Genomic DNA, 144,179 nt, shown 5'->3' on the forward strand with positions numbered 1-144,179 from the left:
ACCAAGCAGAAGCTCTTGGCTTTACTCCATTGGCCTAAGTGATTGGCTATTGATTCCCTATATACATAATCCACTTACCTGCTGTCTTTGCTGCTGACGGAGGACAGTATAGCGACAAAGCGGAATCTCTTAAAGGTGACCTGCCAGGAGCTACCTGCTGAATCACAGAACATGCAAATCCTGAAGAGGTAAAACCTCAGCATGCTTGAAACACACACATACCTTTCTGATGCTGGGGTTGGGAAGGGCTGGGTCTGACCATTTCCAGACCTGTCTGAGACAAGAAACTGTACATAAAGACTTGGCATAGCTTGCACTGACAACACAAGTGGATGTGGTGGCGTCTAATTCATTGGAATCAATGTTAGATGGGTCCGATCCATGCTAGAGATTTTTGTCCACATCAGTGTGACATCTGGGTATTTTTGGCAAACTGTATACTACATACTGTACTTTGGATGCCACTACTGTAGGTAGATGGTTTTCAACCCTGCCAGTGTGTCCTCGTCTGGTGTAAATGGCCACTTAGAGGAGAAACGCTGCCCTGCTGAAGGTATGGCATCCATATGCACCGGAGTATGTTTGGTTCACAGCTGATAAGGGAAGTGCAGAGCTGTAGATGGTGGAGAAAAACAGATTTGACAGAGGCCATGCTGCACAGCTGAAGCATTTCTGCTTGCATCTTTGAAGGTGTGAAAGGAGAAAACACATCCTCCCTGTATATGTGATGGGGAGCCTGTTTCCCTGTCCTGTGCAACCAGCACCCCTCAGGGCTTTGATCTCATCCACAGCAGTTCAGTCTGGATGTCAGCTGTGGGAAAGAGCAGCAGGGTTTAACAGGAGAGAGCCCAAACAGAGCCCAGGAGATAGCAGGTGCTGGAGCTGTGACCTTCCCATCTCAGGCCAGCATTCCTGCCTGTCAGACCCCCCCGAGTCCGTGCATGCACTGTCTCCAGTCACGCCATCTGGAGCTGTTTGTCCTGCTGCACTGTGTTCAAACGCAAGAGTGTCCGAAACGCTTCAGACACTCATCGCACACACTGTAGTACCACAGCAACTTAGATTAAGGAAGATAAACCTTCAGAGAGCTACTGTACGTTGTTCACTGCTAATCCTCTCACCTCGCAGCTGCACAGTAAACACACAAACAGCCTTTAGAGTTATGGTGTATCCTAAGGACCTCAGTGTGTTGCTCAGTAATGCTGCAGGTCTGCAGGGTTTCAGACTTCAAGGGGAGCCAGATGATGAAGTTTGACACATTGCAGGAAGCTTTCTGAAGAATTCCTGCCTGTATTTGAACATGTGCTTGTGTCTTTGTGATTGTTAGTATCTTATCGCTGGCGCATCTTTGCACAGCTTTGTTTTGTCGTGCAGCTTGTAAGATATTGTGTTGCTGATAAGCGGCAGCAATGGCTTCTGTCACTGTCAGTGCAGAATCTTGGAGAAGAGGAGAAATCTGTTCCTCGTCCTCTCCACACCTCTTATCATAAGCAGCCCATGAACTGCACGCCTCAGCGGCCTGATGTACTGGGATGTCACTCTGTCACATCCCATCCAATACACATGGTGCTCGTCAGGGAGACTGATGCAATTCTCTATGCTAGTAAAGTTAGCATACTGGAATTAATAGGTAAACAAACACTTATCTGTAGTCTGCCTGTTGTTATAAACAGATTTCATTTCAATTTATGCACTTGCAAGGGCAAAGTAAATCAGTATGTAGACCAATGACAGTCTCAAAAACACAGACTTCTCGGGTATCATGTGTAACAAACCTGAAGAACCAATCCTGTCCAGCTGCAGGGTGAAACTTTATGTATCAAGAAATACTTGGAAAAGCTACCAGCCAGTTTTAATTTGTATCCTCATCTTGAAGTCTCTCTGTCATGTTGAATCAACAATAGGCAATGGTCGATGTACTTTGCTAGAGCTATATTGATTATTCAATTAACTGATTTGTTGTCAACTATTAAATTAATCAACTATTTTTAGAATTAAATAATTGATATGAGTGATATTCTAAATAAAGAACTGCATTTTCCAGCTCTTTGACAGTAAACTGAATATCTTTGGGTTATGGACAAAACAAGACATTTAAGGACGTCTTTTGGGCCTGGTGAAACACTGATCTTACATTTAATATACCAGACAACTATCTGATTAGTCAAGAAAGTAATCAGATAAAAATACTCATTAATTGCATGCCTAATGTGTTCACATATAATTGTTTGGTGTAAAGCAGCCACCTCAGGACCTTGAGGTCACCTGCAGATACAAGATCCCTCAGCTTCTCCTTCTTTTTCCTCCTTGCCTGTCGCCCTGAGCTCTGCAGGTTAGGACTAATGTAATCACAGAACCCTGCAGAAGCTGAGCCAGACATACAGGTAATCTAAACTGGTTACATTAGACCAAACAAGCCATCTGTCTCCCTCTGTAATTGGACACTGTGGATTAGAAGGAGACGGCGGTGTTTCCCAGCCAAGTGGGTTACTGTTTATTTGGAATTAATTATCAGGGAGAGTGGAAATTTCACAGCTCCCAGAGAGCGAATCCAGACACTTGAGGTCAGGATGAGTGGAACGAGAGTAGAAGACCATGGCAAGAGTCTCTGGGATGGTTCAGGAAGGTGTTTCATGCTGCTCAGTAGCATTCTGCTCAAACTTTAGATGATGATGCTGTCAGAGTTCAATTGGAACAAAAGCTCCTTCTCTGATTTGGTCACCCTAAACTGAGTGAATGGATGGTGGTAACGGGGATCCTGGTGTGATGCCAGTAGCTACTCTTATGCTGTGGGTGCTTTCCAAGAGTTGAATGAAAGGACAAAAGTATATATCTCCTCAAGCCTGTGAGAACGGGGCATCCACGCTGGCACTGTGTGATTTTCGGTGTACGTTCTCACAGCAATGACTGCAACTAGAAATGCTGAGCAGGCATGAGGAAGAATGAATCCACTGATACAGAGTCTCTTTAAAAGCTGCTCTTTTTATTGTATCTACTTTTTTAAAAAAATGTTGGTGAAGGGCTGTATCACTGCATTTTTTCACTATGCTAAATTTCAATTTGCATGCAGTGAAATAAATGTACAAGTGAGACAACGCAATAAATTAGCATATAATTTACATTTGAAAAAAAATTAGTAACAGTGTACCAACATTAATACTGAATATAAAATATACTAATCACATGATGCCTCTCATTTTCTCTTGCACTTTAGGTACAGGTACAAGCAATGTGACATTCAAACATCCAAGTTCACAGCAATGAGTACCAGTTTGATTGAGTTCACTTCTCTTTTTCTGGAGGCTCCTTTATCCCATGGCCAACAGAGAGTCAGTCCAAGCACTTTGAATTTGAAATGCTTCTTGGTGTCCACTGTCTGCTCTGCCTCTTTAACCAATAAAATCTGTCATCCTGAAGATGGCAACAAAAAAGTAGCAGCAGCAATATTTCGTTGTTAACAGCTTCGATGAGATCCTCTCACACTCCTACACTGTCTCTCAGGTTTCTCCCCATAACAGGTGTGTGATGGAGACGTTTCATAGGTGTTCCCTTTCACAGCCCCAGCAGGAAGGGATCAGCGATGACTGGGCGAGTGTCCATTTTGTTGGTCGCACATACAACAATACACGGTTAACAATGCAAATTCCCAGTGTGAGGTATAAACAGATACAAACAAAAACAATAACATGACCAGCATTTTACCAACGGAGATATTGACACATATATTATTTCATATTGTTTGGATCCAGCCTCACTTTTAAGCACACTGGCGAGGGTTTGAATGAAAGCACCCACTTGATAGCACCAGAAGCCTGGGAAGGCCGTAACCCTCGGAGCACAGTGGGAGGAAAAGAAGAGGTAAACACAGTACTCCATGGAAATAAAAAAAAAATACAATAGAAGAGGAGGGGAAGCACCATTGAGTTGGCTGTTTTTGTTCTTTTCAGTGAAGATGATGGGAGGGAAGGGAAAGAGGACGAGAGGGTAACTTTATCTGAGGGAGGGTGTGTGAAGCCCGGATACGTAGTGTATATTTAGCAGGAACAGCTCAACATTTTGAGAAATATGCTTTCTTTAACCTTCCTGTGACTAATCTAATATCTATAACAGAGATGTTAGATTACAGTAAACAGTGGAAACAAGCCTGGCAGCAACTTTAAATCCCACTAATTAACTACTGTAATCTTGTTAGTTTAATTCATTTTTAAAAAAATTAATGTTTTGGAAGGAGGTTGAGCGTTGGACTATTTCTCAGCTAAAACACACTACCAGGAACAAAGCAAGTTTTTCAGAGTGGCTGAACAGGGTATTGCAACTTCTGCATGACTCACTGGATTGATAAGCAGCAGCTTTGAAACAAAGCACACATTTTTCTGAGCATTACAACCCCCTCCCCAAAATGTCTCTTTTTGTAATCAGAATTTGTCCATTTGGTCCAGTAAGTTTTAAATAGTCTAGTAAGAAATATATTTAAATTATTTTAGAGAGCAAACAACAATTCAACTAGCTTGACCAGTACAAGTCTTGGACACATATGCTCTCTATTGACTCAGCTGGAGACTCTAGTCCTGCTAATGCTCAATGGTTATATGTGCCCAATGAACATCTTTCATAGGAATGAATGGCTGTCTGGTACTTTAAACTTGGTATCAGATCTCCTCAATACATCTATTAGCCGGACACAGTGAAGTCCCAGAGTCAGGTAATCGACAGAGAATCCAGGCTGAGAAGTAGTCGAGCACATCATTACTCATGCTTCCATGTCATTTTTTTGCAAATTTGACACAAACTTTTGAAATGTGCCAAAAAGCAAAACAAAGCCAAGAAACAAAACATAATGGGAGTATGACTCGGTTCTTTAACTGCTTTGGAGTGACAAAACTAGGCTGTGTGGTGTCATCAGAAGGTGGCGCTGTAGGCTACATGACAGTGATAAACAGAGGAGAAGAAGTTGGAAACAAAACCAATTGTTTTCTAACTGCTACAAAACCTCAGTGCTGAATGGAAGACAGAATCTTCAAAAATGTTACAAAGCTATCATTGCTCACTAGCCTTGGAACCAAAACAACACGACAGCTCAGTCTTGACTGGGCAGAATATGTCGCCTCCCCAACCGTTCAAACAGATTTCCATCTGGCCTTGAATAAGCTGAGCCAATCAAAACCATTTATCTAATATTAGGCAGGTTTGATACAAGATGAGTGCTACTGAGGCATTTTTCCTGGAAATGGAAAATGAATTGAATGGCTTCTGACTCATTCACATTTGTTTGATGATGGCAGACTTATTGCCCTTGTACTAAAATGGATTTGAATGGTAGCGCAGTTATTGGACTTTTTAAACTCTGATTTTGTAGAAATTATATAACTGAAGGAGTTTTAGAGGTGCTGATGGTAAGTTGAATCTTATTACCTTCAGCCAGAGCCCTGCTAGCAGTTTCCCTCCATCTCCAGTCTTTATGCTAAGCTAAGCTAATCCTCTCCTGGCTCTATTCTACTATTCTGCTCTTAATCTCCACATTTAATTCTTGACAAGAAGGCAAATAAGGACATTTCCTAAAATGTTGAACTGTTCCTTCCACTCTTGCAGCTATAATACAAAAAACATGACATTTGACCAACTCTTGACAGAGAAGAGTGAGAAATAGTGACTGCACTGTGACTCCAATAGACAGGCTGCTTCATAGAAAATGCTCCTTCAAAATGAATCCTTCAATAGTGAACTGAAAACTCCTCAACTGGATGTTTAGTGATGGCCAGCTAGGCCTAGGACACTAGGGTAACTTTTACATGACTGAAGGCACCAGTCTGGGGAAAGAAAATTTAAAAATCCTCCTCTATCCGTGTGGTAGTTCCTGGTCCTGGATTAACATCATATATAATATACAAATCCTTACAGTATATAAGAGTTTAATGTACGTTACAGTATGTAATATTCTCATTCCAGCACGTTGCATATGAATTCAATCACATTACATTCCCTTCCATGACAGTAGGCTACTATCTGACAAAAACATGACAGAGGACAATATCTCAGCTCTGTTTAGAATTGTACAATAAATATACAGTACACTGATGGGCTTTCTCTGTCGTATTTGAGCGGTAAAATTGGCAAAAGTATTTACACAAAAAAGTGCACCAAAGCCAAAAGTCTGCCTGCCAATAGCACCATCACAGTCGTCCCACAGACAGGAGCCGGAGCCTCCAGTCCCCATCCTCCAATCTCCAGGTACATCCTCTGTGAGCGATGTGTCCAGCACTTTGGATTCATTAAACACGGAGGAAGACTAACAATGATATCAATAATTATTATTATAATAAAAATAACATCACCAACAAATAATCTTCCACTTCACAGAAGTGAAAATAAAAAAAAAAAAAAAAAAAAAAAAAAGCGTTTGTCAGCGTTGTGTGCTGAGCAGTGGTTTGGATTCCACCATGATGGAGGGCAGGAGGATCGGTGTGATCAACAGGAAAATCCATACTTCTTTCCCCCTCTTTCTGCAGCGCAGCTCTTTCTATCTTTCTCCCACTGGTCCAGAGATGGGGATGTTGCCCTGTTTTCTTCTTGTCCATCTCAGTGCCGTTTTCCTCCATCCTTTTTGCCTTTGTGTCCAAGCTTTTCTGTTGCTACGTCTCGTGCTCCGAGGGTCAGTGCCCCTGGCAAGTCTTGCAGCACATCTGTCTGAAGTACGCTCGGCTGCAGAATTTGAACTTCAGCACCAATGGGCAGTAAGCCACTTTGTTGACATCTTTGCATTCTACAGAGACAGAAAAGGGCTGGTTAAAATCTTTTTTTCATTAAGAGGTGACCTGCTCATAACCCCAGCTTGTGCTGCTCTCAAATTCAATTCAGTCCACTTCACAGTTATATTTATATAGCACCAATTCAGAACATAACTCCTCTCATCTCACATGTTAAGGTCAGGCTCTTTTAATATCATATGATCAGAAAAACCCAACAAATTCAAAGACTCCCTTTGAGCGACACTTTTGCAGCAGTGGGAGGAGAAAACACGAGTCAGTCTGTCATTTCAGACAGAAGCTTTTGAGAATTTCCTTTCTGCAAATAAATTTAATTAATTAATTCCACTGAGGAATGATGACTGTTTTTGTTGCTGTTAGAACAGCATTGAGATCCTGTTTTACGTTTTCTTGCTATAGCACTGATTTCTTCAGTAAACATGAGAATTATTGTGATGTGTGTTGAGTTATCATCAGTTTCTCTGTTGAGTGTTCATTTCAGTGTATGTCTGGGACCATCCAATGAGACAAAATAAGCTTGGAATTTCACATACTGTCTACTGACAATACACAGACCTCTATGCACACCACTTTTTTGTGATTTTGTGTGTGTATATTGATATTTGTTTTCAAATTTTCATGTTAACACAATATAAAGCACAGATATCTTGCTTTTGTTTTAAATTAAAAGCAAAACATCTTTTAAGTCTTGTTTAGGGAACACAATCTTGAACTTGGGAAATAGACTGAAATCTTTCGTACTGTGCAACAAATGGAGTACTTTTCCACTCCAATCTTTAGAGTAGTCTTTAAGGATTCAGAAAATACCTCAGGATAAAAGTAAGCTGTTAAATGACCTGGTGTATTTGTAGGAAAATTGCTATTGCTGCACAAACTGGGGCTAACCTGCTGCACGAGTACCAATGCATCTCCCTCAGGCCTGAACTGAATGAAACTCTGCAGCTATACTTGGACGCAGAGGCTAAGACTGAGACAGATCCTGGCCTCGTTCTCTAACTGGGCTGACTGCCATCCCTACGATCCACACTCACACACACAAACTGTGAGCTGGATGCCTGACAGGCAGCGCTCTAAATGCCTTATCACGATCAGAGTGTCTTCCCTTATTAGGCTTTGGCCCCTGCCTCTGCAGAGCCAAATGAAACGAGACATTGCCTCACTGCTGTCCGTAAAGGAACAATTAGCCTACAGCTAATCCCATTAGCCAGCCTGTAAACGCTGTTCACGTTTTCCATTCAGGCTAATCGAAAGGCCCTTCTCTATGCATCTGAATAGCCATCCATCATGTGTAAGTGTATATGGAGGGCTGAGCTGTTTCGCTTTGACCAGGAGCCAACCTCACTGGAAAGATTAATGTAGCTGGCAAAGTGTAGAGGAGTGTGTCATCCAAGTGTGTTTAGGTCATAGCAGAACAGTGAAGATGAAGATAGAGACAGTTTATAACCTTTTCAGTTGGGCCTTTGTGTGAAGGCGCTGCACAAACAGCACAGTATGCGTTCACATAAAACCATCTGCCTGTGCATAAGATGGAACTGCACACCGTCTGGTGGCCACAAATTGTCTCTTTGACCGTGATGAAAACTGCAAGCAGACGACGCGTCACACAGTCGAGGTGAGCCAGCACCACTAAAGTGTGATGGCAGACCTTTCATCTTACCGTCGCTGTTGGAGATCGGGGTGGCGTCGCACTTGCTCTCGCACTGCTGCATGGTGGTTGGTCGGAGGGACTCTGCACACTCATTAGAAGGCTGTCCGGTGTACGACAAACACTGCACCGTCCTCATCTGCTGGCCAAGGCCACACTGAGCTGAACACTGCAACAGAATCCAGAGGAGAAGTTCAGTCAAACTGAAATTTAATGTAAACGAGGACCATGTTTTCTCTATGACCCTGAGTGCACCCAGACGCACACTCAGTCATTCTGTAGCAAATCCTGCACATACACCGCAAGGCTTGATCCAATCAACCAATAATCAGCGCACAGAATCGGCAAGCAGTCACCTTCCCCAGATCTGATCCAGCCTGTCACTGACTGTTTCCCAGCTTCAAATAAACAGGTCAACTCATGTTCAAAAAGCATCTTAACCCTCTGAGTTACTCAATCATGTTTGAAAGGCATGCTACCTTTAAAAGTGCACCATTTATCAACCAGAAACTGTAAAAACAGAAGGAATTGTCCAATTATCAGCTTTCCAACGGTCCTTGAACTAATCATATGTAAAATGCTGTTCAATCAGGATAATTAACTATGTTTAAAATTGCAATATTTCATAAAAAATGCCTTATTCTGGCAAATGTTTGATTTAAAAAATTGCCAAAAATAAATTGTTTACACTGACCACATTCTGAAAAAAAAAATTTGCACTTCTCAACCAAACCGTGAAGGCATGACTAACTCTGCTGTGAACAGGCATGTGGCAAAGAAACAAAAACAAAGAGGGCACAAAACCTAGGATAAAGAAAATTAAGTTAAAAAATTAATGCTAAGATGTAGATTTTGGAAAGGACACAGCGGATGTATCCCCTTCAATATTTAGAATGTGTGGATTTGGTGACAAAGTTGCATTATGATACAACAGTAACATTCACTTTTTTTTAATTTCAAGTGAGTGCTTTTTCAATACTTTCAGCCTGTTGTTGACTGATACTTTCTTTAATCCACTTTTTCTTGCCAAAGCAAAAAGAATATTCAATAAGTATAAACATCTGCAGGTGTTGTGCTGCATTCTTATTTAGAATTTGTTATTAAGTCGGAATTAAAGCAACCCTAAGATACCTCCTTTAGAATGTGGTCCGTATTAGTGTGACTTTCTAAAGAGGAGAGAAATCAAACAAAGATGTAAATGTTTGTTGACACGTGAAAAGTTTGCTTTTGTGAACCCAAAATGTGCTCCTGCCTTTCTTTGACTAACTCCTATCAGTGTGCCAGTTGTAATAAAAGCTGAGATTGGTCCTATGGGCGGCCATTAAACTCCTTTGCAGAAGAAAAGACCAATAAAAAACAATAACGGCTGTAGGTGCCAACTCACCTTCGGCAAAACACGAGCCTGAAACAAACTGGATGTCTCTGTAATGAATGGGAAACGCTGAGGAATAACACACCTGTCAGCCATCATGTGTGCGTGTGCGTGTGTGTGTGTGATATGAACTCGACTACCCCCCTTTTCCGTCACCTTCAATGATCCTCTCTGACTGCCTCAGATCAGCGAGCCTGCATGTCATCCCTTCCCAATTAGACCGTCTTTATTAGGGCCCGCTGCCGGCCATGACAGATGGTATACGTCAATGGCGCAACTTAAGTGGGATTTGAACCAGTGACCTTTTGGCCTGCGAGACCAGGCGCTGGGTAGCTGGCAACAATCTCACCTTTCTAGCGCTTGGAGGGCCAGGACTAGAGCGGCGAGGGTGAAGCTTGTAATTACAGCCAGAAAAGCAGAAGAGGTGGAGATGGACGCACACGCACTCTGCAGCGCTTCAGAAATCGCTGTGTAAGAGCAGATTCCAGCTGTTACTCTACGAGGTATTAACCTCCTCTGACGGACCACACTGAGGTTATCAGCTTTGTTTATGGCTGTTCTTGGCACTGATTGAATCATAAAAGAGTACACTGGTGTTTGTGAACACATGTGGCCGATATGAGGAAACTGCAACCCAGACAGACCGACTCTTGACCTCTGACCTGAACAACACAGCTAAAGCCATGATATAACCTCCGCCAGAGCACAAGCGACTCACGCAGTCACTTTCTAAACACTGTTTAAAATTTTACACTGAATTATCAACAAACGCTCCAAAATAACAAGCCATACTTTTTGTAGATACAGCCATCTCTGACGCACGACTTTTTGGCATCATCTCCTCAACATGAGTCAGCTGTGTTGTAAAGTGTTCAGCAGCTTTCTCTGAGCACACTAAGTCACGTCGAGTGAGTCCAAGAATCCTCTGTCTTTCTCAAAATCCTGTTCCTGGAAGTGACAGAGAGGCCCACTCTGACGCAGAGATAAACTTCAAACAGCCGGGAGGATATTCCTGCCACCAATCACATACTCCAGGCATGCTACAGCACTTGGACACACAAACACAAACACAATCTCAGGTCTGTTTGGAACCCTGCTGTATGTCATCCAGGTGTAAATTACACAAACCATTCACCTACACATGGGATCTATCTGTGCATGTTTCGTCTTTTAAACAGCTGTCCTTTTAAAGGATTAACCAATGCTGCTTTGGAAGTTAACTCTCTGAACACCAAAACCCACCAGCAGGTTTGAAAAGTGAGTTTGAGTTATTTTTTTTTTAATCCCCCAAATTACACTACAGTCAAGCCAGAAATTACAGAGACTAAAAAAATAGCCAGATCTCAGCTTAAAATCATGATATTTCATTGAAATGACAATGGTGTCTGCAGCTATCTGTGTACTCACCCGCAGGGGAGTTTTAACAATGGTGAACATAATGGAGCATTTAGCAGCTCAGGAGTTGGTAGAAACCAACATCCATCCATCCATCCATCCACCCATCCATCCACCCATCCATCCATCCATCCATCCATCCATCCATCCATTATCTATACACCATTTAATCCTCATTAGGGTCGCGGGGGGGCTGGAGTCTATCCCAGCTGACTTGGGATGAAGGCAGGAGACACCCTGGACAGGTCACCAGTCTATCATAGTGCTACATATACAGACAAACAATCACACTCACATTCACACCTACCGACAATTTAAAGTTAGCAGTTAACCTGAGCATGTTTTTGGACTGTGGGAGGAAGCCAGAGTATCCAGAGAAAACCCACGCATGCACAGGAAGAACATGCAAACTCCATGCAGAAAGATCCCGGGAGGACAGGGATGCAAACCAAGGATCTTGTAGTTGTGAGGCTAGGGTGCTAGCTACCAAGCCACTGTGCAGCCCTAGAGACCCACAACAGACCTAAAATAAAGTAGCTAAATTCACCAGTTGGCCAGAACATGACTGCAAATCAACGCAAATGTTGCTTTCACCAGATTGGATGAAAATAAAAAATATTCTGCTTTCCACATCATCACCGTGAAGCCATTAGTTACTCCACTAGTGACCGACACTCACAGGACAAAAGTTACTTGAGACTTTTCAGTTGAACTGCAGGCTATGATTACACGGAGCAAACATAGGACAGCAAGAGAAATTCGGGGGAATTATAACATACTGGATCAATAAAATAATGGTATAGCTCAGGTATACAGAGGAGCAAGTTGTTGGAAGATTCAGTCAGCATGGTGAAATATCTTTCTTGAGCTGATTTGCAAAGTGAAGTGAAAATAAGTCAAATAATTTAACTATCGCATTCAAAGTCCTTATTTTTTCAGTTTTGGGCATTTGGAAAAATACTGTACTTGTTTTTTTCCAGTGCTTTTTAAATTTTTGTAAAATAACATATTAAATAATTTTGACTTAATTTTTTTCCTTTTCAAAAATTTCTGGTATTCTGAAGACATTTTGAGCTCTTTCTAGTTCGACCCATGGTTGTTCTGTTTCCACAGAGGTGCAGGACTTTATATTACAGTGAAAAATGCGCCCACATTAGGGAAAATGTGAGTGTTTGGGGTTTAGAGGATTCATAAAGAGCAATTTTGTTCTTGGTCATATGAAGGGGGTGCAGTCCCACCTGTCCCCATTCTCCAGGGATCCAGCGAGGAGGAGGGCAGCGTCCTAAACTGCAGCGGATTCGGACTGGAGGTTTGTTGTGGCTCGGGCAGTGGGCGGGCGGGAAGGTCTTGGTCAGGTCGCTACTCTTACACAAGGCGATGCGGTGTTTGAAGCCGGGGCCACATTTTGGCGTGCACTGAGGAGGGAGGAGAAGGTGTGAACTTAAGGTCTCGACAGCACAGGGAGCTAAAGGAAATAGTTTAGGAGTCTCGTCTTACCTCAGACCAGTCCAGAGTGACCCACTTTGGCGGGCAGGACTGATTGTTGCAGGACTCTCTTTCGATGGGCCGGTGAGTCAGACAGTGGGTGTCCTCCAGTGTCTCCTCCTCAGCAGGGCCGATCTTCCTGATGCACAGGACCGTCCTCATCCTTATACCGCCATCACACGTCTTCCCACATTCTGACCAGTCGCCAATAAACCACCTGGAGAAGAGATGAAACGACATGAACAGCTCAGTTGCAGAACATTTCCGTGATTTCTGAGTGTTGTTTCTCTGTGTACTATTTGTGCTACACTCCCTGAGATTAACTCATTACAAACACAGCATTGACACTGTACATTTAGGTGACTTCATCATGGTCAGTCTACCAAAAGAGCAAAGTAAGGCAAAGGCAATAAATCATAATATAGTTTTGATTTGAAAAAAAAAAAAAAAAAAAAAGTTACAGAGGATGGTGTTGGAGGCTGGTTAGCACTTTCGCCTTGCAGCTAGAAGATCCCTGGTTTGCGACTCGGCCTTCCGGGGATCTTTCTGTTTGCATGTTCTCCCCGTGCATGTGTGAGTTTTCTCCAGGTACTCTGGCTTCCTCAGACTAGTCCAAAAAGTTTCTGAGGTTAATTGGTAACTCTAAATTGTCTGTAGGTGTGAATGTGAGTGTGATTGTTTGTCTGTGTGTAGCCCTGTGATAGACTGGTGACCCTAAGTCAGCTGAGATAGACTCCATCCCCGCCCCCGACGACTCTAATGAGGATTAAGCAATGTATAGCTAATGGATGGATGAAAGATAGTGTTGATTCTCTTTTTAAGTTCATTATCTCCTTTCTTCTTCCCTGATCAGACAGCTCCTAATTTATGGCATTTAATTAGTCTTAAAACTAGGGCTGGCACGTTAACGCGTTAATTTCAATTAATTAATTACAGCGAAAATAACGCGTTAAAAATAATAATTCAATTAATTGCACCCTCCTCAGTTCCCTCATTTCTGGCACACCGGTAACTCTGATGAACACTCCAGCCCAGTAGGTGGCGGTAATGAACCTAAAGTCTGTTTGTAGCCATGAAGAAGAAGCACAGGAAGCACTGAGTGAAGTCAGGCACTGGTGAACAGTGAAGGAAGATGAGATTGAACTTGTTGGGCAGAAAGTTTCCTTTTAAAAATCTTCCTGATGGCAGCTTGGATAAAAGCCTGGTTGTGTGCAAATTGTCCAACAAAGACTTTTCTGATCACTGCGTCACTTCAAGCCGATGTTATCACCTCAATGTAAAACATGTTGCTGTTAGCACCAGAGCTAATGTTAGCTATGAGTTATGCGAACGGCTAACAGTGTAGCCATCCCATAATAGACCACTTTTCTAGACAGTGCTTGAGTTTACAGTAAGTCTTAAAATGTTGAATAAAATCGCTATAATTGCACTTAGATTTGCAGTAATCTGTGAATGTAGCAGACAGATGAAAAATGCAGATAAATAGAAATGAAACATTTTTGTGGTTTAAGTTTTTACTCTGTCGAGGCTCTGCCTCCTTGGAGGAGGAATAACCTAAACAACAAAAATATCTCTTTTAATAACTTAATTATAAACTTTTTGTTCATAAAAAATTAAATAAATAAAAATTGATATTCCTATAAAAAGAACCATCAAAATTACACCATTTATCAGACCCAGAAAAGATGAAAACAGAATGAATCTCTGGATTTTCAACTTTCTGAAGCTCCTTGAACTACTTATGCTGATTTTATGTGCCATACAGTGAAAAAACACCTAAATTCAGGCTTTAAGTCATCAAAATCACTTTTTTCTATATGTCCCATTTTCCTTTTTTAAAATAAATTTTAAATTATAAACACGTATATGTCTATTCATTGATTCAACTGTCAACCACAATTTTATTTGAATTGAAAAACTTCACTTATTGTGTCAAATACTGCTATTTGACAAAACTGCAATTAATTGTGATTAATTAATTACCAAGCCTGTAATTAATTAATTTTAATTGCATCCCACCACTACTTAAAACCTTTGATCATAAAAAAACAGGTGTGTGCACATGACATGAAAAGAGAAACCAGTATCTATGAGCACAAAACCATTCTTGCAAGTAAGCACTCTGCTCCATGTCAATAAATTCAGTAACCTGAGGATCAACCAGCACAGTGTTGTTTGGGAAATTAATTCTCTGAACCCTAAACCCTCCGCTGAAGAGTTTGAAAGCCATGTTTTATTTTTACAATTTGCCAAAATTGCACCATTTATCAAATCCAAGAAGTGTCATAACAGAGAGGATTTTCAACTTTCTGACTGTTTTTTAACTACTCCTCTGTGACGTGGATCCACTGGGAAAATGAATCCAATCAAAGTTTAAAATTGAAATATTTTTTGATCAAATTCACTTAATTCTGCATGTCTCATATTTGCCCAAAATAAACCATTTGCACCAGAGTCTGCAAAAAACTAAGAAGCCATTAGTGACTCAGCTGTCATGCGAAAAAAAATGCAAGGACTTTTTAGGTGAACGGCAAGCCGTGTTTACACAAAACAGAGAGGATGTGCAGATGAGTGTATTTTAGTGTCCAGTGCAATGCCAGGCCACCAAGGTTGTGACGTTGAGAAAGTCTGTCTATAGACTTCAGAATTAATTTCATAAAACTGCACAGACAGCAGAACTCCAAACACATCCAGGCTGTGAGATATTACATCATGTGAAAGAATGTATACAGCATTAACGACGTGTTAAACATCTGTGTGAGCTTTCATTACCCGAGCCCATAAAACCCTGGCTATTCTAAAACAATCGTGTTTACATGACCTGCTTTAGTTGCCCTCTCCTGACGCTGCAGAAGAGATGTTTGCCTTCTGAACACACACAAACACCACGTATGCACGATGACTCACACACACATGCACCGCCGTAGCCTTGAAGTACTAATCAGTCTGTGTCCACTGAATGCAGATGTGAAAATAAATAACTCAATCTGTAGTCTTAACATATGAATACAGATTACCACTGATACAGTAGATTTACAGTGCTATCAGTTTTTTTGACTGAAATCCAGCTGACAGACACCGGCACCCGCTCCCATACACAATTAATTGTCAAGATAGTCTGAAACTAATTAACCTGATGCATTTAATCCCACTTTTTCCAGACGTGATTGAAGCGAGTCTGGCCGTGCTTCCAGCTGAAGTGAAGGGTTTACAGACATTTGGCCACCAAACACAAGTTCATATTCCACCTGTATACGTGTATATTGCCCCTCGAGGATCGGTAAAGAAGCCAAAACAATCAAACACAGGTGGCCATTTTCAGAGCTCTTATTTTTGGCATGAAGCAAACACTGAAAATAGTTAACATATGAAGTTATAAATCACTGCCCTTTTATTTTATTATTTTCTTCCAAACACATTTTACAACTAGGGCTCATTGAAGGCGAATTAATATCATGAGTCAGTCTCATTTTTATGGAGGGTTTTTCTTTTGAAAGTATTAACTTATGCTGCTATACACCATATTTTTATATTAACAGCAGATCAAATGTCTGTGTGTAATGTTAAAGGTGTCGCTCACAGAGAGTTATCAGCTGACGCAATTCTCCTCAGCTCTGCAGAGCCTTTTAGCCAGTTTCAGCTTTAGGTCTACTGGCCTGCAGTATTTATTCATTCTCCTTGTGCTCAGCTGCATTTTTTTTAAACTGTTATTAGCAAAAATAGCTCTGAAAGAACACCTTAAGTCTTGATGATACTGGATGTGGAAATGGAAAGCTGTAGACACCATATATGCATATTTATTACAATGTTACTATTTTTACATCTGTGGGGAGGATATAATTCATCTTCCAAAGAAGATTCGGAGGGGTGTCCTGGCCACCAGATGAATTTAAGTGTATATTTATCTCTTTTTAATTCTATTTTTATTCCCTACCAAGAGATGAGCTGCTACAATATCCAGTGTGCTCACCAGATAGTTGCCAGTTGAGATTTGTTCCTGGTGTTACTGGCAGATGACAGGAGGCCACTGTTAAAGCTTGAGAATTAAGGAGGAGCACACAGACATTTGTGGACACCATGGATGCAGAGTTGTTGTCATATACTACTTGGAGGACTCTATTCCATACATGCAGTTGGTTGGATCTAGTGATGTCCTACACTAATATTATGGACATTTGCTCTGACCTAGTATTGCTGCAGTAACAAACAGCAGACACACTTTGCAACTACCTGGTAAGCACATTGGAGGATTTACCAGCTCAGGAGTTAGTAGAGACCAAAACAGAGCTAAAAAGAAGAAAATATATCTCAATTCAAAATTAAAGGTGGCCAGAACACAGTTCCACATCAATGCAAATGTTGCTCTGTTTGCTTATCAGCTTTGGTCACATCAAACTGTCCTCATACAACATATACAACATAGCACAGTGGTTTTTGTTCTCTTGTTTGTATCTGTTTCTCTCTGGTGTCCTTTTCTCTCTACTCTCACACCAACCAGTCGAGGTTGACGGCTGTCCTCACTGAACCTGGCTCTGCCAAAGATTTGTTCCCCTTTAAAGTGGGTTCCTCCTTTCCAGTATCATCAAGTGCTCGTTCAAAAGGAATCATCAGATTCGCTGGGCTTCTCTATATAATATTATTGGGTCTTTTCCTTAATATTTAAATTAGATAAATTTATAACGTCAGTCTTGTTTCTCTTCTGGAAGGCACTTTGGCTCGACATCTGTTGTTTTAAATGTACTACTTAAATAACGGCGACTTGACTTTGAGGTGGTAATATGTCAGTATTGAGGTTACAACTTGTTTCCACGAGCAAAAGTATAACTTACTGCCTTTTAGAATGAATAAATACTCTGTAAAAGGGTTCAAAAATAATTTTTGTCACCTTCACTCTCATTTTTCTTAGACAAAAGTACTTAACTAAGCAGGCTAGCTGGAGAGCAGGACTTAGCAGTGAAACAATGAGTCGTAAAGGAGATCATTTATCAAGCAAAAAAGCAAAATATTCTCTGCTTCAAGCTTCTAAAATGTGAGGGTTTGCAGCTTCTCTGTTTTATATCATTGTAAATTGACTGTTGGTGAGACAAAACAAGCAATTTGGAGACGCCACCTTCACCTTGCGCCTATAAACGTGTGAGTCATTATTCTAATGCCTGACATTTTAAAGATTTTGCAAAAGCAATCAGCTGAAAATAACCAAGCCTCGGCGTTACGTACTCTGGGGGACACGGCTCAGTGTTGCAGTCTCTCTGGTTCTCTGGAGGTTTGCCGTCTGGGTCACAGTAGCTGTTCTGCACCACCGAGTTGTCGTCCAGCCTCTTGCACACCACCTCCTGTTTCTGAGAGCCTGCAGGGGGTGAAAGGCTGATCAATAAGGCAGCACAGAGCTCAGCTGATCTTGCATATTAAAAACCCTTCAAGAACATGGGGGCAGGGCGGGCAGGCAGCAGGGCGGGCAGGCGGCATGTCCAGCGCTGCGTTTGAGCCGAGTTGGTATCGTTTTCAGTCTGTAGTAAATTCAGACATGTAAATTCCTGATTCTTTGCAGGATATGTTGGCAAATCACTTTTACAGAGCAGAGAGCTCTTTACTTTGGCTGCTACCAGAGAGAGTGAGGGCTACCGTATCGGTGTCACACCTCCCACTGTGTATGTGTGTGTGCATGTGTGTGTGTCTGTATCACACCAACTAAGAAAAGGGTCTGTTTGGACCCTCCTGGGACATATCCCACGGCAGACTTGTCTGGCAGATGTAATGAGATATGGAGTGTGTATGTGTGAAGTATAGAAAATCTACCCATCTGTGCTCACAGTGAAATACAGTTTAGAGGAACAGTGCAAAGCATGGGGTAAAAGAGTTTCAGTTGTAAGGCTGTCAAAAGGTGTTTTTCATAGATTTTATTACGGCAGTGATATATTAAACAACACTTCATGATTAGCTGAGCTTGCTCAATCGAATGGGTGCACGATTAAATAACATTTTACTGATTTAAAGCTCTGCACGGCCAGAGACACACAGTAGACACAAATTAGATCATTTGGATCAACAATGCAAAGGCATGTTTACGATGCTGAAAGGCCATGTGTGCTTCCCCATCTAAGGAATAGCTTCAAACTCTTGCTCTGGACTTGGAAATCCTTCCTTGGAGAAACCCACATGCTTATTCAGTCATGCTTTTACAAAATATTACAAACCCATCCAGGCCACGCTTGACAACTGGGAAGAAACACTATTTATTGTTACATGAAACCCATTGCTTTTGGGCTAAAAGGTTTGGTTTAGTCATTCTTGAGGCCATGGTCAACATTTCATTGCGGTTTTAGATTCTGAATGTTTGACTTTGTAGGATAAGCGCTCTGGAAGAGTAGCCGCATCTCTGTGTAGCGCTGGTAAACCAGAAGCTATGCAGAGCAGCCCATTCACAGAACCTACACCATATTCATTACTTTGTTTAAAATATGGAAAATATACATGTTGAATTTATTAGAGGGCTGAATCTCCAGCTATAAAGGAATGATTCTGGAAACCCAGCTCAAATCCTGGGTTTCTGCACTCTGCTCCTCAGCATTTGTGGAAATATTGGTTGGGGAAGATTTACAGAATGACACACACACACACACACACACACACACACACACACACACACACACACACACACACAAAGACATAAAGAATTAAATGCTTAAAAAGGTTAGGAATATTCAAAAAGAATTTAAACACCCCCAGTATGTTATGCTATTCAACACCAAAATGCTTCGAGTTCTTTTTCAAAAGGCAACTGGCCACTTGAGCTCAGTAGAAGGTTGACACAGAGACAGTAATGTTGTCTGTAAATAAATAAACTGAAATAATGAAAGAAATTGCTGTACTTAATAAAGATGTATTCTATGTAAATATGTGCTGAATATATGCAAAGTGAATGAATTATATGCAAAGTGTTATAATTCATTTACAAGTTCATTTGAAACTATTAAATCTGAACCCCAAAACCTGCTGCTGGGTTTGAAAGGCACATGACCTTTTTGACAAGTGCAAACGTTACACCATTTATCAGAGACAGTAGCTATAAAAATAAAATTTCCAACTTTCTGATTACTTTGAACTACTTATTGTGATGTGCTGTCATCTGCAAAATCAAATCTAAGCTTAAAATTGGGTTATTTCATCGAAATCACTTTTGAAAACGTGTTATTTAACTATTTCAGCTCTAATCAGTGAAAAATGAAAAATGCTGCGCTCTCCTGTGCAACCATGAAGATATGAGTGACTCAGCTGTGACCACCAGTGACATAACAAAAATTTGAGAATTTTTTTGGCAGAACTGAGTGGGGTTTTTTGTTTTCTTTTTTTTTTTTTCAAATTTTGTACTTTCTTTGTAAATACGCTACCGTTCAAAAGTTTGGGGCCACTTAGAAATGTCCTTATTTTTGAAAGAAAAGCTTTTTTTTTCAATGAAGATAACATTAATCAGAAATACAGTCTAGACATTGTTAATGTGGTAAATGACTATTCTAGCTGGAAATGACTGATTTTTAATGGAATATCTACATAGGGATACAGAGGAACATTTCCAGCAACCATCACTCCTGCATTCTAATGCTACATTGTGTTAGCTAATGGTGTTGAAAGGCTAATTGATGATTAGAAAACCCTTGTGCAATTATGTTAGCACATGAATAAAAGTGTGAGTTTTCATGGAAAACATGAAATTGTCTGGGTGACCCCAAACTTTTGAATGGTAGTTTGAATTCTCAAAAAAAAAAAAAAAATCAACAGTTGTTTTACTCTTTTTTAATAATTTATAGCATTTTCACTTTGGCATAGAGGTGCAGAACTTCATATAGCAGTGAAAAATGAGTCCACGATGAGTAAAAATGTGAAGAAAAAATACACACAAACTGGTTGGAGTTCAGAGGGTTAACATGTAAAAAAAAAATGCATTGGTTCTATAATTTCCATCAAGCCAACAGATGAAAACAGACAAACTGTGATGTAATTAGGAAGAAATAATCAAATGAAAACCACAGAAAATGCAGTGTATAAAAATTTAAGAAGTACACAAAAAGTCCAAACCAGTTGCAGTGACAGAAGACTAGAAGAGAAGAGCAGAGAGGAAAGCTACAGTGGAGGTTTGTGCTGTTAACTCACCTCCAGCGCAGGTAGCTGAGCATTCAGACCAGGGCAGGTGGTGCCAGGAGAAGCCCACCTCGTTGTCACCGCTGCCTGTGCGCTGGATGGGCACGTTGAACTTGTAGCGTATTCCAAGGTTCTGCTCCTGCAGTAGGACCTGCAGCAGACAAAAGTTGATTTATGCTGTTAAACTTCTACTCAGTTTATTCTGACCACTTGAGGAGCAGTGCAACATGCAGCTGATGAATGATGGCAAAAAGTAGACTATTTAGACATCAAGCAGACAGGGAGCAGCATTAGCATTAATTTAACTGCAATAATCACTCTCCTTATTTGGTCTCCATCAGCTCCTGAAGGAAAAAATGTATGTCTTTCGCTCCTAAGTGTTCCACTGTGTCATGTCTAACCCTGCTGTTTGGAGCTGGGTAGGTAGCAAACAGAGTTTTAATCTCTTTTTTGCTGAATCCAGCTGATGAGAGCACCAAGAGTGAAAAGTTGTGGCCAAAACAATGACCTGAAAGGTTTTACAAAGCTCCTTAGACCTGAGAAGGGATACAGAATCAGGTCAGATCACTCAAATGAGACCAGAACAGTCCATATTAGTGAGGTTCTGTGGGTTTCAGTCTGCTGGATGCAAAGGGAGATTGAGGCAGTCGGGCTTCAGAAGCCACAAAGAAATGGCCAGAGGTCGAGTGGCTGGTTGCTTGTCTATTCCAGTGGTGCTGTGTGGTCTGGTATTTTCAGCGTTTATGTCGGGGAAGAAACTGCTAAGTATTACGACAAGAAAATGCTCAGCAGCCTCACATCAGCTCAGAAACATGCAGGGAAACATAAAACCCATTTAAAATAATGTGTGCTTTCACGTGGACAGGTACACTATATTGCCAAAAGTATTCGCTCACCCATCCAAATAATCAGAATCAGGTGTTCCAATCACTTCCATGGCCACAGGTGTATAAAATCAAGCACCTAGGCATGCAGACTGCTTTTACAAACATTTGTGAAAGAATGGGTCGCTCTCAGGAGCTCAGTGAATTCCAGCGTGGAACTGTGATAGGATGCCACCTGTGCAACAAATCCAGTTGTGACATTTCCTCGCTCCTAAATATTCCACAGTTAACTGTCAGCTGTATTATCAGAAAGTGGAAGTGTGTGGGAACGACAGCAACTCAGCCACCAAGTGGTAGGCCATGTAAACTGATGGAGTGGGGTCAGCGGATGCTGAGGCACATAGTGCCAAGAGGTCGCCAACTTTCTGCAGAGTCAATCACTACAGACCTTCAAACTTCATGTGGCCTGAAGGCCACATGAAGTTTGCGCACTGCTCAAGAACAGTGCTTCAGCAGAGAGCTTCATGGAATGGGTTTCCATGGCCGAGCAGCTGCATCCAAGCCATACATCACCAAGTGAAATGCAAAGCGTGGGATGCAGTGGTGTAAAGCACGCCGCCACTGGACTCTAGAGCAGTGGAGATGCGTTCTCTGGAGTGACGAATCGCGCTTCTCCATCTGGCAATCTGATGGATGAGTCTGGGTTTGGCGGTTGCCAGGAGAACCATACTTGTTGGACTGCATTGTGCCAAGTGTAAAGTTTGGTGGAGGGGGGATTATGATGTGGGGTTGTTTTTCAGGAGCTGGGCTTGGCCCCTTAGTTCCAGTGAAAGGAACTCTGAATGCTTCAGCATACCAAGACATTTTGGACAATTCCATGCTCCCAACTTTGTGGGAACAGTTTGGAGCTGGTCCTTCCTCTTCTAACATGACTGTGCACCAGTGCACAAAGCAAGGTCCATAAAGACATGGATGACAGAATCTGGTGTGGATGAACTTGACTGGCCTGCACAGAGTCCTGACCTCAACCCGACAGAACATCTTTGGGATGAATTAGAGCAGAGACTGAGAGCCAGACCTTCTGGTCCAACATCAGTGTGTGACCTCACAAATGTGCTTCTGGAAGAATGGTCAAAAATTCCCATAAACACACTCCTAAACCTTGTGGACAGCCTTCCCAGAAGAGTTGAAGCTGTTATAGCTGCAAAGGGTGGACAGAGGTCATATTGAACCCTATGGATTAGGAATGGGATGTCACTTACGTTCATATGCGTGTCAAGGCAGGTGAGCAAATACTTTTGGCAATATAGTGTATCTGGTAGATAATATCCATGAGCAAACTACCATACAGCAATGTAGTCATTCTCCAAATCATGTAACATAGAAGTGTTTTCACCCTCCATATTCGAATAGCTTTTAACCCCAAACCACAGGCTGAGGGTCAGCTGAGGTTAACACCCAGATGTTGTGGATTGAGACACACCAAGAACATTAACTGTTCAGTACATCCAAAAAATATGAACACAGAGCTGCAAAGTAAGAGGAGTTATTTAGGTGTTGCATATGTTAATGTCTGCACATATTCTATTTGCAGTGCTAAAAGATAAGCAGCTACTGATTCTTTTGTAGAAAGTTAGAGGTGAGTCCATGCACATGACAAATTAACAGTGCCCAGTGAAGCTTTTAGCCACTATTACTGTCATATTTATGAGCAGGTCCCTCTATAGTCTCAGTTTTCCATTGACAGTGGACAGAGGTCATCTTTAAGGAGATAAATCAAGTCTACCTTTGAAGGATGTGTACAGAAAGAAACATGCAACAATAGAGCTTAAAATTCTCCCAGCTAGCACTGACAGAAAAGTGGAGTTTTTGACCTCCGGTAGCTATGAGTATATTTTTGATGCACACACGAGGATATACACACACATTTGTATGCATTTGACTGCTAATGGTCTTGCCCAGTTAAGTAAAGCTACATACACATCAATTTTCATTTTAAAATGCATTTTAAAGCATCTCAGCCATTTTTTCAGACACGCCTGAAAAAGCACATTACATCCATCAATTATCTATACACCATTTAATTCTCATTAAGGTCGTGGGGGGCTGGAGTCTATCCCAGCTGACGTAGGGCAAAGGCAGGGGACACCCTAGACAGGTCGCCAGTCTATCACAGGACTGCATATAGAGACAAACAAACACACACACATTCACACCTATGGACAGTGCAGAATCATTAAATAACCTCATTAGTTCTTAGACAGTGGGAGGAAGCCGGAGTACCCAGAGAAAAGCCATGCATGCACAGGGAGAACATGCAAACTCCATGCAGAAAGATCCCTGGCCCATATCACATGACATGTATAAATATGAAGGAGAAAGTTGGTTGCTTAGTTGTACAAAATAACACAAAGGAAGCACAGCAATGACGAAAAGTAAGACCAGAGAATTCATTAACTGCACAGCAGCTGCTGCTGACATCAACAACCAGGTCAGCAGTGCCTGTAGTCTAATTCATTATCTGTCCCTGCCTTCTAGATCGTGTACTATTTCTTCTTACTTTCAGTACGTACTGCAGCTGCTCTTACAAAGTACATACTGTTACATGCAGTAGGCAAACTACTTGGACATGCTACTTCGTCTTAACACTATTACACAGTATGTCGTATCCTCAGCTGTGCAGAGGATTGTGAGTCAGGATGGCTAAAAAAGCTTGCGTTCTTCAAAAGCATACTAGCGTACTGAATAGTGACACATTGGGATGCAGTGAATCTGTCTCTGGCATACAATATAATATAGTGGTATGGCTTTTGTAATATACTATATTGAATTAGCCACAGGTATTTAGTGTCTTTGTCTACCAAAAACAGTCACACAATATGATCATGATGAATCAGAGACCAAATGTAGTGAAAGTAAGGTCCAAGAAAAAAGCAAATATGGCATCTGTGTTATATTTCCAAAGTTTTCCTTTCCTGTGCATCCAGACCAAAACAGAGTTTTCACACTAAAACAGGCTCAGCAACATATTAAAAAAATCTCTTTTTTACTGGTTCTAAAACACCAGAGCAGTGTGGAAGACAACTAAACAATAGGTTGCAATGCAGCAATAAATGTAGGAAAGAGGAGAGCTGCAAGCTAATAAACATGGATGTAAACAATGCTGGATTTAAGACAGTTTCCAGACATTTATAGGAGCTTAGGGTATCCACAATGCATTTTTGTGAGTAACAGTGAATGCAACCATAACTTTTGCTTGTTTATAAGAAAACTCCACAGAGCATCAAATCACTGAGGAATTCTGAGCCATTTTTGTAACTATGGCACATTGTGAACAATGCTGTACACTGATTTATGTTCATGTAGTTATATTTTCATGGTATTGTCCACTCACTTTGCAGCACTGCAATGGTAATGGAAAAAAAAAACATAAAAATTTTAACTCACTAACAATGTTTCTAGTGCAGACACAAAGGAAAAGAGATGTTACATTACCATGACAAACAGGTTTTCGGTGGTGGCCCCCAGTGCCTCTAAAGACTCCGGTTCATCCGAGGGTCTCCTGTAGTGGAAGGCCGTTCCTGCGATGTCAAACTTTCTGGGCCAGTCGATGGTCCACGCTCCGTTAATATAATAATCATTCCCCTCGGATTTCAATGCTGAAATGAGAAATACTTTCAGAAAGCTGCAATCAAAAGCAGACAGGAGCGGTAGCTGGAGACAATCACTCGGTGTGATGTCACTGCCAGTGTCCGCCTTCTTCATCATCATCTTCAGCCTCCCTCATGTCACTGACAACCTTCTACCCTGACAGACTCAGCAGAAACACACACACACACACACACACACACACTGCCAAAGACGTCGTTCACATGCACCGACACGTACGTACGTCTAATTTAGGAAGAGAAGGAAAACACAGCTCAGGTGAAAGCCTGGACGAACCTCATCAATACCACTCTGTCTGGTTGTCAAAACAAAAGCTGGTCTCCAAGCACAACACATGTGAAAATATCCACTTTCTCTGCATTGAAATGGGGCCAAATTGAGGAGAAACAATCCAACCACTGGCTATTCTGACTCTCTGGCTCTGCAGATTCCCCTCTGCAGCATTTACATAATATGAACAATAGTTTACTGCTCTTTAACATATCACGATCTCAGTGAATTCTTTTTCAGCACATCTGGCACTGATTTTGGGCATTGTGATTTCTGAACATTTTACACAAGTCTTCACAGCCTCTGGATTTACATCGTCTCACGTAGTCTTAATAAAACATTAAAAAATGCAAACTTTGCTGACCTAAATAGCAGGGACCTAGACTATGCTACATAAGAAAAATATTATCATTATCACTGAGGTCACAGATGAAATTCATAACAAAGTTACAAATTGCTTGGACAGGAAAATCAAATCCAACACAATAGCTGAAATTGCACTCTTTAAACTTTGATATATAGACATCATATCCCCCGTAATCCTAGTGGACCAGGCAGCTGTCACCACGGCCCTATAAATCTGATGCAGCTCTCTGCTTCAAAGTGTAACTTAAGCCCTCCATCAACACCATCCGCTATAAATTCAACACGCTGTCATATGTCCTTCTCTTGTTAATGAAAAGACCCAGAACCAAGTTAATTGAATCCGGTTGTCTGATTGTTTCGGTTGTGACACTGCCAGTGTTGCAAATAGTTTTTGTTCAGTCTGGAATTAAGCGGAAGAGTGTGGTGCCAAAGCAGCCATCACATGTGCAAAAATTCCAATTTCTTTGTCACAAGCTTATTTTATGGCCTCACATTAGGCAACAGGAGATTAAATGATGGCATCCTCTAATTCTCTCTTGACAAAGTCACAAGGAAATCCCTAGAAATGTGGTTGACACCGAGGAGAACAGATAATGTGAAACAGCCGCAAACTGCCAATTCATCGCATTGCAGTGAATTACAGGGTCTACAGTGATTGATGGACTGAATGTGAAACAAGGGTTTGCAGCAACACGGGTGAATCTGTGAAACTGTACTTAGACATAAAGGCTCAGTTTCGTTCCTTATGCAGGTCACATAGCTAACCACTGGCCTGTTAAAAAAAGTTTAAAAACCCAGAAGCTTCTGTGCTAAATGTTTTTTTCAGAAACTTTAGAGAATCCTCTAACCATATGGATGACAAAGTGTTTGGTGTGCAGACTGACAAAAAATATTTTTGGCCTGTTTCTTTAGCTGTGTTTTTTTTTTTTTTTATTCAAGTAGTAATCTTTGTTTTAAATGAGAAACAGGTGAGGCTTATAAAACAGGCTAAAAATCCAAATAGTTAGATGGTTACCCAACGGTCTAGATCAGGGGTATTCAACTAAAATTCAGAGAAAATGTATTAAAGCAAAGGTCCAGAACATCATAAAGTCTAACTTCAATTAGTGCGATATATGTAGCGTGTGCATGTAATCAATAACTGACCGTCAAATCAAATAAATTCAGTACGGTTCAAAAACATTTTGACAACATTTATTAACAAATAACTTTTGATATAACTGTACATCTTAAAATTAAGTGCAGAACTTGAAAAAATAATGACTAAACAACCCGAACCAGCTTATATACATCTTTAACAATACTGAAATCTCAAAAAATGTAAACAATTGAACACTTTTACATTTTTTTTCCCTGTCTTGTTACTCCCCTTATATCCCTGCTGCTTAATGGGAAAACTGAGCTGCAGTTTGCCCTGCCAGTACTTTTTGAATTGTGTATTGTGGTCTGAATGGTGTCAGGGTCATTCTCAAACACATTTGGAGCTCATTGGTCAGTCTGGAACCATATTCAGTTTTGTCATGTTTGTTATGTTCATAGTTGAGAAAGGTGCCTCCAGCTGTATGTTGAGCCAAACATGGTCAACATGTGCAGGGCTATTTCCCTCTCGGTGTCGCTTTATTCATTTTCCTTTTTTGTCTGTCTCTCGCCTCTCAACTGTTTTCTGAATGCAGAGCTGTGATGTTTAGGAGCTGAATGCAGAGACTTCATTGGCTGAGTAGCGTCACGTGGGATGGCTGAACTCGTACCTAATTGGTCTGTGTGTTTCCTGAGCTGCTCACTAATGCCGTAAACACTGGGAAAACTGTGCCGGTAAAACAGAAGCGACCGGTCAAATTTAAAATCCCGTTACAATTTACTGATTACAGGTCCGGTCCGTATAAGACGGCGTCTGGGTCCGGATCCGGACCGCGGTCTGCCAGTTAGTGACCCCTGCTCTAGATGGTTGGAGGAGTCTTTAAAGTCCTTTTGGTTGTTGGTCATCCTGCTTCTGCCTGATGTTTCTTCTTTGTAAAGGGGAGCTTTTCTCCTTCGACTGTTGCCAGTGTGTGCTCAAGGGGAGGCTGAAGGAAAATTTGTTGGGCTTCTCTGTATAATTTTGAAGATTCTCACCTTACTATGTAAAGTGCCATGAAGTGACATGTTTTTAAATTGAACCGAATTAAACTGATTTAACACCTTAAAACTTATCTTTGTGCATCAGAGCTGCATATTTAAAAGTTTTTTCCACAATAGTAATCCCTTTCTTCCTTACAAAATGGCTTAGATTTATTTCTACATCAATGTTTCCTCGAGAATGTGCAGCTCTGTAAAGTCTCTGGAACTTTCTTAACTCACTTTTCCCCACTCGCTGCTGCTCGAGCACATCAGCTCACCTAAGACTGTTCAAACACTAAAACTACTTTGAGCTACACAATGTGAATTTGGAAGATCAAAGTGATTCGTGTTTAAACTGTAAACTGATTGTAAAGAACAAATCGCACCCTGCACACACAGGACAGTGTTTATTTACAGTCTGAAACTGTGTTACTGAGACAATGTCATTGGTACACAACTGTTACAAGGTGGACATACTCTGCCATAGTGTTGACGGCTTTTTTTTTTTAACTCATTCAGTGTCTTCTAGCATATAAAAATCACCATATAGCATTTCCATCCATCCATTTATCCATTATCTATACACCACTTAATCCTCATAAGAGTCGTAGGAGGGCCGGAGTCTATCCCAGCTGACTTAGGGACACCCTGGACAGGTCACCAGTCTATCACAGCGCTACATATAGAGACAAACAATCACACTCACATTCACACCTACAGACAATTTAGAATTACAAATTAACCTCAGCATGTTTTTGAACCTGTGGGAGGAAGCTGGAGGACCAGGAGAAAACTCATACATACACAGGGAGAACATGCAAACTCTATGCAGAAAGATCCCGGAAAGGCCGGGACATGAACCAGGGATCTTCTACTTGCAAAGCGACGATGCTAACCACCAATCCACTGTGCATTATATGGCATTTAACATGGTAAAAAAAAAAAACCAACATATTTTCACTTGAGGGGGTCTTTAAGGTTTCTATAAATATCATCAAAATCATAGCTGAGTGGTGATTTGAGGCAAATACTAGCATTAGCATGCTAACTTGCACACAGTATCATTGTATGTTTCATTATTTCGCTGGTAATAATATCTTTAGTGTGCTAACAACTGATAATTAGTATTTTTTAAAACAATCAATCAAATCTGTCATTTGGTTCTGTTCCTCTGCAGGAGTCTGGATGTCCTTGTACAGTAGTAGTCTTCTTCACTCAAACGTCAGCAACAATAACACAAAATTTCTCATTTAGGCTAACATAACCATTGCTGTATTTAATATGTGTAAATAGAACTGCAGTTACATCCAGTAGCTGCGATCAAAATGGAAACAGAAAGGTCTAAAAAGGCCACTTCGGAGGCTATACTTGTAAACCTTCACACCATCTCATGCCTGCCCAGAGTTCCTACACCTCTTGTCTTTGCAAGTATTTGGTCAGAAACCAAAGTGGAGAGTCAGTCATCCTCAGGGGTTCATTAAAGTTTGCACCAAATTTCAATTTGCAATCTAATTAAAACACTACAGGAAAAGTCACAGAAATCACCAACTCTTGAAGGGGAATTCTTCCTCTGGCCAGTATGAACGTCTGTACCTAACTGCATGTCAATCCGTCCAAACGTTGTTAAGATATTTACCTTAATCTCTGAACACACAACTACACTCTTGCTCCCATCACATTTTTATCCACTGTGGGCTCATTTTTACTGCAATTTAAAGTCCTGCATACCAATGGAAACAGCACAATGATGAAAAAAGTAGAACTGAGAAATGTCTTTTATGCTGAATAATAAAGTTAGACATAGATTTTGAATCACAATCACAATGACTTAAAAGACTATAGACATTTTACTACATATATTTTTAATTTGTTTCAGTATTGGTCTCTTTTCTGTGCTGTGAATACACAGCCTGTATTTCAGCTGAAAAGTCCCTCAATCTTTTTCATATGATTGTTGATCAAAGCTGAGTCCGTCATGGCTTCATGGCTACACCAGGAAGCATAGGTATTTTTTTATGTTTTACAGAATCTGGTTATAGCAAACAGGTTATTTTGTGTTGAATTTGTTAATAAGAAATGTAGAATCAGTGCTTTTGGTGAAGAAAAAAAAATCAGATTTTATTTAGATTTTAATCTTAGATTTGGTGAATTTTCCCAACAAAAGTACACATCACGCATAATTCATTTGGGATGGTTGGAAAGCTAAAAATGTTTTAACATTTTCTGGCTCTGATAAATGTAGTAGTTTTGACGATTTCTTAATGATAAAAAGGCTTTCAAACCCACCAGCGGGTTTTGGGGTTCAGAGGGTTCAAACCACAAAGATCAACTCACTGTGATGCTCCGATGTGGAATTTTACATCAATGCATCCTGTAGTTGTTAATATATTCCAGTCTGGACTAAAGTCCCACCACCATGACTAATTAAAATAAGGCTCAAAAAAAGTCTAATTTCATATAATAATTTTAAGACTGCCACTTACCAATGTAATTCTTTGACATGGCAATTTCTTTAATCTCAATGTGAACTGATCCTTTTGGGATTTGAACCACCTCCATGTAGCCTGGAAGACAAAGACAGACATCATTACAGTCATATTTCTCCCACTCAAGGCCCCCAACGCTCATTTCTATGTGACATATTTTACAACAGAGAAGACATAAAGTTAGGTAGGAGTACATATAGAATAAATTCCAAATCACCCAAAAAGGACAAAGCAACCCTTTAGGAGGACAAAAGAACCCCCTCCTTTTTTAACAGTCACACGCACACGTGCACACAGTATTTTTAGATGGTTTACCAGCCATACCATAGAAGGAGAAATATGTTTTCTCTCTCTCTCCTGCTCTCTATAGATGACCTCAGGCTACAGCCAACACCAGGTCCCTATCTCTACTCCTGATTTCTACACCCCATGATGTAATTAATTTGAAAAATATTATGTAAATGTACTCTAATCTATATTCTGACAACATAATTCTAAATAGCTAAAAACATATGCTCCGTCGGTGGGTGACAAAGGCAAAAAAAAAGGCACACTTCCATGAGAGATTATCTTACTGGCTTCAGGGATGTGCTGGCTGTCAAACAAAAGCCGTTTTGCCAAAAAGGATGATGAGTTTCCTCACAGTCATCTCCGGAGAGTTTAAGTTTGTCACATGTGGTCATCAGACCAAAACACACTATCGCTGCTCTGTAGTATGTCAGTAGATTTCTAGCAGAAACCTGAGGTGACCTGAAGCAGCAGGTCTGGAGCTACACACCTCCTCTGGGCAGGGAATCATTGAAGAGTCCCTCGGTGGCCTCGCAGGTGCTGCCATCTCCTCCACACACACGGCATCGATCCTCTTTAGCATCAGAGCCCAGGATGTTATCGCAGCCCACATGCTTTGAAGCCAACAAACAAAGCCAGAGAATGAGAGTCAGACTTGTTTTAATGGGAAACTCGAGAAGGGATTTGGATTATTTAACACTGTTTTTCTGTGAAGATATGACTTTGTTACACATCAGAGGTCAGATTTCAGAGCACAGGCTTCAGGGTCTTTAAAAATAGTTGGAAAATATAGTTATTAGTTTTCCTGCTGAGAGAAGATTGATACCACAGTAAAGTGTATATTCATTAAAAACAACATAACTATCTCAGTTTTCTAAATGCCAAAAGCTGATTGGCTTTGCTCTGGAAAAACACACAAATCACCCCTTTCGTAATCAAAAAACTACAATTGATATAACACCAAAAAAACTGAAGAGGTCTGGCAACCGTTTCAATTCAGTTCACTTCCATTTATTACTCTGTCAAGGAACACGGCGGAGTTATGTGGCAATCGGTGTAAGTTTGTCTGTCTGTTTGTCTGTTCACAACATTACTCAAAAACAGATTTGGATGAAATTTTCAGGGAAGGTCAGAAATGACACAAAGACCACCTGATTAGATTTTTTTTTTTTTTTTGAAGGGGGGGATTTGTCTTGTTTGTTTATAAAAAAAAATCACCAGAACACAATGCGCTCCTTTTTATATTTATACAACATTCACACAGTCCCATGCAAGTACAGTCCTCTACTGTTCAGGCAGCTTCAGCTGAGACATCATTACACTCCAGATTCATACGATTTACTCACTAACTGAAAGCTGGAAAAAAGCTAGAAAGTAGAGCTTAAGTTCAAATTTCTTTTCTCAAAATTCTTGCGCTTAAAAATGGCCAAGATACAGTTGTATAGGAAACGAACTGCTATCAGGCTTTCAATACTAACATACGTATTTTGATAAATGACAACAAATTCCATAAAAAGACATTTTTTTTGTTCCACTGAGCTGAGTGATATTTTCAACAGACTGGATAAAGAAGCCACAAATAAATAGTTTGTTCTAACACTATATTTATCTCCTAAATTAATAAATAGCTAAAGCGAAATTGATATTTGCAGTTATGGCTGCAATTATTAGTCACTTGGTAGGTTTTTTAGATAATAAAAAATGTACTCTGAGTTTAAACTATCCAGTGTAATAGATATAAAATGTGTTGGCTTAAGATAAATTTAATATGGAGGCCGTAGTATGGAGCCCATTAAATCTTTATCTGTTCTCAATTTGGAGTGATTGCTTCATTTCTTGATTGGTAATGCCTCAGAGCATCATGGGGGGAATGCTGCTATTCAGTGGATTTTGACTGAAGGTTTTCATTATGTCATTATTTTTCATTACTTAGGGGTCTTTAAGGCCTGCAACACCATCAGTGTTTTCTGTTGATGGTTAAGTAAACGCAACATGTATGCAAAGGAACAATTCCTCACGTGTACAAAACTTCTAAACATATGTAAACACTTAAACTTATGACAGAGTGGAAAGCATTAACTGGTTCCTCTGTGCAGTGATTTTTATGCACAATGTTTAAATTATTTTGCGTCTTGAAATATTTTTGCCCAGTTTTTTTGGCTGGATGTACATAATCTTTACCATCTACACTTCAATTATTCTGCTTCTTCAAATAATTTGCACACAACTTAAACAGTTATTGATTAAACACAGATCAGGCTTAAAATTATGACTGCCTAATACTGTGTTGGTCCCCTTTATGTCATCAAAAATGCTCTGAACCATTGGTCCTGGACCAGAGGACCTCTCAGGGTGTCCTATGGGCTCTGACACCAGGACATTGGCAGTGGATCCTTTGGGTACTCTGGGTTGTGCAGTGGGGCTTCTATGAGTCAAACTTGTTCCACTGCATCCTGTTGATACTTGATCAGAATGGGGTCGAGGAAGTTTGGAGGTCAAATCCACGTCTTAGGCAACTGCCGCGTTCCCCAAGATGTTCTTGATTGTTTGATGTTTTTGTGATGTGGTGGGGTGCATTTTCCTGTGAGGGTAGGCTAGTGATATTTGGGATTTCCATTTACATGAAGGAGTGTGCTGCTTGTTCTGGGACAATGTTTATTTGGGTGTCTAAGTCTCATCAACATGGATGCCAAGTCCAAGGTTTTCCAGCAGAACACCACATAGTACCAATATGATCAACGTTATACACTTCACCTGTCAGTGATCATAATGTTGTGGCTGATCAGTATATGTTAGGGTTTTTTTTTAAGTTGCACTATCTTTGAATGGCAGAACAATATTTTGGTACTTGTGTGTGTAATGGCAGTAAAGTTAAGAATGAATCTGTCAAAAATGTTTCACTACTTAAGAAGTATAAGAGACAAAAAAATATCATCATGTTGCATCATCACTGATGTGTGGATTATTTTAGCCATTTTTCATTCAAAAAATAAAAATCAATCAAATTCTATTCAGTTAAAAAAACACATAGTGTTGATGCCTAAACCTGACCAGTGTGAAAATTCCTGTTGCTCTTTATGGCAACCGTGGTCTTTCAAAGAGGAACCCTTTCCTACTATTTTACAGTCTGACTTGGTGAGAAAATACATTTGTTTCACAGTGTAAATGAGAAATGCTTTCTCATTTACACTGCATTACTTCCATAAGGTTAGGTCTAGAGGTCTACAATTTCACACAGCTGTTTTTGACAAGATATACAGTAGAAGGTTTCAGGTGAGTTCTGGCATAAAGCATGTCTTAGTTATTGTTGTTTAAATATGACTTTTTACAGTTGTGGACAAATAATAACTGTTTTGAGCAATGTTTGAAGTAATTTAGGTTGTAACTAGAGTAACTACAAGATGTTAGCTCTCACATGTATTTTGGCCACACAGTTTCTCTGGTATAAGTTCTTCTAATTAGGATTTGTCAAATAGCCAAAAAATTACATAGAAAAGGGTATATACAGGTGTCATCCTATTATTATCAGTTTGGTATTTAACCTGTTTTTCATTATCAGTATTGTTTTTTGTAACTACATTTTTTACAACTAAATTCATTTAAAAATGCATTTGTGGAGCGGTTGCCTCTTTCTGTCTGTAGTCATGAGAAACAACTAATCAACACTGAAGGATAAATGTTCAGAAGTTCATCTTTAATAAAATATACGTACAAAAAAAAACTGTTGCCATTCTCTTTTGATTACTAATAATCTGTATCAGCTCTGATAAAAGATATTTGTGATTGTGAAGATGTTAAGTATCATTGTTTTTGTTGTTGTTTTGTTTTTTTGAAATGGGATAGAACTGATATCCCAACTCACGGCTGAACTGCAAGAGATAATTAAAATAACTGGTACACTGCTCTGCAATCTCTGCTCATTTTTCTCTTCTGCATTAATGTAAGCGACATGGCAGAGAGTAGCACAGCGCACCTTGTAGTAAATGGAGTATTTTTGGACACAGCTGCAGTCTCTTAACTGGGTCATAACAGCTTTTACAACTGCAGCAACAAAATTCAAGTTTCCAAGTATGTCAGACTGAATGTTGGGGAACTTTATATAAAAATGATGCCTCAGAGATCAAGAATATTTTCATTTGATGGCATGTTCATAAAAAACTTGTGGGTTTCCATCCAAAAAAGACAGTGTTCCTGATGGAAAAGGTAAAGCTCAAGTGCAAAAATATAAATCAGAGAAAAAGGTGGCACTCCATAAAAAGGTTGAGTTTCTCTCAGTTGAAATATCATATAGATTTAATGGAGTTGGATTTAGCTGATACTGTCATACAGCGAGGAATGAGGTTATTATTAATTTAACAATCTCAAAGCTACTTAAAGAGGGAAAAAGTGTATGTTAATGCTATGTGAAGGATTCCTGTTGTTTCTGACACTGCTTTGCATCTCAGCTTCTTTGTAATGTCTATCGCTTTCTCTCCTGTCTCTCTGTTATTCATAACCTGTCTCTCTCTCTCCACCTCATGTGCACAGCTTTGAGTTTTGAGTGTTTCTGAGAGTTTTCCAAGCAGCCAGAGATTTATCACAGTGTGGCAGCGAAGTCAGAGAGCCAGCCTCTGGAATAAAACGACAAGCTGGACTCCGACTGGAAACAAACCTGTAATGCTCCTCTGGTAGGGAATAATCCACCCCTTGGAGTTTTTCTTCCCATTAAAACACACATCATGTTATGTTTTTATATTAGAATCAGAATAATGTCGCGGGCACAGACGCCGTGTTTTCATGCCAAACAGGAATCAAATCGTACGGTCAGGTGGAAGTCAAAGCAAATACTTGAAGTGAGGAACCAAAAAGTTATTTCAGCTGCATCTCAGAAAATACTCAGAAACTTTCGTCTACACACACACACAAAGTGCACAAAAATGATTTATGCTCATGAAAACAAAGACAGCACCAACTGCCAACCTCTTTCAATAAAATCTTATTTGGCCTTGTTATTAAATCTGCCTTGTCAAATATATATAAAATCATTATTCAATAAAAAAAACAATGATTTTTGTGTTTTATTTACCACAAAACAATCCTAGGGGAGGCTGCAGAGGCCTGATAAGAGTCTTGTTCGATCACAATCAGCAGCTCAAAGGCCTGATTGTTCTTTGCTGGAGAATGCCGTGGTTTTGTGCTTTGGCTGCTGTGTTTATGTGACCAGTATCTAGCAAGCAGAGCTGTCAGAGATAAGAAACTGGCTGAGAGGCTGAGGAAACTCTTAGTAGGTCAGTTAATACAGAGATAAAATGTCACTCGAGCAGAAATTTGAGAAAATACACTGCCCGTCCCAAAAAAAAAAAGTTGCACACACTAATATTTCATTAAACCACTTTTAGCCCTGAGAATGGCACACATTCACTGTGGCATCATTTTGATGAGCTTCTGCAAAGTCAAAGCATTTATTTCTGTTCAGAGTTGCATTAATTTTTTAACAAGATCTTATATTGATGATGGGAGAGTTGGACCGCTGCACAAAGTCTTCTCCAGCACATCTGAAAGATTCTCATTGGGGCTGAGGTCTGGACTCTGTGGAGGTCAATCCATGTGTGAAAATGATGTCTCATGCTCCCTGAATCACTCATTCACAATGTGAGCCCCATGAATCCTGGCATCGTCATCTTGGAACATGTCCATGCCATCAGGGAAGAAAAACTCCATTGATGGAAAGATCTGGTCATTCAGTATATTCAGGTAGTCAGCTGACCTCATTCTTTGGGAACATAATGTTTCTGAACCTGACCAACCCCAGATCATAACCCTAAACCCCCACAGGCTGGTAGACACTAGACATGATGAGTGCATCACTTCATCTGTCTCTCTTCTTACCCTGATATGCCCATCACTCTGGAACAGGGCAAATCTGGACTCATCAGACCACATGACCTTCTCTCATTGCTTCAGAGTCCAATCTTTATGCTCCATAGCAAATTGAAGCCTTTTTTTCTGATTAGCCTCTCTGATCAGTGGTTGTCTTAGGGCTATACAGCTGTTTAGTCCCAGTCCTTTGAGTTCCCTTCGCATTGTGCATGTAGAAATGCTCTTACTTTCACTATTAAACATAGCCGTGAATTCTACTGTTGATTTCCTACGATCATCTAAGAGTTAGTTCAACCACATTTGTTTCTCAGAGATGATGGTTCACCACTATCCTTCAGGTTTTAATAATGTGTTGGACAGTTCTTAACCCGATTTTAGGAGTTTCACCAATCTCCTTAGTTGTTTTCTTTGCTTGATGCGGACCAATAATTTGACCCTTCTGTAACAGATTAACATCCTTTCCATGACCACAGGATATATCTTTGAACATGGTTATTTAAGAAATGAGAAGCTCCTCACTACATCAACTAGGGTTAAATAAGATGTTGCAGCTGAAACATATTCATCACTGCAGTAATTATTAAATGGAAGATGCTTATCTATTTGCTTAGTTAAATGTTAAGTGGCTCCTGGACAATCAAACCTGCAGCCATAGCAAAGACATGTAGTGTATTAATCTAATGTTACTAATATCTATGTGTTTTTTTTTCCTATCATTAGTATTACTTTTTATTAAGGTCTGTGTATTGTTTGATTATGTCTTATCTTTTGCTATCTGCATGTAAGTTTTTTTCTTTTCAATCTACTGTCTACACTGTCTTTGCTTTTTAACCTTTTAACTTTTCTGTTGTGTGGCCTTGTCCTGTGTCATTTTAACATCTACCTGCCCTGGGACTACAGATGAAAATTAGCCCTCAAGGCTAAATCTGGCATATTTACATGTGGACATTTCTTGACTCATGTTGATTAATATGCACTGTCCCATCTTAAATAAATAAATAAATAAGTGGCGACTTTTTTTTGGACAGGCAGTGTATCATATTTAGCAGCCACACACAATCACAAGAGCCCAATATGGATAAAGTCATGGTATGGTGTGTCATTTTATTTTTTCTTGCATTTGATGCACAAATCAATCACTATACTAAATACATTTGGCACAGTGCAAGATTTGGCATCCGCACATTTGCAGTAGCGACTTGTCACATATGGGTGCTTGGTCACAACCCCTCAGTTTTAGATGCACTGGGTTCCTTTATTAGCATTTTTCTTCGACATTAGTGGGTCAGCTAAGCACCAATGCTACTGAGTTAGGCTCAGGATTAAGGATGTGGTTTGTGCTATAGTGCAAACTTTTTGGGATGATCCAATGACTAAAGGTAAGTTTATCTGCATAGCACATTGCAACCACAATACAATTCAAGGTACATTACATAATACTTAAAGGCATCAAGACAAAGTCTAAAAAAAAAAAACAGAATAAAATCATTTCAACACAAAAAAAGTAGACAGTAGAATTGTAAAATAAAACAGAAAGTGCAGGTTACAGTGCAGTTTAAGATAGCCTCAGATTAGGTTGAATGAAAGGCAAACGAAAACAGAAGAATTCAGAAGGATCAATTATTTCGCTTTTTTTTTCTCCATTGCTTTTTGGTTGGGTTTACGCAACAAAACTAGAATATAGAATATCAGAAAATAGTGATCCCATTACTTAATTTATTGGAAAAGTCGAAGGGTGCTATCCTTTATCGAAATAGTTTGCTGCATAGTTCTCTGCTGATTGACTTATCACTTAATCGATTAATTGTTTCCGCTCTGGTGAATATGCTGATGAGATATTTGATACAACACGGCTGGAGTGAGGACATGAAGACTGTAAATAACCATAGTTTTCCCTGCAAAAGCTTAACCCCTTGATGCCTTAATTTATTTACAATTAAATAAAGAACATTTTTTGTGTATTTTCGCTTTCCAGCTGATGGTAAAATAAGCGGAGATTATTAATTTATCTATTACACATAGAACAGATATATAATAATAATAACAGATATATAATAATTAGGTCCCACTCTGACTGGTCCTACGAGAAACCAGTGCTTTCAAAAGGTTCTGAGGTACATATTGAATATGCACAAGCTGGCGTTGGGGGAATGGATACACTATCTCGGCTGCAGACTGAATGAAGGTGGTATGTTGCAAATTCGCGACAATAGGCGTAAAGCGGTTAATAAAAGAGAATCAAACAGATATCTGCAAAGCATATCCAGTGTTTGACAGTGTGGTTTTGGCTTTTGAACAACTTTGAAAGCAGTCTTTTCTTACCTTACACTCTCCATTGATGCAAATGTCCAGAGAGTCTGCCTGACAGCGGGTGCCATCGATGACTGCTGGTGAACGCTCTGTGTAGAAGTTATAACCCTCTGCCAGGCAGTTCAGAGCACAGGGCTTCACACCACCTAGGACACACACAACACACACACACACACACACACACACACACACACACACACACAGCTATCACTATCTGTAATTCAGCTTGCACACAGAGAACAGACAGCATGAGCTGAACCCTGTCAGACCCCAACAACACACAGAGACCAGCAAACTCTAATGTCGTCCCGGGACTCGCAGCCAGCTCTGGGATCTCCTTTGCACTTGTTGACAATAATAATCATGTGGAGGAAAGTCAGCGGCTCTCAGATCGAAAACCCCGAAGCTGACGTCACTGTAACGCTGACACCAGGAGAGATAGCGCGGCCTGCCAACAACAATTAACACTGACATCCACACGCAGGTTATCTGCTGTTTTTACATGACGGCTCCCAGCCCACAGAGCGCCGCAAGTCAGGAGGTGATGGATTTGACAAAACAGACCCCTTTGATAAACCAGATCAAACTTAAGCTCCTCCATCTCTGAAGAAAAAAAAGAGCTGTGTTTACATGCTTCGAACTTTATCACTTTTCTTTGAGATATTTGTGTTTTTAGTTAAGTGGATATTTTTCCATTATCTGCAGACATCAAGTAGAGAACATAGGGGGAGAATGACCTCAACGCCTGTCAATAACTGAGCGTACAACGGCACTTCCACCCAATCTGGCTCAGTCTCATGGAGCTGATCCAGAGAAAAAAGAGCCTCGGAGCTTCTTCTGGGAGATTCTTGACTTGAGATGTGTCAAGATGTCAGTTCAGCAAGTAAAATCTCCCAGTTTGGACCAGCAGCAGCAGCAGCTAGACCAGCGACTGCTCAGTATACAGGAATCTGAAGAATTCTCTCCCCATCAAACAGACCTTCCCTCTGTTGCTGTGAACAGAGAACAGAAGACACAGCAGCCTGCAAACTGTCATTTGAGACACAAAAAGGATGACAGGACGGTTTTACAGCTCAGTAACTCAGCCTGGTTATAAGTGAGCATTTAATAAGTGAAGATTAAGAGAAGTCAAATCTGATCAAGGGCTAGAAGATCCTCAGTTCACGTCCCGTTCTTCCCAGGATCTTTCTGCATGGAGTTTGCATGTTCTCCCTGTGCACGAGTGGGTTTTCCGCAGGTTCTCCAGCTTCCTCCCACAGTCCAAAAACATGCTGAGGTTAACTGGTGATTCTAAATTGTCCTTAGGTGTGAATGCGAGTGTGATTGTCTCTATATGTAGCCCTGTGATAGACTGGTGACCTGTCCAAAGTGTCCCCTGCCTTCACCCTAAGTCATCTGGAATAGACTCCAAAGATATACTTTACAAACAGCAGGTGAAACCTCGTCCTGAACTCACCACCAGTGTAAGGCTTCCAGTTGTAGTACTTCCCACGGAAAGGCATGCTGTCGAAATCAGCGCACTGCTTCTCTCGGAAATCACGAGATCCTGCAGGACATGCCTGCAAGAAACAAAAAATGAACGTGAATTTTGGATATTTAAAGGATAATAGCTAAATTTGCATTTAGCCACGGATTGGCCTCTCATTCAACTTTTGTTTTTGTTGCATCTTTTAATGTCATGATGCCTGGAAACAGTGTTGTATTCTTTAGCTGATGTTGAAAAAAGATTTTCTAAAATTTAGAAAATTATAAAATTCAATTTCATTATCAACAAAAGGAAACAAGTGACCAAATGTATTGCATTGAAAAATCACATCCGTATTACCAAGCAATGACAACATAATTCTGTCAAAAGTTTTTTACTGATTTGATGTTCGCTATGACCAGTTACTTTAAGCAGGTTTGTACCTCTTCCACTCCTGATATTTTGGAGCAAAATGTGACATACCCAAAATAAAATGGTTGTTGCCTGAGATGTTCCCAGAAATAAAAATAAGTTCATTGTCAAAGAGTCAGAAAAACCTGAATTATTGTTTACTTAACAATAAAAAAATATTTTTCAGTATGAATAAACTCTGTACAGTTTGTATTCCTATAACTTGCACCGTAAAAATGTTGAAAAGTATGACTCACAGCAGTCATCACAATTTTGAATAGAGTAAGTTTAGGCAGCTCTTGTGTTTTTTATATAAGAAATAAAAGAAAATAAATGCTATTTTTGTGAAGAAAAACACTTTCTGAATCCTGGGATACCAATGTCCATGTTTGGTGACGTTGTGTGCAAACTGAAAGACAGATAATCAAGGAATGCAGGCATCATCTGGGAATTTATAAAGTTAAGAGTTTGTCAGTTGATTTTTGTATCATACACAAAACATTATGAAACACAAAGAAAGTCAGAAAAATGTACAGGATTTGCAGTAAAAAAAAACAAAAAACCTACAGACACACCGGTATGGCCCTGAGATGGAGGCCTGCATGTTGTTGCCAAGAGAGTAAGTAAATTATCTGTCAAAACTATTTCTTTATTTGCACAGACAACATCTTTATTAATAACTGGACAGGGTCTGTATAAAATGTCACATTTTATTTTCACACACTAAAACAGACTTGTACCTTGGAAGCTCTAAATGAGAGCCGTGTGTTTTGCGTTTGGAAGGATTGCTCATGTGTGGATTTATGATGGATAATGCAGCATTTCTTTGGCTGTGTAATTAGAAACATAAACATAGCCAGAGGAGGCAGAAAGGGCAGCATGGTGCAGGCCTCGCTCTGGTTCTGAACTTATCTGGGATGGCACTCCACTGTGTGGATACTGCCCCAGTAAGAGGAGGTAAAAAGTGGAAAGAAAACACTTTATTGGTGTGAAAAGGTCCTCAGAAACCCCAAAATGCTCTCCCCTCAGGACAAATAAAAGCTCTCAGGTCAAAGCTGTATTTCACATGCTGAAAGCGTTCCATGTTGGAGCAGGCCAGGGGGAGGCCAGGCCACTTTCATTACCATTCAAGTGTTTTGCCAATATGGCAGCTTCAAACATGCAGATAAAGTCAGAAGAGACAGAATAATATTGTCGCAAGTGTGTGTTGAAATGACAACACAGGGCCAAATGAGATTAACACGTGCTAACACGTGTTTGAAGAGAGGAAAAACTTAATCCATCACATTAATAAGGCTGAAAGTAAGCATTACTTGCATTATCAATTACCCCTATTGATTGATAGTTTGGTGTACAAAATGTAAGAGAGTGTAACCAGAGCAGGTTTGGTGTTTCTTCTAATAAATCACTTTATAATACAATACAATAAAATGCAATAACTTTATTAATCCCCGAAGGGAAATTCAATTGTCTGAGGTCTCATCTGTTTACGCTTGAATTAAATAATCTAATTGCTGATTGTCGGAAAGATTTTCTGAATATTTCTGTCCTGCAGCGCAGGGATAGGAGTCGTCCACCATTGATGTTTTGTTGTTCACTGAGGCAGATATGAAGTGGATGATCCAGTTTTGTCAGAATGGCCTCCATCTTTCTAAGTGCCTGTCTCTCCACCTCATCCTCCAATGAGTTCAATCTGATTCCAACAACAGAGCCAGCTTTTTTAATCAGTTTATTCAGACGCCTTGCATCCTTATTTTTTATGCTGCCTTCCCAGCAGACTGCAGTGTAGAACAGAACACTTGCTACTACAGACTGATAAAACATCTACAGCATCTTACTGCAGATGTCTAATGATTGAAGTCTTCTGAGGCAAAAAAGTCGGCTTTGGCCCTTTTTGTAGATGCAGTCTACGTTTTTAGACCAGTCCAACTTATTATCGAGGTGGACACCTAAATATTTATACGATGTCACCATCTCGATGTCCACACCACAAGTGTTCACTGGCTGAAGAGTGGGTTTGGATCTGTGGAAATCGATGATCATTTCCTTTGTCTTTGACGTGTTGAGTAGCAGGCAGTTTTTGTGACTCCATACACTGAAGGCGCTTATCAGATCCCTGTATTCAGCTTCATGTCCATTTCTGATACATGCCACGATAGCAGTGTCATCAGAGTATTTCTGAGCATGGCAGGACTCAGTGCTGTATTTGAAGTCAGATGTATACAGTGTGAACAGGAATGGAGCCAGGACTGTTCCTTGTGGAGCCCCAGTACTGCTCATTAATGTCCCAGAAACACAGTTCCCCAACCTGACAAACTGTGGCCTTCCTGTCAGGTAATCTATGATCCAAGAAACACAGGAAGGATCCACTCCTATCTCTGTGAGCTTGTCTTTGAGTATGGTGGGTTGGATTGAGTTGAATGTGTCTGAAAAATCAAAGAACATGATTCTAACATAAACTCCAGGTTCCTCCAGATGAGACAGGGCACGGTGAAGCATGAAGAGGATGGCATCATCCACTCCAATGGGTTCTTTGTATGCAAACTGCAGGGAATTGAGTTTGTCTTTGACCTCAAGCCTCAGTAGGCGTAGAATCAGCCGCTCCAGAGTTTTCATTATGTGTGAGGTAAGGGCAATAGGTCTGTAGTCATTTAGTCGAGCCGGACATTTGATTTTTGGTACCGGTACAATACAGGATGTTTTCCACAGAGCAAGCACCCACTCCAGCTGTAGACTTAGGTTGAAGATCCTGTGGAGAGGTTGACACAGTTGTGCAGCACAGTCTTTAAGCAGCCTTGGACACACACCATCTTTCTGACCATTTTATGATAACATTTCAATTTACAACAATGGATTGTATAGGGGTTAAGAATAAATATCATTACAGTAGATGTCTGTCTGACAATTTTGTGACTAAATTTAAGGAAATAATACCCTCTCTATTTAGTCCAGCACCACTTACTGATAAAATGGAAGGGAAATATTATAATTTTACCCCCACAGAAGTGGATTATATTGTTAATAATGCTGCAGCCTCACTGCGTACAACACTTGATAGTGTTGCACCTGTAAAAAAGAAAGTTCTATCTCAGAGAGGACCTGCTCCTTGGTATAATTCCCAGCTGCGGACTTTAAAGCAGGCGTCCCGAAAGCTGGAAAGGAAGTGGTATGCCACTAATTTAGAAGAAGTTTATGTAGCTTGGAAAAAAAGTCTAGTAATTTATAAAAAAGCTCTTCGTAATGCCAGGACAACATATTATTCATCTTTAATAGAGGAAAACAAGAACAACCCCAGGTTTCTCTTCAGCACTGTAGCCAGGCTGACAAAGAGTCAGAGCTCTGTTGAAACTTGTATTCCTTTAGCTTTGAGCAGTAACGACTTCATGAGCTTCTTTACAAATAAAATTACTACAATTAGAGAAAAAATTAATCTGGCCCTTCCTGCAAATGTCACAGATGTATCATCGAGTACAGATACTTTAGAATTGGCTGTAAGACCAGATGGATATTTAGAATTTTTCACCCCCATACATCTCTCTGAACTACTTTCAATAGTTTCTACATCCAAACCATCGACATGTCTTTTAGATCCTATCCCAACTAGACTGTTCAAGGAGGCTTTACCTTTAATTAATTCCTCAATGTTAGATCTGATTAATCTCTCTCTAGTAACAGGTTATGTACCACAGGCTTTTAAGGTTGCTGTAATCAAACCTTTACTTAAAAAGCCCACTCTAGATCCAGATGTTTTAGCCAACTATAGACCAATTTCCAACCTCCCATTTCTCTCTAAAATTCTGGAAAGAACAGTTGCAAATCAATTATGTGAACATTTACAAAGGAATAGCCTGTTTGAAGAGTTTCAGTCAGGATTCAGAGTGCATCATAGCACAGAAACAGCTCTGGTGAAAGTTACTAATGACCTTCTCATAGCGTCAGATAATGGACTGGTCTCTATACTTATTTTGTTGGATCTTAGTGCAGCATTCGATACAATCGACCACAAACTTTTATTACAGCGACTAGAACATTCTATTGGCATTAAAGGGACAGCACTGGACTGGTTTAAATCCTACTTATCAGACAGGTTCCAGTTTGTGCATATCAACAATGACTCTTCTGAGCATACTAGGGTTAATCATGGAGTTCCTCAGGGTTCGGTCTTAGGACCAATACTGTTCACATTATACATGCTTCCCTTAGGCAATATTATTAGGAAGCACTGTATTAATTTCCACTGTTACGCTGACGACACTCAATTTCTCCAAGTGTCCCTGGTGCCAGAGCTGGATGCTTCAGATCTGTGGTTGTTCTCCCACCTCCAGCTGCCCATTTCCACCGATCTACTCTGTATTGCCCTTGCTATACTTGATTTGCTCATCTACATATTTTTCAATTTACCACCAGCTACATATGTAGTATATTTAATGCCAGAGCTGTACACCATAGCAGTAAACTATAATCAGTTTCCATGTTAGTTGTACTTTGCATGTATCATCTGTCTTATCATGCATGTATTATACTGTGTGCTTTATGGTCCTTGTGTCCCCCCCCACCTCTCTATCTCTACCTCTACCCCTCTATCTCTACCCCTCCACCTCTAACCCTCTACCTCTACCTCTCTAACTCTCTACCTCTTCCCCTCTACTTCCATCCCTCTATCTCTACCTCTCTACCTCTTCTGTCCCTCTCAACCCGCCCGGCCAGCAGGCAGATGGGTCCCCCCACATTAGAGCCGGGTTCTGCTCGAGGTTTTTTTTCCCTGTTAAAAGGGTGTTTTCCTTGCCACCGTCGCCTTTTGGCTTGCTCTGGGGGTCAGGCATATGGATTCTGTAAAGTGTCTCGAGACAATTTGACTGTAATTGGCGCTATATAAATAAAATTGAATTGAATTGAATTGAATTGAATTGAAAATATTATGTAATTTATGTAGCAGAGAGAGTTTGCATGTTCTCCCTGTGCATGTGTGGGTTTTCTCCGGGTACTCCGGCTTCCTCCCACAGTCCAAAAATATGCTGAGGTTAATTGATCATTAGGGCTGCACAGTGGCGTAGTGGTTAGCACTTTCGCCTTGCAGCAAGAAGGTCCCTGGTTCGCGTCCCGGCTTTCCCGGGATCTTTCTGCATGGAGTTTCCATGTTCTCCCTGTGCATGCGTGGGTTTTCTCCGGGTACTCCGGCTTCCTCCCACAGTCCATAAATATGCTGAGGTTAATTGATTACTCTAAATTTCCCATAGGTGTGAATGTGTGAGTGCTTGTTTGTCTATATATCTACTGATTTTAATTAACTGTTTGTTTTATCTTATTGTATTTTATGTACAGCGTCTTTGAGTTTTTGGAAAAGCGCTTTATAAATAAAATTTATTATTATATATGTAGCCCTGCGACAGACTGGCGACCTGTCTAGGGTGTCCCCTGCCTTCGCCCAAGTCAGCTGGGATAGGCTCCAGCACCCCCCCCAGGATGGATAATTGATCATTCTAAATTGCCCGTAGGTGTGAATGTGAGAGTGATTGTTTGTCTCTGTATGTAGCCAGAGCAAAGCTCCAACATCACCCCTGTCTCTGTGACAGAGAAGAGAACAGGTGCTAGAAGGGAAGTGGCTACAGCTGTGGAGACGTGTAGGAGACAGAGAAGGAGAAGAAGGAGCTATAGTGGGGATTTCCATATGTTGAGGAGAAGAAGGAGGAGCAGCAGTGGAAGTAGGTGTGTCCACAGTGTCAAATCTGCTGAAGAACAGGTTGAGTTCATCGGCTCTTTCGACATCACCCGCTATTGGCTCCCCTTTCTTTTTATTGTTGTGTCCAGAGATGGTACTGATTCCTCTCCACACATCATGGATGTTGCTGTGTTGGAAATTCCTGTCTATCTTCTTTTTGTATTCCAGCTTTGCCATCTTCAGTCTCCTCTTCAACTCATGTACTTCTTTGAGTCGTTCTTTGTCACCATCTCTAAAAGCTTTTTTTTCCTGGTTGAGGATTGTCTTTAGGTTGCTTGTGATCCATGGTTTATTATTGGGGAAACAGCGAACAGTCCTTGCAGGTATGACTGTGTCTCTACAGAAGTTGATGTACACGGTAAAACAACCAGCCTCTCTGTCAATGTTCATACTGTCCTCATCTGTTTCCAGCAGCACATTCCAGTCTGTTGATTCAAAGCAGTCCCTTAGAGCTTCACTATCTTGAGGCATCCATCTTCTGATTTTGACTTTAGTTGCAGGCTGTCTCAGCACCCAAGGTTTGTAAAAGGTCTGCAGATAAACCAAGTTATGATCTGACTTTCCCAGTGGTGGTAATTTTCTCTGGTAGGGTAGTTAACAAACTGTGTAAATCCGGTCAGGTGAGAGGAGAGGCTGACATGATTGAAATCTGCTAAGTGCCTCAGGATGTTGAGTCTGTATCCTAGCAACAGTATCATGCAAAACATCACACCGAACCAAGTCAGTTGCCTTGGGTGGGATGTATACAAGTATTGTAATAATATGACTGAACTCCCTTGGAACATAATATGGCCGAAGTGCAACTGCCAACAGTTCAATATCTGGACAACACAATTTCTCCTTAACAGTTGTATGTGAAGAGTTACACCATCTCTGATTAACAAATAAAGCCAGACCCCCTCCTTTCTTCTTGCCACTAGCTTTAGTATCTGTCTGACCTTATGAGAGTGAAGCCAGTTAGATCCACAGTTGAGTCTGAGTTGTTTTGATTCAGCCAGGTTTCAGTAAAACACAGGAGACTGCAGTTACGGTATGTTTTGTCAGTCTTCACTAATGTCTCCAGCTCGTCACTTTTGTTTGGCAGAGAGTTGACGTTTCCCATGATGACTGATGGAAGAAAGGGCTTACATCTCCATTTCCTAGCCTTCACCTTTGCACCAGCACAGCAACCACAAAAACACCTCAAGGTGTCCACTGGAATTGGATTCTTTACTTAGAAACACTGAGCCTTATATTTTAAGAGACAACACCAGTGTCCTCAAACTACACTAATGTTATACATCAAACTCCAGGTGTTAATTATGCATGGTGTTGTATAATGTCATCTGTGGCACTTGAGAAGCTTTGTCAAGCTGGGGAGAGTTCAGTAATCTCAGTTAGAGCTTAGAGACAACTAATTGTTCCTGCATGGTCCTGTGGATGGCTGACAGATGGGTCTTCGTCTTGGTCGGTTAACCAGTTTGATTCAGACTGAAATATTTAAACAAACACTAGATGCAGAATGCATGTCATAAAATTCACACTTAAGATATTTATGGTGCCCAGAGTATGAATCCTGGTGATTTGGGTGATTTTTCTCCTTGCACCACTAGCAGGCTGACATGTTTTGAGTGAAAAGGCCTGAGAAATGAAATGAGTTTCATAAAATTGGTACACTTGTTCATGTCTTCCTGAAGACAATTCCTCCAACGAGACGCGGTTTGTTTTCTGTTCGTCACCAAGATTGCGATGGATGTGAGCACGTCCATGCTAGCCACATTACTACACCACTAGCTTTATTGTAGACACTTACATCATCAGTATACTTGCCTTCAAGGTTTTTTGCCTCGGTAGCACGTACATATGGTGTCGCTAGAAGACATATCATGAGCAAAATAAGAGGACAACATCATGACTGAGCATTTTAACCTTGAAACTACAGTGTACTGATGACAAAAACACAGACTCAGACTTCTGGGGTTTCATATGTAACAAAACTAAGGAACCAATCATCTTGCAGGCTGGGGCTTTCTATATCGTTATTCTTCTTCAGAATCAATTTCTGGTTCCCACATGTGTGGCTGATTTACTCCAATATTATACTTGCTATTGCTATAGCAATGCAAGATTAAGTTTGTGTAGCTAAAGTAAGGTTTGAACTTGGTCATAGGTGAGCTGGTGTGCTCAAACTGCAGCAAGTGAGGAGGAGTGGGTGGAGAGGGAAGCAAGGACTAATGAGTTACATCAAGAACATTTTAAGGCAAGATGAGATTTTTATGGATCTTGAAACTTTGACAGACATCCATCCATCATCTACACACCCCTTAATCCTCATTAGGGTCACAGGAGGCAGGGGACACCCTGGACAGGTCACCAGACTATCACAGGGCTACATATACAGACAAACAATCACAATTTAGAACTACCAGAAAAAAAAGCAAGCCAGAGTTCCCCATACATGCAAAGAGAGAACATGCAAACTCCATGCAGAAAGATCCCAGGCCTAAGCCGGGACGCGAACTGGGGATCTTCCAGCTATAAGGCGACTTTGTTAACCGCTTATCCACTGTGCAGCCCAACTTTGACACACAGAGATTAGTTTTTAATTAAATCAATGATTGGAGAGGAAGTTTGTCTGAAAGCTGCACTAGATGGTCCTGATTGTCTGGTCAAGGTTATATTCTCCTACTTATCTAATCAGATATCTCTTAATATAAATACAAATGTAATCATTTAAAACTAAAAAACCTGGGCAAAAGTCATATAAAGCCGCCTGTGTTTAGAAAAGAATGAACATTTCAGAGGTTTGGTTGGTCTCTATCTTTTTAGACCAGAGAGCAACTTTAAATACAAATTTGTGGTTATGCACATACTAAGAAATTACCACTTGGCATTTGCTAGATGACCAGAGAATCAGGTCAGGAACAGTGGGACACAACAACAGCAGAAAGGTACTCTATTACAGTTTCAACGCAGTTTATGCAAAAGTGCACAAAACACCACGGAGCCACGGTTCAAAAGCAATGTCTGATTTTCCTTGGCTAATTTTCATAGAATTTTTATTTATTATAAATTTTTTCAGATTCAAATTATTTCTGTGACCACTGTGGGTTTTTCTTTCATTAACCAAGGGGTACCAATGATTTTGTCCACTTGTGTATGCCCACAAAGCTGCTGGTGTTGTAGCCAAGTACAGTGGCAGCTTTAGTCTTGTTAATCTGTCTGTCACAGTCCACCAATCTTCATTGGAGTACGAAAGTGAAGTGCTGGAGTTTCCCTTTAATGTCCGCTATAGTCTGTATACAGTAGATCAGTGGTTCCCAACCTGTTTGGCTTGGAGCCCCCCCTATAAGCTGCACCCCAGCCCCAGTGCCCCCCCAGCGCTGCGCCTACCCCACCACCCCACGCCCCCACCCCCAAAACCACCCCATAAGTACACTACAAAGCATAAGAGGGAAGTTATTGAATTGTATCACTAATAGAAAATTCCCTAAAATTATAAAAAAAAATACAATTTTATATCAAACCAGGAGTTGTACTATGACGAGGTGGAGAGAGTTTATGGCTGCAGTAAATTTGGTGATGCTGTAGTGCATAAGAGTTATAGATTTTTTATTTTTTTTTAAACTAAAAAAATCCTTAAAATTATGAAAAAAACATTTAATATCAAACCAAGAGTTGTAGTATGAGCAGCAGGAGTCAGTTGGTGGCTGCAGTAAATTTGTTGAATATTTGTCTCTTGGCTGTTTGCAGCGGTTTTGCATTTTGCATACGGTCCCTGTTCACTCGTCGCACAGCCAGCTGCTCATAGACACCAGTGTTATTTCTGCAGCTTGAAAGACAGCTACTTTTGATTAAACTGGGCTTGTAGCACATTGTCTACCTCACAATGATGGGAAAGAGGCATCGTTTATGTTTAGACAACGTATATTTAATGAGTTATTGATGCTGGAAGTCCAAATTTGTGAATATCTTTCTGACTTTACCGAACTGTTTTGTTTCCTGACGTCGCCGTAATTCGCTGGCTTCATGCTGTCATTTGTGAGCATTTCACTACAAGTAACATAATTCTGTCTTGTCCTTTAATAAAACCAAATTTAAGGTAACTCTCGAGGTACAGCCGGAGTTTTTAGGAACTGATGAATCTTCACCCGTTTTGCGTTTTTCAGACACCGTTTCCGTCACTAATTTTCTAACTGCACACAAACTAATGAATCGGGATGAACTAGGAGCCGACCTGAAGAAAGCGTGGAGAGAAGTTGAAAGGTCAAGGAGGTGTGGCCATCGAAGCAGCAAAGGATTTTTGAAGAAAGACCAACTAAATGTGTTTTTAAAATGTTTTATACGTAGACTTGTGATGACACAGTGAGTCTGTTACTCTGATTTTATCCAGAATGTAAAAATCTATTTTTTTATAACATCACAGCTTTAGAGCAGACAAAGCTTCGCGCTCCCCCTCAGATCTCTAGCGCTCCCCCTGGGGGGGCACAGACCCCAGGTTGGGAACCACTGCAGTAGATAACTGTGTCCCAGTTTAATGACCTTATATCCAGTCATCAAATGAGTCCCTCTCTGATAGCTCTACATGAAATAATACGCTAATAAAAATGTAAAGCAGCCTCCCACAGGACAAATGTAGTATCGACAGGAAAGGAGAGACATGCAGTTAACAAATAATATCTGACCAGTGATCAAAATGAAAATAGGAATGTATAAACCTCAATGTATGCATGTAAGTATGGGAGTATTTGTCATTGCATCTACATTTGCTGCTCTCTCTGTCACACACACACATTTCCTTGGAAGAGGTGTGGTCCGTGTGATGAAATAGAGGTTTGGGACGTTATTTTTTTTCCAAAAATAACACTCGGTTCTTGCTCTGAGCTGTTATTTTTAAGACTTGCGGTTAAATGTCCACTAGGGCCCTAACTATTTCAATTTTCACCTAGTGAAAAAAAGGCCACCTAGAAATAGTTGAACAGAGATCTCAGCTTGCAGCCATGTAAAATATTTGTTTAAAGCATTGCTCCAGACCCTCCAAAAAAAGGACTGAATTGCTTTTCATGTAACACACTGAAACTGTCAACATTGTTTGACTCAAGTGAAATGTCACAAACAATATAAGAACCATAAAGAGACAAAGGGGCAAATAACCCCAAAGTCACCAGGGGAGTATTCAGTCTCTGCCTGTGCACTTTTATCATTGTCTGTCCAACATTCCAGAAAGAAAATATGTCAGAAAGCTTAAAGGCGGCATGATGCTGTGAGCTTATGTGCAGCCTATAAAGCTTTTCCTATGATAACATGTTCTGCAGAAGAAATGCGGAGCAGCAAAGAGGAGATTCGACAGTTTTCAAGTCACTTTGAATTAACTCTCTGAACTCCAAGCAGGCACTGGACATCTTCTGGTCCTGTAGCATATTTACCCAATGTGGACTTATTTTTCACTGCAATATAAAGTCCTGCCCTCTATGGAAACAGCAGAAACATGGACGGAAGTAGAGAGAACTCAGAAATGTCCTTTGTGCAATAAAACACTGTTGTAAAGTTGAATTGCTTTGCAACTTATTTCCATACTTCTCTCCTGTCTGCTTTGTGTAAACACAGCCTGCAGTTCAGCCCAGTTCAGTTAAAAAGTCTGTGAATTTTTGACTGTTGGTTGCAGCGGAGTCCCTAATGACTTCACCGCTGCAATAAGAAGTGCTGAATTTGTCATTTTTTACAGATTCTGGTTAGAGCAAACGGTTTACTTTGACATTTTTTTAAAAATGAGATATGTGGAATAAAGGGTTAGTTTTGCATTTTACATTTTTGATGTAATATGTTGATTTCAAGCTTAGTTAAATTAAGTGATGCATTCAAGGATTGTTGGAAAGTTACAAAACTGACAATTCTTTGTTTTTTATGCTTCTGGCTCTGATAAATGCTGTACTTTTTGGCAAATTGTATAAAGACAACATGTCTATCTAACATGCCTGCTTGTTTTGGGGTTCAGAGAGTAAAACACTAAGCAGAGAATAAAACAGGGAGGTAAAGAAGTGAAGAAACTCACATCTGTGTTACAGGATCTGTATCGTTTTCTCTCTCCGAGACAGTACTTGCCTCCTCCAGACGGGCTGAGAGACACAAGAGAATTAAATGAGAGTGGAATTGAAAAGAATGTGAAATCACAATAAATTACAATCATAATTTCTTCGAAGAAATTGTATTTAGGACGCAGAGAATACGTAAGGAAAAGCTGGGTAAAGACAGGTCATGAAACTTGCCTGAAAAAGTCTCTGCCAGAAGACAAAGTGTGTTTGTGTGTGTGCATGTGCTGCTTTGTGTGCCAATGATTCATTTATGAAATCCAAGCTGCTCTAAGAGCTCTTAAGTGTGACATGACATTTAGATCTGGGAGAGAGACTAAAGTCTGTAACCTCAGAACGACTCACTCTTTTCCCTCATCCACTCTTCACTACACATCTGCTACATCTCCGAAAGGTTTGTTTTTCTTCTCTTATCACCTCTTTCCTTCTTCTCACCTTCATTAGCCTCCATGACTATTTCCACTTCACTGCAAAAAACTGCGAGACAGCCTGTGTAACGAATGTGTTCAAGGCTGGTCTGCCTGTGTTTTTTCTGCCTCCCTCCTCTTTGCCTGATGCCTGAGCAGCAGCGATCACCTTACACAGGTGTTCCACATTATGCTGGTGCCTTCTCCTTTTCCCCCTCGCCCCTCCTTCCCCCCTTTTTTCCCCTTTCCTCTGGTTCACCCTGGCTCTTTCTCTTGTCTTCCCATGACGTGTTTGACGTAATACCTATCTTCCAAAACAAAGGAATGCAACAATGGAAGAGGGATAATGATCCCAGATGTCTACTTGCCAGCCAAAGATGCATAGATCAATGACTTGTCTAGTGAGGACACATGGGGGGCTTTAAAACAAAACTACCATTAGCATAGCAATTGCCATAATCTTCGGGGGAGAGAGAGAGCGAGCTGTGTCTTAACTTATTGCACATACTACATCACTGAGACTATATTAAACTGCACGAAGACACAGCTGTAAAGGTTGAACTGAACTGGCTTTTTGCACAAGAAGTTGTGCTCTCGACAATTAATATGACAGAATTTATAGTGATTTTAGGTTGTTATTCCATTTAGACTTTAAGAAAAAGTTTTCGGGTGTTTGTTTTCACAGTGTGTCATATTGGTCATCTATTCATTTTCCCACCTCAGATCCACCCAGAAAAGCTCAGATTCAGAAATACATTAAATCCAGGCTTCAAATAGGCCCTTTCAAAGCCCATATCTCCCACTTCTGCATATTTGCACCCTACTTCAGTCTGTAGAGCTGTCTTGTCATTCCAACCATTTCTAGGTTTACTTCAAGTGACACATTGTACACACTTTTCATGGTAAACATGAAATTGTCTGGGTGACCCCAAACTTTTAAACGGTAGTGTATATGCCACCAATGCCGCTCTGAAGTAAGGGAAAGGTTTTCAGGAAAGTCTGCAGATATGAACACTCTTAGAAAGGGCATCGAAACTTGGACCACACTTTGGCATTTTGTTCATAAGTTAATGTAAATGCTTCATTATGTCCTGCAACAACAAAAAATATCAGAGAAACTTAAAAGTTAACCGTAAGAGTTTCTTTTTCCCAAGGAGGCATTTAGTAGTGGAAATATTTAACAGCTGCTTCTGACACAATCTAATTACTGCACTCTGCTCCCACAAGGATGTAACACACACACACACACACACACACGCGCGCACACACACACACACACACACACACACACACACACACACACACACACACACACACACACACACACACACACCTGTAGGCAGGACCTGGATGTGTGTGTTCAGCTTGCTGTGGCTTACTTTGCCTACTTACGCTGGGCTGTCACAGTGCCTCATGGAGGAAGATACACCTCCCCCACAGGTCCTGCTGCACTCCCCCCACAGCGACCACGGCCCCCAGCCTCCGTCCACGCTCTGAGGCCAGGTACCGAACACCACACACTCCCCCTGGTAGCACCACTGTCCGGACACGCACAGAGAGATGGGGAAACTTTGGTCATTCCAGAAACACTGAGACACATTAACGCGTCTTCGGTCACAGAAACTCACAATAACACACAACTTATTACAACAGAGAATGCCTAAGTGTCAGTTTTACAGTTTTCTAACAGATGTGAGCTTGCATATATTTACTTGCATCTGTAAATAGTGAAGTGCAGACTATACAGAAGCTGACTGATGAAGTTTTCCTACAATAACATATTCCCTGTCCCTCCTGCTGTGTTTCTTTAAAAACGCACACACTAGCTTGTGATTACACTATTACTCACCCTATAATTTTATTTCTGCATTAGTCCTGTTATTTTTCCCTTGCTACCTGTCATTTTCTATTTTGTTGTTGCTGTCCTGGTTTCCCCTTTGTTGATTTTTTTGTTACTGTTTATGTAACACAATTTAGGTCATGTCCATTTTGTCACTGAATAAATAGTTACACAGTTACTGGTTCACACATTTACATTTCTAAGATGCTTGATGCTAATATGCTGGAAATTCTAAACTCACGGACAGTGTCCAGAAAGACTATAATGAGAAATCATGATGTTTGGTAACTGTCTGAACTCCAAGAAATTTCTGGGCTTTTGTTGCTCCTGTCACATTTTTACTCACTGTGGACTCATTTTTCACTGCAGTACAAATAGTGGGACCTCTATGGACAAACAAAAAATAAAGTTACATTTGTCTGATTACTTATTTTACTAAAAAAATTTCCAAATGCCTACAGGTGTCGACAATGTTGAAAAAAATAATTGTGACTCTACATATTATCAATATTTTAATACTTGTATTTTTTTTTTTATTTCATACTTGTTTCCTTTCTGCCCTGTGCAAACACAGCCTACAGTTCAGCCAAAAAAGTTCAAGAATTTTTATCAGGGTAACTGTTGGTCACAGCTGAGGCACTTGTGACTCATCAATCTTTGAATTAGTTTTTTTTTTTTATTGTGCACCTTTTTATGATTACTGGTGCTGTAAAATCTGAAATAATGGAATAACTTCTCATATTGATTCTGAATGGTTTTACATATGTATTTAATGTTTGCACTATGAGGTGGTTTCAGGGGCAGGTGAGGGAAAGAAAGCACTAAAGTGTGTTTCGGGAGTGTTTTAAGCCTCGTGTTAAGCTGTTCAGAGTTGCACAGGGGAGAGGGGATCAGAGATCTCCAACTGTGTCAGTAGGTTAATAACCCGAAGAGACCAGGACAGTCAAGGTGAAGGCTACGTTGGGCCACTGTCCTCTTTATCGGAGTTACTCATTCACGTCCTGAGATGTTGTCTAAACAAGATTAGCAGAGGGAGAGGGGGATCAGGACACAAAATCTTGGAGTATATTGTCCGTCAGTGTGTCCATTTGAACTCCCAGTAAGAACACAAAACCTCCTCTTTGTTGGTCAGTTTGTCTCCCTTTGCCCCCTCCCCCAGTCCCTCCCTGCTCCTGTTGGAAGGGCCTCTCTCCATTACACGCTGGGTGAGAAATGGCTGACATTCATATTCCTTTGAAGCTGCCCCCGGCAGCGGCAGACAGGGTATGCCACTGGCTCTCCTAAAGCTGCTCCAAAAGCTGTTCCAAAGCCCCCCAGGCTCAACCTGGGGCCCCCTGTGTTGTCCAGGACCCTGTCCGCGGGCCCCGGTCCTCAAAGGCTCCACTGAGCTAATGGTAATGACGGGTGACAGCTCGTGACACTCTCCTATTCTTCCCTTTTAGACCTCGGACCATCCGGTGACAATGTCTGCCGTAATCCGTGTTAAAACCGTCTCCCCTAACCTGGCTGGCATCAACAGCGGGACGATGACCTAAAGGCTGGCCTGCATGCAAGTATGTGTGTGTGTGCGTGTGTGTGTGTGTGTGTGTGTGTGTGTGTGTGTGTGTGTGTGTGTGCATGAGTGCACACTCAGGGTTCAGCGTATAAGTGAAGGCAGTGAGGTACCACTAGTTGATTGCTGCACAGATTTCACATCACCAGGTACTTCATTTAGTTTATATGCAGTCATTAAAGGACTGATCCATCCAAATTGCAAAAAACTATAACTTTTTTTAGGGCTGAACAACTTGGGGAAAGTATCCATTTGCAGTTTGATTTGCGTTAGAAAACTTTAAGCTTCCATTTAGTATTAGCTTTGCAATAGATGTAAAATATGTGATGGAGCATTATAACAAGACACAATCAAAAGCGTGACTGTCCCACAAGAGGACTGTCAAACCACTGACACGACAGCTTAAATTTTGGGTCAGACTCTTGACCTGACGTAAAGTATATCCTAAACAGTAGCCTGTGCAATTTGATAACTGTATTGTTTCAAATTTCAATTTGAAAAGACTTACCCCCTTCTCGATGCTGCCTGTCTGGCACAGAGTCCCCTCTGCAGCAGGGATACTGTTAGTTACACAGCGGTTGCTTTTGCTAAGGCACCAGAGCTCTCTACACACTTCCTAGGAAAGAAGGCAAAAGCAAGTTGATCAGAATAAATCAATTCAGAAGACTGGGGGGGGGGCGGGTGTTAAATAAGGGTGTAAATGATTTATCAGAGGCCTCTGGTGGCTTTTGTCTTAGTGTTTTTCTTCTGCAGTCTGACAGCTGTGAGAAGAGTAAAAAAGAACACAAACAGCACAGAAATTCAACTATAAATCTACATGATTCCAGATCAAATCAGAGGAGGAGAGGAGTTGATGAGACCACATCAAAACTACTTCTAACTTCAAGAGCCCATATGCTTTGGATCACAGTGCATCTTGAGCAATACGCTAAGGGTCGCCGGGTGCTCTTAATGTTCTCTTATGAGAAATGAAGAGTCAGCTGGATCAACACCATGACTAACATTTGCTCACGTTCACCTCAGGACCACACGGGACTGTGACATCAGTTCAAGAAATCCCATTCTGGCTTCTTAGGGGAAATCAAGAGTGAGCAATAGGCCTCCCAAGTCTTAGATAAAGACGACTTGTAGGCCTAACAAATATCTTTAGTATTACTGAGTGGACTGAGTAAACATCATCTCTCCTCAGTCTGCAGCACAAGGAGAATTCATTTAGATCACTAAAAGAGAAGGAGGAGAGCTCTAAGTTGCTCCCAGATAGATCATAGTATAAAGTGAACACATGCTACAAGGACAGCGCTGCATAACCTTGCATTAGATTTCCCATTAAACCAAAGCGGGGCTCCTCGAGTCTTGACTTCAAAGGCTTTTACAGGACAATTGTGTACAGCAGAAGAGCAGGCCCATGAAAAAGAGTTATGATCCCACGCATAGATACTGACCCCCGGGGTCAGTAAATATGCCATGGCCCTGCAGCTCCCTGAGCCTATCCAGATTAAATAAAGCAGCAAACTGCCACTCTGGTTGCAGCGACTCCCCTCTGCCAGCTGGTTTCAATAAGCTGCCCTGCTGCTCCATTCACTATGTCGGCCATGGTAAAAGGTCAGTGGCTCGGGCCTTAACGGACAAGGATATGGGTCTGATAGATTTATGCTAAGAGAGAACCAGCAGGCGATAAAAAGGCAGAGGCGCTCAATAAGGGCCTCGCTAATATAGCCATCAAAGCTTGTTTGTTTTTCATACCTACAACTTCCAGGTTTAAAAAATACTCCTATGCCCCTCTGTGTTGTGGACTTCAGTCTAACTGAGAAGAGAGATGCATCATTGTGACCAAGTTTTGCTATAAATGACCCCAACTTCCTCCCCTGACATCTGTATTAGTTTTCCCACCTCTGACACAGTCTCATGCTGTGATTTAAAGTCTGCGACACCCCCACGGTTCAATGATCTTTAAAATCTTTGCATTTAGCTCAACCCTCTGTAGACTTTGGGGGTTATAGTCAGAGAAATATCGCTGCTGTATTGCTCTACATCAGTGGTTCTCAACCTCATTTTGGCAGTGACCCCAAAATACAAAGTAACATATACTTTAGAGCTGTTGAACTGAAGAGCCATTTATTTTTTCTTCTTAAATTGTTTGAATTCATTGAATTTTGTCCAGTTACCTAAACACAGCCTCAACACCATCCAATCATCACAGTTGTTTCTGTTATTTTGCCTACTCTCACTGATGTAAATGTAATGTTTATAATAATATCATATAATTCAAGAGCGCAGCCTCCTACTGCAGCATCTGAAATGACTGTAAACTTGAATTATCACCTCTCTGCATTATGTTAAAACCTCCATGAAGGGGGGATTTATTGTAATACTCTTGTATTAGATTGCATTATTTTTTAGCTAGGTGTAGCTAATAAACTCTTTGTTTACATACTATATGTATGAATGACATACAGATACAGAACACCAGAGATTCTCTTTTATCAGTGTAAACTCAGGCGACCAAAAACCAACTCTGTGATAAAAACTGATCTCCAGACAGACGTAATAGATTATACAAGGCTCTTAATGCTAGAAATATGATGAAATAATACATCAAATGGAGAAAACTGTACAAAAATAAACAAATTCTGTAGCCATTCTAGCAGCTCTGTGAGATGGTAGTTGGAGATGCTAATATGCTAACAAGCTCTGCACAACAACATTAGGGCGGTATTAGAATTTATCCTCTGGGGATGATGAATGTCAGTTTCATTGCAATCCATTTAATAGCAGCTGTTTAGATATTTCAGTCAGGACTAGAGCTGAACAGTTTGGGGAAAATATCTAATCGCAATTTTTGCTGTTTTTATTTGTCTCCTGGCTGATCTGTGTAAAAACGGCCAGCAGTTCAACTGAAACGTCCCAGAATATTCGCCACAGGACTGTTGGTTACAGTTGCGTCAGTCATGTTTTTTGTTGCTTTTTATTGAAAATGGTAAAGGCAAACACTTTTTTGTGGCAAATTATGAAATGAGACGTACAGATTAAAGGGATTTCGATGAATGACTTGATGACTTGTCATACATGATCAGCTCAAGGGCCATTGCAAAGTTTGAAATCTGCGTGGAAACTTGTGAAAAGCTGAAATTACTATTTAACAATCCCTTCAAAAATGGGTGATAAGTTGTTTTGTGGAGCTGGAACAGTACGTGGGAAGACAAGCTATTATAAATTATGTGTACTTCTAGTAATACCAATAAGCGTCAGAATTACAAGGAGAAGCAAAACAATATTTGTCTTGCTATCAGTATTTTAATAATTATATAGATATTTTTAGTTGGGATTAGGGCTGAATGATTTGGGGAAAATGTCTAACTGCAATTTTCCTGCCAGACATTGTGATTAGATTTCCGAAAACTTTTTAAATCAAACTTCCGCTTAATATCAACTGTACATCAGAATTAAAGCCTGAGTCGGAACCATGAAAATGATAGTTTGAACTCTGGGTCAGACATGTTGCAAAATGCACAAGGTGCTGTTGAAAAATACTGAAACTAGGTTTATGTCAAACTACAGCAAGCAACCTAAACCACGTATTCTGCTCAAAGTAAATAAAACTGAATTGCAGCATTGGTGTCATTGAATAGCCACACCTTATAGATTTAAGCTGCATTTTTTGCTAACTGCATTGTTTCAAAGTGTCATTATGATTTTAAATAAATTCATTGTTCAGCTCTGGTCAGGACCAAAGCAGTGAATGAATCGACCAACTTTCATCCCTATTGCCACATCACTATCATGGCTAAGAATATTTTTGCAATGAGCTGAGATGTCATTTGTTTTTGTTGATAATCTGAAATCTTGTCCGTTGTGAAACTCAGTCAAAAAAATATTTGGGGGAAGTGATTTGCACCAGATGGTACAAAGGCCATAAGTCACAAGTCATCCAAAAGTATTTTGAACTACTTAGTAGTAGTAGGAGAGTAGTAATGTGTAGTAAGAAAGTCTGACCAATGAACCTCAGTTTGTGCAGATGAAATTTTTGGGTTTTTTTTTTTTGGTTATTTTCATTCCAGTTATCATGTAAGAACCACAGCTCCCAGTCTGAGGGTCCACTCTGGCGCTATTCACACCAGGTCATGTGTCGGGGTAACTTTCAAACCTGTCCTGGAGATAAATGAAATTGCGGCCAGAATTGAACATTTTCTGTGGCTGCAAAACTTACAAATCATCCTGTTATCTCACAGTCTGAGCCAGAGGAATGGTTTCTTAGGCAACATCTTTCACTGGAGTAATATCACAACTGCAAAATGACTCTGATATTAATTATAGATATATTACAGATAAACTTTGATATGCTGTGGCTAAACTTCCCTCCCTTTCTTATCAGTGCTCTTCTGTATTCTTTTGCAGCACTGAAAAATAAGAAAATATTCCTCCAAATGTGGAAAAGTTCAGTAGCTGAGCTTCAGAAACCAGATTCTTCCAGTTATTAGAGCTTTTATTCTCCTCTGTGGTTGCATCTGTCCTGTCACAGGGGGCATCTCTTTCACAGATGGCTGTATGAAATAGATCTGATTGTCATATGAAAAACTCCAATCGAGCTGTGTTGAATCAGCGCTGGAATCCCATCCGCTCATAAATGAGTGTCTTTCATGCTGATCTAAAACCACAATTATGAGCTTAGGAGCCAAAATAACAGGGCTTGATTCAGGGCCTGTTGTAATCTGCTGTCAGATATTTCTTTCAATGAAATGAAATAACTCTATGATCTCAGGTAATCTCGGTCCCCTTGTTTTGGCCTCATCATCCAAATGTTTATGTAACGCAAAGCAATATCATATTATTGTTCATTATATCTTTGAAAGCTCTTTAAACCGCTCATTTTATAGTGCAGTTGTTCCCATCTTTCCCATCCTGTGTCACCTCATGTACTGAGGCTTTCTCATTAGTCGGGCAGAGGGGCTGAATCATTATCATCACAGACTGAGAAAAACACAGATGAGTGGAGTGTTGACTTCAGTCCTTCATCTCTTTGTCTGGGAAGTTTCCCGATGAAACAGAAGAATAAGGCAACGTGTGGACAGACACCTCTTAACCAGCTCTAGCTGTCAGACAATAATGAAACAATTATCTTACTCTCCTGTTAACCCCCTTTTTAATGTGTACTAGGAAATATACATTTGAAGGAATCTGTTATTATCCCTGCGAGGCTTCAACAAACTGTAAATCTACATTAACACTTTAGTTTAACCCTCTGAACTCCAAGCAGTTTTGGGGCGTATTTTGCTACTGTCACATTTTCACTCACTGTGGGCTCATTTTTCACTGCAATATAAAGTCCTGCACCTGTATGGAAACAACACAACTATGGCTAGAAGGAGAGGCAACTCAGAAATGTCTTGTGTGCTGTATGATACAGTTATTATCTCAAAAAATCACTCTGAATTTCTTTGATTATTTGTTTTACAAAAATTTAAAAGATGCAATTTAACATGTACAATATTTTCCAAGCAGACATGGGTGTTACCAACACTGAAAGAAAATGATGGCTCTACATACTATCGATATTTTACCACCTACATTACCTACCTTGGTCTCCTCTCTGCACTGTGTAAGCACAACCTGCCGCTGAAAAAAGCCTCAGAATTTTTGAGACAGAACTGAAAAAAGTTTTGTCAAAAGTCCTAAGGATTAGAAGGATATATCTATATCTATATATATATCGATATATATATATCTATATATATATATATATATATATATATATATATATATATATATATATATATATATATATATATATATATATACATTGTTTTTTGTCATTTCTAGGGCTAAAACTAAGACACTTTTCTATAGTATTGATGACCTGACTATTATTTTCATAATTGTAATTATTATTAATTGTAATTATTTGGTGTCTGAAATGGGAAAATGACAAACAAATAACAAATAAATAATCAACAGTCCAAAACCCAAAGGTGCTGCAGCTTCCTATGACACAAGACAGAGATATAAAATTAATCCACATGGAAATTAAAATTGGAAAAAAAAGCACATAACTTTTAACAAATTTCCTCTCAAATGACTGAATCATTCTCATTAGTTTCAGCTCTGAGGTTTTTTAAAACAGATTTATGGACTTTTACTTTTGATGGGTTTTGGGAATCCTGACACTGACTGTAGCACTGTTTCTATGGAGGAATATTAATGCAAAAATTCAGATCTATTTATGTGGAAACAACATATTAACAAAGCATTAACAAAACAACATAGTAAAGTCCAGCCCTGGCTACTGTGAAATGTTTTTGACTTTAGTAAGTATTGGTAAAATGGGACACTTTGTAAAAATTGGTATTTTGGAACAATTTACACAATCATTCCAGTCATTCCTCAGCTCCCAACTTGATACAATTCTATAAACTTTAACCCATTCATTATTATATTTTAATGTCAGAACATGATGACATTTCCGTTACCACTGTGATTCTAGGATCAAGAGTCCGTGTATGTAGTGCTATGCAAACTTCATACCCACGTGAAGTTTTTGTCTTCATCATGTTCCTGTCTGAAAGTGTACCACCATGAACTAGAAAACTGTACCTTAATGAGCTGGTCATATATAAAACAGAGGGTCAGTGTGAAGAAGAGAAACGTGAGCAGCAGAGCGGCGTGAGAGTTGCTGGTTTCTTACCCCATACTTGCACTGGCGTGAGGAGGCTCCGTACTGGAAGCGGCACTGCTCATCTGCATCGTACACCTGCCCCGGGGCCACTGTTGGGTACAGGAAGTCTCGTTTCAGAGGTTCATTGTCCAGACACGTCCCCCGACCTGAGCTGTCAAAAAAACAAACCTACAATAGGATTGTTTCTTACACAAAGGAACCTTTCTGCACTTGGCTAATGGCAGAGTTAGAGATGCCAAGATTGAACAATTAAAGTCACCCCCCTCCAAGACCTTGGCTGGTGTTGTTTGACTCATTTAATTTTACCACCAAACTACCATTGTAGGAAGCTTGTCAGAGATCTCAGATGACATGTAATTAATGTTGATATTACACATCAACGCCTCCTCATCAAAGGGAGTGTTGAAGCACAAGCAGAGACATTTTACCGGGAGGCAAAGGAGGCAGGCTGTGGGCCCAGAAACACTCCCTGATTATATGGCTCTGAGCTCCACTGTTCTGTATGTCGCTGCTCGGAGCGAGTCCAACGAGGAACCAATAAAATGATAGTGCAGAGAGAGGAAGAGAAAAATCTGGAGTGAGCTGTGGGTCATACATCCAGGCTTTGGATTATGTTTAGTCTGTTTTGTCAAATAGAAATATGTGGCTCGCTAAAAACTCAAAGAAAAGAAAAGACATGCACGCACACAGCAGTTTTGTATTCTAGTAGCTAAAACAGTGAAAATGCTTGTTTGTGTTAGGTTGAGATGATGTTCGTGTGGATGCTCTTCTTGTTCCATGCATGAGGGCAGACACTTGCTAAAAAGAAAACTGATTGTTTCTATTTGACAGGGTGCCAGAGACTCAAATCACACCAAAGATGACTGCCAATAAACAAACACAGACATATCTCATTTCAATCTCTGCCTCCATTGCTTCTCCCTGAGTCAGAGGATTCTCTCCAGGCAAAATATTACTATGACTATTTACTATAACACTGTGTTCTTTCCAGCTGCGGCAGCTGCAACATGCGGTGGAATGCTTCCCATCCCTCGAAAGGAAAAGTGGGCCTGGTGACAACAATAATGTAGTGCTAGACTTTACGATCGAGCAGATTTCAGCTCAGGCCCAGAATACAAGAGGAGAATATAAGACTGGATGCAAAAAGTCAGAGAAAACTTAACAGCTGCTTCACCCTAATTACTTTACATATATACATAGTACTATATATACATATGCTCAGTTACCTGTAATGGTTTCTAGCCAAGCAAGTAGGTTTAAGATTATGTGCCTAGGTTTTAGGGATATCTACTCTGAGATTTCTGCCTTCAAATCATGGAAGTTAACTGATGTTCATTTTGGTTTCTGGAAATGACCATTTAAAAAGTTCCCACAAACATTCTAAAGTAAGAGAGACTTATACTCAAAGACAACTGGAAAAAGTTCAGATGATTGTTCAATAATCTGCCAAAATGAGATGATAATGTGTTTTACAGCTTTTTAAGAGTAAAACCTCCAGTCATCTCCACAGTAAGGAGGTGGACATCCTAAAAATTGAGCAAACTAAACCAATCTTTGAAGTCATTCACATATTATACTGAAAATAGAGCTGAACAATTAATTGAAATTGCAATATGGCCAAGATAAATATCCAAACTGCAGATGTAATATGTAATTATAAATAAAGCGTTGTGATGCTACAGAGATGTGATGACGTACAAATCATATTCTCCAGATGTAAGGAAACATGTTTGTATTGTTCAGACTGCATCACAATCACATTATATTTTGGTGTAAAAATAAAATAAAACTCATAACTCCCACTAAAATCGTGACTCATATCGCAGTTGCAATATGATTTGTATACAGTTCAGCCCTAACAAATGTCCACCTCTCGTACACGTCTGGTCTGTCTCAGGACTGGGCAGCATCTGTCTTTCCCACGTTTCAAGTACTAGCTAATTCAAAACTCTTTACGTTATAACTTAGGTTGCACCATTAAACAAAAAGGTTGACATCTTAGGATATTATAAGTAAGTGTTTAGAATAATAATTCTTAAAGTTGGTATTACTTTGTTATGTACTAATGATGTGGCTCTGGGATAGTAGCATGCATACAAATTAGCATTAGCGTAAAATATCTGATGCTAACCCCAATGCTACTACTCAGTGTTTCCTCTAGGATTTTTTCCAGCAGCGGCGGCGGCTCTTCGGGGAGCCGCCCCATCCTGAACACGCCCCCACCCCACAACCCCACCCCACAACCCCACCCCACAACCCCACCACACCAGCACACACACACACACACACACACACACACACACACACACACACACAAAGAGTAGATACTGAGAACAAGGTAGTTATCTGTAGTTTTCCTTAGTACTCGCGAGTACCCGACACAGTGCAGGACTGCTGTGAAGGCGGAGACATGCGGCGGTGGTGTATTTGCTACGATTAAAAAACAAACCAAAAAAACATAATTTAAAGGAGCTGCAGTTGGGATTTTAGCAGCGGCAGCCACAGCTGCAACTGGAGGGATATTGTGTCATGTATGAAATTTTATTCAAATATAATTTCTTACTTTACAGTCATTTCACTATTCTAATGAGATTAAACAAATTTTGTGAATTGAGCTATATTGTGTTAGCCTTGTGAAATGTAAGCTAAAATCTTTAAGCTAACTTTAGTTAGTAGCATTTGTTTTAGTTAAATAACAATGGTGTGTTACTTGTGTGAAATCTAATTTAACCAAAAAGTTTACCAATAACTTCCCAAATTACATTATTTTTCATATACATGTTAAAATGTGTGTGTTTAGGAGTGGTAAGCTCATGCAGTTTATGATTAGTAGAAAATATTTGGCTAATTTAACTGATGCTATTTAGGTATTTATGCAAGTCACATATTAGCAAATTTAGTTTATTCAGTTGGTTGAGTGTTGTTATCTGTAATTATTTAGCTTAAAACTTTCCAACTTGCATCATGTATATGCCTTACACCTAATGAAATATGAGTGCCAAAAAGTTGTTAGTATTCTGTACTTTACAATTACTGGCATATATTATGCTAATTTATTATTATTATGTTTGGTGTTCTAACGACAGCTACGCGTAATTGAAGATTTCATTTTTTCCAGAAAATGTGACTACATAAATTTACTGTGACATACAGTACAATAGTTTAACAATCAAAAAATGTATTAAAGAGGAGGCAGTACAGATGAGTGCAGTAAAATCTGAAAGATACACACGTGGACAAAATAGTTGGTACCCCTCGGTTAACGAAAGAAAAACCCACAACGGTCACAGAAATAATTTGAACCTGACAAAAGTAAAAATAAATTAAAATTCTATGAAAATTAACCAATGAAAATCAGACACTGCTTTTGAACTGTGGTTTAAAAGAATCATTTTTAAAAATAAACTCATGAAACAGGCCTGGACAAAAATGATGGTACCCTTAACTTAACATTTTGTTGCACAACCTTTTGAGGGAATCACTGAAATCAAACCATTTGTGTAACTGTCAATGAGACTTCTGCACCTCTCAGCAGGTATTCTGGTCCACTCCTCATGAGCAGCTGCTCCAGTTGTCTCAGGTTTGAAGGGTTCCTTCTCCAGACGGCATGTTTCAGCTTCTTCCACAGATGTTCAATAGGATTTAGATCAGGGCTCATAGAAGGTCACTTCAGAATAGTCCAATGTTTTCCTCTTAGCCATTCTTGGCTGTTTTTAGCTGTGTGTTTTGGGTCATTATCCTGTTGCAAGACCCATGACCTGCGACTGAGACCAAGCTTTCTGACACTGGGCAGCACATTTCTCTCTAGAATACCTTGATAGTCATGAGATTTCATTGTACCTGCACAGATTCCAGACACCCTGTACCAGATGCAGCAAAGCATCGCCAGAACATAACAGAGCCTCCTCCATGTTTCACAGTAGGGACAGTGTTCTTTTCTTCATATGCTTCATTTCTGCATCTGTGAACATAGAGCTGATGTGCCAAAAAGTTCCAGTTTTGTCTTGTCTGTCCATAGGACATTCTCCCAGAAGCTTTGTGGCTTGTCAACATGCAGTTTGGCAAATTCCCGTCTGGCTTTTTTATGATTTGTTTTCAACAATGGTGTCCTCCTTGGTCGTCTCCCATGAAGTCCACTTTGGCTCAAACAATGACAGATGGTCTGATCTGACACTGATGTACTTTTACCTTGGAGTTCACCTTTAATGTCTTTAGAGGTTGTTCTGGGCTCTTTTGTTACCATTCCTATTATCCGTCTCTTCCATTTGTCATCAATTTTCCTCCTGCAGCCACGTCCAGGGAGGTTGGCTACAGTCCCATGGATCTTAAATTTCTGAATAATATGTGCAACTGTAGTCACAGGAACATCAAGCTGCTTGGAGATGGTCTTATAGCCTTTACCTTTAACATGCTTGTCTGTAATTTTCTTTCTAATCTCCTGAGACAACTCCATCCTTCACTTCCTCTGGTCCATGTTTAGTGTGGTACACACCATATCACCAAACAACACAGTGACTACTGTAACCCTATAAATAGGCCGACTGACTGATTACAAGTTTGTAGACACCTGTGATGCTAATTAGAGGACACACCTTGATTGAACATGTCCCTATGGTCACATTATTTTCAGTCTTTTCTAGGGGTACCATCATTTTTGTCCAGGCCTGTTTCATGAGTTTATTTTTTAAAATAATTCTGTTGAACCACGGTTGAAAAGCAATGCCTAATTTTCCTTGGCTAATTTTCATAGAATTTTAATTTATTATTACTTTTGTCAGATTCAAATTATTTCTGTGACCATTGTGGGATTTTGTTTCATTAACCGAGGGGTACCAACAATTCTGTCCATGTATATATCACCCTGAAACATCCATGCGCAGCCTCGATAGGAAAGGTAGGCGAAAAAGTAATTTTAGGTAAATAGCCTTTAATAAACTGTTTTGCAAAACTTATTTTTATTGGAAAGTGCTTTTAGTGGTAAAAATTCTGACTAACGTCCCCATGAAACAATGGATAATTTACATAAAATATAAAGCAAAAAAATCTAAACATAGACTAGTGCATGAAAAACCAATGGTTTTGTCTATGGTGTCTTGCTTTAAGCAGAATTTAAACGTTCCACACCAAGAGGAGCACATCTTTCTACCTTCCTTTTCCCCCCTCTGCCCTGTTACTCTTGTCTTTCTTCCTCTCTCAAGCTCCTGTTCTCAGTTACTGAATAGAGTAATCCTATTTCTTGACTCCTGTTCTTCTGAGAGCCCTCTCATCACAGGGAGAGGCAGACAAACCAGCTTCTGGGCCCCCAGATTCCCTGTGCACTGAGGGCAAGTCTGACTATTTATTAGTTTGGAGAGAGACAAAATAGTCAAAGTTTAAACATAGAGGCTATTATTTGACATCGTCACAAAGGCTTCCTGTCCAGTGGATTCAGCCAAATTCATTATGCTGAGCGGAAATATCTTCTAATAAGAGGGAACATCAACGGTCCCTGAACTCTAGCGCTGGTCATTCATGGAGATATTAACCATCCTGAGTGGATCCAACCATCGGTGAGACGGCAGCATGATTTAATCAGACTAACCTAACAATTATCATAAGACACACAAGACTCATTTCAAATTCAAGTATGTGTATGTGGTCCCTGAGAGTTTAATAAACCCAAACTACCTGCCTTTTAACATTTATAACAAACTGGCATGAGACTTTGGAGAGTAAACTATGACTGAACTGTGAGTGCATTCATAAACCATTCCTAAAAAACACAAACAAAGCACCACATATTGCTCAACCAAGACAGTGAATCTAGGCCAATACCACAGCCAAAGTTGTTTACTTGGCAGGGCGAAGCATGTGCAAGATCCAAAACTCTGATTGAGGGAGAGAAAGGGAGGATAATTGGAGTTTACAGACAGAACCCTTTTGTAAGAAACATGAAAGCTAAAGGCAGTAAAATCAAAATGATAAGAAAAAGCTTAAGACACAACTCATACAAATAGGCTTGTAATATAAGATAACGACAGTCTATTCCGCTTAAAGACAAAGTAAAACAACTTTGCCTCTTTTTTTGTTAGAGTGTAGCTTCGGTTGTCCTCAGATACTGGAGCCAGAAATGGACAGGAATCCGACAGGGCAGCAGAGAAGCAACTCTTTGTGTCCCAGTTGGAAGCTGGCATTTAATACTGTCATCTCTGTCACAAGTGCTGTTCACTAAACCTCCTCTAACAGCTTTCAGCCGGAAACATCATCTGACAGCCATGGCTGCTATTATCCGCTTTCTTGGAGAGCCTCGCTAACATAACATGAATGCACAAACAGACACACACACACACACACACACACACACACACACACACACACGCAAACTGCAGACTTGCCACCAATACTTCACCACAAGGATGTACAGAAGAACATGCAGGCAGGTCTTAGAGATGAGAAATGAAGCTGAACTGTAGGGAGAAAAATGTGTGCAAATGTGTACTGACTGAGATATTTGCAATCCTCTGTGTATAAACTAATAGGCTCCATTATCCAGGGCACACAAAAAGTAACTCTGAATGGGAGAAATGTTTGCTTTACGTTTTGGTGTTTTTCTACCACACTCCACTCACATCCAGCCACAAAACTCAGACTAACACTCACAGGTAAATGCACACTACATGCACAAGCTGCAGAAGGCCGTACTAGAAAATCTTTGTTTAAGTTCCCCTAACTGTGAAGTGTTTATGACCTCTTGTTCTCTGTCTGAAGCAGGTAATAGTCCAGAAAATATGTAAAATGGTTCTGCCTGACTTTGTTAATACTTCCAATTTTTGCATGTCCAGTTCATTCAGGGAACCAAAACTGTTGTAACAAATGAAGCCTGTATGAGTACAACAGACTCCAGCTTGATACATTAGGCTGTTATCCACTGCAGGAACTTGTGGGCCTTTTCAGGTCAACTTGAACATGTGAGTGTTCCAAAGGCAAGAACCAACCTTGTAGAACCCCTTTCAAGGCTGATTGTGTGGAAGAAGTACTGACACCAGACCTAAATAACTACTCATGACATTGAACCTTTATTCTGCCTTCTGGATGTCCTCGACATGTAGCAGTCTCCTTACCACAAACATCAGCATCAGCGTGGTAAAATGTGTTACATAGGTTGACAAAACTAAAACAATTTGGATGAAATTTTCAGGGAAGGTCAGAAATGACACAAGGACCAATTGATTAGATTTTGGCAATAATGTGGCTTATAGTCTGGATCCACGGATTTGTTAAAGATTTCTGTATCATTGCCAGATAGCCGCACGGAGTCACTGTCACCATGACAAGTGAACACTATGTCAGCTGCCTTCTGACGATCATATGATTGCGATCCTACTACAAATCCACCATTGCTGACTTATTGGAACTTACTTGTCGGAAATGACACAACGAACAATTGATTAAATTGTGGGGGTGTTTCCGAGTCCCATCAATTCCCGCCGGCAGCTACATATTTAGGTCACGCGATTTAGTATCCATACATAACACACACCTGTGCTCAGCGCAACGTCATTTTGTTTGTGGGTACATCTATACTAAATGGCCACATCCTGTGTCGCTGTGATTTCTGATCATCAGTAACTAATAAATAAACAAATGCTGCATTTCAATAAAAGAAAAATGCTGCATTTCTGACAATGCCATATGGGGGAATGAACAGCCTTGGCGGAGTGCTGCGCTTTCTGAGTTACTAGTAGTTGTCGCTTGACTCAACAGGTGTTGGATCTGACACAACGTTGTAAAACAGAATGGATGTAAGGGCCAGTTCACAGCACATTTCTGTCTTGTGATCACCTGTTAGACAGTCATCCTGCTGGTATGTTAAGGTGCAGTAACAATGACCTCCAGGACCTCAGAGCTGTCTACAGTGTTGGCAAATAGCTTCACTAGCCATCTGCCTTTCATAATTTGCACCAAAAGCTTTCAACGAATCTACTCTAGATAACAATGTAAAGACACACACATCCCAAGAAATATGAAGTTGTAACAGATATTCATTTTCAAAAACACATGCAGTGGGTGGTGGCCTAACAAGCCTGTTTCTAGAATATTTTCTTAGGCAACAACAGCATTAACAACAGCACTCTCAGTCCATCATGAATGAAGCTGGACAATGGCATATGTGAGTCATTTTTGCATTGAGTCTTAAAGCTGCAGTCAGCAGAAATCTTGAAAAGGCAACAAAACAAAACAAAACAAAAAAAAAATACAGGCTCTTCCTCACCTTCCTCTGTCCTAAGCCCTTCCCACATATACAAGCTATAACTGTTTCTTATTAACTATATCATGCTTTTTAATTAATGTGTATTGCTTTTGCTGTCTTGGCTATTTTGCTACTCCCTGGCTGCCCTAACATTGCAATTTTCCCCTCTATGGGACAAAACAAGGATTGTTGTATTGTATTACACCGTACTGTATTGCATGTTATCTTTTAGCACAGCCAACAACAATTGTTGGTTGAGTTGCACTGTGGGGAATGTAGATTTTGATACAGAAGAAGAATATCTAGAATGAAAGAGATAATGTTTATGGTTCTGGAGCATTGATATCCATTGCTTGCTTGTATTTTCCACATTTGCAGATTCATGGTTTTTTGGGGGATATTACTTTTATTGACACACTTTAATGTTCAGAAAACACTTAACTATATTTTCGTCATTGCTGCAGCCCTTTTTCTCAGCCACTGTTTGAAATGGCCTGTTTGAGTTCCTGTCTCTTTAAGGCCCCCCTCCCAAAAAGCTCAGTTGGCTCTGATTGGTCAGGTGGGCCAGCAAAAACAAAGGTTGGCTGCATACAGCAACCCAGAAGTTTAGTGATGTAGTCACAGCAGAAGCAATTCTAGCCATGAAATAATGGTAAACTGCAAGGAAGTTGTTCGTTCGTTGTTTGAAGGCCAAACTATCCACCATGCAGAGGTTATGCAGATGGGCTACATGGTGACATAGATAAGTAACAAAAGAAAAGTCTGAACTTCCAACAAGACATTTCAGGCAAGTAAGGAGTAGAGTTTTTAGTGAAACTCTCTGCTGTGGACTTTGGGCTTTTAAAGTTTGTACAAAAAAGCAGCTATGTAGCACACTAAAGCAAAGGGAAAACCCAAGAAACTATAAAAGAGGCTCTTTAAAATGCCACATCACAACAATGTATTAGGACAATGTAATAAATTGGTAAAATGGCCTTTTAATCATCAGATTCAGGCGCACCCTAATTGTCTGTCCTATCTAATAAAAATGGATTCATGTGAGGTATCTGTTTATTCAGTTATTCCAGATTTTTGGTCTGGCCTCAGGAATAGAAACAAGTGTGTTACCATTCCAGGTTGGCATTCTGCTTGTATTTATTTGTGTGCTCCAATTTTTTGTCTCCTTTGACCTCTCCTCCAAACAGCGGAGCAGCGGTCCAACCCAGCTGGCCTGCACATCGCTACCGAGGACCACATGAGCTCTAACATCACCCGCCTTGTGGTGCGGGGATGCAGGAGTGGAAAGCAGTCGGTTATCATCCACAGCCACAAGGAGGTCTGGCAGGAGTCTCAGCGATGACATGGATGTGAATAAGACAGCTGAGCGGGTCACCACAAGGGCCAGCCAGTGGCAGCGGGTTGTAAAGCGAGACAGCTGCAAGCAATGCACCTTTTCCTCTCCTGCACACACACATACACACAATCCAAACACACCCAGACAGTCCCACGGGGAACAACCATCATCCACTTACTCGAGAAAGCTGGTGATGTAGTCTTTGCTGCAGGCAGACCAGGAGAAAGGGTTGGTGTTGGCTGTTATATGAGCGGCCATCAGCTTGGCTGTCTCGTGGCCTTTGGTGCCGCAGGAATTCCCAATCCCATCGTGGTTCATCCCAAAACTGAAACACACAAATTAAAAAGTGGAATTACTGCAGCTGGGAGTAATGATCCACAGTTAAATACACAGTTTTGATAGGAGGATGCTGGACAGTCCAGGTTTCTGGCTGGAGGATGTCTACCCCAGTGGTTGTAAAGATCGAGCTCTGTGGCTCTGAAACAGCTGTGTGGAGGGGTCAGAGGTCAAACCCTGTCTGGAGCTCCGCAGGAATGAAAAAGTTCTAATCACCACTCTGATGCCTGGCTGTCAATCAGCGGCTGCAGGTCTGAGCAGGCCATGAGGGAGAGTCACTGCCGGCTTTAGATCAGTTGCTGAAAGAGACCCAAACCCAAACAGCTACCAACCTCAAGGTCTGTTGTTAAATCTGCTCAGGAACTCATTTCATATTGAATCCACGCTGGAAATAAATCACTTTAACAATTCATTTTTGAAAAACCTTATCTGTCTGGATATTATTGGAGAGAAAATCTCATGTTACAGCAGGATGTCAAAGCTCACTTTTCCTTATAGTCCAGCAGCACAAATCAGGTCTAATGTATATAACAAACCCAACCACACTGCACAGTTTGAACCTGTTTTTCTAAGGCTGGCGTTTATGACATTTTACCCTACTCTGGAAATAAATCAGACCGGTCGAAACCCTGCTGCAGTGTGTTTTTTTTATACATCCTCTAGAAGCAGAGACTATTTTTACAACTGCCCCACAACAGAAGCAGACATGAGACATAATAAAGGAAATCGCCATCTTGCTGAACTCTCTCGAGAGGGATACGTAGACTAATACATCATCATTATTTTGCTTTATATTCAGAAGGAGAGACCCAGAGGTATGTGGACACTGACATTTGCATGAGGAAATATGTGGAGATACAGTTCGAGACGTCTGCAGGGGGGAGAAAGAGGTTACACAGAAGTCTAGTGAACCTGAGTAGTAAGAAATGTTTAAGGGCAAAACAAAGTTGTAACAGTGATAAAAGGTTTGAAGATAAAGTGAAATAAGGAGGAATTACAAGAGGTGTGGACCTGAGGTAGAATCAAGTCTGATTTCTTTGAGCTTAATTTGACAAAATCAAAAAAGACTCACAACTTATGCTCCTGTTAATAATGCCACTATATGTCAATTTTAATGTGTTATTGTTACTACATTCACTGTCTTAGTTTAGCATGTTGGTATGCTAATATTTGCTAATTAGCTCTTTACAACCAAGGCTAATGGTAATTGTGGCGATTTGCAGGTCTTTAATCATTAATCAAAGTTCTAGGGCAGATATGGTTCAGGATTAATCCACACTCATGGACTCACAAACTTAGGTGCATTCACGCTAAGTCCATGGGGGCTTAGGACTGTGCATGAGGATCTCTCACAGACATTTGGAGCCCTTCATGCAAATTTTCCGTAAGTCTGCCTGTCTGAAGACTGACTGAGGTAATTACCTACAATTTATAGTATTGCGACGAGAAACACGAGGTTACCAGGGGCAGCTCGGAAGCATGAAATAGGAAAACAAACAAGCATGGAAGAAGCAATAAACCCCAATGATACAGGAAAAAATAGGCTTATGCCTAAGTATAAACACAAAGCTCATAGGTAAAAGCCAGAACTGTGTGTTTGTGCTTGATGGCAAAATGATGAATTCCAAATCTGTTTTTCAGGCCCTGGGGACAAAGAAAGTAAAACCCACAGTAGTAGAAAACCTATCACGTTTGTCAAGCTAACATGACAGGTACGTCACAAAGTAGTGCTTGCTGTTTATAACATTTCAAGCCATGCTGGCATATCATGTAGTACAATAGTACTGGTATCTGACAAACCTGTGATGTTTGTTTCAACCAGATGATACCACATGTTCATGAGGAGTTTCTGAGATTGGATCATTAGCATTCTTTAAGCGCAAAACATTTCCATACAAGGTGCTCCAATTGATTTCACACCATAGAGCCTCCAGTACTGCTGTCAGAAATCAGCAGAGTGATAATAGCAGTGTCAGGACATCCATCAGCTGCTGGCGACGGCGTCTTCAGAGTAGTGATGTTCTGGGAATTAAGTTCAGCAGCAAAATACATCTTTCAAAAGCAACTGTAGTTGACTTACACTACTGTTCAAAAGTTTGAGGTCACCCAGACAATTTCATGTTTTCCATGAAAACTCACACTGTTACTTGTGCTAACATAATTGCACAAGGGTTTTCTAATCATCAGTTAGACTTTTAACATGGTTAGCTAGCACAATGTAGCATTAGAACACAGGAGTGATGGTTGCTGGAAATGAGCATCTGTACTCCTATGTAGATATTCCATTAAAAATTAGTCATTTCCTGCTAGAATAGTCATTTACCACATTAAGGATGTCTAGATTGTATTTCTGGTTCATTTAATGTACTTCGTTGGAAAAAAGTGCTTTTCTTTCAAAAACAAGGACATTTCTAAGTGACTCCAAACTTTTGAATGGTAGTGTATATCACGTGACTTACGCTGCGATGGATGAAAAATATTATTTAGTAGATAATGTTACACTGTCAGATATTACAAATATTTCTCTGGTTAAAAACTTGCAGAAAGACCTTAAGGCTGTCGGAACGAGAGAATTCTCTAAGTTACTGCTTAAATCACTCGCACTTAAAAACAAATCAGTTTGAGGCCCTCTGACTGAGTCCCATCTCTGCAATTTGCATCAGCGAGCAATGTCACATTTTATATTTTATATTAGGATCTTAAAACTCACTTGTGGCCGATCTCGTGGGCAATGGTGAAAGCAGAACCGAGCCCGATGTCTTCATTGATGCTGCAGCTTCTCTCCGGCTCACACATTCCAGCCACTGAGGCCAAACCTACACACACACAGCCACACATAAGCCAGACAAACATACAAACACAGGGTCAAGGCGCAGCATTCTCAGGAGTCATAAAATTGGGATTCCACACATATGATCTTCTGCATACAGCAGTGCTGAAAGACAGTCTAAACTAGTCACTGTTCTAGGTTCACTAGGGAGAGATGAGTTTAGCATCACCAGCTCAGTTGCCTCTTTTTTTCATTTTTCACGAACTACAGCGACTGCTGGAAAATGTCTAGACACGGCTTAGATTTATACATTTCAATTCATGTAACAAAGGATCGCCTACAATGTGAGCCAAAGAAGGGAATATAAGAAGCCCCTCAGCAACACCATGCCCCACCAGAAACCTGTCAGGAAATATCAATGTGTTCCTCATTTCAAAACTGAAGTTGGAGTACGAGGGAAAAGGGAGAGGAGAGGGTGTTTAAACCTAAAACCGCTCCACAATCCAGGTGTCGCAGGTCCTTTTTTCCTAAAGCCTGACAGGTCAGATAGGGAGACTGCAGGCAATTCTTCACAGATTACATCTACAGGTGACTGGAGAGTGGATCAGATGACAGTGCAAAGCAGGTGTGTCTGTCTGCTTCAGTGTGTGGGTGCAATAATGTGTAAAGGTTCAGTTCACCCAATTTACACAAAACACATCTGCTCATTCATTTCTTGGTGTATTGAGCTACATATACAGTTTTGATTGTATTTTCCAAGATTTCTGTATTCTCTCCAAAGATTATTTAAAAATAGTATGCAAAACAGTGTTCTTGATACTCTGTATAATCTCCCAGATATTTCTAATCAAATTTCCATTAAATTTTTAACCAAATTTCCAGAATACTAAAAAAAGAAGCAATAAATGTCTAGTCAGATGCTACAAGTTCAATGTAGCCAAGGGCGCAACAAGATGACATGATTAAAAGAGCTCCAGTCAAACCTCAAAACATGAATGAAATATGGCATTTATTTGTTTCCTGTATCTCATTAAACCCTGATCATACTCTGTTGCTATTATGACGTATGTCCACAGGATTCATCACTTTGATGCTTCTCACTTATTACTCCGCCAAGGAAAGTGATGATCTGTGTTGGTTTTTCTGTCTGTCTGTTAGCAAGATTTCTCAAAAACAGACACATGGATTTGGATGAAATTTTCAGGGAAGGTCAAAAATGTCATAAGGACCAAGTGATTAGATTTTGGCAGTGATGTGGCTTATAGCCTTGATCCACAGATTTGTTAAAGATTTCTGTATATTACAAGATAGCGGCATGGCGTCATTCTAATTATGACAACAAGTTCACACTACGTCAGTTGCCTGTTGATGATCACATGATTGCGACTCTGCTAAAAATCGACCGCTGTGGATTTTTCAGGACTTATCTGTTGGAAATGATACAAGGAACAATTAATTAAATTGTGGGGGTGTTTCCGAGTCCCATCAATTCCCGCCGCCCGCTACATATTTAGGTTACATGATTCAGTATCCGTACATAACGTACACATGCATAACACACGCCTGTGCTCAGCGCATTTTTTATTAAAGATTTCTTCCGTTGGAGATGATACAATGACTGAGCAGCATTGGAAGAGTACTGTGCTCTCAGAGTGCTTTTGTTGCTGTCCATTTATGCAGTCTCTTATACATTTTGGTAACAGGGACATGGGGCATCATATTGCCTATTTTTTTTCATAAAGTTGCGGTCTAGACTATTTTATGCAAATCAAAGGTGTCCAGATACCACTTGTCGCCTCTGAAAATTTCCGAGCAGTCAGCCCACAAATGAAGTGGCCAATTCATGTTTTCCATGTCCACAAGGGACAACCCTAACACAAGGCTGCCATGGTCCATATGGACCCCTCTTCAGCAGCCCAAAATCTGCAACCGCATGGATTGTTCTTACTGCAAGTGCAACAACTGCATATGTGTCAGGAGCTAAATGTTGCTAAAAAACATGCTTGTTATGAGGAGAGGGTGTGCTTCTGTGTTCGAAATAAAGGGAAAGCCAACCATCTGAAGCAAACTGATGAGTACTTATTGTAGTATGAGTAGAAATATGTGCACATCTGCTGTCTTCTTTCAAAGCACACATCAGTCATTCAGAAACCATGAGTTGGCTTTTGGTCCATGAAGACTTAATGTTTTCATCTGCTGCAATTTTTCACCTCTTCAGTGGAGAGGAAAAACCATAATCCACCTGCTACATCTGTTTCCGTTGCTCTTCGTCACAATTTGTTTTTATCAACACAACTTTTCCGACTTTTTTGCCATATTTTATGTGTACAAAATCAGGTAGATGGAAACACATTTACAGACAGCAGCTTGCAACTGAAGCATTGTTCTACTTAGCAGGAAGCAGATATTTTGAGGCTGAATGTTTCAATACATACAACATGGGATAAGTGGGAAAATTTGGATGGACTAATCTGTCAAATTTGGTTTCAAATATTTAAATTCTCAATGTGGCTTGCATGTAGAAACACTAGGTTTTTGCAAATTGTAATACCGACATATCCTTCAGATTGTTCTGTAGAGTTTTGGTGAACTCCCCTGACTCCATTTTTGTATCTTCTTTATTAAAGGCTAAACAAGAACACACTTGTAAATCTAGTCAAGTATCTTCCAAATTTTAACCAAATTTTCAGAAAATAGGAAAAGAATAGCAATAAATCTCGAGTCAGATGCTCTTAAACTATTGCAGTTTAACGCACAATAAGATGATATTATCGAAAGCGCCAGTTGAACCTCAAATAAACAGAAGTGGAAAACATTGAAATACGATATTTACGTTTGTTTTTTCTCCAGCAGAGAAGAACTACAATATGTTTGCTACATCTGCTTGCATTGTATTCTTTCACATTTTGCTTTTTTCCAATTTCTGGCATTTTTCATGCACTGATTTGCAATGTGTATAAAACAGGGAACACTCCAACAGCTTGTGACTGGAGCTTCTTGCAGATATCTGAAAACTGAAAGTCTGAGTGAATTCATACAACAAGGGATAAATGAGAAAATTTAGATTTGGATGGACTGACCCTTCAGCTTGGTCTCTAGTAACTTAAACTCTCGATGTGGCTCGCATGCACAGATGCTAGATTTTTGCACAATGTGATATCGCTACACTTGACACACCTCCCTTTACACATAAGTCATTGTTTGTTGGTCAAGTCCCGATTCAGATTGTCCTGTATAGATTAAACTGCCTTGACTCGGTGCTAAAAGTGGCACAGCTTTTGTATCCTGTTTACTAAGAGGCTAAACAAGAATAGACTCGCAAATCAGGAGGCCACTGAAACCATTACTGCAGGGAAGGAGTGAGCCTGAAGGTGAAGAAAGAAGGAGGAGAGGGAGGGAAAGGAAGGAGGGTGGCTACTCTACGATTAGTTTAAGAACGTGTGTGTGAGAGAGAGTTAAGTGAGTGTGAGCACGCGCACACACACACACACACACACACACACACACACACACACACACACACACACACACACTGGCATTGCACTGCAAGCTGTTTTCTTAACACCGGTGTGGACTGTGTATTATCTCCAGCCCCGTGATTACTCAGTGACCCTAAAGGCCAGCGATCTGACCCAAGAGCACGATCCCCGAGAGGACAGGGAGGGGAGGGGAGAGGAGAGGGAGGGAGTAGGGGGGTGAGACAACGAGGAAGCCAAGCAGATGCCAGGGCAATTAAAGCGACTGGGGAATGTGACGAATGCGGTCAATCTGTCAAGCCACCCCTGAAGTCACAATATTACCTCCAAGATATACTGTGGTGCCTGCGGGGCCTTTGCAAAGATAAGATGGGGAGAGGAGGGCTGGGTGGGCAGGAGGCTTGGGGTGGAGCTGAAGGGTTTTCGGGGGGGGGGGGGGGGGGGGGGGGGGGATTTCTCTCTCTACCACTGCTTGCTTGTCCTTTTTCCACCCCCAATATCACCACAGCCTGCATATCATCCACTCTATCTCCCTCCTGCATATTCTAACACTCCCTGTAATTGTCCTTTTCCCCTTTCATTTTCCTTTCAACTCCTCCTCTTCTTCTTCTTCTCCATCTCCTCCTTTCTGCCTCCTCTTTTCCTACCTTTCTCCCCCCCTCTAAGTCTGCCCCCTTAGCCTTCCAACACAACCTTATCCTTTCTCTCTCTCAACCCCCGGTGGAAGTGTAAACACCTTAGACAAACTGAGGTTAAAGGCAGACTATGCAGAGAGAGGAGTTTTATAAACTGGAGGAGGTGACTATGGCTGTCCAGGTTCAGGGCTCCTGGCCTCAGCCAACATGGGGCGAGCCGGCGTGGAGCTATAATAACACAAGTGAAAACATCCTTCTCATTATGTCTCACAGGAGCCGTCTGGTGTTCCTCTAAAGGAGGCTGTGAAGGTTCCTAAATAAGGTTCGTCTGCGGACATTTGAATGTGAAAATGAAACTTCTCCAGAGGGAAAAGAGAAGGATGAACTCCTAAACCAGAGATTCATACTGTCAACATCAGATGAGATTACCAATTTGGCAAGAAAACATGTGTAAGCAAGTTTTACTCCACTCACCTAAAGTACCACAGGGTTTGTTCTTGTAGGTGCAGATGTCATATCTAAAAAAAAAATGTAAAAAAAAAAAAAAAAGTGGAAAGAACACAAAAAATTGAATTAACTTTACTTTTTGTAAAAAAAATGATTTATACAGGTTTTCTTTCACTGGCTCTTTGCCTTTCCATTCTTTCCCTGTTTAATCACCTAGCCTGGCCAGATATAATCTCAGCTGTTAGCATAACAACAGCATGTAATGAAGTCATGACAGGTCTGGGTCGAGAAAACACCTGGTTCACTCCTCCATCTATAGCTTTCTGCAAAATGTCACTTAACCCTCTGAACCCCAAGCAGTTTTTGTGCATTATTTAGCACATTTTTCCTCACTGTGGGCTCATTTTTCACTCTAATATAAAGTCCTGCACCTCTATGGAAACAGCATAACCATAACCAGGAGAGAGAACCCAAAAATGTCTATATGCAGTATGACCCTATTAGAAAGCCAAAAAAATCAAGAAAGGTATTTCACCATGCAAAATGTATCTTGCAACAACTTGTTTCTCTGTATGCCATTTTTATGCTGCATTTATTTTATTGATCAAGCATCTTTTATTTTGCTCTCAGTCTCAGTTAAGCTGAAAAGTCCCTGAATTTTTGTCATGTGGCTCATGGCTTATTGGTTGCACTGCAGAGCTCAAATTTTGTGTGTTTGTTTTTTACAGAATCTGATTGCTGAAAATTTTGGCAATTTTCTCACATTTTAAGCTTGAAATTTTTTTTAAGTTTGTGGACCGAACTGCATGTCTTTTGGTTTCTAGCTCTGTTTAATTCATTTTAGCATTTTTTTTTAAGATAGCACCCCTTTCAAACCCGGGGTTCGGGTTAACTAACACACATTGCTCAGACATAAATATGAATCCACAGAAAGGCTTGGGTCATGCTGTGTCGCTACTGTTAACCCCTATAACACGCATACAGGTAATTCAATAGAGCCGCAGTGCTTTAAGAACACATCATACATTTCGAATCAAGGATCCAATCATTGCTAAAGCTTTTAATCTATTAAAACCAAGGGCACTGCAAATTTAATTTCATCCTCCCTCTCTTCCTCCCTCCCTCCTTCCCTCTGTCTCCCCATAAATTCCTCTTCCTTCCTTCTCCTCTTTCCTCTCTAGTGCAGCAGGTCCAAGCCAGTCAGGTACAATCATGAACTCATTTAGGACGTCTGATTGTTTTGATTTATTTCCCCAAATTTCCCCCTGTGCCTTTTTTTGAACATGACAAGCCACATTCCAAACAAGACTATCTGACCCAGGAACTGATGCATGAAGCAGCAGTCATATTTCTTGGAAACTTTTGGTCTTAAAACAAACTTTTTGCATGTTTCTGATGAATTCTAGATGTGTAAGTACGCCAATATTTGCAAGCAGCATTACTTACAACAGCTTATAGTATGGATACAATATGTCAGATTGTTGGATCAGTCGGCTTGTTTTGGAGTTCCAAATCCATCAAGTACCCAAAAGCTGAAAGAGATGCAGGTTATACATCCCCCTCAATATTTAGAACACATGCATTTGTCAGTTGATAAACACATTAAGGAAGCAGCATCTAGTTTGGATGGTATTGTACCATTTAACAAGCGTTATCATTGTACATATAGGCACAATATCAACCCATTTAACCAATCAATCCAATCCAAAGCCCAAAGCTACAATCGGATTTGAAAATCCATGCTATACTTTTAAAATGACTAAAACTGCACTGTTTATCAGAGCCAAGAACTGTAAATTGTCAGATTATCTGATGATCCTTGAGGTTTTGTCAGAAAAATGTTTCCTTGGACATTTTTTTTAAAGTAGTAAAATATCTACAGTATGCAGAGTGGCTTTTTGCAGTACTGGTAACACCTGTGGCCACTTGGAAAAATGTTGTACATGTAGATTTTTTTTTTTCAGTTTTTGTATTTAAAAAAAATCCTTTTTTTAATGATTTATGAACTACAACGGTGTCATACTACACAGAAGACATTTTTGAGTTCTCTTCTAACCATGGCTGTGCTATTTATTAAGGATTTATCTGCAAGTTAGCGTTTAGAAAGAGGAACAAAATCTACTTTTTAAAGTTGAAGGGAGTGGTTCAAGGAGCAGACTTTCAGCCTGAGGACTTGACTTCGAGTTCTGTCTCAGACCATATTTTCTTTTGACAAGATGATCATTTTGACTTTTGCTCTCACTTGCTGTTTATCATTCACTGTTTGGTTAAGTTCAGGCACCAAAACTACTAAGTATAGAAAAGAACCAACCACACTATTTGTTAAAATACACCCTGCTGCTATGTTTGTGCTTAGCACATATTACAAAGCTCCATTTTGTCTGGTGCATGTAAAATCTCCCCCACAGACATGATCACAAAATGTTGCCAGTGTTATTGGTTATTAGAAGCGAAAGGTGTTCCTACTGGAACACATGAATGGGAATGATCTGTACTAATGACAAGGCAGAAGATTATAATTTAGAAAAAAACCTGAAAGCTGTAGTGTAACTAATAGCAGCAACAAGGTAGGTGTCTGCACAAACTGGTACACAAAGGACCAGCAGGCTCCAATTAATATTCAAATAAAATCTACACCTGTGATTGATTAATGCACCTTTAACTACTCAGACAGAAGAGTTTAACTATCAGAAGCTGTTGGTGACACTGGAATGACTGCTTGCAGGCTGCTAAACAGCTTATGAGCCAGTTTCACGAGGTGTTTGGTGTCTAAAAACAATGAGAACAGGCTATCACAGTTCTCATCTTTCCGCCGAAAAGAGATGCCAGAAAGATAAACCCCCATGACCACTGCATGGAGACTCTCCTGAGCAGCCTTTGGTGCTGGTTCTCCCTCAGTGAGGCTAAAACCAATAATAAAAACAAAAGCCAAAGGAGCTGGAGAACATCAACTGACAGACAACAAGCAAGAGCACACTAATGATAGAAAGGCTGTTTTGCACAGAGCCCAGAGAGTCAGAAGTCTTGGCTTTAGCCCATGTCAATCACAGAACGCCACCCTCTCTCTGGACATAGCCAGAGTGGGGGGAACATAGCTGCACTTGAGTTGCTAGGTTATGTGGCCCAAACAGATCTGGCAACAATGAAGCTTATTCCAGGTAATGACAGCGTTTTGCTGTTTTATGGTAGCACCCTTGTCATAAATTGCACGGTGACAGGTACAGGAGTGTCTGGAACAGCACTTTTTATTTTCAGAACTGAGTGCTTTATTCTCAGTTGCAGGTACAGTGTGTGCACAAGAAGTGGAGCTCCCAGTGTTGTAGCTGCAGCTGAAAATAACCTAGAAAATAACCTGCAACCTATTTGTTCAAAATGGGGAAATTAGCACTACTTACAATGAAAGTAACAACTGGAAAAATAACTCTTTGAAGCTTCCAGACCGGATCATTACAGTGGCGTGTGAGCAAAATGTGGTTGGTAGCTGCAGCCAGACTCTTACCGGGTGATTAGGACGGCATTGTCATGGTGAGCCATCCCATTCTCTGGAATACTGTTTCCATCGCTATGATGAGACAGGATGGACTTCTGCCACTTACAGAAACTGTCCAGAGACTTGTCAGCATGGTGATTAATTTCCAGGTTTGGCTGCAAGAGACACACCAGAGTGCGACGTGATGCAGCAGAACAAAATAAAACCAAGTGATACAGCACCAAACTAGTTCAGTACAGTACAAAATCAGATTGTGCTGCAGTGATTGCAACATGTCATGACCTACAGTATTGTGTGATATTGTGATACACTGTGTCAGATCTTATTGTTTCATTTTGTATCAAGTTGTGTTGAATCATTTTATATCAAATGATGTATTGGTTCATTTTCTAGCATGTCCTGTCATATTTTCTTGTATAATGTTGTGTTGTATTGCATTGTGTCATATTGTATAATATGTAATAATGGGTTGCTTTGTAATATGTCATATTGTATTGCATTGCATTGTACTGTATGATACCTTTTGTTTCATTGTGTATCACGTTGTGTTGTATTTTCTATACTGTATTATGCTGTACCATTTTGATCCATATCAAATTGGGTTGTATTGTATCATGTTACATCTTTTTGCATAAAGTAATTTTACTGTATCATATCTTGTTGTATCATTGTGCATCAAATTGTGCTGTATAGTGTTGCGTTTTGTTGCAACCTGTAATAGCATGTTGTATCTTGTCGTACCACATTGTGATCGTGGTGCATCATTATATCTTGAATTTTACTTGTATCTTATTGTATCATTTTGCATCACACTATGTGGTATCATTTTATATCGCATTACATTATAATTTGGCATTTTGTATCATGTCATGTCATATTGTGTTGTACTGTAAGATGCCGAGTCATGCTGCAAAATGTCATAAACAGGTTATATGTTTTCGTATCGTACTGGAACCATGGTGTCACACTGTACTGTATTGCATCCTACGTCATGTTGCGTACTGTTGTGCTGTGCCACTTTGTGTCATGTCACATTGTATTATATTGCATTCTACCACATCATTTCATCATATTGTATTGTACTACATTGTATCATGCTATATTGCATCATGTTGTGCTATTTTCTAACACATTGTGTCACCGTGTTGAACTATATCATATTATGTCAAATAAAATCAAACTACATTGTGCAGTACTATATCTAATTGTACTGTGCCATGTCCTGTTACATCATACTGTATCTGATCATGCTGTGTCTTAATTTGTGTTGTGTCACGTCGATTCATGTTGCTATCTGCTGTGCAGTGTTGTAGGTTGTACCTTACACCTTGAAAAGACACTTTACATGGAGAATAAATTTAGATAGTTGTAGTGATATTGCCTAAAGGTGAGTTCTGGTCACCACGTGGTTAAGACACATATTGTACTGGGGACCTAGAACGTCCCTGGTTCATGTCTCAGGTGTCTGATGTCCAATAATGGCAGGTGTGCAAAAACAACAACAAAAAAAAATCTCTCACAAACTAAATAAAAACAGCATAGAAGTTATTGTCTTGTGTTGACAGTGCTAACCACAGAGCCAGAGCAGAGCGATTATCTGGATGAATTATTTGGAGGAGTGCTGTACTGGGATCAGAGGGAAGTTAGAGGACCAGATTTTGGAAGAGAAAGAGGTTTTCGATATGATTTAAGAGTAGTTGCAGTTGTAGTAAAGGTAAAACCATTTATCGCAGGAGGAGATAGATGAGTAGTAGAGGGGGAGTAGATCGAGGACTTGTGCTGTTAAAAATAAAAAGTAGGGCAATTGAGGAAGTTGTAGTGAGTCTGCAAAATGCATCTAGTTCCATGAATGTAAAGAGCAATAATGCAGACCTTGTCCCGGCTTGCCCACTGAGCAGTTATAAGAAAATACAGAACAACTCAACAAACATGTCAGTGATTCACTTTTGATATAAAATGTGTATTCAGCTAATCCAGCCCAGGATCAAAGTTTGACTCCGCTTTACATGCAGACTTGATTTTTAGACCTGATGCTACATAAAAAGCCGCTATGACCCTTTTAGAAAAAGCAGATGGCAGGAGGACACTCTGTTTCTCCCATCACACATACATACAGATGTACAGTGCATGTAAAAATCCTCGATCAAGGCTCCCTGAGGGAAGACGCTTGAGACATCTTTCATCTGAAGTGGTGGCCATATGGTGAATAGTCTCTCTTCTCTCTCCCCCTTCAGCCGTGGCAGACATAAAATACTGCAGCTCCCTCACGGCAAGCGCATCAGTTATTCACTCACTACAGGCGAGGGTACAGATACTAATAAACAGGCTAAAAACTTTAACACAATAGAAGGTTCGGAATGAAAAAAAGATTCTTTCTCACCTGATCTTCAGTCAGAACAATTAGCCGGGTCACAATAATGTTCACAACATTTCCTAGACTGGCATCACGGTAAAGTTTGGCAACCTGACCTCCAGAAAAGAAGAAAACACACAAAGTCAGACAACAGTACAGATACACAAACAAAACATTCATTAACAGAGGAACCAACAGTGTGATAAACAACATAAGCAAAAAGTAGCATCAAACTTACAATATTCATTACAGACAAGATGTAGTGCTCGATGTCTTTGCGTCCGTGGTAGCCGACCATCATTTTATCAGCGACCACAAGCGTTTCGACGAAGCGCTCGGTGCTGACGGAGCGTCTCTGTCTGTGGGTGCTGTTCGACTGCTGGATGTCGTTTTCAGGAACAGAGGACGAGTGGACAGGGGAAGGTGTGCTAAACTGGCAAGGTGCACGGCTTTTAATCAGGTCTGAGGATGACAAGCAAACACAGACAGGTTGGTGAATTATTATATAACAATCTACAGCAGAATTATGACACATCTTCTGTTTGAGGGAAAGCTGGTTTGTGTATGATGGATGTAGATAGGCAGTCTGCCCCTTTGAACCTTGCAGCTAAAGCCTTTGTTTTATGGCCCAGATGCTCTGGGAAAAAGCTATAAGATGGTACATGTTAGGGCATGCTAGCTCCCTGGCGATGACAGCCTTCACTGTTTCATATAAGACCTTGGCCCAAATACCTAAATATCAACCTGGTTCTTTTTCCAGTTTGTCATATCTCAGCAGACACCAGCAATCGGTAGAACTAAGTTTTCTGAATTTCAGAATCTGAACATGATTGTTGGTTTCATAAATAGGATTTGTGCTTCGATAAAAGTCAAAGTCAAGCAGTCTCTATGCACTGAGAGGCCATTTATGAAAACTGGAGGGAGACTTTCTCTTACAGGTTGAAAGGTGTCCAGGCCAGGAACAACTATAGCACACAAGAGGCCCGGTCATGTCCAGCAGAACATGGGCCTAGAACCAAACCAGCACTTCCTCTAACCTGCTATGTATAGCTATTCCTTTACGTCAGTTCCACCCACACAACCCATATGGAGGTTCACCAACCTGAAATGCCACAGCTGAACTCCTGGCTATGCTCTTGTGGTGAGGGAATGGCAGACATTTTATAAATAACATGTTGCTGTGCTTCTTCCAGGTTCCATTCACGGGAGGTGGCGGAGGATATGTTCTTTAAAGGCTCTATTAGATACTGTTCTTCCTCTGTTGTTATAACACCATGCTTGTTGGGGGAGAGAAAATCAGTGAAAAAACAGATTACAAAAAGTAAACATTGATGCTTAATGCCTTATATTAACAAAATTGCAGGAAAAAACAACTTACATGCTGGGTGAATCAGACTGTTTTGTATGTACTCATTTTATTAAAGGAGCAGTCCTATTTTAAACATGAATTTCAGTTTACATGGGACTGAAAGTGAAGCTCACTGACTCAAAGACGAGCCTGCGCAAGTTTAAAGTGTTTAAACTACAGACTGGGGTGACGTCACCCACAGGTTTGTTAACTCCAATTTTGAAACCTTGAGTTTGGATTTTGCACGTTGCCATCGCAATATTTTGAAACTGGACGTAACAAGCGAGCAGTGAATCTGACCGGAGAACCTGAGGGCATTATACACACCTATCACACCCATACACTGGCAACCTGTAAATCACAAGGGAGCCACGCCCATAAAACATACCATGCTTTATCAACTATTTCCTTCTAAAAAAGACCTTCATTTGCTAAATGTGCATCATGCTGTATTCAAAAAGTCTTTAAACTAGCAAACAAACTCACAAACTCGGGTGGCAAATGTTTACTGAGGTAACAGATCAAATAAAAAGTAGGGTTGTTTTCTCGTAGACTTCTATGCAATCTGACATCTTTTTGCAACCAGAGGAGTCGCCCCCTGCTGGCTGTTAGAGAAAATACAGGTTTAGGGCACTTTTGCATTGGCTTCATTTTTCAGACCAGGAGGCTATGTCCATCTTTTACATTCAGTCCATAATGATAATTGTTTCATTCTGAACTCTAGAGCGAGCCTTAAGTGGCCACTCAGAAAGCCGCAGTTTTTTGCACTTCCGCATTTGCTTCCATTTGCAGCTTTAAAGGTTGCAATTTGGTTTCAATTTGAGAACTTTAAAAATTGGCTTGACACAAAAATGTGAAATGACAGAGGATGGAGGGACATAACAGAAAAGCTTAAGTTACTGGTGAATTCTGAAACCAGCCAAAGGCTGAGTTGAGCAGCTAGACTGCTAGCTACCTTAAACTGGAATGATGCTATCTGGCAGTTGCTCACATGTACAGCTGTGGACACTGCAGTGCAGTTGTTTAAAAATAATATGTTCTAGTCCGCTTGAAGGGCTTCATTCTATACATTTGCAGTAGATCGGTGTCTACATTTTTCACCAATGCACACGACTGACCTTGTCCACAAGTTGCATACAGGAACCTTGCAGGAAGTTTAATCCTGGTTTTAATCTAATATCCAATATCTTATTCAGTTGCAGCCATAGACTGTATATAACAGGCGGACATAGCCAGAGATGTTATAAAGGAGAAACTCATCACTTAGCAAATCTCAAATAGAAATCTGCAGGAAAAGTCCATGACACCAAAGATGGTGTCGCTGCTCCCCCCTCCGCAAAGCTAATCGTCTGCTCTGTAACAGCCAAACTGGCATTCAGTCAACTATGTTGCTGCACTGACTCAAATGTCATGATGGGAAGCCAAACATTTTGAGCAGAAACAGCTATGGTGCTCTCCTCGTTTATTTAGCTAGGAGCCCAGCACTGTAAGTTCCAAATAACTCAATAGGAGTATTACCAAGACAGCTGTTGAGCACTTTGACGTAGCTTCCTGGTCTGAAAAGTGAAGCCAACCTGGAAATATCTTAAATCTGTGTTCTTTCTAACAGACAGCAGGGGGTGCTCCCCTCTAGTGGCATAAACATGTCTGATTGTATAAAAAGTCTATGAGAAAGTGACCCTACTTCTCACTTGATTTGTTACCTTAGTACACATTCTCCATATCAGTTAATGGACTCAGCTGCTAGTTTCAAGTCCTCTTCAATACAGCATGATTTAAATTTGTAAATTAAGGTCTAATTTAAAGAGAAATAGATAAGAAAGGACATTTCCTTAAGTCTACAAACATCGTCACAGATTAGCCTGATAGCATCCTCAGGGTTATCTCAGCTTGGGCAGTATGCTTTACATTTCTCCAGGAAGCTGGTACACACTGTGGCTTCAAAGTTTAAAATACTTGAGCATTTACCCAAAGTGTAAATAAAGGTTGAGTTGTTGAAATGGGAAATGTAGAATCCATTATTTTGCAGACTAAACGACTTGATAATCCTTTCATTGCTGCTTCAATTTTCATCAACCTTTAAACTTTGTGGGGGTGCAATACTAATTAGCTATTACTACTAATACATTCCCTCATGTGACTTCCTTTTCTTGATGTCACGAAAGACATGTTTTCACACATACAATCCATTAGTCACTAATCTGCAGTCAGATTTAAGAACCTCTAACAATCAATTACATCAAGAGCAACATTAAAACATTCTTCTCTCCCCTTTAATACCCTCTTCTGGGGCGAAAACCGGGAGAAGTCCTTAAATTGGGTTTATAGGAAACACTGGCCTGGCTCTGTAAAATCCACAATAAAAGCAATTAACCACATATCACACTAGCATACAGAAACATTTTGGATTTAGGGTTTTAATAGCGTGTGATGTCAAGATCTCAAACTGTCCAGACAGCTGATTACATTAAAGCGCAGAAACAGTTTTGTCCATTTTTGGTGCTGTAAGAAAAAAGGGCAAACACTAATTCAATTTATGATACTCAGTGCAGGTCCTGCCAACACATTTGGCTACATGTTTTCTCCACAGGATTACATTTGCCAGTAAGAAGCAGGGCCTTTTTTAGAGTTATTCTGAAGCAAGGAGGGATAGAAGCTATTAAAATTTCTTCCAATCTTTTGATTAGCAAAGAGACGCTGGACAGTCTGTGGTTTAAAGCCTGAGGAATAAAAGCATAGACGGGATAATTAGCTGCTTTATTAGTGCTGTTTGCTTTTGTTTTAGAGCACTTAAAAACTACACGTGGAGCACAATCTATGGTCTTTAAAGATCAACTAAAGAAATGTGATCTCAACTACTGAAGTGTGATATTCGATGCTTGAATGGGAAGAAAAGCCTCGATGCTTATCACTAACAGATCACTGAGATGATGTGATTTTTCTACATGTGCATCACCTCACTCCAAGCCGCCTGCAGGCTCAGTGTGCCAAATGGAAAGAAGCCAAGTTTCTGTTAAGCAAACTACAATTGGTCTAATCCTCTGAGAGCCTGGCTGCAATGAGAGCACAACAAGGCTCTCATTGCTATTATATGTTAACATTAATATGAGGGTTTATTTGAGGTGAGCAGTGCAGCAGTAACCGGTCACTTGAAGTCATAGGTGTAGATTTAATGGGGGACACAGATGATATGCTCCATTCAATATCTGGCACACACATACACGTGGACAAAATTGTTGGTACCCCACGGTTAATGAAAGAAAAACCCACAATGGTGGCATAAATAATTTGAATCTCACAAAAATAATAATAAATAAAAATTCTATGAAAATTAACCAATGAAAATCAGACATTGCTTTTGAACTGTGGTTCAACAAAATTATTTTAAAAAATAAACTCATGAAACAGGCCTGGACAAAAATGATGGTACCCTTAACTTAATATTTTGTCGCACAACCTTTTGAGACAATCACTGCAATCAAACGATTTCTGTAACTGTCAATGAGACTTCTTCACCTCTCAGCAGGTATTCTGGTCCACTCCTCATGAGCAGACTGCTCCAGTTGTCTCAGGTTTGAAGGGTTCCTTCTCCAGACGGCATGTTTCAGCTCCTTCCACAGATGTTCAGTAGGATTTAGATCAGGGCTCATAGAAGACCACTTCAGAATAGTCCAATGTTTTCCTCTTAGCCATTCTTGGCTGTTTTTAGTTGTGTGTTTTGGGTCATTATCCTGTTGCAAGACTCATGACCTGCGACTGAGACCAAGCTTTCTGACACTGGGCAGCACATTTCTCTCTAGAATACCTTGATAGTCATGAGATTTCATTGTACCCTGCACAGATTCCAGACACCCTGTACCAGATGCAGCAAAGCAGCTCCAGAACATAACAGAGCCTCCTCCATGTTTCACAGTAGGGACAGTGTTCTTTTCTTCATATGCTTCATTTTTGGGTCTGTGAACATAGAGCTGATGTGCCTTGCCAAAAAAGTTCCAGTTTTGTCTTGTCTGTCCATAGGACATTCTCCCAGAAGCTTGGTGGTTTGTCAACATGCAGTTTGGCAAATTCCCGTCTGGCTTTTTTATGATTTGTTTTCAACAATGGTGTCCTCCTTGGTCGTCTCCCATGAAGTCCACTTTGGCTCAAACAATGACGGATGGTGTGATCTGACACTGATGTACCTTGACCTTGGAGTTCACCTTTAATGTCTTTAGAGGTTGTTCTGGGCTCTTTTGTTACCATTCCTATTATCCGTCTCTTCCATTTGTCATCAATTTTCCTCCTGCAGCCACATCCAGGGAGGTTGGCTACAGTCCCATGGATCTTAAATTTCTGAATAATATGTGCAACTGTAGTCACAGGAACATCAAGCTGCTTGGAGATGGTCTTATAGCCTTTACCTTTAACATGCTTGTCTGTAATTTTCTCTCTAATCTCCTGAGACAACTCTCTCCTTCACTTCCTCTGGTCCATGTTTAGTGTGGTACACACTATGTCACCATACAGCACAGTGACTACTGTAACCCTATAAATAGGCCAACTGACTGATTACAAGTTTGTAGACACCTGTGATGCTAATTAGAGGACACACCTTAATTGAACATGTCCCTATGGTCACATTATTTTCAGTCTTTTCTAGGGGTACCATCATTTTTGTCCAGGCCTGTTTCATGAGTTTATTTTTTAAAACAATTCTAATTTGGTTCACGTGTGTATATTTGTATTATAACATTACTCACAGATGCAGCAATATGGATGTACGCTCAATGAACAAACTGGTGCGTAAATCATCATCATGATGATGAATATTCTGGAAATCCCACGTTTCACCCTCTAAACCTCAAGTAGTTTCTAAGTGTTTTTTGCTCCTATCACATTTGTGCTCACTCATTTTTCACTGAAATATAAAGTCCTGCACCTCTTTGGAAACAGCACAACCAGTTTGCAGAAGAGAGAACTCAAAAATGTCCTTTCTGTAGTGTGATAAAGTCAGAATATTAGAAATAATGCGAAAGACAAAAATAAAAGTTGAATGTCTTTGATTACTGACTTTGCAAAAATTTTAAAAATCTGGAGTGTGCCAAAAGGTGATACCAACTCTATAAAGATACTTCACCATCCTGAATGTATCTTCCAAACATTTTTCCACAAATTGCTCTTCTGTATACTGTTTTTCAGCCAGTCTGAATTTAATTTATTAATCAAGAAGTGCATTTCATTTTGCTCTCAATCTCTCTGATTTGTTTGCATACTTGTCCCCTCACTGCTTTGTGCAAACAGCAGTTCAGTCGAAAATTGCTGAATTTTTGTCACATGACTGTTGCAGATGAGTCTCTACTGGCCTTTAGGTTGTACCCAGGAGCTAAAAGATGTTTGTTATTTACATAATCTGGTTACGGTAAACAGTTTATCTTTGGCAATTTTGTCACAATATCTGGCCTAATTTTTTGTAATGTCAGCTGTGTCACTAATGGCTTCTCCTTGAGGAGCGGAGATTTTATTTTATTTATTTATTTATTTTTTTTACAGAATCTGATTTGAGCAAACAGTTTACTGTTGGTGAATTTTTTTAGGATATTGTTTTGGCCTTTATTGATAGGACAGCAGTGAGAGAGAGACAGGAAAATGGGGAGAAGAATGGGGGAAGGACCTGCAGTAAAGGGCCATTAGGTGGATTCGACTATAGCCCCTGCTTATGGATCGCCCGTTCAACCTGTTCAGCTACTGGGGCACCTTGTGATGGTGAATTTTTAAACAAAACAAGTAGTATAAACTATATTAGATGAAATATAATTTTAGGCTTAGATTTGGTTAGTTCCCTGATGGAACAGTGCATCACAGATGAATAGCTTTAGGACTGTTGGAATGTTGAAAGTCTGACACTTCTTTAAGTTTTTATGGTTTCTGAATGATTAATGGTGTAGTTTTGGCAATTTAAAAACACCCAAAAAACATGCCTATTAACCCCACTGGGGGGGTTTTATGGTTCAGAGAATTAATGTCCTCCCAGAGTGTTCAAACAGACCCTACACCTATTCTTGGAACAATAATAAAACAGCCACTTTGTACTCACCAGGCCCTTGCAGTTGCTGAGTGCGACTCGGGTCGTGCTGTGCTGATTTTGCAAGAATCCCACATAGTGACAGTTATCTACCATGTTATGGCGCCACTCCAGCCCCTCTTTGCCCCAGTACTCCACTGTGAAATGTTTGGACACCAGGTGGGGGCTGAGAGTCAGGTTTAACTGAAAGTGCTTTCCGTAGGCTGATAGTCTGTAGAACAGCCGGGGCTCTGGAGGGTCTAACGTTGGCTGGGGTCCCATCATGGGGTCCACCGCACCCCGTCTCCGTCGGCCTGGCCGGTGGTGCTTCACAGTGTAGCTCAGGAAGTCTCCGTTCTCATCCACCCGCACCGGGACAGTCAGCTGGTAGTGCTGCAGGTAGGACAGGAACTCCTCTTTTACAGGGGAAAAGAGGAGAGAATTGAGAAGACAACAAACACACTGGTGGTTACAATAGAAGAGATTTCTGACCACATGTCACCTTCATACCTTGAGAGTTGTGCGAAAGTCTGTTGATGCTCTGAAATTCGGAAGCAGTCATCACCACCAGGCTCAGTGTCCAAGTCAGCGTCTTCCACAAAATTTCCATAATTCAGGGAAAGATGTGACATGGGGTGGGGGCAGAGGGCGCTACAGGCAGGTTAACAGCACGGGATCAGTCTGATGTGACACCATAACAAGTCCATGGTTCTACTCCTTCACTTTAAAAGCTACAAGGCTCATCCGGGTCTCAGATTTCTCCTGAAGGCGAGCACTTCCACATCTCAGTGGCCTCTGGATTCATGTCAGCAGCTCGAAGAAAACACTGTAATCCATCAGACACAGTCAGGCTCAGGTGTAACTCCAAACACGAAGCTCTATATTGGAAACTTGTCTTGACCGATCCATCTGCATTCCTGTGGAGGAAATCAAGCACAGATTATTGCTCAAGAATGATCACTCAGTCTGATCAGCTACTGTTCCAACAATTAATTCATGGCTTAAATCACATTTTAAGTATTTGTTTGCAGCTTCCCAAATGGTATTTTCTGCATTGGGAAATTTGCAAGATGTGACAAAACATTAGACCTCTTGATCTGCAGGTTGTTTCTGACAGCTGACATTTTTTACCATTTTCTGTTATTGCGCAGAACAAATGCCAAAAAATAAAAACGATTATGATGACTTTCATAATTGAGTAGTCTGCTTAAATAATCATTGTGTCTACTAAATGTCACAAAATAGAAAAAAATGCCTTTTATTATTTCATAAAACACAAAGATAATGAGTTTAGAGCCACAACAACTAACAATAGTCAACTATTAAATTAATGGCCAACTCGTTTTGAGAAAAAAGTTTAAATTCCCTGAGTCCAGCTTCATAGATGTAACTATCTTTAACTTTTGTCATCCTCTATCACAGTAAACTGAATATCTTTGGATCGTGGACAAAACAAGACATTTGTCATCATGACTCTGGGCAACACTGATCAACATTTTTTTTTTTTTTTTTTACCATTTTACACACAAAGTGATTAATCAATCAGTCAATCAATCAATCAATAAAACAATCCACAGATTAACAACAATGAAAATAACCTTTAGTTGCATAGAAAACCATCCCACACTACCGTTCAAAAGTTTGGAGTCACCCAGACAATTTCATGTTTTTCATTTTATTCCATTTTATTCATGTGCTAACGTAATTGCACATGGGTTTCTAATCATCAAGTAGCCTTTCAACACCACTAGCTAACACAATGTAGCATTAGAATACTGGAGTGATGGTTGCTGGAAATGTTCCTTTGTAGATATTCCAATCAGTCATTTCCAGCTAGAATTTTTTTTTTTTTTTTTACCACATTAACAATGTCTAGACTGTGTCTGATTGATTTGATGTCACTGAAAAAACTGCTTTTCTTTCAAAAATAACATTTGTAAGTGACCCCAAACTTTTGAATGGTAGTGTATATTCAAGAAGTTGACAGTTTGGGCATTTTTGTTAATCAGTTGTAAAAAGTGATCTTTTCATAACTGATTCTTGACCAGGTGGTTGGTATTTTTGAGTCTTCATCAGTTCAAAAATAGTTTTGTATTAGTGCTACTTCAGTGATGTAGGCGCCCCCAGAAGCTTAACTTTAACTTTAAATTGATAGTTGCATCCCCAGTTGACTTTCTGCTGAAATAAACCAACAACAAGCAGCATAATCTCACATTAGTGAAGCCCTTTTCCTTTCTGTTGAATCAATTAACTAACTAACTGGTGCAGCTTCAATGAAGGAGTCACCAATCAGAAATATAGTCTAGACACTGGTAATGTGGTAAATGACGATTCTAGCTGCAAACGGCTGATTTTTAATGGAATATCTCCATAGAGGTACAGAGGAACATTTCCAGCAACCATCACTCCTGTGTTCTAATGCTACATTGTGTTAGCTAATGGTGCTGAAAGGCTCATTGATGATTAGAAAACCCTTGTGCAATTATGTTAGCAGATGAATAAAAGTGTGAATTTTCATGGAAGACATGAAATTATTTGGGTGAACCAAACTTTTGAATGTAGAGTAGATTTAAGAAGCTGTCATTTTTATTAACCAGTTGTCAAAAGTGATTTTTTTCACAACAGGTGGTTGGTATTTTTTGAGTCTTCATCAGTTCTAACTCCCCTTTTAGGGGGGTTGCTATCAAAAGTACTGTTGTATTAGTGCTACTTTAGTGATTTAGGTGCCCCAAGAAGCTGAATTTTAACTTTAAATTGGTAGCTGCATCCCCAGTTGACTTTATACTGAAGTAAACCAACAATAATTAGCATAATCTGACATTAGTGGAGCCCTTTTCCTTTCTGTTGAATCAATTAACCGACTAACTGCTGCAGCTTCAATGAAGGAGTGATCAGCTGCAGCTCTGCTCTGCGTTGAATGAATGAAAGCTGATAGCTGATCATGCTTCAGCTCAGGTTTAGTTTGATCATGTCTTTCACTCAGCACTTTATTTAACAGAGCTTCCAGGAACAACACTGATATTAAGTGCCATTAGAGCTATCATTAATTAAACACTGACGACAGTTTAATGAGTAATTCGGTGACAAAAACGTTGCTGTGAGGTGGAGGCATAAATCTGAGCTTCGGCGTGATGTCATTCGTGCACATTGTGGGTTTGTTGGTTTTTTTTTTTGGCTCAGTGACGCGCTTCACGGCAGCATGTGCAAACTACAGGCTTTATAAACAGACGTCAGGTGATAAAGGACTGGAAGACTGCTGTATTTCCTCCAGCGGTCCAGACAGACAGACAGACAGACAGCGCTACCTACTTGGCCACTCTGACCCAGACAGTTGGCAGCCGGGCCCGAATGCAAAACACCGGCAACTCAGATACGAACTCTCAAGGAGCATCTGCAAACTCACAGAAATTTGCACAAAGTGTGGAAGTTTTCCTGGTTTGCGGAGGCAGGCAGACAAGCGTTGCGTATGTAACGCTGCAAACTTGTCGTGGATACGGTGCGTAAATGTTGCCGAAAGTACGCGTTTTTCCAAGCAAACTCTGAGCCGAGATCTCAGTTTCAATCTGTGCCCGCTTCCCTGTGAGGGTTTAACTGTGCTGCGACTAAACTACCAACAAAACACACGGACAGGCAGTGTGAGGAGATATTTACCAGGCTCATCTTCATTGTCAGCTCCAGTCCAAGTGTGCAGCTCAGGACAAAAGAGTTGTGTAGCTCTCTGGTTCCTCACACAAACCTCCTCTGCTTATCTCCTCCTGAGCTCTGCCATCCTCTGATTCTCCCCCTCTTCAGCCCACAGCAGAAGTATCTCAGCACAGAGACAAACAAAAAGAAGAATTCAGCTTTTTCTCTCTTGGATCTCCTCCAGCAGAGCTCCTCTTTTCTGTCTGTCGTCTCTATGATGCGTTCATTGCTCAGAAAAAGTGGAGAGGAAAAAAGTTGCATCCAAACAGCAGCAGCAGCAGGAGTTGTGTTGCAGCTGCTCCCCCTCTCTCAAACACCGGGTCTGTCCCAGTGCAGGACAGCTTCAAACTGCCAGCTTTTTCAGGGGGGAGGTGACGTCAGTGCAGATGTGCCTCTCTTCCATCAGCTGTGCGCATGTCTATCAGTGCTGCCCTCAAATAACAAACTTCAGCTCCAACAGCTCACATCCTCTACTGGTGCACAAACAGCAAATCCACACATAGAAAGACCTCTGTTACATGGACCCTACAGCTGGAGCTTTTCAGAGTGAGACTTTTACATTCAGAAACACATGGCAGGTTTATTAAACACAACATGTTATTAAAGATTAAACGACTGGATGCCAGATGTTTAGACCCACAGAGGTGGAGCAAGTATTCAGATCCTTTGCTGAAGTAAAAGTAGCAAATCTACTGCTTCTTTCCACATTCTGATTTTACCTGAAACATACACAATTAACTCATAAAACACAATTTATTGTTATTAAAGATTAAACCACTGGATGCCAGATGTTTTCATCTGCAGTGATGGAGGAAAGTATTCATATCCTTTACTGAAGCAAAAGTACAAAATCTACTCTAAAAACAAATTATAAACTAACTGCCCTCTATTACATTCAGTTGCTTTTCAGATTAGATTATATATAAAGCATGCATGATAAACTTATAAGACACAACCTATTATTATAGATTACGCTTCCATAACTGGATAGCAGATATTTTGACCTGCATACTTTGAGAAATCTACACTATGAAAGTACACATTTATTACCAAACTGTACTTCATTATATTTACTTTACCCCATGGCTGCTTTTCAGATGTTTGTTTTTTTTTTTTTTTTTTTTTTTTTTTGACGTGAAACGTAGATAAAAAATAACCTACTATTAAAGATTAAAGCAGTGGATACTAGATGTTTTGACCTTCAGTGACAGATAAAGCCGAGCCTTTATTTAGGTAAAAGAAGCAATTCAAAAATCAAAAAGTAGCTCAATACAGGTAATAATAATAATACATTTATTTTGTATAGCGCTTTTCAGAAAACTCAGACACTTTACATAGTTACATTATAAAATCAGCAAACATTAAAACAGATGAACCTCATGAAACAAGTCATAAAACACGTCATAAAATAAACTAGGATTATATATTAAAAGCAGTTCTGAACAGGTGGGTCTTGATGAGTGATTTGAAAGTGGTCAGGTCAGTGCAGTCACAGATGAAGTAAAAGTCAGATTTATTTTTTATGCATTTAAAAACAACACCTTGAACTGTGAGCAATGGAGAAAGAATTTACAATTCTTTACTTAAAGAAAAAGCAATAAAAGTCTATTTATTTATCAAACGCTTAAAAACAACAAAAATCCTGCATTCAGAAGTATTTGTAAGAAATTCAGAAGTGAATATTATATCTATTCGAGTATTTCCATCTTATTCTACTATATGTACACTACCGTTGAAAACTTTGGGGTCACTTAGAAATGTCTTCTTTTTTTTTTTTAAAGAAAAACATTTTTTTCAATGAAGATAACATTAAATGAATCTGAAATACAGTGTAGACATTGATAATGTGGTAAATGACTATTCTAGCTGGAAACGGCTGATTTTTAATGGAATATCTACATAGAGGTACAGAGGAACATTTCCAGCAACCATCACTCCTGTGTTCTAATGCTACATTGTGGTAGCTAATGGTGTTGAAAGGCTCATTGATGATTAGAAAACTCTTGTGCAATTATGTTAGCACATGAAAAAAAGTGTGAGTTTTCATGGAAAACTTGAAATTGCCTGGGTGACCCCAAACTTTTGAACAGTAGTATACTTCTTTTTCTCCACATTTCAGAGAAACATTTGACTTTTACCCCACTAGATTTACTCCATTGCCACAGACATGTGATTAGGATTTGATATGAAATACATGATAAACTTATGAAACTCAACCTTCTATTCGAGAATTAACCAGTGGATGACAGCAGCTTTGAGCTGCAGCACACCAAAAAAGAATGTTTTGGTTCAACAACAAAAAAGTATAAAATAATGCAACAATTTGCAGTCTTTGAGTTGAGACAACTTCTGATGAAATAATGTTAAACCGACAAGCTACACTGAATTAGTAGAATTGGATTTTCCTCTACAATCAAAGGTGTTTTAATCGACAGTCTTAACTGTCTAAAATTCTGCAGACATGTTAAGATAAGGGAGGAGATTTAAAATCCTAAATCACACCTGAAGAAAAATCTAGTTTTCAAGCCAGTTTCATCATATTACACCTGTTACCCTGTATGCTTTTCTTTTATGTTTGGGACAACGGATGGAAATAAGCCTAGTGCTAAATCCGGCTTATTAACAGCAATCTTGTGCAAACTATTATGAGACTGTATGTTCATTAACATGCCAAATAAATGCTTTTTAAAAAATAACATTATGTCATATCAGCTTTAATTTAGTTACTTACTTAAGGTAAAGTACTGTATTTAGGGTAAAAGTCCATTTATTTATTGATCCCCTTTAAAATTAGCAAAAGTCCTGCATTCAGAAGTATTTGCAAGAAAATCTATATATTTACTCAAGTGCTTTACCATCCTCCATTTTCTCCTACTGTCTACTTCTATTTCACAATGTTTAACAGGTAAATATTTGAAATTTTACTTGGTTCTCCACTACAATGATTTTACAGCCAAAGATATGTGTCAGATTATGATTTTATATGGAACACACAGAATATTGTTAAAGATGAATCCAGTGGATGTCACTTATTTTGACTCACAGTGGCAAAAGAAGCATTCAGAAGTAAAAGTACACTCAAACTGCATGTTTCACCAACAAAATTGGTCACTCAATAAAGCATCATTGGTCAAATTTGATTAAAATATCAAAAGTAGAGCACTTAGAGCAGAAAATACTTTCACTGAGTGTTACATAATTGTATTATTATATTGTAATTTTTGATATATTCATTTTCAAGTAGCATTGTGCTGTTTTAGCTGATCATCATAGCACTATTTTTAAACTCCTTTATATCCCAATTGGCTGTTTAATATAACAGTACATCACATTTTATAAGATGATCTTGTTAATGTAAATCAAATAAAAATAATATATTGAACTAAAAATGATTGCATTTCCCATTGAATTTGTGAGGAAGCAGAAGTATAAAGTGGCATTAAATGTAAACTCTCATATAAAGTGTATGTACCTCAAACCGCTACCAGTTATTGATAAACTGATCTTTTATACAAAAATCTGTGTCTGGTTGAGATTTTCCCTCTAAACTTCTCACGTGTTCATTTCATCAACTGTACAAGGTGCAAAGATGTAAAATGATCTAAATCCTACAAGTACAACACAATCTTGAGCATACAGAATATGTTATATGTTCTTTCACTCAAGTTAATTATCTTTCAACGCCTTATCATGTGACTCTTTCAGTGGGACACGACCCCTAGGTTAGGAAACGCAGGAAAATGCTGCTTACACACTGATGGTTTATAATAAAAATAATAATGTATGCCACAAAGCCACTTTTTTTCTTTCAGAAAAAGTACTTGTACTTACATATGATGACCAATACTCTCATCATTGGAGAATGCTCCTTGTAGGTGTTATGAGTCTGTTATTCTATCCTTGGATTATTATTGATGCACTAACATGTAAGAGGTACTTCATTATTGAAATTGGTTATGGAATAGCTAATTTGACCTACTTTTGGGTAGTTCATCCATAATACTTTATCATGTTTTGCAAACTGATCATCAGCTTGTGGGTAAAATCTACATCTGAGATGCGAACACAGCTGTCAGATAATACATTTTCCTCTGAAATGCAGTCAAGTAGTCATATGAAGTAGCATAAAATGGAAGCATTGAAGCATAAGTAGCTCAAAAATAAACTTATAATATATAGTGGTATAGTGATTTTCTGCATTGTAAGTCCACTACATGTTCTTGTATTTTCTGAGCACTAACTTTGAATTTTTCCCATGAAAACTGGTCACACTTGCACATTAGACAGACTTTACTTGCATTGACCCTGCAGTAAGCAACACTTATCTACTGTCAGTGAGCAGCGTGTTTGACAGTGATGCCTGAATCCTTGGGTCTGTATATCTAAGGGTCTCCTGTAGATTGGAGCCCAATAGCCACCCTGTGAATTTCAGTGTAATTCAGCCCACGTCTATCTTTAGTCTGTCGGAAATTGAAAATCATGCCTGTCCCTGAGTTCCAGTCACAACCGCTCATTATGTAGGAGCCTATATCATTACAGTCGGCTCGTCATAAGCCCTCCTCCTGAGGCGATGGCAGCAAGTTTTGTGGGAGGCAGCGCCACCGTGTGTCTGAAACAAGCACAGCAATTGTTTGAAATAGGTTTTTAAGAGATTTTGTGCAGTGCAGTGCAGACCCGTGAATTCTGCTTTGTCACTTGAGGTCACTTCTGGTTGATTACTTACTGTAATACACTACTGTTCAAAAGTTTGGGGTCACTTAGAAATGTCCTTATTTTTGAAAGAAAAGCACTTTTTTTTCAATGAAGATAACATTAAATGAATCAGAAATATAGTCATACATTGTTACTGTGGTAAATGACTATTCTAGCTGGAAATGACTGATTTTTAATGAAATATCTACAGAGGAACATTTCCAGCAACCATCACTCCTGTGTTTTAATGCTACATTGTGTTAGCTAATGGTGTTGAAAGGCTAATTGATGGTCAGAAAACCCTTGTACAATTATGTTAGTACATGAATAAAAGTGTGAGTTTTCATGGAAAACATGAAATTGCCCGGTTGACCCCAAACTTTTGAACAGTAGTGTATATTCTGTTGCTGTGGATGAGGACAAGGTGTGTCAGCTGATTAAACTCAATGTTTATGACAATTTACTACATGAATGGTAAAAACAGCGTGACCATCCACCTCCTACTTACTGGGCTCGCTCAAGGACAATCTTTGGATTTGTTGAGGCTTTCTGTAGCATCCTAATCTGAATTTTCAAATTATAATTTTGAAATAATTAGTTGTTATATATGGGCTGCATCGTGACTAAATGGTTATCACTTTCTCCTCACAGTGAGAAGATGCCCAGTTTGCATCCTGGTCTTCCTAGGATCTTTCTGCATGAACTTTGTATGTTCTCCCTGTGCATGCGTGGGTTTTCTCCGGGTACTCTGGCTTCCTCCCACAGTTCAAAAACATGCTGAGGTTAATTGGTAATTCTAAATTGTCTGTAGGTGTGAATATGTGAGTGTGATTGTTTGTCTCTATATGTAGCCCTGTGATAGACTGGTGATCTGTCCAGGGTGTCCCCTGCCTTCACCCTAAGTCAGCTGGGATAGACTCCAGCCCCCCATGACTCTAATGAGGATTAAGCGGTGTATAGATAATGGATGCATATAATATTGTCGGGACTTATTATTCTCCTATAAGGAGAAAGTACCTATTTATTTCTGTGCACTGTGTGCATTGTGTGCTGCTCTTCTCTTTGTACTGTTTTTTTCTATCTGCTGCTGTAACACAGAATAATAAAGGTTTTATCTATCTATCTATCTATCTATCTATCTATCTATCTATCTATCTATCTATCTATCTATCTATCTATCTATCTATCTATCTATCTATCTATCTATCTATCTATCTATCTATCTATCTATCTATCTATCTATCTATCTACTTAATCTTAATATTTACTTTGGTAAAATTGTATAAGGAATGATATGGCCTTAACACTATTTTTGATAAAAGGGTATCAGCAAGAATGAAAAGAAAGGGTATTGAAAACGGTGGTGGGATCAGAGGTGTCTGGTTTAGAGACAGTGACACTGAGGAAAAGACAGGAGGCAGAGCTGGTGGTAGCAGAGATTAAAATGTTGAGGTTCTCTTTGGGAGTGACCAGGATGGTTAGGATCAGGAATGAGCACATCAGACGGACAGCGCATGTTAGATATTTTGGAGATGAAGCCAGAGAGGCCAGACTGAGATGGTTTGGACATATAGAGAGGAGGGATAGTGAGTATATTGGTAGAAGGATGCTGAGTTTTGAACTGCCAGGCAGGAGGCAGAGAGGAAGACCAGAGAGGAGGTTTTTTGATGTTGTGAAAGAGGACAATGAAGTTAGTTGGTGTGAAAGAAGAGAATGCAAAGAATAGGGTTAGATGGAAGCAGATGATTTGCTGTGGTAACCCTTGAAGGGAAAAAGCAAAAGGAACAGAAGACTTAAGGTCACTTCTGGGTGATTACTTACTATAATATACTCTATTGCTGTGGATGAGGACAAGGTGTGTCAGCTGTTTAAACTCAATGTTTATGACAATTTACTACATGAATAATAAAAAACAGCGTGACCATGCACCTCCTACATACTGGGCTCGCTCAAGGACAATCTTTGGATTTGTTGAGGTTTTCTGTAGCATCTTAATCTGCCTATTTAAATTAAAATAATGAAATAATTTATTATTGTATATAATGTTTTGGAGCTATAACCTTGATATTCATTTAGGTAAAATTGTGTAATGAATGATATGCTCTTAACATTACTGTTTAAACTTCCTACACAAATTTGCCATGTTACTCTGACAGGAAACTTCTTTCATTCAATGTTTTAAATGTTTCATATACATAAATTTTTCCATTCTCAGAAATGGAAAAATGGAAGAAGCATTCAGATCATTTACTTAGTACAAATAACACTCCCTAAAATATAGTAAATTTTGTGCATTCAAACTAAGCAAAAGTCAGTAGCTTTAAGAATCACTGAAATAAAGTTTCATGTAAAATTACAGCAAAATCTTTGCAGCTGTGGTCGCCACTGGTTCTATGTATGTAGTGTTACAATTGCATTTATTAACAGCTAATTACTGTAAAATTAACTACAACACTCCACAGTAGAATGTATTTACTGTAACTAGACCCACAATGAAACATATCTCTGCCGATATTAAAGCCTGGACCTCCTTATCTTCAGACTGCATATATAATGTATGGAGCCAATGGTATCCACGACAGAGCCTAATATTTACAATTGTTAGGCTATTTCCTAACAATCATAATCTTTTTTAATGGAGAGCATTTTGTCATAACGACTGTTGTTTACAATGTGCTCTGTAAAAAATCATGACTTGACTCAACTTGATATCACCTGTAACTGCCAATTAACACTGAAGGATAAATGCTTAAAAGTTGTCCTTTAACCCTTAGATGTACGAGTGATTGGACCCTACACTCTTTCATAAGTGGGTCAAAAATTATGAGAGTCAATGTGTTTTTACGCCATTTTTGCCATTTTGGTTAAGAATAATCATTTTTATTTTTGTTTGTATTCTATTTTTGTCCACACTCATTTCCTCCAGCTATTGCTGCTCTCCATTCCTCCAAGTTTGTGCATCACCTCTTGTATGATATTATCAGTGATAAAGAGTTTGGGCTATCAATACAAGTATTACAATTTTTTGAAAAGTATAAAAATTTTAATGGAATGACATTAAAAAAAAACATGTTTATTGAGGAACAGCTCAAATCTGAAAAGATAAAAACTTTCCATGACAAAAATATTGCAAGAAACGAACTTCACCAGGTCGTTTTTGACCCACTTATGCATTTAAGGGTTAAGCATAATATGCTTAACAGCTACAAGCATAATATGCTTAACCTTGAGATGCATATTTTGTAAAACCTCAATTAACAAAGGCATTTTAACAAAATTTCATGCTGAAGTTTGTTTTATTTTAAAATTAGACACCAGGATTTTATTTAGGTATCAGTAATCAGGATTGGGCATGAAACAAACACCATTAATTACTCAATTTTGTTTAATACAATTACTTCAATTGTAAAATCCAAGCTGTCTAATTCAAAATTTCTTGACAGATAAACTGTTTGCTCAGACCAGATTCTGTGAAAACAAAAATCTGTCGTCATCTGCACACCCATGAAGCCAAGAGTGGCTCAGCTCTCACCAACAGTCACAAGATCAAAATTCAGGGAAGTTTCAGCTGAACTGCAGGCTGTGTTTACACACAACAGAGAGGAGACGTTTTTTGCCCCCAGTAGTGGTAACACCTGTGGTCACCTGAAAAATGTTGTTTTGCAATTTTTGTACAATAAGATAACTAAGAAATTCAACTTTATTGGATTGTTTTTTTACATTATTAATGGCATTCTAAGTTCCCCGTACTGCAGTGAAGACATTTCTGAGTTCTCGCTCCTTCTAGTGATGGTTGTACCGTCTCTCTGAAGGTTTATATTACCATAAAAATGACTAAAAATGTGACCGGAGCAAAAAAACACACAAAAAAAAAAACACAAAAAAAATGCACAGAAACGGTTTGGGACTCAGGGGGTTAACTTTGTCAAAGTACAACAGTTATATAAAGTTCCTCACAATGACAGCAGCTGTTAGGAGGTAATACTGTAAAACAGTGGAGGTTTATTGCGATATGTGGGCTGGTTCTGGGTGCGCCTGTTTTTGGAATATCTCTGCACACTAAAGCAGTGATTAAGTAACCAGGTTAATGACATGCTCTGATCGGTTATAAGGCTCTCACTGGTTCCTGCTCTCAGTCTGGCATCCAGGAGCCTCCATCTCCAGTTTCACTCAAAGGTAAGGTTTATCTCCCAAACAGATTATTTGTATTTCCCACATTGTTTGATGCTCAAAAGAGGAGGAATTTAAAGTGATTCCTACAGGAGAAGATGATCACAAAACAGGCTACAAACACTAATAACAACAAAACCCTTTTCATCCCACACAGAGAAGTTTTTGTCCTGATGATGGCTGTGAGAAACCAACCGGGGATTTACGCACCCTCTGACTTCCAGACTGGAGTGTTAGACTGTGGCAGCGACTTGAAAGTTTGTAAGGCCCCCTCCTGCTTGCTTTTTCTCTATTTAAATTAAAATATGCACACAGTTACGGATACATTTGCATGCAAGATGTGGAAGGATAGGCTCACATTTATAGATCTGTCTAGAAACTACAGGTTAGATTGTGAAGAACAAAAAAAAATGGAAAAAAACAAAAACAAAAAAAAAGCAAGGGTGTCAGAAAACTTGATGTGGACTGCTGTAATGTTTAAAAATTGTTAAAACAGTAATAATGAGTTTAGGTTTTAGCATGTTCATATGTTGTAAATAATACACTATTTGTACAAACTGATTTTTGATGTGGATATGTACAGTTTTGTCCTGTTTTTTTCATAGTCAACATGTAGTCAGTACTTTTCTGTGATTTTACTAGATATTATGTGTAATTGATTAAAACGAGGAAAATTACAGCAAAATGTTCAAAATATTTGTTAAACCTGTTATAAATGCAGAGTTTGCACCAATATAACATCTGAAGTACTTTTAATGTAACTTATTAAGAACAAAATCCTTAACATATTAAAAAGTGTATCTGATGCTGAAATGAGGCTTCAACCTTCAAAATGAGTCAAAACATTTTTTGAAAATAAAATTTTCCTCCACAGCTGCTCATTTTGGTTAATGTCTTTTGCATTTAAAATGCCCGATGCATGTTTTAAAGGGCAGTGTGACCAGGAGCAATGAGAAAGAAAACTTTCTGTGTTGATATGGGCTGTAGTTTTATAGTTTGAAGACTGATTGTAGAACATTTCCTTCCCCTGTGCCTCAGGCCTCTTTGGGTGTTTTTGCCAGCCCTGCCTTGGCTGCAGCATCGCCAGTGACATGAACGAGTGCTTCCTGTGTGGAACACACATGGCCATCCGCAGCGTCTACAGGACCAGATACAACATCAGTGTGAGCTGGACACACATAAGCAGGAGGAAATGGATGAATGTGGATTTAAAATGATCTGCTCGGTGCAGAATTACAACAATTTGTTGATAATCTCCCGCCAAAAGGAAATTATTCTATACTGATTCTGATAGTCAATTAACCACAAGTATGCAAAAAGTTTTATGGTTTAAGTAGAAAGTTTAAAGATTTCATGAGAAAACAGAGAAAAACTAAAAGTAAGATTTAAACATTTCACTTTAGCATTTTTAATAACTTCTGAAGCATTTTGAAAATAAGCTTTTAACTCATTTTCAATACCTGTAGATGCTGTAGAATTGTTAGGTATGCCAGTGTTGCTGTTAGTGTTTATTATATTAACAAGGGTAGACTACTCCATAACAAGGGCTGAGCTTTACCACCAGTTTAGGCTGCCTAAAAGAAGCTGTAAACACTAACTCTAAAGGAACAAAAGGAAATTATAAAGTGGGGTTTATAAATGATAAATTATTATCTATGTCATTAATAGATACTTAGTACGAGCACATCAATGTGTTAGCAGCAGTTTACTGCTGAAGTGCCACAGGACCTCTGGGGATGTCCCGTGGCACCGGAATGGTGGCAGTGAATTCTGTGCCTTTGATAAATATGTATCAGCAGCGGTCCGACTCTCCCATCATCAATATAAGATCTTGGTAGAAAATTCATCCAACTTCTGGACAGAAATAAATGCTGTGACACTGCAGAAGCTCATCGAAACGATGCCACAGTGAATGTGTGCCATGCTCAAAGCTAAAGGCAGTCCAACACAATATTAGAGTATGCAACTATTTTTTTTGGACTGGCAGTGTATTTCTGTCATAGTGGAAAGACATTTGGCAGTACATAAAACACTCACTGCCACAGATCTTCCTAAATATAGCTTCAGATCTAAAAACTAAACAAAACAAAGAATAACCTGTGTTTATGCTAATGTGAAATTCTTTGAAATTTCCATATAGAAAAATTTTAGCCCTCTAAATCCCAGGCAGTTTCAGGGTCTTCTTTTGGTCGTGTGACATTTTCAGTCACTGTTGGCTCATTTTTCACTGCAATATAAAGTCCTGCACCTCTGCTGAATCAGCACAGTCATGACGGTCTTCACTGCAGTATAAAAGTTTTAATGCCACAAACCATGAAAAAAAAAATAAAAGTCCTGATTGTTTGTCCTATGACAGCTGAGTCAGTCATAATTTCTTAGTTAGACCCAGGAGTGCAAACGTTTTAGATTCATGCAGAATGAAGCTATTTTATTATAATATCTCAAATTTAAGCTTAAATTTCATTAGAGGAATACACATGATATATTCAAGGACTGCTGGATAACTGGAAATCCAACAATTGTGTTTTTACAGCATCTGGATGTAACAAAAAATTTAACTTTGGCGTCTTTTAAAAAGATAACACGCTTTTCAATGCTGCTGGTGGGTTTTGAGGTTCAGAGGGATAACATTCATTATACATACACTACTGTTCAAAAGTTTGAGGTCAACCAGGCAAATTCATGTTTTCCATGAAAACTCACACTTTTATTCATGTGCTAACATAATTGCACGAGGGTTTTCTAATCATCAATTATCCTTTCAACACCATTAGCTAACACAATGTAGCATTAGAACACAGGAGTGATGGTTGCTGGAAATGTTCCTCTGTACCCCTATGGAGATATTCCATTAAAAATCAGTCGTTTCCAGCTAGAATAGTCATTTACCACATTAATAAAGTCTAGACTGTATTTCTGATTCATTTAATGTTATCTTCTTCTTCTTCTTCTTCTTCTAACTGCTTTTCTTTACAAAAAAAAAAAGGACATTTCTGAGTGACCCCAAACTTTTGAACAGTAGTGTATAAAAGAAAATAGATAAAGAAGCATTTAGAGCAGAGAAAATCAGTAAAAGTGGCCTTGCTTGCTCTGGTCTGAGGTGTTTAACTTGATAGTGGATACAAAAGGGTCTTTAAAAACTGTTAAATTAGAAAATGTCACATACAACAAGCGCATCTTATCCCACCCATTCTTCAGCTTTTTCAGATTCTTAGAGCTGATATCATGACACAAACCATTTCTGCAGTTCCCATCACAGATAGATAACACACAGTCGATGGCTGAACTAATGTAGCAGCAGGAGTTGAATACAGGCCCGTCCACACAGGATATGTGTGATTAAGGGTGACAAGATTTATCTGTAGTGTGTACATATGTACAATTGAAATATGTTATGTTATTCCAACATCAATTAATAACCACCATTTGAAAGCCTTATGAAATGGGAGGGCCAGGTGAGTTGGACTTACCCATGACACTGATGCCGCACCTCTTACACTGACCACTTGTGCTTACAGGGCTCGTTGTGTGGGGATTTTGTGGCAATGTTGTGCTGTAGGCCGTGCACCCTCTGCCAGCTGAAGAGAGATATCAACTGCAGGAAGGAGCAAGGCATTTTCTGAGCAGGTAATAGCTCTAAAACACACACGAAAATACATTTACATTCATGGAGCTAGAAAAATGATGGAAAATCACATGTTGACTTTATGTCCTCCAGATGCTGCCATGACAACAGAGATGCAATAAATCTGCTGGATTGCTGTGTTGATAAAGTCCAATAATATGTCACACTAGTCTTGTAAAGTTTTTAAATCAGCTGTACTCCTCTGAGGGAAATGACACTTGTCTTCTCGACTCAGTTAAACATTAGTCAGCTGGGAGTGGAGCATCGTGAATTACTGCTGCTATCCATAATTGAATTTAGTTTCTGTTCTGTCCACATCCTACTGAGCAGTCAGAAGGATTTGGTGATGACTGTTGTTGACTTTGACTGCTTCGGTGCTGTCATTAACTTTTTTTCTGTGACTAAAACTTGACATGAAGGCAGCACGTTTTTAAATAAAGCAATGATCCTGGCATTAGAAATGTGATTTTACCTGAACTCTCATCAAGTTCTCTTTGAGAAATTCTTTTTAATAAAAATATTTTAATACGAAGCAAAAGAGGTATTCCCTTGTTTTTTCCTTGAGTTGCTTCTTAAGTGAATCAGGTGTTAATTTTATCTCTTCTTGCTGTGGTACCTATTTTGCACTACTTTTTTATTAGCTCTGCCAGCAAAGACAGCATGGTGCTGATCCTACAGACAATGGTTTGCTGTGAAATTTTGTAAAGACGTTAATGATTCATGCCTCTTCTCCTGCACCACAATCAGATTCATCCTTTTTTGGCACCAATTAGTGAAAGCTAACAAACCTGCAGAACAGAAGCCTGTCAGTTTATTGTTTGTTTCACAGGCTATATTCCCTCAACCTGAGAATAATCACGACCTCTTATGAGGCTGCTGTCGCCAGGTTGTAAACTACTGTAGTAGAAATAAACTACACAAAGCTTCACGTTTCCTTTGAGCTGGCTCAAATACTCTGCTAAGATACTGCAGACTCTTATGCTAACTGAAATCACTCCCTGCTGACTGTACAGCGTACGACATTCACTATTTGCCGTTTTGTTTATCTAAATTCTGAATCTGTGTGTCAGTAATATGCATGCATGGTATTCTGATAACAGTCCCATAAAGCAACTACACCGTGTCCCAAAAGTTTGTTCTGCTCACTGTACAACATGTTTGATTGTTTGTCACCAAAATGGGTTACACCTGGTCAATCAGGTATTGTTTGGTTGTTTGTCTGGTCAAACTGTCAGGTCTCAGTATATAAATTTCTTGCTTGACCAAAATGTATTACACTCACAAACACATTTTGGAAGCGTTATTACCATGTCCAAGAGTAACGGTGGAAAAGGTACTCTTTCAGAGTTTGAGATTTGTGCACAGGCCACTGCTCTTAGAAATGCAGGAAAAACTTGTCAGCAGGTAGCTCAATCCTTGGCAGAAGTATCTGCTAGGTGCAGATGTGGTGGCAAAGGTACAACAAAGAAGGATCCTTCAAAGACTTGCCTAACTGAGGACGTCCATCTGGACTAACTGCAAGAGCCATGGATCTGATGAGAAAGGCCAAGGGTAAAAGACACCAGTCATGTTGGTGACTCAGAGACTGAAAAATCTTGGAGAAGATGTTTCCAAGAGCACTGGGCAGCATTATTTAACAGAAACATTGGGGGCTGAAAGTTTACAAGAGGCAACGCACACCACGACTCACCAAACTGCAAAATGAGAAGAGGCTGGCTTTCACAGAGAAGTACATAACTCTGATTCCAAAAGACTGGGAGAACTTGATTTTCTCTGATAAATGAGTTTTCTACTTATTTCTGACACCCAACAGCCAAAACAAAATATCTATACAGATGATGGTGAAAAAGTACCATCTTCTGAACAACTGAAATTTAGTATCCATAGAATGGCTTGGGGGGCTATGTCTGCTTCAGGTTTCTCAGGGCTGCACATTGTGCCTCAAGGTACCACTGTTAATCATATCTGTATAATAAAGATGGACGTAGCGCCTGGCTCCAAAAATGAAGCCAACACAGAAGTGTCAAAAACTTGCAATATCACACCGTCCACCAGGGGCTGGCTCCAAAAAGCTCTGGCTCCTTAGACCCCAATTCTATATGGGAAAAACTAAAATTTGATAGACTGCTTTTCTACGGCTCAGGATTTTTTTTTTTCGTTAGCTGTTATGGTCAAAACAAGAGATCAGATGGCCGATCTTAAAGTAAATCAATACTGAATTTTATATAGAGCATTAAAGTTTTGCGGAGCCAGGGGGCGTGGCTACTTGATCAACAGTCTGGTCTGGAATGGCTGACAGGTGCTATGGAGGAGGCAGCCCAGACGCTCATTCACCATAAACTCTATTCTCGTTTGGATTAATTCTGATATGATCACTGTTGGTTTATTTATTGGTGAAGTAGCAGAACATTTTCCACAGATAGTTTTTCTGCCTGTTGGCTTGTTTTAACCAGTTTTATACCTTTGGCTGATTCTACCAGCAGACACTGAAAGGACTCTGATAGTTCGGTAAGTAAGTGTTTATTTTCTTATTGGTGCCGGTTTTACTGCACTTTATATGCAACTTGAGTGTCAGATACGTGTGCAATGCACTCCAGATGTTGGTGGAGTTTATTTCTGTGTGTATTGACCAGAGAAGAAAGTTAGCATACAGTAAATATTAGCTTTAATGTGAATTAGCAATGCTAACCAAGCTAGCTGCTCCGTCGTAGCCTGATTAAAGCTAATGTAGCATTAAGCTAACGATGTTTGTGTTGAGTTTCTTGTAAACAGCTGAATTGTGTTAGTGTAACATGGTACATTTAGTTACTAAAACTGTCAGTGGAGACGCTGGTTCACATTAATGTTACGTTCAGAAAACCTAAATGTGATTAAAACAGTAAGGTTAAGGTTCTGTGTTGTCAGTAGTCCTGAATTTCTGCAGAATCTCTGATGTTAAACTGGAGAAAACAGTAAATCTATTCTCTAGTTGTTAACATTGTGTTACGGGGGGCGCTGGAGAACCCAGGCGCAGACACAGAGAGACTGGCGGAAATGTGATTTAAGGAAAGGCTTTTATTTTACCAGAGAACAAAAACAATACATAAATGGAAAACTGAATTGGGGGGAAACAAGACTAAACCAAACCACTAACAAACACTATGAATTCAAGAACGGAAGATCACTAAACTAGAACAAACAAAACTAAGCAAAGGAGGGGTACTTACAAAATGGGGGAACTGAACAGAAGGGGTAGGGAAGCAGGCTCAAGAAATCTGGGGTGAACGGAGACGAGACTGGAGCTACTGGCTGGGGACAAAAAAACAGGGCTAGCGGGAATCCAAAAGAAGAACTGAGTCCAGGGTGAGGGAAATCCAATGGAGGTGAAAACTAGTGATGTTACGCTCGAGCCAGTTTGCTCGACACAGTGCCGAGCTTTTGAAGCGAAAGTGTCCCGAGACAGTGTTTCGATCCCTGTTTCAGCACGCCCACAATCACGTGACTACCGAGAGCGAGGCCTCGTTACGTCACAGCGTGTGTCGCGGTGCTTCGCGGGAACTTTGAAGGGGTTGGACATTTCAGTCTGTCCAGGTCTTAAAAGGGGTCTGATTCACTCCTCAACGGTTTTTGAGAAGAGATTACGCTAGCACATTTGTCATTTGTCATTTTGAAAGAGGTTAAGGAGAGTATACATTTAGGTAGAATTTAGTTTAGATATATTTAGTTGCATTTCATACATTAAATAACACAGATAGATACATACACAGAGATTCACACACACACACACACACACACACACACACACACACACACACACACACACATATTATCACATTATATAGGTAGATAGATAGATAGATAGATAGATAGATAGATAGATAGATAGATACAGATATATATAGATATATAGATATATATAGATATGTAGATATAGATATATATAGATAGTTTGTGTGTGTATATACATACACACAAACATACATATATACCGTTTTAAAATATTTATTGCAAGTACAAAGCAGTGTCAGACAGGCAGTCCTGAGGCTTTTTCAGTTTTTTCCACTTAGATGCAGTTCTTACACAGAGCCAGCAGATGTCACTCTTCTGGTTGTGTCAAATGCTTCGAAGCAGTGTGTCATTCTTGATGCAATTGTGTCAAAGTGGTTCATTGCTTCATGAAGCTTCGATTTCACCATCACTAGTGAAAACAGAGTCCAAAAGCAGAGGGCATGTGGGTCGATGATCCGGCAGGGAGTGAATGAACGGGCAGAGCTTAAGTAGGTGGAGGTGAGGTGGAGAACAGGTGAATGGTGTGAACTGATTGCTGCAGCTGAAACTCATTGTAGCAATCAGCAAGACAGAGTGCAGGCAGGTGAAGCAGGGAGAGCAGGAGGGCGAGAGACAGGGAGAGAGAGAGAGAGAGAGACATGAGGGAGAGGTGACAGACAGAGGGAGCCAGAGAGAGACAGGTCAAAACAAACAGATGAGGAACAATGGGAGAAAAGAGAAAAGGAGGAAGAAGGGCAGAGGCTGGAGCAGGATCATAACACATAGTTGAATGACTGATTCACATGTTGTAGTATGTATTGCTGCAGTGTAGATTGGAAAAATAAACTCCCAGAATATGACCAAAGTAATGATGAACACTACAGTTATTACATTTAAATTACAACACAGATAAGCTGGATGATAAAATCTTCTCCCCTAAAGCTAAAGCGCCTACAGGCCTTTCTGTCTTTCAGTGCTTGGAAAACTATATGACAGAGGAAATCTTTCCAAGGTCACTTTAAAATGAACCTCTGCTGTTAATGCTGATACTGTGACATCTGTCTTCATCTCAGGTGTCTCATATTCACTGTGAGGATCTTCTGAGTGAAGCCACCAGAAGGAAAACCTCATCTGGCTGTGAAAAAGGAGACTGAATGGACGACATCTTCAGTGAACCACTTCTTGTTTAGCTTTCACTTACAGAAGGACAGACCAACTGTTTCAGCTGTTTATTATTGTCTGTTCTTAGTATTCACAGGTTCCATTTATCACCTTTAACTTCATCTCTGCTGTTGTAGCAGAAATACAATATAAAAGTCCATGTTATTTATAGCAGATATGCAGCATTAAAACATCAACACATTCAGGTCAAGAGCTTCATTATTCCCTTTATTGCACATTTAAAAACTGCATTATTTAACAATTGTGAACTGTAAAGATGTGTAAACACATGAAATGAATGAAATAATGTGTTGCTGACAGTGAAGTGTAAACACTGAACAGTCACAAGACAAGTTGTATTATGAAGAGAGGAGCTGAATCTGCAGCATTATTGTTATTGCTGTAAGGATGAGGAGGACATCAGTGCTGCTCTTCCTCACAGTGATGAAGGAGAGAAGACTCTTCATCTCAGACAACCACAGCTGGATGTCCATGTTCTCTGGAGCTCTCAGTCCATCAGACTAGATGTTCCCAATGATCCAGACCAAGGCTGGAAGGAAAAGACACCAAAACTGAGGAAACGATCTCCAAGGTTCTTTCATTCCAACTGCTGGAACATTAAATATGAGAGTGAACACATCAGGATATGAATGGAACTGTTACGGGCCAGGGGGGGTTGAACCCTGAGGCAGGCACACAGATGGCAGACAGACAGATATTCTTAAACAAGGACTTTATTCAAAAGAACACAAGACTCAGGCTGAGCTGACCTGAGCAAACCAGACTCCATTCAGAAATTAGCAAATTTAACCGAAACCACACAGAGCTCTAAAATAATCAAAAATTATAAACAATCTGGCCACTACACGGGCTAAAACCTAAACCTAAACACAATGGCTGGACTCACAATCAACAAGTCCAAACGGGGAGGACGGCAGACAGGCTCTGAAGCAGGCAGTCTGGGGCAGCGTCGCTGGAATATACTTTCTGCACGAACGAGCCACGCGGAAATCAGCCGCACGGAAATCCGTGCGAGAGAACGTGTGCATATTGCGCGTCTGCTCCCAAACTGCAGGGGGCAGTGTATCGCAAACACACGTCTACCTGGTCTACTCTAGTAATAAACTAGAGAAGAAGTCTGCTTCCAAACTGCAGGGGGCAGTGTAGCTCAAACACACATCTACCTGGTCTACTCTGGTACTAAACTAGAGAAGAAGAAGTTTGCCATGGTTTACACCACTTACAACACGGCATTTTACCGAATAAAAGCATTTCAGCAGTTAGTTTTATTTCACACCATGAATACTTCATAACCCGGTTACCACGGTGATCTCTGTGTGATGAATCGTATAAGTTCACGTATTTCTAGACTTCAGCTACGAGTAGGTCCTGGCCCTCCGCCATGTTTTTCCGTGCAGAGGGCCAGGACCTACTCGTAGCTGAAGTCTAGAAATACGTGCACTTAAACGACTCATCAAACAGCAGAGATCACCGTGGTAACCGGGTTATGAAGTATTCATGGTGTGAAATTAAAACTAACTTCTGAAATGCTTTTATTCGGTAAAATGCCATGTTGTAAGTGGTGTAAACAATGGCAAACTTCTTCTTCTCTAGTTTAGTACTAGAGTAGACCAGGTAGACGTGTGTTTGCGATACACTGCCCCCTGCAGTTTTGGAGCAGACACGCACGGAGTATAAATGCACACACGTTCTCTCGCACGGATTTCCGTGTGGCTGATTTCCGCGCGGCTCGTTCGTTTTTTTGTGTTTCCATCAGCTGAGCACCAGCTCCAGGCTCCAAAAACTGGGGCTTTTTCGGGCACCAACTTGTTGCTGGGCCAGAGTTGGCCAGAGTTGAGAACTGAGCACGTCACGAGCAGGGGGCGAGGTTACGGTGACCAATGATCAACAGTGGAAACACAGAAGCGCCTTTTTAAACAGCCCAGCGAGTAGTAGTAGTAATGTTTAGTGTTTGCATTTTAAACACAACTGCCCATTTAATCATATTACTGAACTATATTTTAATCATTTAAATTTCCCTTGAACCAATAAACTGTTTGCTAACATTATCATTAATGCGAGTCTAAAAGTGATTCAAATGATCAAATTAACACAGTGAAGTAAAGAGTACTGGTAATGTGCAGCTATTATTATAATTTCAAGGGAAAATCCTGATTGTTCTGTGATTTTCCAGCTTTGCAGATGTGGAAAATCAATGCATTCATTTTGTATACACAGATTTTTTTGGAGGTTTTTAGTTGTTGCTCAAATAAAACAAGGCATTTAGCACTGTTGGAAATTATTACAGATTTTTTTAACACTTTATAACATTGTATGGACAAAGCAATAATCAGTTAATGGAGAAAATGATTTGTAATATAGATGCTGTCAACAATATTTCTTGTTCATTTTATTTAGTTGTCGGCCTTGGAGGATGAGGTCCAGTTACCAGGATCACTACTCTGCAGCTCACTGGTCCCGTCCTGCAGCTCATCCTCTCAACAGACCAAATCAAGTATAAGATTTGTTTAGACTATGCAGACATCAGCATGATTGATATGTTGTCTTTTGGCTAATCCTAAAATCACAAAATACAACATTTATTTTAAGTTAACTGTGTTCATGAATATAGAAAATAACTACTGACAACTACCTTTTTGGGTGCTTTTATGCAGGAAAAAGGAAGCGGGATGCTGCTGTAGCTCTGCTGCAGTATCTGGAGAGGTCAGAGGAACGGTTTTTGGAACAGATCAGAAGACACCAAGATCTGACCACTGCCATGCTCCAGAACATCCAGAGACCAAGACCTGACCACTGCCATGCTCCAGAACATCCAGAGACCAAGACCTGACCACTGCCATGCTCCAGAACATTCAGAGACCAAGACCTGACCTCTGCTATGCTCCAGAACATCCAGAGGATGGATGGAAATTCAAACACTTTGGTTGGACTGATGGGACGCATGGTGTCGGTGCTGGAGCGACTGTCCCAGAAATAAACTGCACTGTCCGATACTTCTGCCTTTTCTAGAAAAAAAAATCCCTTTTTTTGTAATTTCTTTTCCTTTTAGCTATTTAAGTTCACTTGTATTTTTACTCGTGCACTTTTGAGTGAATAAAAATAAATTTGTGATGAAAGAAGCAAGTTTTGTCAATAATCTACAGAGACTTTATTCAGTGTTCAGTGCATGCTTCTGTTACACACATTTTGACAGATAATCAGTTGTGCTTTTCAACCAGATTCTTAGTCTTAAACATATATCAGAAACATGTTTTTTTACTGTCACACCAAGCTAGATGGATAAAGTGCACTACTGCAGCAGATATATTATTGAAGTGTGCTTACATGAGGTGTCTACATACACTACTCAAAAAGTTATTCAACTTTTGGGTGAAATTTATGGAAAATGTAAAAGTTCATGCTATGGTGATATTAAATCATGAAAGTAGGGCATTTCAGTAGAAGCATGCAATAGTGATTTCCTCATCTCTTACAATTTATTGAAACAAAAGCTAATAACAGTGGTGGGTATATCACAATTAGGGTTGTCAAGGTTAACCGGTTTTACAATAACCACGATTATAAATAGATATTCGTCACATTTTTCACAACCACGATTATCCGTAGAAAAGCCTCGCGAGAGGTGCAATGCAAGAAGCGTGAGCTGCGCTGAGTGGAGAGTGGCTCCTTGGCCTGTGCGCGCGCTCCTGTCTAATCAGCATCACTGAATTCACTCACCGCTAAATTGAGGATGGCTGACGGGGGTGCTCCTCCGGACTTGCATCCTCCCAAAAAGCGACTCAAATCAGCAGTATGGGATCACTTTGGGTATCCAAAAGATGCTAAAGGTGAGGTTTTCGTGGATGGGCACCCCACATGCAAAGCCTGTCATCGCAAAGTTGCAGCAAAAGGAGCGAATACAACCAACATGATACAGCATCTTCGTGACAATCATCCATCGCTGTATGTCCAAGTCAAGGTAAAATCATCATTTCCCAATAAAAAAGTAAATCAAACACCGCGTTAGTTAGTGCCAACCAGTGCAGCGCTTCTAACAACTTTTTCCACAAGTTTCAAAAATAAGGCGGGGGGGGGGGGGCAATGACGTAGGCCTAATGCACGTGTGTAGGCAACACTACAGCAGTGATCCCCAACCACCGGTCTGCGGCCCGTACCGGGTCGCACAGAAAGAAAAAATAATTTCTGGGTTTCCGGCCCGCCGAAGTGTCCCTAATATTGTGGCCGCTGTGCGCAATGAGGTTGCCAAGATGGGACTGTCCGCCGCACGCGCGGTAACTGTCGGTTTCGAAGTCAGCGGTCCGGCGGCCGGGCCGCCCCGAGGACCCCCCGCGCCCCGAGTTTCCTCCCGGAGCCAAAACAACCGGCGGGTCGGGAGCTCCAGTTACCTCCTGCGCTCCCGTTCCCCGCCCGTCGCAGCCTGCGTCCGCAGGCGAGGGGAAGGCGGCGGGCCGCGGCGGGTGGGAAATGGGAGCGCAGGAGGGAACCGGAGCTCCCGACCCGCCGGTTGTTTTGGCTCTGGAAGCCCGTGCCCTCCTCCGAAGATGCTGTTGGCCCGGTCCCCTCAGCAGGGAGTGTGGTCCGGGAAGCCCCGCTGCCCGCTGACAGTGTAGTGGAGGAGACAGTAACCTCCAGGACAGGGAGGCTGTCTGTCTGCCTGGACCTCCTGTCAGACTCTAGAGTTTTCCCTGGGAAATGATCCGGGTGTTTTGATTAATTGTTGTAAAATTAGTGGTGAATTGTTTATATAAACGTTTTAGTAAAAATAAATAAGACTCCCATTTATCCTTTTTTCTGTAGTTATATTGTCTAAAATTGTGGAGGATATTTAAAGCTTAAAATGAAGTGTTTTTAGAATCTTTAAATGTATTCTTTTTATGTCTTTTTGTTTTGTTTGATTTACAAAGTAAACACTACGTTATCAACCATACATTAAATTACAACATTCCATAATACATAAAAGTCTCAAAGAGGCACTTCACTAGAACTTACTAGAATTTACTCACTAACTTTTGTTTTAATGATGGCAGCTAAAGAAGCCTTTAAGTTCCTCAAGTTAATGACTGTTTTGTAATGCAATTTGCACTTTTATTTACTACAAAGACGTGTTGGAACAATTTATTTTATAAGAACAGTAAATGTTTAAAAGTTAAGTATTATTAAAAGAGTTGATTTAAATACAAACACTGGGTTTTTTTCTTTCATAATGTCGATAATCGTGAATAATCGTAAAATCGCAATATTTCCTTCCACAATAATCGTGGCTCAAAAAATTGAAATCGTGACAACCCTAATCACAATAAAAATGTCAATGTCTCATGACAGTTTGGACAGTGTCACGGGTTCGTTTTAAAAAAAAAGTTATAAAAATGATGGCAAGGCCGAAGAGTTCCAAAAACAATGAATTTTTTTTATTTGCACCAAATCCTTTAAAAGTGTATATATATATTTACAGTGCAAAAAAAACTGGTGGACACAGCAGGAAAAAAAAACAGAAGTATTTACAGAGAGCTTGAACCTTACAGCAGGCAGCCACATCACCTAGAGAACCTCCAGCACCAACTCTCTCACTGTTCAACTCAGGGCCCCTATATATATATACCCCCTAGCCCCTCCCCCGGGCAAACCAAAAGTTACTTGTAGGGGGGTAAATAAGAAAAGGCAAAAATAACCATAAGGAAGAACAAAATCCATAATACAATTAAACCAAAATTACACAAAATAAATTACCCAACTTATGGTAACTGAAACAACTCTGAAAACATAATAAACCACAAAATAACTACAGAACCGGAAAATGGGAAAGTCCCGGTCACGTGGTGGCCCCATTGCGCGCCACTTGCCCCATTTATCCCACAGCCGGAAGCGCCTCTGTTTGGCCCACGACACAGAGGCTGCACAGTCATTGAGAGGTGAGTGTTATTGTCCGGGTGTGCTTGGTGAGGGGAGACGTGTAGGCGCCGAGTGTGCACCCTCGACGTGATACAGCAGGGAAGAGGTGAGTCCAGATATGGGGAGGATTATGAAGGGCAGTTTATAAGTCCAGGGCCGGGGAACGTGCGGGCGATCCCGGCAAACAGTTTCTCAGCGCGCGCTGTGAGAACAATGGAGCGCGGGTGCGCTCTTGCACCCCGCCCCCTTCGGAGCCGCCGAGAGGAGAAAAGGCGCACAGGACTTAAGAGTGACGGGGCATTTAGAGGCGCTCCGTCACATTATCCCCCTCCTCCCCGAGGTTGGCGATGTGCGGCAACCTGGAGAGATAGTCCGCCACGATGTTGGCCCTGCCAGCTTGGTGACGGATCTGGAACTGGAACGGCTGAAGGGCGAGGTACCACCGGGTGAGACGACTGTTGTGGTCTTTCATAGAGGTTATCCATGTCAGAGCCCGGTGGTCGGTCTCCAGGTCGAACTCCCTCCCCAACAGGTAGTACCGCAAGCTCTCCAGAGCCCACTTGATTGCGAGACCCTCCTTCTCGACAGTAGAGTACCGGGTCTCACGGGGCAGCAGCTTTTGGCTCATGTAAAGAACCGGACGTTCCTCTCCTGGCGGACCCTGGGCCAGGACAGCTCCCAGTCCCACGGCGGACGCGTCGGTCTGGACCAGGAACCTCTGGTTGAAGTCAGGACTCCTTAGCACGGGTGAGGAACACAGGTGGGTCTTCAGGGTCTGGAAGGCGGTCTCGCAGTCCTCGCTCCAGGCGACAGGATTCCTCTGGTCCTTCGCAGTCAGCGCGGTCAGCGGAGCAGCAATGGTGGCGAACTGCGGGACAAACCTCCTGTACCAGCCAGCCAGGCCCAGGAAGGACCTCACCTCCTTCTTCGTGTGGGGCCACGGGCAGCTGCAGATGGCCTCCACCTTGTCCATTTGCGGTCGGACTTCGCCGTGTCCAAGCCTGTAGCCTAGGTACATCGCTTCTTCTTTGGCCCACTGACACTTGGCAGGATTGAGTGTCAGGCCAGCCTGCTGGATCTGGCTCAGGACCCGCTCCAGGTGCTGCAGATGCTCCTCCCAGGTGTTGCTGAAGATGACCACATCATCCAGGTAGGCGGCACTGCAGTCCCCACACCCCTGCAGGACCAGGTCCATCAGCCTCTGGAAGGTGGCGGGTGCTCCATGGAGACCAAAAGGCATCACAGTGAACTGGAAGAGGCCTGCAGGTGTCTGGAAGGCCGTGTAAGGGCGACTGGACTCTTCCAGGGGCACCTGCCAGTAGCCCTTGCAGAGGTCGAGGGTGGTGATGAACCTGGCCCGCCCAATCTTCTCCAGGAGATCATCGATCCGGGGCATCGGGTAGGCATCGAACTCCGACACGGCGTTGAGCTTCCGGAAGTCAATGCAAATGCGAAGTGAGCCGTCCTTCTTCACCACGATGACCACCGGGCTGCACCACTCGGACTGGGATGGCTCAATCACCCCGAGACGCTGCATCTCCTCCACTTCCTTCAGGAGCTTCTCCACGAGATGTTGTGGCACCCGATAGGACCGCTGGCGGATTGGCCCCCTCTCTTTCAGGCGGATGATGTGTTCGACCAGGACAGTCCTCCCCGGATTGGCGGCAAACAACTTGGACACACGCTGGAATACCTCCCCGAGCTGGATGGACTGGACAGCAGAGAGGTGGTCAAGGGCAGGTTCGACAGGCTGGTGGAAGCTGGCTGCAACGGACGCCTCCTCCCCTTCACTGTCCACCTCGGCCACCAACAAGGACATCACTGGACACGGGACAGGAGCCTCCTTCCACTCCTTCAGCAGGTTTATGTGATAGGTCTGCTTCTTCTTCTTCTTGTCCGGATGGTGGATCTCGTAAGTCACTGGCCCCATCTTACGAAGGACTGTGTATGGGCCCTGCCACTTGGCAAGCAGCTTACTGGTGGAGGATGGCAACAGGAGCAGGACCTTCTGGCCGGGATGGAACTCTTGATGTCGGGCCTGACGGTCGTACCACGCCTTCTGGGACTGCTGGGCCTTGCGAAGGTTAATCTCTGCTTCGTCACGGTACAGCGCCAACTGGTCCCGCATCTCGAGCACGTATTGGACCACAGTTCGATCACTGGTTGTGGAGGAAGGAGCTTCCCAGCCCTTTCGCAGCAGGTCCAACGGCCCCTGGACATCCCAGCCGTAGAGCAGCTCGAACGGGGAGAAACCAGTTGAGGCTTGCGGCACCTCACGGTACGCAAACAACAGGAAAGGCAGCCATCTATCCCAATCCCGCCCCGTATCGGCCACGAACTTCTGCAGCATCTTCTTGAGGGTTTGGTTGAACCGTTCGACCAAGCCGTCTGTCTGCGGGTGGTAAGGCGTAGTCTTCAGCGGCAAAATCCCCAGCTGGCGATGGAAGAGCTGAAGAAGTCGGGAGGTGAAGTTGGTCCCCTGGTCCGTCATAATCTCGTCCGGGATTCCAACCCTGGAAAACAATTGCACCAGACAACGCACCACAGCAGGGGCAGTGACGGTGTGCAAGGGGAAGGCCTCGGGGAACCGTGTAGCATAGTCCGAAAGCACTAAAATATACTGGTGACCCCGACTGCTTTTGACCAAAGGTCCTACAATGTCCATGGCTATACGCCGGAATGGGGTGGAGATCACGGGCATTGGTTGGAGGTAAACACGATCTGATTGGCGCACATAGGAAGTCTTTTGGCAGATGGGACAAGTCTTACAATACATTTGTACATCTGCGTACATGGAGGGCCAATAGAACCGGGACGACATTCGCAAAAAGGTCTTATTGCGGCCCAGATGACCTGCCCAAGGCAAGGAGTGTGCCAAGTGCAAAATCATAGGCCGACAGGACACAGGAACCACGAGGCGCTTGACACCGTCAGCCACTGCGTACAGGACATCCTTCTCGAGAACAAAACATTCCCTGTCCCCTTTAGCAGAGTCCAGCCCCCCAACCACCTTGTCAAATAAAGGCTTGAGAGATGCATCCTCCCTTTGCACGGCCCCAATGTCCTCTGGCACTTCCCACCTGTCCTTTATAAGCCCCTCCTTACAGTCTGGTTCCCTGGATTTCAGACCCTTTTCAAAGCGCCGCTGGCGGCGAGATTTCCGTGGGCCCTTCGTACCTCCCTCAAACAGACTATCATCCAGGGTGGAAAATGGCTCTGTCTGAGGCTCACAGGTTAGCTTTGGTTTAGACGTCACCCCTGCTCTAGCCTGAGCCCGGGTGATCACAGGACCTAACACGCCCTTTTCACAGTCTGTGTCCTTGCCCTCCTCTTCCAGCAGTACATCCAGCAGCACAGGTAAGTCCCACCCCAAGATGGCAGCAACAGGCAACTTTTCCACCACCCCCACAGTTAGCAAGTAGGCCTGTCCATTCACTCCAACAGTCAAATCAGCTGTGGGGTAGGCATGTCGGTCTCCATGCACACACAAAATGTCTTCCTGTCTGCTAAAATCCACCATCCCAGTTGGCACCAAGTCTCTCCGGACTAGGGTTAGGAAGCTGCCAGAGTCAAGGAGAGCAGTCACAGGCTGGCCATTAACTGTAACGTCCTTAAAACGCTGCCGTCTCCCTACAGCATTTACAGCTTCAGCACGTGGGGTGTAACAGGCACCCGTAAGTTTAGCTTTTCTGATGGGGCACAAGGATGCTTTGTGGCCTGGCTGCTGGCAGTAGAAACAGATTAGCTCCTTACCGGGCCCACGCTGATTGGGTGCTGTGTTGAAGTCTCCAGGGGGCTGGTAACCGGATCTCACTGCTGGCCTGGGCTGTGACAAAAGCTGACGACTGGGACCTCCTGGGTGTGCGGCTGGGCCTCCTCTCCGCACATTGATGTACTGCAGCGCTAGCTTGGATGCAGCTAGCCCATCTGGAGGCTCGTGCTCCTTCACCCAGGTGCAGATGTCGGCAGGAAGGACACGCAGCAGCTGCTCCAGGATGATCTGCTCACCAATCTGCTCCTTCGTGTGCTGCTCCGGACGGATCCATCGGCGATAGAGCCCCTTTAAGCGGTGGTACGTCTCATTTCGGTTCTCTCCAGGCAGAACTACGCTGGACCGGAACTGCTGACAAAACGTCTCTGGCGAGATGTCAAATTTAGCCAGCAGCGCCGCCCTCAGGTTGGGGTACAGGTGGGCCCTCTCTTCGTCCATCGCTGTGTAGGCCTCCAGTGCCTTCCCACTGAGTAATGGCACCAGGCGACAGGCCCACTCCTCCGGTGGCCACGCCCATGTCTTGGCGATGCATTCAAAGCGCAGGAGGTAATTTTCAATGTCCTCTCCATTCACATACTGAGGGATCTTTGGGTCCCCATAGGGTCGGGCGTCTGCACGGGAATGTTCCTCTCCACTGCCCCCACGAGACTCAGGTGTGGCTATGGGGGAGCTACGACGCTGACGTGGAGCGGGAGTAGGTAGACCCCTAAGGCTCAGCGTCGACTCTGCAGACGGCGACGCTGCCCCTTCTGGTGCTGGATTGGATACTCCAGGTCTCTGCTCGGCTGCTTGGGCTTGCTGTGGCTGAGAAGCAGGCAAAGAAGCTCGGAGTCCTCTCATTTCTGCCAGGAGCCCCTCCTCTCTCTTCTGTTGCCCGATCATAAAGTCTTTCATGAGCCCCAGGAACTCACTCATGGGTTGGGCCATTTCAGATGCTTCTTCGGATGCAAGTTCCTCTTCTTCCATTTTTCTCTGCTGAGAGCGTCTCTTCCTTCGACCAGCCATCCCACTTCTGACACCAAATGTCACGGGTTCGTTTTAAAAAAAAGTTATAAAAATGATGGCAAGGCCGAAGAGTTCCAAAAACAGTGAATTTTTTTTATTTGCACCAAATCCTTTAAAAGTGTATATATATATTTACAGTGCAAAAAAAACTGGTGGACACAGCAAGAAAAAAAAACAGAAGTATTTACAGAGAGCTTGAACCTTACAGCAGGCAGCCACATCACCTAGAGAACCTCCAGCACCAACTCTCTCGCTGTTCAACTCAGGGCCCCTATATATATACCCCCTAGCCCCTCCCCCGGGCAAACCAAAAGTTACTTGTAGGGGGGTAAATAAGAAAAGGCAAAAATAACCATAAGGAAGAACAAAATCCATAATACAATTAAACCAAAATTACACAAAATAAATTACCCAACTTATGGTAACTGAAACAACTCTGAAAACATAATAAACCACAAAATAACTACAGAACCGGAAAATGGGAAAGTCCCGGTCACGTGGTGGCCTCATTGCGCGCCACTTGCCCCATTTATCCCACAGCCGGAAGCGCCTCTGTTTGGCCCACAACACAGAGGCTGCACAGTCATTGAGAGGTGAGTGTTATTGTCCGGGTGTGCTTGGTGAGGGGAGACGTGTAGGCGCCGAGTGTGCACCCTCGACGCATTACTGCAGGGAAGAGGTGAGTCCAGATATGGGGAGGATTACGAAGGGCAGTTTATAAGTCCAGGGCCGGGGAACGTGCGGGCGATCCCGGCAAACAGTTTCTCAGCGCGCACTGTGAGAACAATGGAGCGCGGGTGCGCTCTTGCACCCCGCCCCCTTCGGAGCCGCCGAGAGGAGAAAAGGCGCACAGGGCTTAAGAGTGACGGGGCATTTAGAGGCGCTCCGTCACAGACAGAACAGCAGCCTTCAGCTGAAATCTGGTACAATTGTGTCCCACCAGTGGCATGATCATGGATGTGCCCAGACAACAGCTGACCTCTGCCTCACAATTAGCCTTAATACCATCTATAAAGATAAACATAGATATTGTCATCAACTTATTGCATTTGTTTAACCGCTATGTAATAGATGCATACGTAGTCAAGGCTAAGTAGCTAAGCTAATGCTAACAGACCACTGTTAAGAATCAAAACATCTCTGACAATTACCTGTCTTCTCAAACCTAGTCGCCGTTGCCCGTGACTATGATGAAGACAGGTAGCTACTAACAGATTATTTGTTTCTGTATCACAGTGTAGGCTTGCAAAGGCAAGGATGGCACTTCCATGGTTATGGTGCACCAACATTGTGGAACGGCTATGCACAGTGACATACTGACGTTTTATGGTGACGCAATGACGGCTCCAACTTGGCTCCTTGCCAATGGAAAAACAAACCGGTTCTGGGGAGGCACGAGATTTGAACCAAAAAAGCACCGGCACGTAACTAGAACCAAACTAGCACCTGGTTCTCTTTGGTCGAAAAGAAGCTTATGGAGAGTTCTAGGGCAGGACTGAGCAGGCAGGGGGAGTCTGGAGCCGAAACAGACCTGGGCGGGGCGGCCGGCGGGGAGCCAGCTGAAGCAATGATCCAGCGGCGACTGGTGGGGCGAGTCGGGCTTTAAATGCGACTGATGTGTGATCGGGCACAGCTGCGCTCCCTCAGCAGCTGTGTCCCATCGGCCGGGATCGTCAGGATGGCCAGGGGCATAGCACAGAGGGGAGGTGCCGGGAAGGGGACAACGAGAGACAGAAACAGGTAGAACTGAAAGAGGGGAGGAGAAGAGAGGAATAGAGAAGCGAGGAGGAGAAGGACGGAGAGGTCAGAGACTAGGCAGGAACACAATAATGCTATGTGTTTTGTCCTATTTTTTAATCTTCTGGAAATGTCTGTTTTCCTGGTTGAGGCCAAAGAATATTTTACTGCCTTAGATGGACAATAAAGTTTATTCTTTTTATTCTAATGTATCATTAGCATTAACATGAGCTCCACACAGTTATCTGACCACGACACTGACAAACCTGATTCAGCATTAGTGTGAACACAAAGTTATGAAACGTAACTTGAGATTTACAGAACAACTTTCAAACCCGATGTTAGAACATGTTTACATCAGAGGTTACAGTCTGGTGTTAACTTACAGTAACTTCAGCTGCAGTAATGCAGGTGACTGCTTTATATGTGATATTTTCCAGTTGTGGAGAAGAGTACAACTAGTTACAAAGATAACTTTAACACATACCTGTACAGTTTAGCTTGACTTTTGGATGCTAACGTTGTTAGCTGCAGCGTCGGTAAACAGCAGACGCTGGTAAATGAGGGCGACACAGAGTCCTCGGTTCTCAGTCAGTCTGACCAATCACTGCTCTCCAGCTCTCAGTCAGTCTGACCTATTACTGCTCTCCGGCTCTCAGTCAGTCTGACCTATCACTGTTCTCCGGCTCTCAGTCAGTCTGACCTATCACTGCTCTCCATGTCTCAGTCAGTCTGACCAATCACTGCTCTCCGGCTCCACCCTCTGAGAATCTTTTTTTCCATCTCTGGTTCCAAAAATTCAAGATGTCAACCAGGAAGTAGCAAAATCCGGGCTTCATTTTCTCAGTGCAAGAAACCAACGGGTGACGTCACGGTAGCTACGTCCATCTTTATATACAGTCTATGCTATTAATGCACAATATTATACCAAGAACATTCTAGAAAAGGTTCTACTTCCAGTTTTGGCCAGGAGGAAAGAATCAGGGCCTGTGACTGAACGGAAAATGTTTAACAGACGTTCGGAATTGGTATTTTTCGCAAGATGGTGCCCCTGCTCACACTGCCCGTGTAACTCAGCAATGATGTTCTGAGCATCTACCTGGCTTTCTGCGTAAGGAGGAATGACCACCAAACTCCCTCGAACTCAATCCAACTGAGAACTGTTGGGGAATCCTGAACAGTCGTATCTTTACCAGTCCACCACCGACCACCATGAAACAGCTCAACTCTAGGGCTGTGCGGAAGTGTGGGAAGACAGAACCATCCACACTCAAGAACCTCATACATACAATTGATTATATTGCATATTCAGTCTTTGAACTTTGTTTTTCTGTGGAGAACAAACTTTTGGGACATGATCTATCACTGAGCAACGGGGCAGCTGTCAGTGATGATGTAATTATTGTGATAAATGTCTGCAGTATGGCTTTACTGCTCAATATATAGGCAAAAAGTGAAAAAAACAATGATTTTAGGCACAACCTTAGTCGTATAACATCTATATAAAACAAATTCAGTTGTGTTCATTACTAGAATTGTTGCAGCATTATCTTTAAGGGCAGAGATTCCCTATTTTTTAGGTTTGTACAGCCTTAAAATGAAGTAGTGTTTTGAACTTTTAACTGGAGAATGATTTTTCTGTTTGTTTCGTACTAAGGATTTCATATGAAATATCAACATCATGGTTAAAAACAAACATTTTGTGTTTGCATCTATGGAGGACTAAAAGTGCCAAAATTAAATGAATAAATACATCATTAAATAATTAATTAAATATGTCATTAATTAATTAAAATTGGAATTAAATATTTCATTAATTAATTAAAATTGGAATTAAATACTTAAATGTGTTATTAAATAAATATATCATTAAATAATTAAATATGTCATTAATTAATTAAAATTGGAATTAAATATGTCATTAATTAATTAAAATTGGAATTAAATACATAAATGTGTTATTAAATATGTCATTAATTCATTAAAATACCAATTCATTTTAAGTAAAAAACATATTTCATTATTTCACTATTTAATTAATTATTTCATGGTCCTTGTGTTGCAGTGGATCATGAATTTATTTTATCTGTCAACCTCGCCCGTCAAAGTCGGTGGGCGGATCCTAACACCTGATTGGTTACCCTGCACATCAAGTCAAGGCAAATCGATTCCAGATAATGGATTGACGCAGAGCTTGTGAACACATTCCGATACACTGGGTGGCGCTATTCACCTCTACGTTGGTTTAGATACTCAATAAAACAAAACTTTATTAGCAACCGCTAAAGACTCGGTCCTCTTTCCCAAATGTTGATACATGCGGTGCAAGACAAATTTTCCTTTAGCATTTCCTTTAGCATCTACTCGGCGCGCCACGGCTCGTCTCGGTTTAGTTGTTTTTCCATTACATTGAGAACCACCTCATCGTGGGTTGAGTCGTCATAGCACGGTGGCCCGAAAGTCCCTTACCGTCATTTCTGTGCGACACAAACGCAATGCAACAATGTACATGGAGACGATAGTACACCTGCTGCTCGGTCTGTGGCTTTCTGTCAGATTCAGAGTAACAGAAGAGTCGGAGAAAGCTGAGAGCGGCGAGTCGAAACATTCAGGAGACACACAGGAGCCCTTATGGAACAACAATATATTGTAATATATAGGAAAATATATTGCATTATATTAAATAATATATTTCCATATATGTTCAATTACTGCTTATATTTTTCAGCATATTGCAATATATGTATGGACCATATATGGCTATATATTGGTATATATATGTGACATATAATGCAAAAATGACAAAAAAATCCATATATTTTTACATGTATACATGTACAAATTATAATTTTATTGACATATGTTTACTTAAAGCTGAACTGATATTCATCTCTCTTTGTTTGCAAAGTTTTTAATATATCAAACTATGTGTGATGGTAAACAATTTTGGTAACATGGTTTAAAAAAGGACATTTTCATTTAACCACTGTATCAAAATGAAAAATTTAATTCAAATTTAACTAATACATGAAACATATTCTTCAATGTGCCTATAAAGGTCTAAAATTCTTTACATATTCAGGCAAGTGAAGACGTATATTTAAATTACAGATTTCAAATAGTTTGACAAAAACACAATTTATTTTTTGACCAAATCTTGGATTAATGGACAAATCTCCTCAGTTAGTGCTTTCCTGTGATTAGGAACAAACAAACAAAATAGCTTGATTTTAATACGTGTATTTTTTACATACTAAAACATATCAGTGTTTACCTCAAAAAGTTTTCCATAATAAATATTCTATTCATAGCTGCTTGCTTTCACACATAGCACGTGTGAAAGCAAGCAGCTATGTATGGAGACTTTTAAAGTGGAGTAAGAAGTTTTGATCATAATTCAGCTAACTTGATTAAGCCTAAACATAAGTGTAGGTTTCTATTTTTGAAATGAAGGCAAATTAAGTTAAGATAACAACTAAAATATACAGCTGAATAAATGCATGCATAAATTGACTATACAGTGTCAGTTTCTGTGACTAAGTTCATAGGCACAAATTACACTGAAATTATGTTTAATGCCTTGGGGAGATTTTTTCTTGTCGTCAGCAAGCACAATTAGCCTGACCTCATTAAACAGAGGCAAAGTTAGCTAGCTGTCATTTAGCTACTGCTAATACAGAATCACAACGGTATTGTTTATAGCCAGTTGGAATGAAGCAAAAACATTAACCCTTTTTTCCATCGTTTTGTTCTTGCTGGAATCTCCACTTTATCAGAACCTGAGCGAATATATTTTCTTTTTAATCTGTCAATTTTCCTCAGTGGACACAGGTACTTGCAAGTAACCCACTGGTCAAGTTGTAATTTGAGAGCACTGGGCCGCGATTGGTCCACAAACACGGACGTTACGGGACGAATGAGTATTAGCCAATCGCAGCACAGGAATGTTATCCAATCACAGCAAAGTAAAGCGGGACTAGGCGCTCAGGACCGCGAATTCAGGAAAGAGGATTTCAACAGATTGATTTTGCGAGATAATGTCGAAGTTTCGGTATGCCCTTGTTTCTTGGTCAGAGGGACCCGACAAAGATGCTGTTAGCATTGTACCAACAAAGTGGATAGTTGACTTTGACCCTGCCGATACTTCCAGAACATATCTGGTGGAGTGTCGAATAGCTAACACCAAGAAGCCTGCTAACGGATGGCAAGTTGAGCAGGCAGTGGTGCTGCAGCTAGCAGGTAAGTTCTTGCTCTTAATTTTAACAGTGACCATAGTGTTAATTAGGATGCTAAAAAGATAGCATTAATTTTGTTAGCAACTTGTGGCTATGGCTATGTCTTTCCTGTAAAATATGCTAAGTTACACTCAATCACACATCAGGTTATGTTAGCTCAGTGTTTCTCAAATAGTGGGGTGCGCCCTCCTGCGTGGATGCAAAGGCATAACGAGGGGGGCGCGGGCGACCGGGAGGAAAAGGTCCGTCTAAGCGGAACTAATTAGCTGAACCATTGTTTTAACGGCGCACAACCTGCGCTGGCCGTTTGGAATCAGAAGTACGGGACGGGTGAACGCGTCGTTTATGTGCAGTTGGAACGCCGGCGTACATGATCCCGTCACCACCTCGGCTCATTTACTCCGATTATTTTTACCAGGGGTGTGAAACATGCGACCCGCGGGCCAAAACCGGCCCGCTAGATGGTCCATTCCGGCCCGTGGGACGACTTTACAAAGTGTAAAAATTACAGAGAATACATTAACTGTAAATTGTAAATTTGTAGAATTGGAAATTTTCAATAATTTCTAGACCTTGACAAGTTGTTTTGATCATAAAGTAAAATACTAGATTGCTCAGCTCCAGATAGCTCTGACTGAATGTTTCACGCCTTTGTAGATAAACTGTGATCTGGCAGTTGCAATGCACATGTAAATGATGAACTGAGGCATCCCACTATTGAAATTGAACTTATTTCTCTTGAGAAATTTCGGGGTGTTCATAATGTATTGTAAAAAGAAAATTGTGAACATTTTCAGAATGTACTTTTTTGAGCTTAAACAAATGGAAAAAGCTGAAGTTGTGGTGATTTATAGGTTATGATGCTGTGATTTTACTGGTGGGGCCCACTTGAGATCACATTGGGCTGAATATGGTCCCGGGACTGGAATGAGTTTGACACCCCTGATCTTTACTGTGAAAAACAACAAAATGGAATCAGATATAATAACACAGTCCTGCATATTCACATTTTAGTATAAAAACAGTTTTATTTATTTATATATATATATATATATATATATATATATATATATATATATATATATATATATATATATATATATATATATATATATATATATACACACAACCACTGTGTTAGCTGAACATTAGCTGAATTTACAGGGCTGATTTTTAAAGAAATCAATGGGATGTCATTAATTTGTGTTTCTGTCAAGTATACTGTGTTGATAGCTTTTTATGGTATTTATTTTTTTTATCTTCCTGCATCAATGTAGAAAAAGAGAGTACACTGAGGTCTGCTGAGCGGGAACTTTTAAAAGTGGATGAGTCAAAACACGACAAGAGACCCAGGAAACCCAAACGTCTTTTCTTTGAGGAAGATAAGGAAACAGCACCCACTGGAAATGCAAACTCTGTAATTCCAAAAAAGGTAACTGAACAGTAGTACAATACAAAGTAGGTGGTGGTACTGTGTTCTCTTTTAGACAAGTATTAGTATTAGTGTACATTACTTAGTACTGAAGTACATTTTGTTTATAGATCTACACCACACTATAGATGTCAGAGTTTTGTTTCATGATTACCTTTTAGTACATTAAGGAATTAAAATGACTTCAAAAGCATTTGTCAAGTCCAATGGTTAAACCATCATTAAAAGTGTAAATATCTGTACTCTATAAAAGAAACCCAAACTTGCAGCTCAGAGACAGGCTGAGGAGGAAATTCTTTCTGAGGACAACCAACTTAGACCAGGAGTCCAGAGTCCAGGGGAATCATCAAGCATTGAAAATGCTGACCAAATCAGAGTGCTCCAGAACCAGGTCAGGGCTTTGCAGAAGGAAAACACCAGACTGCGCAACATGGTAGTTAAAGGTAAGGATCTATTACAGAATAAATAATAATGACCGCTTCTTTATTTTAGATTGAATTCATACACATGCACTTCATTTGAGATAAAATAAATTAATGCATTAATTGGTTTGTCTTGAATCTCACATTGTCAGATACAGTCTGGTGTTTTTCTATTATAGTACAGGTTTTTCCGTCTGTTTTGTCATATAGTATGTGTTGTATTGGCAGATAAGGCTCTGGTGGCTGCCAACAATTTCCCAATCCTAGTCTTATCCTAATTTGATAAGAGGTAAGCTTTCCTTCCCAAAATGTGTTGCATGGATAATAGGTAGAGACTGTATCTTTCAAATGTGAAGACCTGTGAAATTAGTCTGCCTTGTGAGTCTAAGAAATAATACACAGAACTATGATTCGGCATATTGCCACTATTGTTCCAGCCTATATAGTTTTGTAGCAATTTCCTTTTTTTACTGTAATTGTTTTCCAGAAATTCCAATTTTGTTAATGGAAATGACCAAGGTTCTCACAAACCGTTCTCCCACCGACCTCTGTAAGGTCGAAAGTGAGGGTGAAACTACGCCTTGCAAACCTTCAGAAGTAAGTTGTAATCGGTAGATTTTGAGCAGAAATGAAAAAGATAGAGTAGCGTCATGCAGCTTGTAGTGATTTTCTTTGTTTTTTTTGTTTGGTTTTTTTGTTACAATTAATTAGGTGAAACTTGGGAATGATGGCATTACCACTGTCTCAGCTCATTGTTGGGAGACTGCAAAAGCACAACCTACAGCTAATGGGATGGCACGAGTGCTGCTGATGGGCCTCTTCAGTGTTGATGTTCTCCTGAAGTCTAACCTGACCGGGGGGCTCAACAAAGTCGATCCTACTGCAGAGCGGCGACAGGCTCTCGATGGGAAGAAACTGAAGGCTTTACTTGGTAAAACATCCATAGCTTTTTTCAGAGTTGATGGCAAGTTTCCTTTTTTTAATCTTTTGTTTCAAGTAGGCACCTACCTACCATAGCCAGCAAATGTATCCGCATTGTCGTAAACCACAGCTAAATAATGCGGCTCTTCCAAACAAAACTGGTGAAATATTGCAGGTTTAAACATCACTGAGCCTGACAATGACTGATTAATCTATTTCTAAAAGTGATCTAACAGCAAACAAATTACAAACTGCAAATTCATAGGACTACACAGTCATTTTCTAGCAACAAGCAACACCTAGCAGGGCTATGTTCAAATGGCATACAACAAGTAAATAAAATACAGTAAATACACATTAACACGTTTCAGTAGAGTTTGAAAACAAGCAGTGACCCTCACTGTTGTGTTTTGCAATTGCTCCAGAACATAATCTGGATCCAGGGCTAGGGCATTTATTTTGCAGTTTTTATTTATCAAGTATGTTCATGATATTTACTAGTCTAGCACTACTCAGAGACCCAAATGTCAAATTGGTGACCTGCCTCTAATCACTACCCTCAGGGCAAATTTTGCAAACCTTATTCTTCACTGTTTGCCTTCCCCCATCATTCACCAAGCCAGCTCATGATTTACAGGTAATGTAGATACTGTATAGCGTAATATAAATTGTTGTAACTGTCTATATAACATGTCTTATTTTTGTTATTCTTTTCCCCCACAGATGCTGTAGTGAACCATCACCCAGGGACCAAGATATCTGATTTAAGAAAATCAATCAACACAAGGATTTGTGAGTTAAGGCACCAGGTGAAGCAAAAAAACATGTCAAATGTTAAATAGGATACCAGAAATTTGTATACTTTTGGTTCTTTTTGTTATTTTCCTTGTTTGGATGTTGTTGATGTCATGTAATGACTAAGTTCTATTTAAAGTTGTTTTTGTATTGTGTTATGGTAGCTCACACATCCAGTGTTAACCGTCTTTATTAGGGGCTATGTTTTTAACAATGCAAACCTAGTTTTAGTTCCAAGCTTTCTGAGGAGGGATTTAAATCTTGCATTGTAGGTGGGTGATAGTTGGTATCCATAGCAACCCTTTCTGTTAAGCAACTTGATTGATGTGTACTAATGTTTAAAGTTGGTAGACAGTCAAGCATGTTTTATTTTCAGATAACAATTAAAGATGTCTGATTGAATACCCATTGTTCTGCACCTTTTCTTTATCTTATCTTGTACATTCATACACATCTACAATCTAAATTTTTTACGTATTTATTTATATACGCTTATATGTGCATCTATATATAATGAAGTGTTTTAATTATATTATTAGATATATTTCAATATAAAAGTAAATATATTCATCCATATATGTTATGTAGTGAAGTAAATATATTACTACATATATTTCAATATAAAAGTAAATATATTTATCCATATATGTTATGGTCTGTATTAAGTATATCATTACATATATTTCAATATAAAAATAAATATATTTATCCATATATGTTATGGAGTTTATTAAGTATATTACTACATATATTTCAATATAAAAGTGAATATATTTTCATATATTTTTCAATATATGAAAAGCGGCAATTCCTTATGTATTTTTCAATATATTGTAATATATTAATACAATACATAATTCCATATATTTACAATATAATTTTAAGGTGCAATATTTGTTGTTTTTTTAGTTAATTATGATTCAGAATCAGGTGGTACTGCCAAGACAGATAGTAGCTTTATTATATTTTTTCAATTAACCAATAAATCAAAACATTAAATATTCCAATATATTGGCATTAAATATATTCTAAAATATATTTTCTTTGCGTAAGGGAGAGTTTGGGAGGCGATGCAGCAGCATCAAGCCGAAGACGAGGATATGAACTAGACGACATATGAGGGTAAGCTAATGCTAGTTCGCTAGCTATCGTGTATCAGTCCTGTGAACGACCCTGTAATAGCTGCAGTTTGTCTCTATTAGGTATTAAAATATGTATGCTGTGTATGTGTTTCAGATGCTCTCTTGTGAGACTTCATGGGATTTACCTGAAGCAGCAGCACATGAGCCTGCAGTGGCACAAGGTGTAGAGGAGGAGGACAGAGATGTACAGGATGCACTGATGCACTACGTGTCATGCAAAGTTATTCTTCTTGTTATACTTCTGTTTTTCTGTCCCCGGACCGCTATTGTTTTCTTTAATGCAATTCTGACAATAAACTTTTGTAGATGTGTCTGTGCTATTGTTTGTTTGTGAAGGTTAGCAAGATTAAATAAAAAATTAAACGCCAAAACATTAAAACAGCTGTTTTAAGAAAATTCCAGTTTGATAAATCAGTATTGCTTTGGTGTAATTCAGTCACTGGAATTATGAACCATAAAGGAGTTTGTGTTAAAACATGTTAAATCCCATTAAACACAAATACATTATTAGGGAATATAGAATTGTTTGGTTCAGACTGTTGACTCTTTTTCTACCAGTGTCTTAACAGACAAAATGAAAAGTTATGATGCAATCACATAAATCACAAAATAGTTTATTAGTCAGCAGCAAAATCAAAACTATTTACAATGTGCAAAGTACAAACTGTGGTGGGCCTCTCCTACAGTGGAGGGCTAAAAGTAAAACTATATACAACTACAGGTGCTGGTCATATAATTAGAATATCATGAAAAAAGTTGTTCATTATTTCAGTAATTCCATTCAAAAAGTGAAACTTGTATATTATACTCATTCATTACACAGAGACTGATATATTTCAAATGTTTATTTCTCTTAACTTTGATGATTATACCTGAATACTAACAAAAATCTCAAATTTGGTATCTCTGAAAATTAGAATATTGTAGAAAGGTTCAATATTGAAGACACCTCTAATCAGCTAATTAACTCAAAACACCTGCAAAGGTCTTTAAATGGTCTCTCAGCCTAGTTCTGTAGGCTACACAATCATGGGGAAGACTGCTGACCTGACAGTTGTCCAAAAGACGAGCTTTTTCATGATATTCTAATTATATGACCCATCCATCCATCCATCCATCCATCCTCTACCGCTGGTCCGGGTCGGGTCGCGGGGGCAGCAGCTTTAGGAGGGAAGCCCAGACCTCCCTCTCCCCGGCCACATCATCTAGCTCCTCCCGGGGGACCCCAAGGCGTTCCCAGGCCAGCTGGGAGACATAGTCTCTCCAGCGTGTCCTGGGTCTTCCCCGGGGCCTCCTCCCAGTGGGACGTGCCCTAAACACCTCACCGGGGAGGCGTCCGGGGGGCATCCTAATTAGATGCCCGAGCCACCTCATCTGGCTCCTCTCTACGCGGAGGAGCAGCGGCTCTACTCTGAGATCCTCCCGGATGGCCGAGCTTCTCAACCTATCTCTAAGGGAGAGCCCAGCCACCCTGCGGAGGAAACTCATTTCAGCCGCTTGTACCCGCGATCTTAAGATAAGATAAAGTTCTTTATTTCTCCCCACTCCAGGGGAAATTTACATTGTTACAGCAGTTTTATTTACAATATATACAAGGGTGGCAAAATTTTTAACAGAAAAAATAAAAATAAAGTTTAAAAGTGCAAAGATGTGCAGTGCAAGAATGTCTGTGCAAATTTTATGGTTTGGGGTGGTAATGATATAGTCCAGTTTATGTTAACATCAGCCAGTGATGCTGATGTTGTAAAGTCTTATAGCAGATGGGATGAAGGACCTGCGATAGCGCTCTTTCTTGCAGGGTGGATGTCTCAGTCTGCTGCTGAAGGAGCTGCTTAAAGACCCCACAGTGTCATGCAGTGGGTGAGAGGGATTGTCCATGATGGATGTGAGCTTTGACAACATCCTCCTCTCACCCACCTCCTCTATGGAGTCCAGGGAACAGTCCAGGACAGAACCAGCCCTCCTGACCAGTCTGTTTAGTCTCTTTCTGTCCCTTTCAGTGCTCCCTGCTCCCCAGCAGACCACTGCATAGAAAATAGCAGACGCTACCACAGAGTCATAAAATGTCCTGAGCAGAGTCCTGCACACTCCAAAGGACCTCAGTCTCCTCAGCAGGTGGAGACGACTTTGGCCCTTCTTGTACAGGACCTCTGTATTGTGTGTCCAGTCCAGTTTGTTGTTGAGGTGAACACCCAGGTATTTGTATGTGTCCACCATGTCAATGTCCAAACCCTGGATGTTCACCGGTGCAGTCCGGGGTGTCCTCCTCCTGCGGAAGTCCACGATCATCTCCTTCGTCTTACTGGCGTTGAGCTGCAGATGGTTTCGCTCACACCAGTCCACAAAGTCAGAGATGACCATCCTGTACTCCCGCTCGTCCCCTTCAGATAGGCACCCAACAATGGCTGTATCATCGGAGAACTTCTGGAGGTGACAGCTCCCAGAGTTGTAGTGGAAGTCCGATGTGTACAGGGTGAAGAGAAAGGGGGAGAGCACTGTCCCCTGTGGGGCCCCCATGCTGCTGACTACCACATCAGACACACAGTCCTGAAGCCTCACGTACTGTGGTCTGTTGGTGAGGTAGTCGATGGTCCAAGCAGCCAGGTGACAGTCTACTCCCGCTCCTTCAAGCTTCACCCTAAGCAGAGAAGGCTGGATGGTGTTGAAAGCACTGGAGAAGTCAAAGAACATGACCCTCACAGTGCTGCTGGGGTTCTCCAGGTGAGTCAGTGATCTGTGCAGCAGGTAGACCACTGCATCATCCACTCCAATGTTCGGTTGGTAGGCGAACTGCAGTGGATCCAGATACTGGCTCACCTGGGGACGGAGGTTCTTGAGGACGATCCTCTCCATGGTCTTCATCAGGTGAGAAGTGAGGGCCACAGGTCTGAAGTGGTTAGGCTCCCTGGGGTTCCTGGTCTTAGAGACAGGAACCAGGCAGGAAGTCTTCCATAACAGAGGAACCCTCTCCAGACTCAGGCTCAGGTTAAAGATGTGCAGCAGCACCTGACAGAGCTGGTCTGCACAGTCTCTAAGGAGTCTGGAGCTGATTCCATCAGGACCTGCAGCTTTCCTGGTCTTGATCTTTTTAAGTTCACTTCTCACCTGATCAGCTGTTATGGAGAGGCAGGGGGAGGGTGGCAGGAGGAGGGGTGATGGTGGTGGTGGGGGGTGAGACGAGGAGGGGTGATGGGGCTGTATGCGGAGTCCGGAGGTGGTAGAAGACGGGGATGGGAGGAGGGGTGCTGTTGGTGGTGTTGGTGGTAGAGAGCTGAGGTGTGAAGAAGGAGCTGGCTGGTCGGTGCTTTGATGAGAGGGGGGAGGAGTGGGAGCAGAGTCGAATCTGTTAAAGAACAGATTCAGCTCATTGGCCCACTCCTGGCCTCCTGCTGCAGCTCCCCTCTCATGGCCTCTGCTGTAACCAGAGATGGATCTCAGGTCTCTCCAGACCTCCCTTGTGTTATTGTCCTGCAGGTGAGATTCCATCTTGGTCCTGTAGCTGGCCTTGTCCGCCTTGATCTTCTTCTTTATCTCCTTCTGCACCCTCCTCAGCTCCTCTTTGTCCCCAGATCCAAAGACCCTCCTCTTCTCCTTCAGCAGGGCCTTCAGTTCCAGGGACACCCAGGGTTTGCTGTTAGAGAAACACCGTACTTTCCTGGTCGGTACGATGTTCTCTGCACAGAAGTTGATATAGTCCGTAACAGTGTCTGTCAGTGCATCAATGTCCTCCCCGTGTGGACCACACAGCACATCCCAGTCTGTGGTCTCAAAGCAGTCCTGCAGCGCCTCAGTGGCCTCGTCAGACCACTTCTTCACATACCTGGTGGTGGGGGGTTGTTTCTTCACCATAGGTATGTAAATGGGCTGCAGTCTCACCAGGTTGTGATCTGAGTGGCCCAGTGGGGGGAGGGGTGAGGAGCTGTATGCATCCTTGATGTTTGCATACAGCAGGTCCAGGGTTTTATTGTCTCTGGTATGGCAGGTCACGTACTGGGTGAACGTGGGGAGAGTGGCAGAGAGCGATGCATGATTAAAGTCTCCTGAGATGATGATAAGAGACTGAGGGTGAGATGTTTGCAGCTGGGACACTACACTGTGGATGAGTTCACAGGCTGCAGCCGCCTCAGCCGAGGGAGGGATGTACACAGTAATGGCTATTACATGTGAATACTCCCGGGGCAGATAGAACGGACGCAGACTGACCGCCAGTAATTCTACATCCTTAGTGCAGAGCTGCTCTTTAACGCTAATGTGCCCAGCATTACACCATCTCTCATTCACATACATCGCGAGGCCCCCACCCTTTCTCTTACCACTCTCCCTCGCGTTCCGGTCCGCTCTGACCAGATGGAATCCGTCCAGAGTTAAAAGTGAGTCCGGAGTGAGTTCGTTCAGCCATGACTCCGTGAACATCATGAGGCTGCTCTCCCTATACTCCCACTGCAGCCTGGTCAGCGCCGTCAGTTCTTCCATCTTATTCGGGAGAGACCTCACATTCCCCATAATCACAGATGGAACGGACGGCTTGTAGCGTCTCCTCTTCTCCCGACGCTTCAGTCCTGCCCGGCATCCTCTCCTCCTTCTGCGGAGCTCAGCTGGGATGTCTGGTCTCTCCCACGACGGCGGCCTGGCCTGGCTCAGCGCCAACAGCTGTTCCCGACTGTAAACAATGGAGCCATGGCTGAACGGGTCACCAGATGCGGATTTAAAAAGTTCCGAAAACAGTAGTAAACAAAGTAGGGAAAACGCTATTTGCACATCCATGTCTGTCCCGTACAAAAGCGTCACCCTACTTGCTGAAAAGAAAAACTTAAAAAGAGAAGAAAACTACAAAATAACTAAACAGACCTAAAGTTAACCGGAGCTGCTGTAACTAGCTGCCGCTGGCACGGCGCCATCTTGGAAAAAAAAAAAAAAAAAAAAAATCTTGTTCTTTCGGTCACTACCCAAAGCTCGTGACCATAGGTGAGGGTAGGAACGTAGATCGACCGGTAAATCTTTACCACGACGGACCTGTACAGCGCCCGCATTACTGCGGAGGCCGTAGCAATCCGCCGGTCGATCTCTCGCTCCATCCTTCCCTCACTCGTGAACAAGACCCCGAGGTACTTAAACTCCTCCACTTGGGGCAGGACCTCATCCCTGACCCGGAGAGTGCACTCCACCCTTTTCCGGCTGAGGACCATGGACTCGGATTTGGAGGTGCTGATCCTCATCCCAACCGCTTCACACTCGGCGAGTGTGAAGCCGAGTGTGAATTATATGACCAGCATTTGTAAATCTCAAGTCTATGGGAGGTGGACTCGCTCACACTCGCCGCCTGCCCACTGCCTACCCAGCTACCCCAGCTGCCCCAGCACACCCAGGAATGACTGGTTGAAGGCAGTATTCTGGGCCATCTCCTCCCGCTGCAAGGCCGCTTCATTCTCTCTTGCCTCGCTGAGGAGCAACCAGATGTTCTCATCATGCTGGGCATGACTCCACTCCTCCTCAGCCTGCATCTCCACAAGTACGCTAGGAAGGTCCAATTTTCTGTGGCCCCCTTTCCTCTTGCCTAGACCAAAGACAGAAAAGTGATCAGAGTCAGCTTTAATGGCCAAGTAAGTACACAATATACACGGAATTTGGTTTCGGCTGTTGGTGTCATCCTAGGAATATGGAAGAGAATAATAAAAAAATGAACAATAGAAAGAGGAACAGGGAGGAAAAAGAAATAGTAGTAAAATAGAACACAATATAAACAGAAATGTACAGCTAGACTGGAATGTATGAACACATTAGCAAAATGGTAATTGCTATAAACACAGTAGTGGTGATTTTTGTGTACAGGGCTCTGTAGTCCAAATGTCCAGGGTGAGTGGGGTCTCTGATGATGTTTTCTGCAGTCCGTACTATGGGCTGTAGTCTGTTTGTCCTGCTGTGTGGTTGATCCAGAGGTGCACAGGACAGATCGGATGACTGCAGTGTAGAACTGGATCAACAGCTCCTGTGCCAAGCCATGTCTCCTCAGCTGTCGTAGGAAATACATCCTCTGCTGAGCCTTTTTCAGGATGGAGTGGATGTTCATCTCCCACTTCAGGTCCTGAGAGATTGTAGTCCCCAGGAGCTGGAAGGACTCCACAGCTATGATGTGATGTGTTTAGCCACCCGTCCATCCATTTTCAATCATGATCATGTCTTTGATACTTTAATAAACTTCTGGCACTCTTCGCTTTAACCAAAGCACAAGCAGTAACTCCTCCACCACAAACAAAAACGACGTGGTGTGAACTTCATTTCATCCTGTGCACATTTTGGAGTTGGTAAGAACAGCTGTGTTTTCTCATTTTTATGTATATTTTCATTCAGTTTCACATCTACCTAGTGACTGTAAGAAGAATGGTTGCAATACTACACTGCACCAGAACGTAAATTAATTATAGTGACTTACTTGTTAAGTCAATGGAAAATAAATGCAGCTGCATGTGTTCTGTTTATGTGTCACTGCAGCTACATGTAGCTTTCATCAGGCGTTCCTGAGCTGGCTGCTGCACAGTTTGCATTTACACCTGCCTGAATTCTTGGTCGTTGGTCTCACTGTTCTGATCATGCTTGCAGGCATTTACACCTGTAGTAATAATAATAATGCGAAAATCAACCATGCTCTCTGTTTACCGTGTCTTACCGGTGATAAGACGTTGCTGTGACGTGCTGGTGTCGGTGTCCGAGCTGGTGCTGGTGCTGGAGAGGAGCCGCTGCAGCTGGTGGAGAGGAGGCAGGGCAGCCGGGGGCTCCGCGACGGAGGTGGAGTAGGCTTCGCATGTGGAAAGGGATTCTTGAACAGAAATAAACACTCACTCTAAGTACAAGAAAAACACGGCATGCTGACTGAAGTATTAGCTTCTGAGAGCTAAACGTTAGAAACAGCAGCACGAAATACAAGCAGAGCACGGAGTTGGCGCCGATGGCTAACTAGCTAGCGCCGATGGCTAACTAGCTCGCGCCGATGGCTAACTAGCTAGCGCCGATGGCTAACTAGCTATCTTATTGTCTGCTACAGGAGACAATGACGTTACTTTCTAAAAATACTTGTTTGCTTAAAAGAAGCTTGCCACCAATGGAATAAATGATGTATAAGTTTCTTGAAGTCACAAAACACTCACCGCCCTCGAACGTCTCCAACAATGCAGCGGCTGAGTCGCCCTCCTGTTGCTGGCGGTGCGGTGCCAGTAAATAGCGTTCATGAAACCTCTTCCAACACCTCCTGGTTGACCCACGCCGGCCGTTGTGGTCCTGGGTGGACCGATAGTCACTTTTGAGCTTTTTCAGCTTCTCCCTACACTGCTTCTGTCCTCTTTATATACAGTCTACTGTATATATGTGAGCGGCCATCCGCTCAGAGACCTCCTGATAAACTTTCTCCGTCCAGCTCCCTCTGTATTCTTTGGTCCGCCACCAAAGACAAAGTCTCGACCTCTTCATTCACCCACGGTACAGGTCTGGCTGTCATATTAAAATTATGAAGAACAGAGAGTTTCGTGAAGAGCAATGCACACCGTCGCTGTTTATAGTCATTTTTTAATGCAGGATTTTGTTTTCGTGCTGGAGTTGCTCTGTGTCGTCACTCCCTGTCCAATCAGTGGGCTGTACTATGTAAACGCCACATTATCGGCTCATCTCAGCTCGCTGGGAACCTCAGCCGAGAAGGTGCTGAAAATTAGTCCGTATGGAAACGCTCGCAAACAAAGATGAGACGAGCCGTACCGTGCCGAGTAGATGCTTGTGGAATCGCGGCTAAACAAAGACGAGCGGAGCCGTGCCGCGCCGAGTAGGTCCTAAAGGGAAAGCGCTCGACACTCCGAGCATCGCTGCAATTTGACAGGCTGGTAATCCACAAAGAACGTTCCAGAACTTCCCTCGGTATGCCAAACGCCCTGGTCCCTGTGTGTGCTCCTGTTGCACCCTGGTACCAGAAAACCGGCGGAGTACTTCCTCTAAATTTGCAGTCACTCTACGGTCAACATCTTGGTCGGAAAGTGCGGAAATAACTTCAACAACTTCAATAAATTCCTCTGCTTTACACGCTACATGCTCGCGGTCAGCAGGTCCTGCTTCCACATACTCTGCAAGGTCTAAAATATCTCTCACCAACTCTCTAGAAAGTTCCCAGCGACTCTCCCTCTACACAGCCTCC

At 40.9% G+C, this 144,179-nt stretch overlaps 3 protein-coding genes and 1 long non-coding RNA gene across 5 annotated transcripts in view; 1 reads left to right on the forward strand and 3 right to left on the reverse strand.

Moving 5' to 3' along the window:
- Positions 1 to 2,962: 2,962 nt before the first annotated feature.
- adamts6 (ADAM metallopeptidase with thrombospondin type 1 motif, 6) lies at positions 2,963 to 97,589 on the reverse strand. The gene is made up of 25 exons (XM_023267248.3): positions 97,208 to 97,589; positions 94,067 to 94,473; positions 93,590 to 93,972; positions 87,271 to 87,445; positions 86,407 to 86,630; positions 86,196 to 86,279; positions 83,825 to 83,970; positions 80,353 to 80,396; positions 75,708 to 75,813; positions 72,840 to 72,986; positions 63,108 to 63,249; positions 56,937 to 57,044; positions 54,429 to 54,574; positions 52,593 to 52,656; positions 40,423 to 40,525; positions 38,979 to 39,112; positions 31,288 to 31,411; positions 30,507 to 30,587; positions 25,117 to 25,280; positions 20,810 to 20,948; positions 17,879 to 18,008; positions 12,674 to 12,878; positions 12,415 to 12,591; positions 8,422 to 8,578; positions 2,963 to 6,760 (listed from the first exon to the last, which is right to left on the reverse strand). Exons 2-25 carry the CDS (start codon positions 94,164 to 94,166, stop codon positions 6,651 to 6,653), a joined length of 3,393 nt encoding a protein of 1,130 aa, XP_023123016.1. The 5' UTR covers positions 94,167 to 94,473; positions 97,208 to 97,589; the 3' UTR covers positions 2,963 to 6,650.
- An 8,454-nt stretch (positions 97,590 to 106,043) lies between these two features.
- LOC111566579 (placenta-specific gene 8 protein-like) lies at positions 106,044 to 110,265 on the forward strand. The gene is made up of 5 exons (XM_023267254.3): positions 106,044 to 106,108; positions 106,260 to 106,363; positions 107,141 to 107,265; positions 109,621 to 109,729; positions 109,821 to 110,265. Exons 2-4 carry the CDS (start codon positions 106,276 to 106,278, stop codon positions 109,723 to 109,725), a joined length of 318 nt encoding a protein of 105 aa, XP_023123022.2. The 5' UTR covers positions 106,044 to 106,108; positions 106,260 to 106,275; the 3' UTR covers positions 109,726 to 109,729; positions 109,821 to 110,265.
- Positions 110,266 to 114,842: 4,577 nt separating this feature from the next.
- LOC129347313 (uncharacterized) lies at positions 114,843 to 116,016 on the reverse strand. Its single transcript, XR_008599344.1, has 2 exons — positions 115,543 to 116,016; positions 114,843 to 115,185 (listed from the first exon to the last, which is right to left on the reverse strand). It is a non-coding gene; the product is annotated as an uncharacterized LOC129347313 (long non-coding RNA).
- A 21,501-nt stretch (positions 116,017 to 137,517) lies between these two features.
- Positions 137,518 to 144,179, reverse strand: part of LOC129350986 (uncharacterized) — a 6,881-nt gene continuing 219 nt past the window's right edge. Inside the window, exons 1-3 of one of the 2 annotated variants that reach the window (XM_055019440.1) lie at positions 143,149 to 144,179; positions 142,671 to 142,820; positions 137,518 to 141,560 (exon numbers count right to left, since the gene is read on the reverse strand). The exon at positions 143,149 to 144,179 is cut by the window's right edge and continues 219 nt beyond it. In XM_055019440.1, the coding sequence (XP_054875415.1) occupies positions 137,729 to 140,770 (3,042 nt within the window). In that variant the 5' untranslated portion in view covers positions 140,771 to 141,560; positions 142,671 to 142,820; positions 143,149 to 144,179 and the 3' untranslated portion in view covers positions 137,518 to 137,728. Of the gene's footprint in view, positions 141,561 to 142,670; positions 142,962 to 143,148 lie in introns of those variants that run through there. The other variant, XM_055019441.1, reaches the window with a different exon arrangement.

Source organism: Amphiprion ocellaris, chromosome 17 (genome assembly GCF_022539595.1).
Source record: "Amphiprion ocellaris isolate individual 3 ecotype Okinawa chromosome 17, ASM2253959v1, whole genome shotgun sequence".
NCBI lineage: Eukaryota > Metazoa > Chordata > Actinopteri > Pomacentridae > Amphiprion > Amphiprion ocellaris.

Excerpts from the sequence above, each read along its gene's own strand:
- LOC111566579 (XM_023267254.3), top strand. The coding sequence starts at position 106,276 with ATGATGGCTGTGAGAAACCAACCGGGGATTTACGCACCCTCTGACTTC. Across the intron at positions 106,364-107,140 it reads TGGCAGCGACTTGAAAGTTT|GCCTCTTTGGGTGTTTTTGC; the intron begins GTAAGGCCCCCT and ends CCTGTGCCTCAG. Across the intron at positions 107,266-109,620 it reads GGACCAGATACAACATCAGT|GGCTCGTTGTGTGGGGATTT; the intron begins GTGAGCTGGACA and ends TTGTGCTTACAG.
- adamts6 (XM_023267248.3), bottom strand. The coding sequence starts at position 94,166 with ATGGAAATTTTGTGGAAGACGCTGACTTGGACACTGAGCCTGGTGGTG. Across the intron at positions 86,631-87,270 it reads GTTCAGCTGTGGCATTTCAG|ACCTGATTAAAAGCCGTGCA; the intron begins GTTGGTGAACCT and ends TGTCATCCTCAG. Across the intron at positions 39,113-40,422 it reads CTGGAAGCCTTACACTGGTG|GTGGTGTGAAGCCCTGTGCT; the intron begins GTGAGTTCAGGA and ends TGTGTGTCCTAG.